Source organism: Chanos chanos, chromosome 16 (genome assembly GCF_902362185.1).
Source record: "Chanos chanos chromosome 16, fChaCha1.1, whole genome shotgun sequence".
NCBI classification, from domain to species: domain Eukaryota; kingdom Metazoa; phylum Chordata; class Actinopteri; order Gonorynchiformes; family Chanidae; genus Chanos; species Chanos chanos.
Window position 1 is genome coordinate 9,605,981 of NC_044510.1, and position 144,179 is coordinate 9,750,159.

The 144,179-nt window shown below is 40.5% G+C and overlaps 8 protein-coding genes across 8 annotated transcripts in view; 4 read left to right on the forward strand and 4 right to left on the reverse strand.

Moving 5' to 3' along the window:
* Positions 1-3,982, forward strand: part of ppp1r1b (protein phosphatase 1, regulatory (inhibitor) subunit 1B) — an 18,801-nt gene extending 14,819 nt beyond the window's left edge. Inside the window, exons 4-5 of the mRNA XM_030794019.1 lie at positions 1,025-1,144; positions 2,224-3,982. Of these exons, the coding sequence (XP_030649879.1) occupies positions 1,025-1,144; positions 2,224-2,351 (248 nt within the window). The 3' untranslated portion in view covers positions 2,352-3,982. The remainder of the gene's footprint in view (positions 1-1,024; positions 1,145-2,223) is intronic.
* Positions 3,983-4,711: 729 nt separating this feature from the next.
* Positions 4,712-13,045, forward strand: stard3 (StAR related lipid transfer domain containing 3). Its single transcript, XM_030793713.1, has 15 exons — positions 4,712-4,747; positions 6,051-6,311; positions 7,440-7,517; positions 8,099-8,176; positions 8,451-8,504; positions 9,304-9,421; positions 9,725-9,826; positions 10,100-10,155; positions 10,278-10,370; positions 10,532-10,594; positions 11,019-11,114; positions 11,227-11,306; positions 11,975-12,079; positions 12,188-12,281; positions 12,472-13,045. The coding sequence occupies exons 2-15, from the start codon at positions 6,090-6,092 to the stop codon at positions 12,577-12,579; spliced, it is 1,347 nt and encodes a 448-aa protein (XP_030649573.1). The 5' UTR covers positions 4,712-4,747; positions 6,051-6,089; the 3' UTR covers positions 12,580-13,045.
* Positions 13,046-17,814: 4,769 nt separating this feature from the next.
* On the forward strand, positions 17,815-20,634 carry LOC115829809 (melanoregulin). The gene is made up of 5 exons (XM_030793973.1): positions 17,815-17,906; positions 18,351-18,513; positions 18,838-18,928; positions 19,180-19,343; positions 20,434-20,634. Exons 1-5 carry the CDS (start codon positions 17,815-17,817, stop codon positions 20,632-20,634), a joined length of 711 nt encoding a protein of 236 aa, XP_030649833.1.
* Positions 20,635-25,390: 4,756 nt separating this feature from the next.
* On the reverse strand, positions 25,391-39,376 carry syngr1a (synaptogyrin 1a). Its single transcript, XM_030793690.1, has 4 exons — positions 39,281-39,376; positions 30,090-30,327; positions 27,883-28,028; positions 25,391-25,600 (listed from the first exon to the last, which is right to left on the reverse strand). Exons 1-4 carry the CDS (start codon positions 39,374-39,376, stop codon positions 25,391-25,393), a joined length of 690 nt encoding a protein of 229 aa, XP_030649550.1.
* A 4,093-nt stretch (positions 39,377-43,469) lies between these two features.
* fam171a2a (family with sequence similarity 171 member A2a) lies at positions 43,470-75,083 on the reverse strand. The gene is made up of 8 exons (XM_030793974.1): positions 74,984-75,083; positions 64,267-64,494; positions 59,818-59,910; positions 52,288-52,446; positions 50,747-50,926; positions 45,891-46,004; positions 45,239-45,365; positions 43,470-45,018 (listed from the first exon to the last, which is right to left on the reverse strand). The coding sequence occupies exons 1-8, from the start codon at positions 75,081-75,083 to the stop codon at positions 43,470-43,472; spliced, it is 2,550 nt and encodes an 849-aa protein (XP_030649834.1).
* A 2,614-nt stretch (positions 75,084-77,697) lies between these two features.
* itga2b (integrin, alpha 2b) lies at positions 77,698-93,312 on the reverse strand. Its single transcript, XM_030793975.1, has 30 exons — positions 93,149-93,312; positions 92,524-92,654; positions 92,046-92,143; positions 91,779-91,935; positions 91,347-91,396; positions 90,967-91,012; positions 90,500-90,622; positions 90,177-90,221; positions 90,034-90,077; positions 89,528-89,590; positions 89,195-89,247; positions 88,651-88,862; positions 87,356-87,541; positions 86,047-86,092; positions 85,553-85,660; positions 85,010-85,065; positions 84,334-84,485; positions 83,432-83,536; positions 82,742-82,809; positions 82,096-82,243; positions 81,506-81,598; positions 80,778-80,857; positions 80,503-80,583; positions 80,045-80,150; positions 79,797-79,949; positions 79,353-79,463; positions 78,816-78,932; positions 78,528-78,629; positions 78,141-78,263; positions 77,698-77,778 (listed from the first exon to the last, which is right to left on the reverse strand). The coding sequence occupies exons 1-30, from the start codon at positions 93,310-93,312 to the stop codon at positions 77,698-77,700; spliced, it is 3,102 nt and encodes a 1,033-aa protein (XP_030649835.1).
* A 1,955-nt stretch (positions 93,313-95,267) lies between these two features.
* Positions 95,268-97,074, reverse strand: LOC115829812 (aquaporin-1-like). The gene is made up of 4 exons (XM_030793976.1): positions 96,628-97,074; positions 96,148-96,309; positions 95,881-95,961; positions 95,268-95,435 (listed from the first exon to the last, which is right to left on the reverse strand). The coding sequence occupies exons 1-4, from the start codon at positions 97,072-97,074 to the stop codon at positions 95,268-95,270; spliced, it is 858 nt and encodes a 285-aa protein (XP_030649836.1).
* Positions 97,075-132,570: 35,496 nt separating this feature from the next.
* crhr1 (corticotropin releasing hormone receptor 1) overlaps positions 132,571-144,179 on the forward strand; it is a 166,011-nt gene continuing 154,402 nt past the window's right edge. The window contains exons 1-2 of the mRNA XM_030793977.1: positions 132,571-132,821; positions 133,230-133,393. Coding sequence (XP_030649837.1) covers positions 132,571-132,821; positions 133,230-133,393 — 415 coding nt within the window. The remainder of the gene's footprint in view (positions 132,822-133,229; positions 133,394-144,179) is intronic.

Sequence of the window (144,179 nt, forward strand, 5' to 3'; positions counted from 1 at the left end):
AAATATTTTCTCTCTGTAGCCTCTCGTCATTTAAGTGGAATGCTAAGATAGTCAAAACGCTAAGGACCGTCATGCCGCGGTTGACCTCAGTTAAACAGTCTTCTAAACGAGACAGTGAGAGTTACTCAAGCTATTTTAGAGTAGAGACCTGACTCTCATGAGATTGGCTCTGAGTGACAAATCTCATACACTCTGTATGATCTTTGCTAAGATAACCTTGCACACCCTCCTCTGCCTTTCTGTGTTACAGTGCGTAGGTGTAGGACTGAAAGGAAAACAGGCCAAGGTGACCTGAAATGAGAGAGAGAGAGAGAGAGAGAGAGAGAGAGAGAGAGAGAGAGAGAGAGAGGGAGAGAGCGAAAGAGAGGGAAAGAGGGTATGTGTGTGTGTGTGTGTGTGTGTGTGTGTGTGTGTAAGTTGGAGGGAGGTAGGGAAGTTATTTTGATTATAGTACTAGCTCTTCCTAATACCATAGGCTGTCAGCTGTCAAACAGCATTTGCGCGTGTGAGTACGTGTGTGCGTGTGTGTGTGTGTGTGTGTGTGTGTGTGTGTGTGTGTCTGTGTATCTGTGCGTGCGTGTCTGTGTTTGTAGCTAACCCGAAAGACACACATCTCATCCATCCATTTTTCATGTCTCTGACGACGCTGGCTTGTTTGTTTATGATATGTTTGTCTGTGCACAGTGGGTACGCTCGTCTCTCTGCTCACTTAAACTGTCTGTCTGCGTGTCTGTCTACCTGTCTGTCTCTCTCGTTGTTTGTCAGAATGTCAGCTTCTTGTCTATCTGCGTAGTAAGTCAGTTTAAAACAGTCAAAGTGCCGGGGGCCTTGTAAAACAGGTGAAAAAAGATCCACTCCTCTCTTTCCCTTTGACAACCCTGTGTGTTTCCTCTTACTAGTGAAACCCCATTGTGTTGTGTATCCCTGAACCCAAGTGTTTGTATATGTCTATCCCTCTGTGTGTGTGTGTGTGTGTGTGTGTGTGCGTGTGCGTGCGCGCGCGCGTGTGTGTGTGTGTGTGTAGCTGTGCAGCAGATGGCCGAGGCTCAGATGCAAAAGTTGGGTGTGTATCCTCACATGGAGGAGGAGAATGAAGATACCTTTCAGGGGGACGAGGAAGAAAATGCCCCAGTGTACACCGCTGGTAATCATTATCACACATTATACACACATTCACACACACGCGCACACACACACACACACAAACACATTCACACACACATTCACACACATGTGCACAAACACTCACACACACACACACACACACACACACACTCGCGCACACACACACACACACACACACAAACTCACACACACTCGCGCACACACACACACACATGCCTAGTAGGTACATATAACTTAGGCTCCACCCAGGTATAGACCTCACCTTGTTTCACTGGTGCGCGCACACACACACACACACACACACACACACACACACAGAAACAAACAAATCCATTACTCACATACCTTCTGCCCTCGCCAGCTGTGCCTTCAGCACTGAATGCTCTCAGTGTACCCTATGCTAACATGGCTACCCAGTAAACTCTTCACCCAAAATGACACACAGAGAATAAACAAATCCAGCTCTCTTAGAAATGGACAGTCTGCTGTCAACACACACACACAGAGACTCAAAATTTGTCTCATGTTTTCTGTTATTTAAACTCTTAGCTGACTCATGGTGAAAATTGTGGTTACTATGACGACGTGACCAGGAATGTCAGAGCTGTTTGACATTGAGTGAGTGGAAGAACCTAAAACCTTTTGTGTTGACCTTCAATCTCTCACCTTTTAAATCCCCAACCTCCTCCATGTGTTCAACTTCCCCGTATGTCCCTATATGAACAACCTTAGCCAAAGCGGCAGCTGTTTTTCTCCTCAGACGTTTGACTGACAGCTTAAACTCAACCACTGATTGGCTGCTCGAAGTTTATTTTTTGGCGTTTAAACCTTTCAGATTGTTGGAAGGAGTTAAAAACAGATGCCTCTTAATGGTGGTACAAGGAGCATAAATTGAAGGAGAGGATGTTGATATCCACAAAGAAGGCACAGAAAATAAAAAATGAAAAGACTGAGAAAAATCTTAACCTGTCTTCTCCTTCAGCTTTCTTGTGCTGTTAGATTGGTCCCATTTATGTAAACTGTAGACAAGTCTTTTTTTTTTTTGGCCTATGCAACTTGTTTTTAAACCAATTTTCATGACCTCATTTCACCTCCTAGATCAACAGGAAGAGATGGGCACAACCGACAGCCAATCAGAAACAAGCTTGGCAGGAGCCCTACCACAGGCTGAAAAAGAAGGGGAAAAGGAAAAGAAGACAGAGGAGGAGAGCAGGAATTCTGAGTGACAGATAGAAGGAGAGAGAGGAGAGAGAGTGTGTGTGTGAAAGAGAGAGAGAGAAAGAGAGGGGGATGATGTACCAGAAGTATATTTCTCTAATGAGTATCTCAGACTCAAATATAAAGAAAAAGATGGACGGTTTGGCATTGTGTTTGTTCAGACTGAGTATGTGTGTATGTGTGTGTTTCTACTGTGTGTATGGAGAGAGAGAGAGAGAGAGAGACAGGGGGCACACTAATAAGGATGTGATGAATGATCTTGACACAGAAACACAGACAAAATTATTACCCTTGTGTCACTATAATGATGATGAGATTAGAGAGGTCCTAGAGGTTAAAGGCCAAAGGTTAAACACTGAAATATTAGACCCATGGAAGCCTGAACAGGTAATGACACAAACACACGCACACACACACATACACACACACACACACACACACACGCACACACACACACACACTACGTTGAGGTCCAGAGGGTTGCAAAGCTTGAAAAGTGTGTCAGAGCTAATATCATGACATGTATTATGTTACATGCTGTCTCTCAGTGTGTGTCTATGTGTGTGCATTTGTGTGTGAACATGGCCTAGTTCAGACGAAGAGACATGTAGCAATCAACCAGAATGAATTAGTCTACACTGCCACCTAGTGTTCTAATCCAGAAAGTACAACTACATGCATACATTTACACAACACACACACACACACACACACACACGCACACACAAGTAAGCCTCACACATACAGACACACCACAACGCACACCACAACAAAATAATTGACAGATAGTTAGCGCTATCAGTAAGACTCTTAATTAAATAAACCTTTCATGAATCTTCATGAACTGTGTAAATATGAAATTAAAATTTTCTATGATGTGTCTTTACACATCAACACTTCTGGAATCAAACCTGTCTGTAAGACTTGTTCAGCTTCTTCTCCTCCCACAGAGAAAGGATCAAGAGAGAGGGAGAGGGTGGGGAGTTGGAGACACAGACTTAATTAATGTTATAAATTGCAGATCTCAAAGTCGTTGTTTTTTCAATAAAATGTCCCAGGCATTTCTCTAATCCTCCTTTTAACTTTTCATGAATGTTTCTGACTCTTCTTTAGATTTCACGAACATCTTTATCTTATCTCTATTGCTTCCCCCCCCCCCCCTCCATATTTGTTAATTTCAAATTATATAAAAGATCGCGGACAACATGATATGAACATTGTTTTCATGTACAACATATGCATACACAATATTAAAAAAAAATGTGGGCAAATCTATGGATTATTTGGTCAACAGATTATTTGATTAATTATTTTCATTCTTTGGCCTATCTAATGGGCATTTCTGTGTGGATGATGATGATATGATGATTATGATGGTGATGATGATGATGATGATGATATGGCATTATGTAAAGCCATGAAGGTTTCCACTCTCCTCTCCTGTGAGGGCATTCCTCTTTCCATCTCTCCACATCCATCTGTCCTCTGAGGTCAGCATGAAGACTAAAACTTCCATCTGCTTCTTCATTTCCACTTTTTAAATACATTTACTTTTATTATCTTTCTTTTTTTTTCTTGGAACTTGTAAAGATGTAGAAACTTCAAAGTGAGAGACTAAAATATTCTGTGGAATCAACCCAGCTGTCCTCATTGTCTGTGTCTTTTTTTTTTTTTTTTTTTACGTGCAATGCGTTGTTATGGGTACGCAAAACGCCTCTACTCTGTGGTTACTGAAAACTTGGTGTGAAAAGGCAAAGCCAAATACGTCACAGGTGATTGACAGCACATGCAATACGTGCAACACATGAAAGATGTTTTCCGAATACAGTCGATTGCCTTTAGTGATTTGTAAATAAGCACAATTAATCCCTAAAATGCAGTGGGACTGTGAGTGACCCATGTTTTATTCATATGGTCCTTCATGCAATGTCCGTGAGTCATCTTTGTCTAAAATGACAACACAGTGCAAGATAAACGCATTCAGCACGAACTACTTGTTCATGTTCTTGAGCACGTTTTCTATTCATGCTGCGGTGTGTGGCCACTGTAATTTTCGAGTGGTTAAACGTGTGTCTCAAGTTGCAAACCGGCTCAGTTTAGCAACTTCAGGTCACAGTCAAGTGGCACGTCACAAAATTACATTCGCTTACCAGAATGGACTTGTTGAAGAAAAAAAATGTTTCAAAATTAAGATAAAAAAAAAACACGCAGTCCTTTGAAAGATCTAACTGACCACTGAGACGTCCCTTTCTTAAGCGAAATTAAACGAATAATAAAAGCGATAGGGTAATTAGGTTTCCACGCCCACCTCGTGAGTGGGAGGTGACACAGTGACCCACATCCGGTTTTTGTAGCACTCAGGAAGAAACGAGACGAAAGCAAAAAGAGAGATGCGTTGATTAAGGTGAGTTTCAGCTTGTGATTTATAGGCGAAGCAATTCCTAAGATTGTATTTATTGACTGATTTTGATATCGTTTGTATTTTGGCACCACGGTCTCGGCATTAAAGATAAAAAGATCTTCTCTTGCATACTCTTGGGCCTTGATAATTACCAATTTAGCCGAGAGCTAAACGTTTGGTATGTGTTTTTAGCCTATGGCTAGCACAGTTAAAACAAACTATATACAGTTCAGACAAACTTCGAATTCAGAGCGACACATGTTTCGGCTATAAACACATCTTACACTGTTGACAGTTTCATTTGAAAAGCTGTCCACTTTCTGCCTTTATAAACGTTGGTTATCAGTGCACTGTTAACTGCATTGGTTTGGCTTTGCTTCACAAAAAGATTAGACAGCCAGCCGGTTCTTAAATATAACAAGTACGATAGTTATTGATGAACGAGATTAATACAGTATCATGCTGGTTAAGTCCACACTCCATGGCATGTTAGCTGACAGATGCTTTTAGTATGCGGTGTTTGTGTTAAGTTCACAGGTGATCGAAGAGAAATTGTAACCAATTCGGCACCGATAAGTTCGAAACTACAAAAAGAACCGAAATAAGAAAACGTGGTATGCTTGCACTGAAATGAATTTTATTTATATATCCTGTCTGTTGCCTTCATGTGTGATTTTTAACACATGGTTTAACGAGTTAGAAAAGATGTACAACTGGGCCACCCAGCTTTATAAAGACATATCAGTATTGAATTATTCAAAGCGTGTCAAGCGGGTCAAAGTCTTCCGCAGGACTTCCCTATGCTTCCCGGCAAACCTAATGTTAATTTTCGATTTTAAGCCGAGGGGGGAACTTTGTCGTTTACGGTTAGAAGTGGGCGTCAAGTTTACGTGCGCACTGTCAATGTACACGTTATTAATAGCAGTTTGTATGTGCTTTACCGATACCAAATTTTTTTTTCCACCAGTTGCAGAATGCCAGTTGCATTACACGTCAGACACGGTGATACCGCTCGTATTCATAACTATTTTGACGTCACCGACTCACTCCCTCCAACAAAATTTAGGCTGTGCTACGTTGACGCTATTCAAAACCCAGACACATGCGATGTTGTAAGGGTCAGTGTGATAAAAAAAAAAAAACCTGTTGTGCTGATTAAAAGTGAAACACATGTGTGTTTGTAAACTTACATTTCTAACTGATATGTGTAATACTCCATTCTACTGTATTGTATGGGTAACTGAATACTATTGGGAATGACCATCTTTCTTTTTTTGCCTCCTTATACCCTACCCTTCTACCCAAGCCATCTACTAGTTGGTGCATTCCATCTCCGTGTGTAGGTATGCCGGGTGGAACGGACTACAATGAGTTTGGGGGGAGTCTTCCCGCCATAGCCTCCTTAAATGCCTCATACTCTCAGGCGTCTCTGTCGCTGCCCTCGCCGTACTTCCTGCCCAGTCCACCCGAGAAGAGGAAGGCCATCTCGGACGTACGCAGGACTTTCTGCCTGTTTGTCACCTTTGACCTCCTCTTCATCTCCCTCCTATGGATCATTGAACTCAATGTAAGCATATCTGATGCTCTCTGTCCCACTCTCAACCAGTTATTTCATCCCATCAAAGACGTAACGGACATCAAAGCTCTTTTTTTTTTCTTTTTTACCTCTCTCTCTCTCTCTCTCTCTCTCTCTCTCTCTCTCGCTCTCTCGGTTTTTCCAACTTCCTCTCTATTTCCCACTCTTTCTCTTTCTCTTTCTCACGGACTGAGATTTCATTGGTCTAGTGCCATTGTGACTTTGACCACAAATAGTAATCAGCTGTCAGTGCATACAGAAGCTCTGAGTTGACACTTTGGGGTTAATGGCTAACCGCCGTGACTGTCTGATTACCGTTAGGCTAATTTAAGGTCTATATCGCGGTAATGGAGACCTGCTAGCCGAACTCATTTACGGGGGGCTTGTATGCAGTGGGCTTTGTCTGGGTTGATTAAAGGAGTTGATCAACTTAGTAGTCAAGTGACCTGTTTTTCAGAGGACTTGAACACAAGTGGCTGATGAAAAACAACAACAACATCAAAAAAACAAAACTACTGTGATGATTGATTGACACTCTGATTGACTGACTGTCACACTTCCACCATTGATTTACACCCCATTCCAAAGATAATCTGATGACTTTTTACAAATGTACAGAGTTCTCCGTGTGGAGAGAGGCCTGACCTGGCTCCTGCAGCGCCTTGTGTAGATCAACCAAAACTCGGCCCCTGGGGTTTTCAGGATAAACTGAATGTTACATTTTTGTTTGAATGTCATCCTATCCCATTATCTTCTTACTCCTTCCTCTTAATAGCTTTGTTGCCTTTAACCTACTTTTCTTTCTAACTCTTCTCTCTCACTTCTCTGTTTCTTTTTCTATCTATCTCACACACACACACACACACACACACACGCGCGCGCACACACAGAGTAAGACGCATGCATAGTGTTTATCTATGTTTAGCTCACATATTAAGTGTCAAGACTTTGCTATTTTCCTGATGGTAAATTGTTTTTTTTTTTTTTTTGGTTTTTTTTTTGCATTCGATTCTGTGGAGGATCTGCAAACGTCTGTCACTGGTTGTGACATCTTCTGTTACAACTGAAAAGTCAGAAACCCCCTTATCACCCTCCCCTCTCTCTCTTTCTCTCTTTTAGATCAATAAGAGTATCTGGCAGAGTTTAGAGAATGAAGTGATCCAGTACAACTTCAAAACGTCATTTTTTGACATCTTCGTGAGTAGAATGTCCTCGTTTTCACCTCAACACACCTAGATGACAACAGTGATATGTTTTTAAAAAAAAAAAAAAACCAAAAACTAAACGTGTAGTTCTCTTTTTAAAAATCTTATGACGGCCTAGTAATCATTTGTTATTATCAGTGTACTGTTTTTATGAGGTCAGGCAGTTGATCTGAGAGTGTTCATGTGACGAAACACCCCACAGTCTTCTTAATAAATGCGAGTGTGTGTGTGTGTGTGTGTGTATGTACAGAATGTGAACCAGGAGGCAGGACAGACCTAACTGGAAAACACACACCGACACAGAGATCTGTCACATGATTATTTATTTTTTATTATTGATGTGGTTTTTAGCTGAGGCCGTTGTGCAGTGCAGATAAAAAAATTTTAGTGCCTCACAGTCAACGTTCCAGACGCTATTTTATCAGCCACACAGCGGTGTATTCTGTTTTTTTTTTTTTTTTTTATCACTCTTATCAACTCACAGCTTTTTTTTTTTCTCTCTCTCTCTCTCTCTCTCTCTCTTACACCCTCACAAACATACACACACACTGTTTCTGATTCTGTCTTTCACAGCTCCTAGCTTTATTTAGGTTCCTGTGTTTGCAGATCGGTTATGCTGCAGCACGTCTAAGGCATTGGTGGGTTATCGCGGTAAGTCGGTTTCGCCCGCTAAAATTTCTGCCCCGCCCGACACCCCCTGTCCTTACCGTCGCTAACGTTCATTGAGACATCTGCCCCTCGTAAATCCGCTTACCAGAAAATAAACTTCCCGAAGGACCGCTCAGAAAGGGGAGGAACTACCGCCACTGGCCGTTCATTTATCAGATACCTTGCGTTGTCATTGTTGCTATTGTTTGTTTGTTTGTTGTTGATTGTGCATTGCTGTTTATTCTTAACCCATGTTCCGCTTTTTTTTTTTGTCCAGATCACCACTTTAGTGACCAGTGCCTTCCTCATTGCTAAAGTCATAATTTCAGAGGTGAGTGACTGTGGTGTGTGTGTTTGTCTGTGTGTGAGCGTGTGTTTGTCTGTGTGTGTGTGTTGTAATTTTGTGATTGGTGTCTTGTAGTTCCTCAAAGCCTGATGCTATGTTTACTCTAGATCAGTTTGGCTCTATAGGGAATACGTGAAAACTAACTGAACACACAAGCATACAAAACATAGAACAATTTGAAAGATACTAATACATTGTAAGAAGAAAAAAAATCACTTTATATCTAAGCAGAAAAAAAAAAATTCCAATCCAGTTTTTGTGTGTCATATTCAGCATCTTCTCAACAGCGAGAAGAAGACGACTGTCAGTGGTTGAATGTCGATGATTTAGAATTCAGCGCTGCCTGATTTTTAATCATCCCGACGTCTGGGGGGTTTTTCTTTGTCACCCTCTTTTTTTTTGGCAGTGTACCAGAGTCCGTTAACTGAGGGGAAGGAAATGTCGATGAAATATTTTTCTTCTGTCCTGTCCCCCCTAACGATTTATAACGTTGTTACTGCTTAAAGAAAAAAAAGTGTGTGTGGAAGGTGATTGTGGAAAGTGTTTTCTCCCATGTTCACGTTGACTCTTTGTACTTGTTAGACTTGTATTTTTTTTTCCCCCTTTAACCGGTTTGAAAGACTAACCTGTTTTTTGGTTGTTTGTATTGAAATCACCAGACCGAATGTACTTATCAAGAGGGTAAGAAATTTGAAAGTTAGAAAAATGCTGTCTAGCTCTAAGATAAACAAATGCTGTTATACAAATCTCTCTCCCTCCCCCCTCCCCCCTCTCTGTGTTGTAGTTGTTTAATAAGAATGCCTTTGGCTATGTCCTGCCTATTACCTCGTTTGTGGTGGCATGGCTGGAAACCTGGTTCCTGGACTTCAAAGTGCTTACTCAGGAGGCTGAAGATGAGCGGAGTAAGTGTGTGTGTGTGTGTGTGTGTGTGTGTCTGAGATGATACTGTGAAGCTGAACCGTGAGAGAGAGAGAGCTTGTTTAGTTATCCTTGACTCAGTACACTGTCCTATATTGTCTGGTAGACACTCAGGTCAATACAGTCTCATTGAGCTGACAGTGTACGAATGAAGGAATATTAATGTAGGCGTATGTAGCAGTTAGGGAGTGATTTGAAGGAAAGGATTATGGATGTGTAGTGCTCTAGTCTTATGTTCCTCTCTCTCTCTCTCTCTCTCTCTCTCTCTCTCTCCCTCTCTCTCTCAGTGTATCTTGCGGCAGTGAACGCAGCATGTGAGCGTGCTCCTATGATCTACCCCAGAGCCGTTTCTGACGGCCAGTTCTACTCCCCTCCCGAATCTCTCGCAGGTAATGCTCCCTCTCTTTCTTTTCTTTTCTTTTCTTTTCTTTTCTTTTCTTTTCTTTTCTTTTCTTTTCTTTTCTTTTCTTTTCTTTTCTCTCGTTGTTTCTCTCTTTCTCTCTCGCTCTTTCTTTCTTTCTTTATTTCTCTCTCTCTCTCTCTCTCTTTCTTCCTCTTTTATTCTGCTCTCTCTCCCTGTTACTTATCTTATCTATCCCTTTTTTCACCTGACTTTGTTTTTCTCTCTTTTTTTTTTCCCTGTGTGTGTGTGTGTGTTGCAGGTTCAGATGAGGAACCAGATGAAGAGGGGATGGGAAGGAAAGCAGTAACAGCACAGGTTTGTATCATTTCCCATCACTCTCATTTACATGTCAGGTTTACTTACGCTGATAAGAGTCAAAGCAGAATGAGATAAACTGTCTCTCTCTGTCTCTGTCTGTCTTTCTCTCTGTCTTTTAGGAGAAGGAGTATGTGAGACAGGGTCGGGAGGCCATGGCGGTAGTGGAACAGATACTTGCTCAAGAGGAGAACTGGAAGTTTGAGAAGAACAATGTGTGTGTTTGTATATGTCTGTGTATGTGATCTTTATGTAATGGTTCTGCTTTTGAATAGGGCTTTTCTCTTACATATGCGTCTATATGTAGCGCTGTGAGAAGACTGTGTGTGTGTGTGTGTGTGTACGTACTTTAATAATATTAAGCGTCTGTGTGTAGGATATTGGGGATTCTGTGTACACTCTGGAGATCCCGTTCCATGGGAAGACCTTCATCCTAAAGGTAAACAGACCTCTGCCTCTCTCAATTCTTCACACTGTCCTTTATGTGTCCATATGTGTGACTTGAGTTTCCTACATGTAAAAACACAAAAGAATAACAGCTAAGTTGTGTTCAAATGCTGTGTCCAGTTTCTCTTGATCTAATGTGTTTATGTAGCTTGTGAGAAAGACAGTGAAGTGTGTATAAAAAGGCGTGTGTGTGTGTGTGTGGGGGGGGGGGGGGGGGGGGGGGGGGGGGGGTTGTAGGCATATATAACATGTCTATGTTGTTGGTTGTATATTTGCATAATGTGTGTGTGTGTGTTGCAGGTGTGTATACTGTGTTGGTGCAGTTGATTTTTTGTGAGTGCAGTGTGTGTGTGTGTGTGTGTGTGTAGGTGGTTGTATGTGTATATAATGTGTTGGTGTGTGTGTTTGTTTTGTAGGCGTTCATGCAGTGTCCAGCTGAGCTGGTGTATCAGGAAGTCATTCTGCAGCCAGAGAAGATGGTGCAATGGAACAGAACTGTATCTGTGTGTCAGGTACACACACTCACACACAACACAATTCCCTGAACTGCTAAATGTAGACACACTCAAACTATTAAAAAAAAAAACCTACTGTGAATAATGTTTTTCCACTGTCTTTCTGTAGATTTTACAGAGAGTAGATGATAACACACTTGTGTCATATGATGTGTCTGCTGGTGCTGCAGGAGGTGTTGTGTCAGCCAGGTAAATAAACATACACACACACACACACAAACACACTTTCTCTTTGCAGCGGTTTATGGTTAATAACATTTCCATTTCCATTCATGACGAGCGCACATTATTTTAAGACTGATGTTAAAAAAGTTTAGTTTGAATATTTTGAGGATTAAGTCAAAATTATCCTCCGGAATTATGAAAGGAAATTATAAGCCCATGCTGTCCCAAAATGTCTGTGATGGAGGATAGAGTGAAGTTAAGGAAGAGTTTTGGTAATAATTGCACAACTGCACTTTCAGCGAATAGCGGCATTATGGTAGACTAAACGTCAAAGCTTTAAGGAGATTAGATCCAGCTCTGGGTTTTGTTCGGCAGAAAGAGCCAAATGCCCGCTTCATCCCATGAGAGGATGGGTTTTGACTTTTTTTTTCCCCCTCTTTTTTTTTTTTTTTTTTTTTTTTACATGTGGCTTCATTCTCAAAATAAATTTATTCTTGAAACGTTTGGATATTTTGCCTGGATATTCTCCAGACGTACAAGTGCAAAAATGGCTTTCGAATATGTTTACTTTCTGATTTATTCGGTTCTTTTTCCCCCCAGTATGGCACTGATCCTTATTTCATCTTGCTCGGTCACCTTTTACCTCTCTGTTAAATTTCTGGTTTCTCTCTCTTTTTTAAATTTTTTTTTAGGGACTTTGTGAACGTCCGTCGGGTAGAGAGGAAGCGAGACTGCTACATCTCCGCTGGCATGGCCACAAACCATGACTCCAAACCTCCCCACAGTCGCTACGTCAGGTCTGAACCCCGTCACCCCATTCAGACCCTACAGAACCACAGTACTACTTTGTTCATTTGATCATGCTGATACATCTCTCTCTCTCTCTCTCTCTCTCTCTCTCTCAGAGGAGAGAATGGTCCAGGTGGATTTATTGTTCTGAAGTCCAACAGTAATCCTTCTGTGTGTACCTTTATCTGGGTCCTTAACACAGACCTCAAGGTAAGAGTTTTAAATTTGTCTGGGTGTTGACATTGGTTTCATCTGTGTCCAGAATGGTTTCACTGTGTCCTTACATTCTGTACTACAGGGGGTCGTGGTGGTGTGTGAGTCCTACTGTGTTCAAAGATACCCATAATCCCGTCGCCATCGTAGCTGCCGTTGACACACCTTTCTCTCTCTTTTCTCTCAGGGTCGTCTTCCTCGTTACCTCATCCACCAGTCCTTGGCTGCCACCATGTTTGAGTTTATGACACACCTTCGGCAGCGTATAGCAGAGCTACGTGCCTCCTTCCGGTAAACTTCTCCCAGGCTGCCTTTGTCTGTCCGGTCATTTTCACCTCCTAATAGCCACACTGCGGAAAGTTACCGGAAAATTTCCCTCCGGACGGTTTTGCCCTTTGGTTGGCGATGGCGGGAAGTTGGGGGAAGGTACCGCGCTCTCACGGTTAGCATTAGCGGCTACGAGGAGGCAAAAGGCATATTTTTCGGCACGAATCAAAACGACTGCTCGGGAGGACGCGGGGTTTCGACTCTTTGTGTTACTTAGATAGAAGAGAACAAGACGAAGATTCGTTTTTTCACTAACACTGACCTGTTTAGAGTTAAACAAGAGATGGAGCCCGCGCCGGACAATGGGATTTAGATGCGTTTCAGCTCAAAACAACATTCTGAGTGAGTGAACCATGTCTGACATATTCACCACCTCGTTGGAAGCTGCTTACGTGGTTTCTCTCTCTTACTATTTCTCTGGACCGTCGGTCTGTCCTTCCATGGTTCGTGTCCTGTTTGTTTTTTTTTTTTGTTTTGTTTTTTTTCTTTTTTACTTCTTCTTTTCATCTTTTCATTACTCTAAGCTCTGGAGGAACTTTGGGCACTACCTGGAGAATCCAAAGCAGTCTGAACTGCAAAGAACTGGATTTAACTGGTCTGGGCTGGGTCACACTGAGCGGAACCTTTTTTTAAAACGAATTGGGCAGGTTCAGAACCGATGCCATCGTCTTGTGTCTCTTTTCAAGCCTTAATCAACCAGCCTGCCCATTTCGCGCTGGTCGCTGGTTCTTGTTGATTTTGTTTCATTTGTCTGCTGCTCAATATTTGTTCAGTATCCTTTTTTTAAAATTTTTTTTTTTTGCGATCTTTATTGTCAAAAAATTGGTGCTGATCTTGATGTCAGTTACTGGAATGCAAAATATCAGCGCACGCCCACCATTTTCTCCTTACATTATTCTCTGAAGAATTGCTTTGTACCAGTGTCTGTCATTTTCAGAAAGCTTGAGAAATCAAATGGTTCACAACTTTGATCATTTAGAAAAAAACCCCAGCTAATTACTTTGTTCTGGTGTGAATTATTCAACGCTAGAAAATCGAAGATTGATTCCAGTGGAATTTCCTCCTTGATACTGATTCCGGTTTGTCCAGTTTGTTAGTTTTGTTTTGGTTTTTTGTTTTTTTGGTGTTTTTTTTTATCAGTCCTTCCTCCTTAAAGACTACGAGGCAATAAAACCCTCCGTGTCATCCGAGAGGCGTAACATAAACTCATGAAACGTGTCAAACAGCCGCTGACATTAGGAATGTGTCCGGCTCTCTGATGAAGGATTCTTGCTTATTTTAGTTAATGAAGATCTTACAGTGGATTCTAGAACGTGCGTCTTGTTAGGAGTTCGGCATAGATCATCCCGGCATATTTAAGATAACCTATCATGTTAAAATCATATTTGTCACGGACCGGGCTTAAAAAAAAAAAAAAAAGCAGTGTAACGTTGTCAGAAATGTCATGTTGTCAGAGACCGTGTCCACTTTCGCAGAGACTAACGTGTGAAAAGAGCTACCTTCTGTTCGCTCCGTTTCAAGGAACGCTGCGGTCGAAATCCCGATTACGAAAATAAGTTTTAAGCGTTCATACGTACGAGGTGACGCAACTTGATTGAAACCTAACATTGTTGAGAGAAACGGAAACAAATGTGTGGTTTCACAGTTATATCTTTAGGTCGCTTAGGAGAGTGCGTTGAAGAAGTTTCACTTTGTTATTTATTTTTTTTTCCCTTCCCTTCGGTGACACAAACATGTTGTGCAAGGATCAGTGGTTTCTGATGAAAAATAAACGAGATCATATGATGACTTGGACCTTCTGACTTTGAGAAAAAAATCCTACAGCCTTAGAAATGCACGACTTTGCTTTGTGTGGAAGGAAGCCTTAGCTGGTTTTTGCAAACACATGCCAAATCGCCTAGGAGAATCAGCCGCTGTAAGAATATTGTGTCGGCTAATGAAAACGGTTCCAAGACTTCACGTACACACTTCCTCACAAATAGTCTTAATGAAGGAAAAACAAGAAGAGGTCCTCTGACTAAAAGCAGTTTCTTAAGTACGTTAAGGGTTTTTTTTTAGGGGGGACAGGGGAAAAATCGGCGATGGTCGCCAAACTAAAGCGTTCGTGCCTTTGGCCTTTGTTGCAATGCCTTCACTACAAATTCACTGGTTGAAAATCCTATAGCTCACTTTTGAGTTCAATTTCTGTTTTTTTGCCACCACTTTCTGACCTTGTCTTTGAAATGTTGTTTATTTTTTTTTGTTAAATGAAGTTTGAAAAGCTAGTTTAGGGTTTTTCTTTAATATATATACGTTTGTATTAGACACGCTGGTTATGTTGTATCATGATAATGTATCATGTTATGAATAACATTATAAACTGAGGAATAAGAATGAATGCAGGGTTGAAGATATTTATTTATCCGACTATACTAACCTATAATTTTTTTTTTAATGAATGCAGACGTATACGGCACCGAATCTCTAATAAAAATTAATCAATTGAACAGTTTGTTTGAAGTATTCTGTCTGGTCTCGCTGTTTTTTTTTGATTGGGTAAACATAGAGGGCAGTATTTGTACTGCTTGTAACTCCCATGTTGGCCCTCATTGTCTTTGCCCATAGGCTATACATACATGAAATTTCACAGTAAAGTTTCCAGAGCCCTGAGGCTCGCAGAGACGTGTATCTAGCACCCTGTGACGACGCACAGTATCTCACAGGAGAATCACTGTAGAAACACACACAGTATTTTTGGAAACGAGTTGCAAAATGTATGTCTTTTTACTTTATAAGGAGCTACTCCATGAGGCAAGGTTTCTTGGTTAACCAGATAAGGCTACAATCACAAACTGCTCCAGTAGGCAACCCCCCCCCCCACCCCCCCCCCCCCCCCCCCTCCCGTACTGGGAAATCCTGCAGAGGGCACGTTTTTCATGGCTGAATGAGGAACTGATGCGTTTTTCTCCACCCTTCAGAAGTATAAGTAATTTGATAGTCTGGTGGGGTGAAGCTATACCCCCTGCCTCCCACAACATTCATGAAACCACATTATGGATTTAATAGCACTATCAAACCAGCAATGTCTAACCCTAGTTAAAGCAAACACGGTATCTAGCGCTGTCGGAGAGGATAAGAGACCCTGGCCCATTCACTCATTTGAGGTAAGCATGAGCCGCTGGCTTCCACTGAGTTTCTAGGTATACTCAGCAAATGTTGAATCGTCACACTTTTGCATCAGTGCCTTGACTGCCAACTCCTACCATGGCTCTAGTTCGGTATATTTCATTGGTTTTTTTGCCCTAACCATTAAAAGGAGGACACATCCCTCAAAAGACAGAGGGGGGTGGGGGGGGGTGGGGGGGGGTTACTGGACTATGCCGAAATAAGCGTGGATATCCGCATATTCGCCTGTTTGACCTCTACAACAAAAACTGTTATCGTCCAACATATTCACTGAAATCTATGAAGTGCGAATATCAGGGGAAAGCAGATCTAATTTCATACGCCGGAAGGGCGACCATGCGTGAAAATGTGACGGTAAAGGTTTATTATTTTTGGCCCAAAACCACTTCCTGATACAGACGCTCATAAAGCCAACTTTAACATTCTTGGTTATGTTTTTTTTTTTTTATAATATGTAATTTATTCACCCATTTGTTTAAACAGGCTGTTTTTTTTTTTTAAATGGAGTGTTAATTGGGGGTAGACAGCCGTCCTCTTCCACGTGAGCAGACTGTAAGGGCATTTGCGTTAGTTCTAAAACAGTACTACTGATTCAGTCTCTCAGATGCCCAGAGTGCAGTACCTGAATCAGGTGTGCTTGATGCAGAAGATAACATTTAGTGTGGTTCTTCAAGCAGATGTCTACATGCCTCTTGCCTAAGCAAAGGGCTATTTTAAATTTACGATTGCCAGAGCTTCCCCCCCAAAAAAACCCTTCTCCATTAAAGAGTATCTTTTTTTCTTTCACAGTGATCCAGTCAGCTCAAGCTTCTTTTCTCAACCTCAGAGTTGCTCTGAAGTTTAATTTCCTCACCCAAAACACCAATGCTAGTTTAACTTATACGACAATAAGCCCAAATTCTCGTTTTATTCAAGGCTCCGGTCTGTTTTCCGACCCTTGTTCGTAACGATGACGTTGGTTTCATAAATGCAGCTGAAAGGCCGCAGGCATTGGAAACCAGACGTTGCAAGACTATTCTAGAATGGTGAATAGAGGACTCTTTATACTTCAAACTCTCCCAAACAGAACAGTTAATTACAGCTGTCCGCGTTCCGCCTTGTAGCTAGATATCCAAAAAAGTTTTACTTGGGTCACACACTTTGTGTGTGTCATAAGAGGTAGAGTCATGAGAGGTAAGAGGTAAGGCACAAACCTAGTAAATATGTGTGTGTGTGTGTGTGAGAGAGAGAGAGAGAGAGAGTAGAAGTGTTACTAAAATAGGGCTTGGTGATGCTTCAGGGGGTGTAGAGGATCAGTTCACATGATGATACTGTGAATGTCTCTGAGGGTGTGTGTGATAGAGAGCGTGACAAAGAGAGATCTTTTGTTCATCGTCTGTGTGTCCCAAAGGAGGGTGCTTCTCATGTGCCTATAGTATTAGAAGACAGAACTGATTCAAAGTGACATAGCTACCGACTTTAGAATCCTCCAGTATATCTGGTGTGGAGTTCTACACAAGGTTCTTTCCAAAACAGCACGAGGTTTTAAAAAAAACAAAACAAAAAAACGGCCATACAGAACCAACTGGAACAAACCAGAACTTCCTGAGGAACTGTACAGTCAATCTACAGAGGAAGCTTCTGGAGAACCGGTCCATTTTGAGGTTCCATCCTTTCTTGCTCTGTGTTTAAGCCTAAATATTTCAGAGAAATGTCCAACAGACATTGAGGTCTTCTTGCATCCAGCCTTGTTTGACTTTTCCAGACGAATATCTGATACGTCTGACCTTGGCAGCAACCATTGAGACACCACAGAGCAGTCAAAGTTCGGATTGCGACTTCTATCCCCTGATCGCTGGATCAGGAGTTGGGGGCTACATTGTGAGTCAGCGGAGGCGTAACAATTTGGACCGTATTTGGAGCAAGTGAAGTCCCTTTGGCTGGATATAGACATTTCTACCTCCCCTTACATCTGCTCCGGCTTTACATCTCTCTATTCATTTCCGCTTTTTGTAACTGTACTTTTTTTTTTTTTTTTTTTTTTTGACTGCTTTTGGAAATGGGGGCTGCCTTTAAGAAGTTTTGTGCCCAATTCTGCTGCTGCTGCTGCTGTGGGGATGATGATGAGGACGAGAAAAGACCTATACTCAGGTACCTATTGCACACACACACACACACTCATTCAAACCAATTGTGAAGATTGTCACTGCTATTTTCACAGTACATAATTTGACTTTTCAAAAGATTTAAAAGATTTTGATGTTGACAGCAAGCGTTGTGATTTTGTTTTTCTCAGGTAACAATATTATACGTACGTTTTTCTATCTCCTGATAAAGCTTTGTGGAGCCAAAAGATGCAGCGGCGGATGTTGCTCCTGATTTTGTCTGGTCGTCTTTCATTACGTCTTTAAATTCTTTACTCTTTTCCCCATTTTTACTCTCTTTCTTCTCCATTTTCAAAATGTCCTCCAGATTCCAGTTTTTCTTCCAGTTTTCATCTTACATAATGTGTGTGTGTGTGTGTGTGTGTGTGTGTGCGTGCGTGTATGTGCGTGCGTGCGTGTGTGTGTGTGCGTGCCTGTGTTTGTGACTCAGTGCCGATACACTGGAGTATTTTGATCGTGAGGCAAAAAAGAGGCGGGACCAAGAGACTAACCTGTGGAATGAACCTGGAGACCCTTCTCATTCTGAGAGAGATGATGATCGGGCACTTTATAACCTGCTGCAGACCAGAGCAAAAACACGCAGGGGGTCTCAGGTTAAAAAACACACACACACACACACACACACATGCACGCAGGTGCGCACACACACACACACACACACACACACAAATAGCACCAAGAAGAAACTCAACATCGTTGTACTTTGAATGGTGTTCTTGTCCATGGCCTTCAGTTAAGCAAGTCTAATGGTCATAGTTGATGATGAATAGTGTAGCTGTATATAGTACAACCTAACACTTGTGTTGTGTGATAAGACATGTGTTTGTGCAAGACATTTGTGTATATTTTCACAACATGCAGAACATTTACTTCAATTTGTTGATGAGTTTCCAGTGAATTTGTGATCTTCTGCACAGGGCTACAGGCGTCTGAGCGTAGACATCGAGGCCATGAGAGAAGTGCGGAGAGAGGTCAGGGATAAATGGAAGATGATCCTGGAGAACCTTGGTGAGAGATAGAGAACAAGCATTCCAATCTTTACCTTTCTGTGCTAGCGCTAATCCTCAGAAGTACAGTGTGAACTAAAGCAGGCCTTCTGAATTTCCGGACCTTTTTGTTGTACCTATCCAGTCCTTAAGAAAAAAAAAAATATCCTTTGGTGGAAGTCAGATAAAGAGAAGATTCTACTCCAGACAAATGAGCAGGGAACGCTGACATCAGAGTAACCCCGCCCCTGTCTCACTCTTGCGTCGGTCCAGGTTTCATGGCGGAGGCAGAGTCTCTGTTGACGGTGTCTGCAAGCGCGTCGTATGATCGCATGCGGAATGCCGCGGCCGCCCGTAAGCTCCTTCACACGCTTCATTCTGAGACGTCCATCTTCAACAGCAAAGATGCTCCACCTGAGAGATACCTCTTCATCCTGGTGAGTTTGTGCATAAGATAAAACGATTCACTTTTCAGACTGAACTTGCACCTCTAGTATGGCCTGTTTATTTGGCCAGTGCATTTGGTTACACCTGTGTAGTACCAGGTTGGATCTTTCTAGTTGCCTCCACAGTAGCCCGGATTTTTCAGTTATGCTGGTTGAGGCTGATGTGACAGTACCAAGCGATTCCTGCAGACTGGGTTGAACGTCATGGTGCAAGTAACTCCATCTCATCCCAAAGATGCTGGGTTGAAGTCGGGGAACCCCATAGGTCCCAGCAGGAGAATTGTGTAGCATTCAAAAAAATGGTACTCTTTGGGCAAGACAATATATTCCCACTCCTCTGTTGCCCATTGTTGGTGAATGTGTGTTAGCCGCAGTGGTTCATTCTTGTTTTTAGTTGACAGGAATGAAACCCAGTGTGTCATTTGGTGCTGTGGCCCAAAGGAACAAATGAGAGGCCATTCTGTAGACCACTGCGGTAGACCATTATTTGGCTGTTTGTGGTCTACTCGCAATCTTGCAAGATTCTCGCCTTTCTTCTTTGGTTTTTTACATCAACCAGCTGTTTTGTCCACGAGGCTGCCACAGACCGGATGTTTTTCGTTAGTTACACAATTCGTGCTAAAGAATTAGCTGTGGCACATGAAAAGCTAAGAGATACTGAAATTAACACACTTGGCACTGATGGTGATACAGTGCTCGGTCACTTAAGTCACTTGGTATCCCATGCTAATGTTCGGTTGAATAGTAATTGCATCCTTTGATGCCCGTCTACCTGCTTTATATAGCAAGTCACACTCATGTGACTTGATCGTGTGAACAATCAGTGTTTGTAAGAACAAAGGGTTTTTAACAACTGGTTTTAATGTACCTTGTAAGCTGGTTGCTCAATCTAGAACGCAAACTCCAAGTGGTGTCAGAGACGGCTCTGAAACAGAGACCACACAGGAAAACTACAAAGAGATCTCTCTCTCTCTCTCTCTCTCTCTCTCTCTCTCCCTCTCTCTCACTCTCTCTCTCCCTCTCTCTCTCTCTCTCTCTCTCTCTCCCTCTCTCTCCCTCTCTCTCTCTCTCTCTCTCTCAGGATCGGCTGCTATACCTAGACGCTGCAGAAGATTTTGTTGCCAAGGCTCGAAGGTTCTACCCACCTAAAGATGACGATGACGACGATGAAGACAATCCAGCGATCAACTTGCCTTTACTGCTCTCCCGCGTAAACCGCGACTTATCTGGAGCGGAGGAGGATGAGGATGAGGATGGAGAGACCAGCGGACGAGAGGAGTGATGATATCACAGAAGGAGAAATCATGATGATGGTATCGAGTGAATTGAAATGAGACAAAAAAAAAAAAAAAAGGTGATTGAAAGAAGTTGTCATGTATCAAACGAAAGGAAGAGAGAAAAGCATTAGTAATGTAAACAAAAATTAAATAAATAAGCTTTTGGAGTGGGGCTGTGTAATTGGTAGAGAGGAATGGAAGTTTATTGAACAATCCAACCAAAAGTTTCACGTGACAACTGGCTGTTTTCTAATTACTACTTCAGAGAGCCTACAGTCTACTCAGCTTACCACAGTTTTACCAAGGAAGCTACTCCTTCTAGTGAATAGAAGTGAACAAGTGACTTTGCTCCCAAAATGTCATTTCAAACTGGTAGACAGAAATATTTGCTGTTTTATCAGATTGTAATTTCATCGATAAAACTGTCCATTTTTCTGTCTTTATACTCAAACACCAGGTACTCTTAAGTATGCACTGGCTCACTTTACAACTGCTACACAAATATTTTCTTGGAAATACATTTGTTCTCTCCTTGTTAACTAACTTTATGTGTGACAAATATCGAGTGTTTATTTGGCTCATACACTAGGTTTAAACTTGAATTGATACAGATGTTACTACCTGTCTCATAAATGACTATATGTCTGACTCAGACAGACTTACTATATTTGATCAAACAAAACTGTTTACATTTACTTGACTTTGAATCTGAGCTGGAATTTAGGATCAGCAATGAAAGCTTGACCAACCTTGTACCAATAACTATGGGGCAAGTTTAAGTTTCAAGTTTCAAGTTTATTTAGAGCCCAATATCACTGTTTACAGTCTCAAAGAGCTTTACAGGTCAAAATCAAAACAGGACGGCACCCCCTGACTAAATCCTCATGGCGGGCAAGAAAAAACTCCCCAAAAACCCAAAAGGGAAACTTGAAACTTGAAACTATGGGGCAGAACATATTACTATCTGTACCCCAACACTCGCAATAAGAAAAGCTCTGTTTCTTATGATGACAACAGAATTTTTCACCCTTTAATTCATTCTCATATGGTATCTAAAAATATAATTTCAAATTTTGTGCATGTTTTATCATGACTGACCAAAGTTAAATGCAGAAATGAAAGCCTCATGTTAATATGACTCTGTTTGGTTGCCCCCCCATCCCCATTATTCTGGTGTTTGTTAAATCTCTTCAGGGTTGAGTTGTTCTCCTTCACAAGACACCAACAACTCTCCCAATCTCATGATCCTTACGCATCACTATTTACACCCTCCAGTTGTGCTGAAGAACTCCTTCTACACATCACAAGATGTGTGCCACCAAGGATTGGTCTTAAGAACTTTTCAAACAAAAGGATTCAGTTTTAGTTCTAGTGCAGTCTTTCTATTAGCTGGATGGCACAAAGTGTTTTGGAAGCTGAGCATAGTAAGATAGTTGGATACATTTTTACCTGGGATGGGCATAGGATACTAGGACTAAATTACACCCATCCATTGCAGATCAATGGAGCTCAGACATGGAGAGATGAAGTCATGTCCATTCAGAATGTGTTATTTTGGGAGAAAGACGCAAGTGTGTGTGTGTGTTTGAAGGATCAGATGATGTGTTGAAGTGTCAGTGGAAAATGAATCACTACGAGATGGTATGACGAAGAAAAATGTGAGATGAAATAAACATATTCTGTTTAAAAATATTTTATCTATCTATCTATCTACACACACACACACACACACTCAGTATAGTACAAGATAAAGTCAATTGTGTTCTCTCTCTCTCTGTATATATATATATATATATATAGAGAGAGAGAGAGAGAGAGAGAGTGTGTGCACATAGAACAGAGAACATAATTTACTGTATTTTACTTCCAATTATCATTTAGCTAATAACTTGATTTAACAACAGAATTTCACTGGGTTACTGAATTTTAAAGCCAGGTCCAGGTGATATTAGCCACTAAACAGTGCCACTACAAAATAGGCAGAGCAAAATAGTACTAGATTACAAGCTAGCAAGAAGAGATGAAAAGGCTAAAAAAGATGAAGGTCCTCATTAGACATATTCTGTTCCAGTTTTAAGACAGGACCTATGAGCTGTGGAGGGGGTTGTGTTTTTACAGTGAAAGGCTAATTAGCACCTCCAAATGACTGAAAAAAAAACAACATATCCGTCCCTCACCACAAGCACACTCTCCCGCACTTTCTTTTTCTCTCTGCTGTGAGATATTTGCTTTACTATGCTGTAACCTGTTACATTATAAGTACTTTAAAGACAATAATGTTTGGATATTATGTTTATAATATCAGTAATATGTTCAGACAGCAACGGCAGCTGTATTCAGACTGTTCTTTGAAATGGTAAAGACAAGCAAAATTCTGCAGACTTGGCTACGAGTTCTTGTTTTTTTTTTTTTTTTTTTTTAAATAAGCCCTGGCCACAAAATATCTCACTCGCAGTTTGCTGTTTCAACTCTCGTTGATATGAACTCTCCTTGATATTCCTTTGTTACTTCGACTCTCATGCATAAGGCTTTTTGCCATGAAACTCACAATTCAAATATAATATAAGTCCGTATGGTATTTCAGTGGTGTGTGTTTGTGTTTTGAAAAAAAAAAAAAATGACTGTAAATTTTGAAAGGAAGAAATGGATATGTGTCACATTTTTTTTTTTATTGTCATCTCCCAACACAGTTAAACAAATCTACATTTGATCTTTTACAAACAAATGACAGAGAGGACATGGTTTATTTACCCTTAATGAATTAACTGATTAATTTAATCAACAATCATCACACCAAAAGCATTACCACTATGTTTTGTACCAGCTCCATAGTTGAACACATATTTATAACACGTCTGACAGACTGTCTATATAATTTGACAATTTTATCTTTTTTTGAAGTTTTTTTTTTTAAAAGAGGTATTCTTCAAAAACAAGATATTCAACAGTAAATCGGGAAATTGTTTCTTGATTCAGAAATCACATCATACATAGAGTGAGGGGGAATACTTTCTCTTACGACACCATAACACAGTATAACACACAGACATACACTATCTCAACAACAAGAACAAATTTATGTGTTATTTTATTACATCTCATAAATATGACTGGGCTTTTGTTTATTCATTTAAAACCATTCTTCATATATCATTTTTCAGTTTTCATTAAAAAAATTATGCTGGTTTCTCAGAATATTAACATATACAGACTATATTTTGAAAATTTTAACAAAAATATCGAATGCATGTATTATTAAAGTATATTTCAATATAACTGGTTTTTGTATCATTACATACACCGGAAAATGAAATTCAAGGAATGTTCTTTTTTTTCATGAAATACTGGTAAGAGGAGAAAGACATAAATATTAAATATTTTGTTGGATCAATTTACCTACTGATAGCTATGAGATAAAGGAAGGCTTTTGGTAGTTTTGGTATATATATATATATATATATATATATATATATATATGGATATTTTTGAAGGCAAGCCAGTTCAGACCGGTACTGGCTGCTGATAGTGATGTCTGAACCTTAGTGCATATGACCAGTGTTGAGCGGTGTTGAGGTTGGCGGCAGATTTTTTTTTTAGGTATAAAATATTGAAATGAGTTTTCGTCATTAGGGCAAATACATTTCTGTAATTGAAAGTGGATGTTAGCAGTACTCTGTCTTTTGCATGAATATTTAGGTAAACTGCTGGAGAAAATGAATATTTTGCAAACCGTAGGAGGAAAGGGTATATTAGACAATACCGTAGCACTGGTTACGGTTATTTTGCACCACGTTGTGTTTGTAATTTGGGTACCATAAAAACACCAGATTTGATCCCGACGAGATGAAAAAAGAAGAGATGATGACTTAAGATGAGCAGTTTGACTGGAATTGACAAGCATCTGGTGTCACTCAACGGTTAAGAGAGGACATGAAATAGCTTTGCCGGCAGTAATCAGTACAAACTGTAAACGGGTACTGAGCAAATACAGATCACAAGAGTTCAAGATTTAAGAGTCTCAAGACATGATGGATGTCAAATAGTGCACCTCAGTACTTAAGGAAAGTCTTTCCCTCTGAATAAGCGTGGACATAATCCCTACACATAGATGATTCATTTACCACATTCTTCAGTTTTAGGTATTTGTGACTAGTGCATATGTACAGAAAGCTGCTACGAAGAATCCGTGTTTCCTTACTGGTCTAGTCTGATCGTACGGGTCGCCCTACAGGAAGTGACCACGCCAAAATGAACACACAACCTTGTTATAACCTTTGCCCACCACCGTTAGCTGAAGGCAAATTGGTACAGACACACAAATGGTTTTGGAAAGTTCCTGTGCTGAAAAGAAAAAAAAGATTCCAATATCCTCCAAGCTTTACAGACTTGTAGAACCATTATTATCACTAAAGTGTCTCCAAGAGTAATCCTAAACTAAATAAGCCCCCATCCTCCACCTTGACAGGTTTCACACCTACGAAGACATCCCTTACTGCGGTTAGCAATATTAGCATACCTTCAGCCATTTGACAACACATTTAAGCTTTCGTCAAGTCTTGTCAGAGGTCATTCAAGGTCTCTCAAAAAGCTCCCACATGTGTGAAAGCCCTCTGTCCCCCATTAGCCAAGCCAAGTCCTCATTAGTCACCCCAAAATCCCCATAAAATCACTGATTTCTACAAGATACAATAAGTTCCAATCTGCCACCCATAGGCCCAGGGAGGTGGTTTTGGGATTCCTGGGCTATCCCCTTGACCCGGCTCAGTAATTTTGGCTCTGGTAGCCCGCGGAACCGTCGTACGTGGCCTCGCTATTAGCCGGCGCTTCCATGTCGGCCGTGTAGCCTGTGTACTCTGTGCCGGCAGGAGCGGCAGCTGCAGGATCCTGGCTGGGATCAACGTAGTCCGGGGAAAAGAGGGCGGAGCTAGCTCCCAGCTTGAACCTCTGGAAACCCAAGAACGCTTGACCCGCCTTCAGAGCAGAGAAGAGCGCAGCAGGCCCACAAGGAAAAGGGGTCGATGAGCAGAGGAGCGTGTGGGAGGAGGGCAGATTTGAGGTATGTCATTATTGAAGTGAGGATGAAAGGGGGTTGAGTCAGTATTGATTTGAGGTTGCGAGGTTGTTCAGTCAAAGTTTTGGGTGATGGCAGTAAAAACCAGAATGGTGGAACGTAGACGCAATTAGGAACAAACGGTAAGGGTTAGGAGGGAGGGAGGGAGGAAAAAACATAGAGAGAAATACATTCGTTTGATTAGTGCAGCAGATTAAGTTGGTTAGTCAGCTTTAAGTCAGAGGTGTCAGAATTGATTAACAAAGTGCTTCAGAATTGACAAACTCCTCACCTGATCTCTCTTGTTCACACATACACGCGCACACGCACATGCACACACACACAACTAAACATAAACTCAAAAACATACAACTCAAATTACTCTCAAAAACATTTAACTCAAAAAAACTAAAAACTAACATTACTCTCTTTCATTTACTCCTACATAAAGACAATAAGCGGTTCATTCATATTAAGAACTAGCATGAAATATCATGGCATACAAAACATGAATTAAAATCAATTTCAGGTAACCACCTCATAATTTGAGGAATTTAGTGAAAACGTTTAGATACTAAAGAGTTATACTAAGATGTAAACACCGAGTTTCTAATGATGAGTTTTCAAACAGGTCATTTCCAGTCATTCAAATGTCCACAGTTTCAGGATTTATTAAGACATACTGTATGTAAGAACATTAGTTTGTGCCGTTCATTCATCAAATGCTAATTTTCAAGACATAACCCAAAGTATGAGTATCCAGCATTATCCAGTAATATTTCATTATTCCTTCATACAGTTCTTAAGTTTTTAGACACAGTGTTACAATAATTCCCATGACTGACTGCTTCACTTGTTTGACACATTACTTTACGACAGAAATTGGTGCACTGTACAGAAAAAAACGTGACCTTTTCAGCCTGTCAAAATTCAAAGAATTTATGATGTAACATTGTAATTTGGCAAAAAGCCAGGTAAGTGGTGAAAGGTAAGGTAAGATTTGTCCTGAAGAAAAGAACTTGCCTTTACATTCACCGTGTTCTCAGTGAGATCTCAAAGTCTACTATCGAGGTGGAAGAAACTAGAGAAAAAAAGTAGTATAGGCACATTGTGTTGTCACTAAACATACCTCCTCTCTCACTGTTTCATTTTTGCCATAATTCAAAGTTAACTCGCTCTGCATTTAAAGAGCAACTGAACCGCAGTGCACTTTTAAATTTGAGACAACAACGAACTTTAATACGGTCTGACATTTTAGAGAGGATATGAAGCAGTAAAGAGTTCATTTTATATGCGGTTGTGTACCCATAGTTGAAGGCACTAAAGGCAAACATTGGATCCTTCCTTTTATGCTAGCGCTAACGCTCCACTACTCTGTCTACTACTCTATGTTCAATATCATTTCATAAAACAGCATGTTATAGTGGTGACATTGCAAAATTGTTTGCACTGTGGCATAGCGTATACTGCAAACACACTTCATCTTTTCAAAGAAATAACTCTCAGTGTTATAGTGTTTCACCAGTGCACTCAGAACAGGGACCATATAAAACGTCCAGTATGTTTACACGTGTATGTTTGGATGTATGTTGTTTGTTAGACGAGAGGGGGAGTGGTGTGAGGGGTAAAAAGTTTGTTGTACTCTTCTTCGAAGGAAACCCTCTTTAGTTTCTCCAGGGCAAGCAGAGTCAGACCCCCCTGAGGCGAGAGAGATCGGTGAGGTCAGCAGTGAGTCAAACCTTCTGTAAGGTATCAGTTACACTCAATTCACGTCCATGCAACAAAATCCACAAAATCCTTCCGTTTAGCAAAGAGAGTCAGTTAGGGAGAGGTTAACTGGGGAAAAAACAGAGAGATAAAAATAGGAGAAGTGTAAGAGAATTCTAATATCGAAGGGTTAACCTAGGTCAATGGAAAAAACGTGAACGCGGGCCGAATGTGACGACGCCCTAAAATGGAGGTTAGAAACACCAAGCAAAACACAAACAAGGTCAAATATAGCCCTCTACAGACGTGAAGACTCAAACTGGACCATCAGACAAGCTGGGAGTAAAGAAAAGTGAGAAGTCAAATAGCGTTAACAGACAAGCATAACAAGAAGGGTTAAAACAGACGCGGGCGCTTCAGATGGGAGGCACAGAAACGCTCGGGAGGATAGAAACTTTGACTTTTTTTTTTTAGAGGAGTTTGAAATAATACTGACCCAGGTAAAGATGGAGAAAAAAGAGAAAGTGATGGCTGCCCTCGCTGCGTCTCCACCCTCTTTTAAAGGGTTATCTTCGGGCTTGGCCACCTGCCACTGATTGGCTAGAAAACAGAAGCCCACAAACCACACAAAGGACCAAAAAGCTAGGAGAGAGAGAGAGAGAGAGAGAAAGAAAGAGAAAAAAATAACATCCCTATTACTGCTGTATTTGCAATGTAAATGAAAGATAATAACACAAAGTAGATCATACGTTCACATACTGTCATGGGCTTCTACCCCTTTTTCTTTTAAATGTTCTTTCGCCTCTGTCTTACAGTGATGTCACCACTGTGATGTCACCACTGTGAATCTACCTGTGATAACGGTGGGCGGCACCTGAGGTATTCCAGGACACCCACTGACACGGCTCTCCTTAACATCTGTGTGTTTCCCTTTTTTTTTTGTTTTGTTTTGTTTTGTAGCGATTAGTTTGTTAACTGCTGTTCCCCAAAAACCCGCTGTAACTTTTCACTTATTTCCTTTCGGTTAGCTTCCCGTGGCAGGACGGTGAGTTTTTTTTTTTTTTTTTTTGGCTTCCTGGTTTTTGTTTGATGCAGATTAGTCGGGACGTTTTTTTGGAGTCGTTTGTGGAGGGTCCTGGTGCATGCGTTTATCTTCTGCACTGGAGTCACATTAGTTTAATTTATTCTGCAGACGAGGTTGGAGTTTTGCCTGTTTTCTCCCTACCCTGTGGTTTCACATCCTTCCAATTGCTTACCGTGGGAAGCCCGTTTTTCTTTTTCTCTGCCACGCTTTTAGTTTTGGCATGTTGTTTGACTTTCTTAATTGTAAATAATTATTCTCTGGTTTTTGCGTCATACGTGTGACTTTGCTGGTTTCTGGTGGCATTTCCTTGGTTATAGGTTCGAATATGTGGTGCCCTTTGAGCTGTACTTTAGTCGGGCCGTGACAAAATAAACCAATGATACAGTCATGACATTTGCGATTTCTATCTGATTAACCGTAACTGTAAAGTGGCCAGTGTGTGTACTCAAATAAAATTTCTTACGTGTTGTTGTCATGGTTATTCGTATCACTGTTTCTTAGTTTATGAGAGCTCTTGTGATGAAGTATGCTAATACACTTGTGGCACACAGCAACTTGAATTCGACTTGAACATCTATAATCGTCACGTAAATATAACTGATGGAAAACGACGAGCGTATCAAAATAGTACAGTAATTACAGCATTCAGTACAAACGGGGTGTTCTGTAGATATGAGTGCACTTCACACATTCAGTTACATGTCCTGACATACAGAGGGCACAAGAGTAACACTTGTCCGAATAGGTAAATTGATTTACAGTTCCAGTTGCTACCAGAAGAGGGCACGTGTTAGATCTGAATCTCAGTAGAGGTAATGGAAGAAATTGCATTTGTATTTTCAGTGAATGTTTTAATAGAACGTTAATCGAACACCATTGCTTTCAGTCTGATGCTTTTCCACTCTGTCTCCAGATCAAGTGCGTGTGTGTGTGTGTGTGTGAGTGTATCCGTGTGTGGGTGAAAGGCCAAATGTGTTAATCAGGTTCTTGCCACTTTTAACAAGCAAGATTACTGACTCTCACTTCAGAGATTACATCATGCGGTTAAATATAGCGACGCGAAGATCAAACCTATCGGCTAAACTCCCGCGTCTCTGTGAAATGCCAACCTGGCACCTAGATCTGAATCACTCCAAGTGTGGAGACAGCTGATCCAAATGGTGCTTTATTTTACTCAGGGATTGTGGAAGAGATAAACTATTAAGATTGGTTGACGAAAGGTCTTAAACGAATCTGACTGCAATCTCATTAAGTGGAACATGAATTAAAAAGACAAGGTGTGTTTTGGAGGCATTATAGTTTTTAGTTTTAGTACTTCTATTGTGAATATTCAAAATTATTTCATCAAATAATTATTATTATAAAACATATACTACTTATTACATGTCCTTACTAATATTAATGTTAAATTATGCACAAGAAAAAAACAAAGATGTGATCCAGATATCTTAAGGTTCCCTATCTTCCAAAACTTCTTAAGGAAACACACACACACACACACACACACACACACACACATACACACACACGCACGCACGCATGCAAACATGCACACACACGCACACACGCACACACAGACAAACACACATACACACGCACATGCACGCACACGCACTTACCAGACACACCGATGTCCGCGAGCACGGCCTTCTTGCGGTCTTTGACGCTGCTGATCTGGGGGAAGTAGACGTCTAGAGCGAGGAACGCTACACAGCTCAGGAAGGCCAGGGAACCCATGCCAACTCCGTAGTTACAGGCGTTCTGGTTACGGTTAAAGATGCAAAACTCCTCGATCTCATCCGGACGGTTGACGTAACCCTCGTTGGCGATGCAGCCAAAGATGACTATGGAGAAGAGCTGAAAAAGGACGGTACAGAGACGGAGAGGAAAAGTGACATTTAAAGCGAAGGAAGAGAGAGAGAGAGAGAGAAGGTGACCACAAGGACAAGAGAAAAATAAAAGATGAGTGAGGAACACGTGGGAGTTAGAGAGAAAAGGAGACGAGATTTGAGAAAGCGGATGAATTTTAAGGCGAGTGACAGACAGAGAATGTAAAAGGAGACATTTCAGAGAATGATAAGAGAGAAATGAATGAATGATGGGAGGAGGTGGAGGAAGAGAAGAGATGGAGGGAAAGAAAAAAAAAAGGTCAATCTTTTTTTTTTTTTTTTTGCCCTGTTTTCACCCACGTACCAAATTTCCACAGTGCAATCAACACTTGGGTTGATGGACACTTGGATTTTTGGCCCCCCCCCCCCCAAAAAAAATATACTAAAGCGCCTTGTTATATTAGTTGCCATATCTGAAAAGGTCTACTGCTGCGGTTTGTCTATAATCCTCGGGTTATGCCAGGGTGACAGGGATGTTCTGGAGCTCTGAGAATGCCCCTAAAGCTGTAATATCTTTCCAAAAGGCAGAGAGTAATTGTGTCCCCGAGTTGAGCTACAGTTTAATCCAGGTCTATGGATGGTATTTGTTTCTCACAGTTGAGTTGGATTATACCTCCTGCTGTACTTATACTGTGTGCGTGCGTGTGTGTGTTTATGTGTGTGTGTGTGTGTGTGTTTATGTTTCAGTGTGCCACTAGGGGCATCTACAGCTATTGCTAAAGATATCAGGGGCTATGTATATACCTTGCCAAAGCCCTCTGTACAAACATCTGGGCTGTGCATCTGCTGCTACTCCTGCTGTGTGTGTGTAGGTGTGTGTGTGTGTGTGTGTGTGTGTGTGGGTGTGTGTGTGGGTGGAGGGGGGGTAAAGGGTGGCAGAGTGAAAGGTACAGTGAGAGAGAGAGAGAGAGAGAGAGAGAGAGAGAGAGAGAGAGATAGAACTTGCATAGAATAAAAAATATGGGCTCTCGACATCAATATACCTCTTAAGCTTCATTCTGAAACCTTTGGTGGGGATTTGGCTCTGAATTACTCTATAATTTCCTCTTTCCATCACCCCATGATTTCACTTAGACTTTAAAGGACTAACTCAGAGCTAGACGGAACAGAAAGCTTTAACTTTATCAGTGTAAAGAACAAAAAGGCTATTTACCCCCCCCCCCCCACATAACAACACAAATAACAACAAAAAATATAAGGAATACAGATTTAGGATGTCATGAGCATATACAATGGCTACGCTTGCACTAATGCATATCGTAAATGTAGTAGTTTGAACGCTCTTGTTTGCAATGTCAGTGCCGGCAAACAGATCAGCTGTGTATTTTAAGAGATTTTCATCATGAAATTAAATATCCATTTATTAACTGTAAACACTGTTTATAAACAAACTAAGTAGTCACCACAGCTTTCACATTAAAGCTGAAACTTTTGAATGAATTATTTTATTTACGACCAGAAATTTAGTGTGTGTGTGTGACCAGTAAAGTTCTTCTTCTTCTTCTTTATACTGAAGGTTGTTTCTTTACATTACAAATATGGTTTTACTTGCACCATCACTGTCTTGATAGTTGGTTGAATTTTTTTCTCTTTTTTTTTTCTTGGCAGAAATATAATCTCATCTTCAAAGTTTCTTTTCATCTCTCTGCATCTGCCCATATGCACAGCTGTGATTCATTTCTTGATTTATCATTAGAATTATGATTAAGACACCCTACAGTATCTAAATGTGTCACACAATCAGAGAGAGTGCTCTAACAAAAAAAACCAAAAACAACAAAAAACAAATCTCTAAAGTTATTACAGTTATTATAGCCCCAGTCATTAAAGTAGACATGCTGTTCTGGTATACGGCCAGAATTAGTGCACAATAATTATAATACTCAGACATTAGACATTTTCATGATGAACCTAGCATTAAAAAGAAGATTCTAAAAATAGATGTGTGTGTGTGTGTGAGAGAGAGAGAAAGAGAGAGAGAGAGAGAGAGAGAGAGAGAGAGAGAGAGAACAGACAGTGTTTTTAAAAAATTCTGTTTCTAAAAATTCTGTCATGCCTCACTGTTTTTCTTTTTTTTTTTTAACTGTCACACTATTCTCTCTTTTTATTCATCACGATGTCCAGAGGTGAAGCTATGGAGCCTTTTTTTTGGGTCTTTTTTCTTTTTTTTTGTGGCGCCCCTAATTTTAAACTCGTGTCATATGATTCAGGGTAACGACAAGTGCAGTTAGTTAGTTATTTGCCGAGGAACCCCAAGTCAATGTGGTTACAGAATGAAAAAGTGCCATGCTAATGCTAACACTGCAGGTTTATTCATTTTGCTTGCCCTTAATTACCTATTGAAATCACATGATCCTAAGATCTCATGAGAAGATGAAAGCAGGCTTTGTAACGGCCATCACGTGGGGTCCTAACCTTGTGACGTTCAGCCGGAGGGCTTGTCATGGCATGCTCTGTGCTTAAGTCTTGTGGAGCTGTCTGGTGATGTGTGTGTGTGTGTGTGTGTGTGTGCGCATCTAAAAGTGAAATGATGTTCTTTAATCATTAAAAAGTCTGAATCGTACAATGGAAATGAGGACTAGAAAACAGCACTTTGAACGATCTTTGCAAGATACTTTCGTGGAAAAGCCGATGTAAAATGTGACATATAAATACAGCTAGCACTGTACATTTTCATATGGACTGTGTGTGTAAATAAATATTTTAAACATTTTAATCTGTCACTCACAGGGATTTCTGGCACTCACAACTTTTTGAGTAAGGTGAGAAGAAGGTGGCTAAATTTATTTGTATGAACAATGCAGTTCACATCCAAGCCAATATTAATATATATTTGTTTGAATATATATATGTATCTTAGCCAGGAATGCAAAGGTAATTAAGAAATAAAGAAAGCAAGAGAGATTATTGATCTCTCTAAATAGCGCTTAGTGCTGACATCAAGGCTTGAACTACCCCCAAGTAGCAAACGAGTCTTGAAGCAAGAGACTCAAATCTCACGCTCTGTTAGTGCCCTGCTTAACCACTGTGCTTGTTACTGGTGCTTCAGAAGACAGGAACATACTAATACATTTTTTTTTTCAGATATACAATAATATTGTGTACTAGTCTTGGGACCTATAATTTGTTTGAATTCATGTTAGAAGTAGGATAAGACTATAAGATTATTGTATTATTTTGACTATTTTTATCATTCACCATGTGAAATGAGCTATGAAGGGATTTTTTTTGGACGGACAAAACATGACTGGGAAAAAAAAGCAAAAAAAAAAAAAAAAAACAACTTTAGAACAGTACGAGGTTGTGTTTATTGGAAGTCTTGCGTCGTTGCCTTGGATTTATGTAATACGGGTAAAAAAAAAAGCCCAAAACAAACAAACAAACAAAAGAAAAAAACAATTCTTTCAGGGAAATGAAGAAAATTCATTGAGTGGAACTCTATGTCTACAGTGTGCTACAGCTCTGTCAAATAGGTAAATCGTTGCTGGACTATACATCTACCTTCAGGAGATCCAATAACGCTGTCTCCTTAGTCAATAAATCAACCGGGTTTCAAATTAGGTTGAAAAACAAGCCCGTGGAGCGATACGGCTGACAGACACTCAACGGTCCTGAAACTAATTTTCGTCTCCCTGTCTCTCTAACGGAGTTTTATTCCACCGAGGTGGGCCCGCTTCATCGTAGATGCCTGACTGGGTGGGGGGGGGGATGTTCGACATCAAGTCTCCTTGACATGGAGTCACACTAGCGCGTTCTCTCAGTCGTACCGTCTGCTCTCTGCCTGCCTGAACGTAACGAATCAGCGCGGCCCATCCCCCCACCCACGCTAGCCTCCCGTTTTAATCTCCATGACCTTGTGTTCACTCACTGAGAGGGGGGGGAGAGACAGAGAGAGAGAGAGAGAGAGAGAGGGGAAAAAGAGAGCGAGAGAGAGAGAGAGAGGAAAGACAGAATGCGAGAGAGGAAAAAAAAAATAAAGAGCGAAAAGGAAATGGAGAGAAAAACGAGAATCTCTGAGTCACAAGACTCAGGGGGCAAAGACCCCCCCTCCCCCCTCCCCCTCCTCCTTTCTCTTTTTACCAGTCCCACACACACTCACAGTAATGCTTTCATGTGACAGGAAGATGCTGTCGAGATCTAGCACGTAGCCTGAGCACCGTTTGTACAGGAGACAGGGGGGCAAAAAAAAACCTAGTGTTAATCTCACTGGTGTACCTGCGAGCGTCCTAGGAAAGACTTAAGGGTTAACCTGCCGCGAACGAGTGAAAATCACGACAACCCTTAAACACACCTGAGCACAAAGCCATTCGTAAACTGAGCAATGGTACTGGCGGGCTATTTGCTTAAAAGCCAACACATCGGACGATATCTCAACTCCAGCACTAACATTCTCTCAAGCTGTTACTAAATTTAACATGCAGCTTTACAAAAGGTATCTGGGCATAATCTGTGTACCTGCTCCACTGAACTATTAACACGCAGAAGAATGTCAAATGATAGGTGAGTGACAGTTAAAATATCACAGCGAAGACAAGATATAGGACTTACATTTTGAAAATACTAAATGTGGTTTGTGTCAAAGCCCTCTAAAATATTTAGTTGTGGGATTCAAGAGTATTTGAAACTTCTGTTATCTAAAGTCAAAAATTATACAGGATGCTCTTGGTACTCCAATACTCTGGCTTCCAAGGCGTCCTTAATATGCAATAGTTTTTTCTACAGAACCACAATCAAAATCTCCAGTCATCACACAGGGTCAAGACGTTTAGCGATGTTAAAAATACTGTTATGGTACCAGTTCAGTACTGTTTCTACTATACGTGTTTGTCAAAGGCAGAGCACACATCTGCCTTCAAAAGACAATGCTACAACGAGAGTGCTACAAAATAAAGCAATGAGCTTTTCAGTTTTCTGCATTTTTGATCTGACAGTTCAACCTTTAAAACCAAGCAGACTCTTCAACCCTTCTGCCTTGTGCTATTATGAATGTGTGTCCTGTGTGAGACGGTCTAACAAATAAACTAGGCCTTTTCACCTTCAAATCAAAGTAAAGATTTAAATAAAACATTTTTAAACCAATGAAGAGCCGGAAATAAGATCGCAGTTCAAGGTCAGCGATGAGACTCAGGCTGGTCTCTTGAACACAACATTAAACTGTAAAGCTTGAGGGGGGGGGGGGGGGGGGGGGGACCTCCATCTTTGTGCAGAGGGGATTGGAGTTAGATACATGCATCATAAGCTATGTCACATATTCAAATTGAAAAGGGGATCAAAGCTATTGTCATCTGCAAGTTCTCTTGATAGGGTTATCGTTTTGTGCATCTGTGTTTGCTTTACATCGCGGTATACGTATAAGCGCGAGAGATTTTTGTCATCCACTTAATGGACGATAGTAAAATCAATCATCATCTCTGTTAATCCATTGGACAAGATCTCAGATATGTAACAGTGAATTGATGGGCACCACCCTCGTAGAGCTGAGGTGATCTGCACGCGTGCTGGGCTACAGCTGTAGACCAAACCGTCTGACGCCTAGAATGTCTGAAATGCCTTTTTCGGAAATATTTTGGAGACTGCGTGGGCTCTTGCTAAAAATTTACTTCATTTTGAAAGTTTTGCTTCGGTCCGTTTTTAATGATGGAAACGATGCCACAGAAAGTTCACGCCCAGCTCAGCTGAGAACAGATGGTCAGTGCCTCAGCAAATGCCAATTGTGCGATAATGCAAACATGTACAAAGGCAAGATTACACTTCAATAGATCTTTTATCTACTATTTGATAAGGCCAACATTTTAGGGGTGCCAAATCTTCTAAGTGTACGGATGACCAAACATTATTCAAAGAAAGAGACCTGTACAATATTAGAACAATATCAAAACATAATAATCATAATTTTCACAAAAAAAAATTACAGCCATTGCATATATGTCATTCTTCTCAGATATGTGACAATTTTTTTTATTTTGTCTTAGAATGAGACAATCACAAGATCTATCCTCTTCTTCCACTGGTTAAAAGTTGCACGTGGAATTTCAGACCAACCTTTTAACATTCCAGAGGCATGGTTTCACTGTCCTCTAAATGTATGCATAAGCAAATGACTTCTGATCTTGCCAATTTATTTTTTGTCAGCTTAAACTTGTCGACTACAAATGACCAACTGGCCGGAAGGTGCTGAAAGTGTGAATCTAATTCATTGTACACTAATGTCATTTCTAATGTTAGTCACTGGTTCTTTCTCAGGCTTTTAGCATGAAATTATTCAACCAATCGACTGCTGGAAAAAAAAAAACCACGTTACACAATGACCAGCCACAAAATGGACCCTCTTGAGAAGTTAAACACACACACACACACACAGAGAGAGGTTTCTCTTAATTCCGTTACATCACAACATTGGACAAAATACAAAAAAAAAAAGTCTGCAGATTATATGACTGTCAATCATAAGAGACATGTAGGCTTTCTCCATGCATGTCCACTCATTCATTTCCACCTTCTCCAGAATCTCAGAAACAAGAGACACTGATTTAACAGCGAGTGCTATCCCCTATATGGACTGCAGCCATGAATCACAGAAGCACAAAAATCACTTGATGTAAGTCTGATTGACGTCAATTCAAAGACCGGAGTTATAAAACGTATTTCTGAGAAGCTGCAGACGGCATACGGTAGGAAATCACAGAGACCTCCTTTGGCGTAAGCCAGAACCTTTTTTAGAAAAATCCCGGCGTGACCAAACGACCACATGATCGCGCTCACAGATGGTACATTTGGACAGTAATTATATGAAAATGAGGAGTGGAGAAAGCACATACTGTCACATGGTAACAGAAACGGTCGATGTTACATTTCTGAGATTCGCAATTCGAATTGATGTCACTAGACTCGCTGCTCGTCACTTTAATTGAATAGCCGAAGTCTTTCTCATAATACGCGTTACATTTTCTCGATGATCTCGGACGGTTGTCATGCCAACGCAGCAACCCTTGATAAACCAGTCAGACTGCTGATCAGAACAGCGTACTGTTTTCATCAGAGGCAATTTGTTGTCCAGCATATTACTAGGATCAGCACAATCACATCAGTGAAGCAGAAGTTTCAAAAATGAGCAGTTGCGGTTGAGCGAGATGACATAAGGTCTGTCTGCTCAGCTGATCTCAGAACAGCTTTTCTTAATAAGGCTGAGATGATTTCAGCATCATACCATCTCTGGGTTTAGTGTTCACTGCAAAGTCTGCAATGTTTTCACTTCTTCTGTTCATGAGACTATAAGAAAAGATGGGGCCAATACATCTCTTACAGACAGAAGCTGATCAAGTCTACTTTGACACCTGCAGAATTTCCCAATTCCTAGTTTGGTTAATTTTAAAGTTTGATTGGCCTGAAGTGTGCTTCAAACATGAAACACACCATCTTATTTCCATTTCATACAAACTGCCAAAGATGTACTGCACTAGTCCTACTGAAAAGAATGTTTAGAACATGACAATACAATGCCTTACCTGGTCTAGGGTTGCTTTTTTTTCTATAAAGTAATACTGTGTAGAATTAAATACATCTGCCAACTGTACAATGTCCTAATATGGCCATGTAGCAGGTGGAGATGGAGTAACCCCTTACAGTACGTACAGTAACAGCTGACTAATCTGGACCAGTGTGTCTGGTTTGAGTTTGCCCCATTCATTGAAACTCATTGATAAGCACTCTCTTGGATGATACCCTGGAGCATATGTTCCTTGACTGGTAACCCTAAGCCTGGACCTAAGCCTTATCCAACACCCCATACTTGTCCATGTTAACCCCCTCGCCATTAATCCCTGGGTGTACAACATGTGCTCCAAAACCAGACCTCTTGGACATGGAGACAAAAAACACAAATCCATGCACATACCATGAGCTAAAACACAGACGTGGACACACACACACACACACACACACACACACACACACACACACACACACACACACACACACACACTTTCAAAACCATTTTTGTTCCACTCAAAAGTGTGGGACAGTCTAACATTTTTAGTTTTGCCCTTAAAAGGAATTTACGTGTGTCACACATATTTGGTAAACATTTCAGTGTGTAGTTTGTCAATTAGTGTGAAATTTTCAGGCCTAATTTAATATTTAAAGAATGAAGCAGGTTTGAAATTACGATACTAAAAGCTTTGCTTTTCTTTGTCAAACAATTTGAATTTAAAGTCATTGGCTATATACCAACTGAGCCAGACTGATACTGTAGCAACAGGATGCTTGGAATGCAGCGACGTTATCCCGTACTGCTGGATTTGGGATTCGATTACCGGAAATCGAATGCCCCAGCGACCGGTCATATTCACAGGCAACGGTTGAAGGCACGCTCTACACTCCCTCTGGCAGGTGTTCCAAAATTAGCTCATTTGATTTCCTGAAGATAGATTGATTTACTTCCATATATTCTTGGGGAGATTCAAACATAATCGCAGTGGTCACACGGCAGGACATAACGGTCGTAGCGATAACTTATCAAACGCCTCACTTATGCCTACTTTGTGGTGATAAAACGGTTTCAGGTATCGGAGCGTGGGGCCGAATCACTGTTTAAATAGCTCCTAACTGTTCTACTGGTGTCACTGAACCGGTTTGACAATTAAAAGACCCCAAACCAATATGAGAATGACTGTCAAATTTGCGCGTTATCAGAGTTAAAATATTCTCAGTGTGCCCCATGGTACTGTCGGTACATAGTGCATCCTGCAGCTCTGACAAATTAAGGGTGTAGCACTGAAAACTTGATAAAACACAGTGTGATCATACAAATTTCGGAGTGACTACTGTGCGCTAATACACATCTTGTGAATATTTAGCGCGTCATCCCGTGACGCTAGTCCTTGCTTCTAAATTATGTAATTAGCAGAATCAGAGTAACTCACCCAAGATACTATTCGGAGAATAGTTTGTGGTTGTTGGAAGAACGTTATAGGATCGAATGCTCCTCCTGCCTTGCCCGCACCGTAAGCCTGCTCCATCCTCGGTGACTTGTGGCCTCTCCGTTTCTGAGTTTATTATGAGGAGCAATGTATCAGACCTGTGCTGGAAAATTGACCTTGGTCAGTTCAACTTTGCCTCTCCCTGCCGACACTAAACAGAGGTTCGACTCCCCGATTTTCACACTATCCTCCTTTCCGATGACAACCAAACCTTGCCGCCCAAGGCCGTTCTTTGAGCTTTAGAGGATGTCTCCGGTCCTCTTCTTCCCTATTTCCCGTACTCTCTTCTCATTTCAAGGGTGGAGAGGAAAGTAAACACGTATCTAGCTGAAGTCGAGTGCGCGCATTATGCTGTTAGGGTTTGACGCGCACTCCCGAGCATACTTACGCGCGCCTCCGACCATGTGAGCTGGCTACGTTATTGGTTGCCCCTTAGGATTCTGCCAAATATCTTGAGACATCCCTCTACCCTTTTCCCTGGTGATCCCGAGGAAGGCTATCATTAACACAACTCTCAGAAGACAGTAGACACGACAGATTTCTTTGCGACACCGAAATAAAAAGGGAAGAAAACGTTTATCCCGACATCATTAATGACTGCTTACGGCATATTTAGCACTCAAAATGTTCTAATTTTGACAATGACACATTTACGCAAAATATCTAGTGTCACTACTGGGCACCACATATTTCTGTTTTCTTGCTGTTCTTTAGTGAGACCACATGGACAGGATTATACTTAACTAACAGACTGCCTTCATGACGGCACAACTTCGTTGCGCCATCTAGTGTAGACGTCATGAAAGAGTGGCCTACACCTGCTGAAGGAGGAGGATATACCCCTGGTAATCTCATAATCATTCTTGTATAGCAATGTACTGTCCGAGGTTTAGGGATCAAAATCTCTGTTAACCTTTGTGAATCGTCTGACCCATATGTGGTGACTGTAGTTTTGCACTTAGAATGAACTTTCATTTAAAGACCCTGAATTTGACCAGGGCAGTGAATGATCTAAGGAGTCTGTTAAAACAAACAAACAAATAAACAAACAGCAAGAACAACAACAACAACAAAACTACAGAATCACTGTGCAATCGCTTGTTAAATGCTTTAATTGTAATGATATAACAATATTAAAGACAAGCATCAAAGTTTGCAAAGATTGCAAAACACAGATCTGACGAGAAAAACAAAACAAAACAAAACAAAAAAAAACAGTGGGATTTATTCTAACATACAAAATATCACTCAATGCGTTGCCATTACTCAACTGTTTCTCTTCAAAACTTCATTTTGATTTTTCACACATTCATTTTACAAGATTAAAGTATGAATCACTTTCTCTGTTTTTTGGCTCAGCTGAGACACCAAATGGTGTGAAAAATCATTCATATGAAGTCATGACACACACACACAAGATAGTATCGAAGTCAGTCTTCTTTGTCTCCTTTTACTCAACACACCTCTCACGCTTTTGCGGGATGGCTCATGTGGTCTCAAATACCACCATATTGCATATTATTGGGGTATACCAACCGATGTGGGGTTGACTGCAGGCAAAACAGAAAAACCCTCCATGAAATTGATTCTGAACAGCCACATGATCTACTAAGTGCTTGCATAGAAAACACATGAGACGCGGTGCACATGAAATGAAAAATTAAAAAAATCAAATTTAGGTAATAAGTCATGTCTTTTCTTTTTTTTTGCATAAGGAAGCAGTTTTATGTAACAAATCTTTAATTTTGTTTTTAATGTGCAGATTGTCTGTTTCACTCCGAAAATTGGCAGAATTTGATCAAGTTTTCATGCTCTAAAAACACAGGGGTGATCACTTCAGAAAACTGAAGTCAGTTAAGGGTGAGTTCCACTTTGCAGCTGATAAACTGATCGACTGAGTAATTGACCCTCAGCAGTATGAGCTGTTGCTTGGTCAACAGATTTCTGTTGTAGATTACAGGTGTCCAAAAAAAACGGCAAAATGTTTAATCCTGGTGCGACAGTACATAGTAAGAATACACAGAAACAGGATTTTTGGCACACAGACATTTTAGGAGTCTCGTTTTTAAAACGATGAATTAAGCTGAAATTTTGTTAAGTGAACTTTTATCTGATGATTCGCTGATACAAATGCTCACTTTAATATAAAAAATTCTCAAGACTTCCAGATAAACTTCCAAGGAGTGCAACCAAATAAATCGAGTGTTGCAGTGGGGTCCCCTAGTTCTGAATTTGGGCACACAACTGACATTGTTTTAATAAATGATCATTCTTGTGTATTGTGTGGTTTAGCATACGTCAGAATGGAGTGTCAGCTATGTCATGTGCTTTCTGCGCCGCACCAAAACACACACAAATTATATTACTTAGGACCTAAAACTTTGACTGTATGGGAACAAGTACAATGTACTTGAATCCTCATTTTAAATCTGTACCTGTTATGTTACCCATATGCTTGTTCCAGTTCGTATATGTGGCAATTTTCAGTGATGCACTAATTAAATAATGGTAACATAAGCAAATTTGTCATTGTGTGCTATGAGGCCTTAAAAAGTTTTTGCTGATATATCATTAATGAGGAAGGCACTTCATAAAAGAGAGAAGAAAAGAAGGAGAGAGAGAGAGAGAGAGAGAGAGAGACGGACAGACAGAGAGAGAGACAGAGAGAGAGAGAGGAGAATACTGACAAGCTCTCAGTAGATCAATAAATATTGTGGGGAAAACCAGCTTTGGCATGCTAGGTGATTCATCAGTTGGATAAACTAACTTTTGTAACGTTCCAAAATAGAACATTCACAGTATTGACAGAGTAATCAACCTGATGACATGTTTGTTTTGAGGGAGAGCTTCAAAGACATTTGAAATGGCCACTGAACAAAGTAAGGTTCTGCCTAGACATCAACAGGCACAGACAAAATAAATACGTAAGGGCAATCAGAATCTGTGTACATTTACTAAGGTGTTATTTACAAATAATATGATTCACAGGAATGCCTCTTTCAAAAAAAAAAAAAAAAAAAAGGCTCGTTCTTAAACAATTCTCATCACTCTGCGCATAAGTTTAAGAAGAAATCTGAGTTTGGAAGAGAACTGAGGACTGAGAACCAGAGCACTGAAGACTGTGTGCTGAAACGTTTCTTACGGTGTTAGTGGAGCTAATTAAATTATCCACAGGTTAGAAAACCAAGGCAAGGACTTCATTTCCACAGTAAAGTCAGCCAAAAAAGCATAATTCCCTTTGCAGAGTTGATCAAGCACTATTATCATAAAAGTAGCTTTCATCCATCCTCCGCGAGGATAGATTCTGAGTACAAAAATACAGTGCACGTAATGCTGCGTCGACCGCCGAGTTAACACACGTTAACCCCCGGCAATCGCTTCGCTTCCATTTGTGAAACGCACGATCCATTTCCGCATCAGCATGCCTCGATCACTTAGTTTGGATTAACCCTACAAAAAAAAACAAAAAAGAAGAAGAAAGAAACACAAGGAAAAAGGTAAAACAAGACAAACTAATCTTTCCAACATCAGAACCAGTCTCTGATTTGTCCATAAGTATTTCCCAGAGCAATTCTTCTTTCTGTTGGAAGAAATAGCATAAGGCAAGAGAGTTTCTTTACCCTCTGGATTAAAATGGCTCACAGGCGTTTCTTCAAATAGAGTGGGATCTCTTTCAGAGAGAAGTCTTGGGAAGTGATGAATGAGGTTTGTTGGGGTACCACAGCAAAAAAAAAAAAAAAAAAAAAAACTATAAGGAGACTATGGCATACATGGCTTGTTACAGACCAGACCTCTGGGCTGATGTTTCTGCTCCATCAGGTCATGCCCCCAATTCAGAGAGAAAGCTCTCCTCCGAAAGACACGTTAGTGGGTGTGAGAATCTACTAGGTTGAAGCTTGGTGGCGGCTTTTGGGACCAAGGAATCCCAGGTCGTCTGTCTCGGGTGAGCAACAGTGTCTGACGAAAAGTGGGCAATCAGATACCATGCTTATATTTGTGCTTCAGTCTACCTTCTTTTGTCTTTCATTTCCCATTCTTAGTCACTCTCAATTTTTGATTCAATAAGAAACCAGGGAGCAAGCAAGAAGCCATAAGCCCAAAATCCTGACTGAGATAAGGTTCCCTGAGGGCCTTACTTGACATTGAACACCATGAGGGGTCTCTCCTCACGTTTCTGCCAAGGGCTCTTTTTGTTCTCGCCCTCTTCGTCCTTATCGTCTGGGCCGTTCTCATCATCCGGACTGGTCAGCGAGTCCCTGTGAGGTTCACTTGTGCTGCTGCGAGCGCTGTTGTCCCGACTGCGACCTCGGCGTGGGAACGTTCCCCCTTTGGATTGAGGGACCTCATCCAGTAACGGTGCAAGCGAATTATCCTCAGGTGAATACATGGTTGCATGACTCTCACTGCTGCTGCTGGGTTCAGTTGTATCAATGACTGGAAGCTTGGAGTAAACCTTCCCATGTGTCTTTCTCTCGCTGCCTTCTTTCCCCTTATGCTCCTCCTTTCCTTTCTGTTGGGTGGACCTAGGCTCATGCAAGTCTGTTCGAAGGTCGTGGCTGAAACCGCTTGTCCCAACAGGGGCTCGCAATGCTTCGTTTCCCAGCTCGATGTACGAATGCCTGACAAGGGAGTTGGAGCGACCGTCCAAAGATACAAACCAAGCGCGAGGATGTGGCTTCACCCCAAGCTCCAACAGTTTCTTCTCTGTCAAGGCCTGCAACTCCCCATTCATCTGAGGCATGGTCGTGTCGTTGAACAGGACTGGGATGCGGACCGGGCCAGAAGAAGGGTCAGAGGTCCAACTGTGCTCCTCAGAACTGTCTCCTTGCTGACTTGTCTCCTCCTCTTCTGCTTGCTGCTTGGCCTGTTGCTGCTGCTGTTGTTGCTGCTTGTGTTGCTGGTGTCCTTGCTGACGTGGAAGGGTCAGACTCACCTGAATGCCCTCCATGTCGTGCTGCAACTGCTGTTGCCTCTCGATAGCTTGCTCCATGGCTGACAGGTCTGATGAGAGGCGCATGTAATGGGCTGGGATGACCAGTGTGGGTACCACACTGTGGTACATGCTCTCTTTCATCTGTTCCATTGAGTGACAAAAGATAAGCTGGCCAGGCTGTGCATTCAGGGTGCTGGACTGGCTCAGATGGTCGCCGGGTTGGGATGCTGTGTATTCTGGAGGTTTTCCGTCTCGTCTGTGGTCCTGGTAGTGACCAGCAAACGGTGGCAGCAGAGCTGGTGGCGAAGGGGGGTCAGAGGAGTAACCCTGGTTGTCCTTGGCGTGTCGGTGCTGGTGTCGACGATCCTCAGAGTCTTCTGCAGAACTGTAGCCCCGAGCATAATCGTCCTGCAGCAGTGGGTCCAGGTTCGTGTTGGTGGATCGTGCTACCTTCATGGGAAAGCTTTCGCCATATCTCATGTTTGCGTCTGCATTCATCTTGGAACTGCGCAGCCTCTGAGCTGATGCGGGCCTGAAGAATTCCTCTCGAGAACTATGGAGGTCCCTTGTGGAAGAAATGTCAGATCTGATGCCATCAGCATCGCCGGTCGAAGAGGCCCTTTCCATGTGACCCCCGCTGATGAGATTGAGCTGTGAGGTCGAGGTACCCTGGTCTCTCTTGGAGCTGTCCAACGTTGTAGCTAAATGCAGTTTGCGATGTTGTTGTCGGGGTTTCAGACATCTCCTCCTTGTGCAAAAGTAAAGAATAAAGGATTTCACACAAACATGTCTTTTGAGAAAAATTAGACATCAATTAATGCTAATAAAATGGCCACTGACAAACTTGAAGCCATGTCTTGACAGGACATGTCTAAAATATACGATGTACTCACTGGCTTTTCATGTTTTTCTGTGTGCAAGAATTCCAGAGTTGACATAACACAATTTTAGCAGAGTGTAGGAGTTACCTGCAGTAGTACAGCAATAGACAGAGCAGAATGAGCACCAGCAAGGCCATTGATCCCAGGATGGTCAGAAGGAAAATGGTGTGATAGGTGGTGATGTCCCTCAGGCCAGAGGGGTTAAGGACTGTACCTGGAATACAAGAGTACCGATATTTTTTTTCCTCTCTCACACTTTTTAGGTGAACCAATTCAACCAATTATGGCTTAGAATTTACATATATCGATCAATAAAGTGTTTCGCTTTATTTAATTTAAAGGTAAAATAACAGTGGCTTGAACATTCACCAGATTAATTAAACAAAGCTAACAAAGCAGCGGACCCGGGATCATATGTAATAATATCAGCTGTCTACAAAATGTGTTGTAAATCATTAACGTTGCAAGCAAATCGACTCTTGATAGAGTCTGTTTGCCTGCCATTTTGTTCAAATCAAAGCATCTTTTCCGGTGGAAAGCAGACCTCCCTCCTGTCCTTCTAGGATTTTCATGCCATGTGTGAACATGCCTTTCCAGGCAATGTTCCAGGAATGGTGTGCGAGTGTGAAAGGGGGTGTCCACAAGCATTGCTAGAAAAATGTATCCGCCAGTGTTCCGGGTTTTGTGTGTTAAAGTGGCTGCATAGCTAGTTAATGTTTGCGGCTTTAAGCGAATTTACCTGAAGTCGATGGAAATGCTGCAAGCCAGTACCCTAAATGTGGGGCTACAAAACTCCAGGTCATCTGTGTTCCTTCTTTTCTTATGTAGCCAGCTCCACTCTTGACCCATAGACCTGCAGCGATGCAAGACATCATGCGAAATGACATATTCGGATAAACAATATGAGATCTTGCTACAATTCTAACTGAAAGCTAAAAGTAAATGTTAAATGTCAAACAAAATAGCATTGAGTTCATGAGAGTTATACACATTGTGTTATTGGGAATGTACCTGTTATCTTGAACTGACCTCAAGAGAAGCTAAGGTCAATAAAAAAAATATGGTATTACAAAAGCACCCCAGAGGACAAGTCCGAGACTTGTGTTGCTGGGTGCATTCAGGCACGGTGAACATTTATATAACTTTCTCTAAAAACAAGATTACTGCTGTAATGTTGCATCTGTGATTTCATGACAAACTGACTTCAGTATTACAGTTGGGGAAAAAAAGGGAAAGTAAAAACAATTCTGAGCACAAAAAAAATCAGGATGCAGCAAGGAATATATATTTGAATGTGAATACATAAAAATCATGATCTCATACTGTACAATTCTAAATAAACTGACCTCAGTTACAAATACCCTGTAATTTAGAGTGATGAATGTGATGAATCATATGCAATTCCCATATTTAGACATTTATGCTGTTTGAAAAAAGGGATAAATCTTAGTCTTATTCCCCCTTACTGCCTCTTGTGAATGAAGCAGCAGTAAAACTAAAGGCCTTGGGTAACCAATTAGTTATGATCGACAAGTTTACTCTCCCATTGGGTTGGAGAGCTATTTACAGCCAATGTTAGAATCCAGCCTCGGCCCTTTCAGCTATCTGTTGTGCTTTGATTTATAGAAACTGACACTGCTTTGTGGTATGTTAGACACTAGGGGGCGCTGAATGCTCAGCTTAGCAGGACTTTGAATCAGGAGCTCCTCTTATCCCGTCACCCTCTTGAGTATTAGCTTTGGCGCTGCGTGTGGAGCCCCCTGTTGTCTGTGATTGGTCGCCAAAACAAACAGGCTTGACTGTTTTCTCTTTAGAAAAACAAAGGGTGTTTTGATATACTATTCGCAGTTACATGTGTCGTGCGTTGCTCATTCTGCATATGAATTTTTATGTGAGATTTGCAGTGACGAAAAATTTCACTCTGTTTTTTAATGAATTTCATGAACCTAAAGTTGACCACCAGACCAAAGCAATGTCATTTTAATCCACAAACAATATAACTGTGCTGAGAAAGTGTTTGAATTGGAGTCAGGGAGAGAGAGAGAGAGAGAGAGAGAGAGAGAAGAAAATGACCTCAAATTATTAAGAGTTAGTTTGTTTGTTTTCAACCCTTCAAGTGGAGCTTTCAAGTTTGATTTTAATGGGCCACAGGCTGGATAAAAATAAACCATTCAAAACTGGAAATGAAGTGAAAACCCTTAACCTGATTAATTACTGGAATCAGTAAGGACACACAACATCAGTACCATGGTATGAAATTAACAGAAATCTTTCAAATTAGCCAGCAAACAACTGTTAATAATATCAAATTGTTTATTGTTTAAGAGACAAAGGTGAGCAGACCCTTTGCAACTTAGCTGCGCATGCAGTTACCTTGTGCTAATACAAAAGAACAATTCTGTTATACGGGATTGTTTCCTGTACCTCAGCTTACTCTGCCCTTTCATTTACAATGAATATTATTCTTTAGTTACCTGAATTTCCTTTCTGACTATTAGCGGCCAGCTGGATCATAAAATGGTACTAAGTGCTCCCTTAACTGAACTGTCAAGTTTCAAATCATCACAGGCACCGTGTATTGGAACCAAACCATCCCTGGCGAGGTGTAGAAGAAATTCCAATCCTCCTTCTGCTCCTCCTCCGCCTCCTTCTCCTCCTCCAAGTCTAACAAAACCCACAGCAGATCTACAGCTGGACTATGTCTGGAGCATACAACCTGGCACATGGAAGCGGTCCCTCCTGCTGCTGTTTAATTCAGACGCGGCTAGGAGACCAGAGGTTGTAAATTAGACCCGACTGTAGCTCTAACTCCTACAGGCAGCCTGTGCTGCACCTTATTACTTGATATTGATGCTTACACTTCTTTGGAATTTACTGCTTTGTGCAGGTTTTTTTTTTTTTTTTAATTCTGAAAAAGGCTGCACTCTTACACTAAACAGCTAACAGACAAATAAACGGTTCCAGGGGTTTTTGTGTGTGTCTGTGTGTGTGTGTGTGTGTGTCAGTAATGCATTCATGAAGGGGATTAATCACAGAATATTTTTTACATGAGGTGAGGAAAGTTGCGTATCCAAAAGCCGTCCGGTCCAAAAATTTTGTTGGATTGAAAAAGGCTAGTCCTGTTTTACTGATAATGAAATGATTGTTTTTAGAGAGATTTCTGTTGGTCTGTAACAAATCCATTACATCGCAACTATGCAGTGATTCTTTCAAATCCAGCATTTGAATCAGACAGACTGCCAATCAACCTGTAGGTGGCATTGCACTGTTTCTGACAAATTCACCAAGGCAGAAGTAAACATTCACCGAGAAAACATTTTTAAAGAGGCAACACTGAATTGCCTTGCAGAATTTCTGAATCAGAGTTTTACTGATGGCTAAAGTAAGGTCAACTGTATCAGTATTTGATGAGTTCAAAGTCTGGCAATTTAAATATAAGTGACTGCTAGTTTTGAAGCACTAGTGTAAAGTATTCATCAGTAATCTTCTAATCAGACATTATTTGAAGATATCTTACATCATATTCTAAATTTTATTATTACTGGTTTATTATTTTTTTTAATGCTCATCGGGGATATTCCCATTACAGCAATATCTACAAATGCAAGAAATATAGCCCTTAAAACAAACAAGAATAACCTTGCTTCGTTCCAAAAACAAAAAGAAATAAAAAGATCTGTGTGTGAGACCGTTTTCTCCAGTATCCTTGACCTCTTGAAAACCTTCTACACAACACCATTTTGCATTGCATCACCAAGGGGGTTGCCATAGCAGCCGATGCTAAACTGAGGAAGCCTAAGTTTCCTTCCCTGGCTGAGGATTCCGTCATTTGCATAAGAAAGCTCACTGAATTAAGAATTCTGTTGCCTCAGACTTAAACTATTTGTTTTAAAATGGTAAGGCCGGTTTAGATTTATGTCCCTTTTTCTTCTGAATCGTTCCAAAAATAGCTTGCAGTTCCTTACTATGCGACCATCAGCAAAGCATCCTGGGAATGAAAAACCCAGAGAAGTGCTTAATCATAGCTTCCGTGGGGGCGATGCAGTGACAGGGGCAATGTGATGATGATTATTTCTGTTTTAGGACTTGACTTTTTTTTCTTTTCTTTTTTTCTTTCTATCTGGTCCACAGTGAAGCTCCAGCACTTTCAGTGAGAGCAATGAAGTGTACGACAGCGTGAAAAACCAGGACTCTCTCGTTTGGTAATGTGTTTCTTCAGTGAGGGTATGCAAAGCATTGGAATGAGATGTGAAAGCCCTGCTTTCCTACAGAGGAACAATGGCAGCAGAGAGGAGTGGGGGGGGGGGATTCAGATCTCCATTTAAACTCAGTGAAAGACATCCTTCCTGTCACTTAGCCAACAGCCACTGCCTTCAAAAGCTGTGTGTGTATGTGTGTGTGTGTGTGTGTGTGTGTGTGTGCATGTGTCTGTGGTAGAGCTGCAAAGGTGAACAGCTAGCATATACACTTTCCTCTCTCTCCCTCCCTCCCTCTCTCTCTCCCTCCCTCTCTCTCTCTCTCTTTCTCTCCCTCTCTCTCTGGCAGCATGCGCATAGTTGCATAACAGTCCCCTCAGTCGAATGAACTGACATCAGGACGTGGGAAGTTTAACCCTTATAAGTCTGGACCAACTGAAAAAAACAAAACAAAAACAAAAACAGACAAACAAAAAAACGGAAAAAAGGAGGACGCAGATGGAGCCACTGGTTTTTAAACACTATTTCCCCAATGATTAGAAGGGGATTGGGGGTGTGTGGGGGGGTGGGGGTATGTCTAGGGATTAACCGTTTACAGCCCTATTCATTAAATCAGCTTTCATCCAGTCAGATAAGGCAGGACAGCAGCTTATCTGTAATTATATGCACAACACAGAGACTTTGAGAGGCACGATGATCAAGCACGATATTAACTCACATCCGTGTTCATCTTCCTTCGTTCATACGTAACAACCAAATATATGTGACAAATCAGAAACTGGTTAGTTACAGATTTTTTTTTTTTCCATTCTCTTTGCCCTGGGCAAAACAATAGCTCTTGCTCACTACTCGAACACTCACTTCATTTTAGCCTCTGGCTCTCCAAGCCTAGCAATAGAGCGGGGTTAAGGTTGATTTTTCAAGGGTAAATGTAGAAATCCTTCCAAATGTAACTGAATGTTGATAGCTGAGGGCAAAGAGTGGCTGGTGTGAAGCTAATGATTACAAAGCCCTGGGGTTCAGATTAAGGAAGAGTTGTAGGTTTCCGGATAACGCTAGGCTACTAGATTCTATTGTGAAAAACCTTGAAAAATAACTGATTACAATGGATCGCAGTACAAATGTCTGAGGTTATCCCGTGGCTAACTTGACAGTCGCGTGGACCGGGACATGGCACTATCTGAACTAACTGAAAGTGATCCAGCATCAGCACCAAACTGCTGGATCATGTTTCTCTCTCCTCCGGCCATTTTCGACAAGTTAAAAGAACGGTCGCACGGTTCACCAATGAGTGACTGAATGAAATTATATTAAAGATGAACGGGTCGGGATAAACTCTTCGCACCGCAGAAATGATCCAGAAATATAATTTTTTTTTTTCCTGCCTATCACGCCGTACCTGCCCTGTCCTCAAACCTCCACACAGGGACGCTGGTGGCTGTCTTCAGGGGGGAGTCGGAGGGCAGGGGGACAGAAATGTGTATGGGATCCGACACCTGGACTTCGGTTCCATGTTGGCCCGAGAGCAGCGCGCACACCGCCGCCACTGCTGTGAGCTCCACCCAAGTGCTGTTGGATCCTGAGTGAAGACAGGGAAGAACAGTTACTTCAAATCATTTAGTTCTTCCATTTTCCAACTGATAGCAGAACCAAGGGTCTAAGTACTGTCCAAAGTGAGTTATCCACACGTCAGTATACTCGTGTTTGGACACCAGGTGGGAACATCAACAAAAATATAAATATAAATGGAGTGGGAACATTCAATCAAACTGATGTTTGTGGAAAAATTATATGACTTGCTAGATGCTTCATACATTAGTTTACTAAACCATATGAGGTAACTATATATTTTAGTCACATAAACCTGAAAAAAAAAAAAAAAATTCTCTGTTCACAAACCAATGAAATCTTAGAAGTCAAAATGGAACTCTGTTTTCTCAGAGCCAAGCTTATGGCAGGCATAGACCTGGAACTGACTGCTGGAAAAAAAAACTAGAACAACTGATCACTGTAGGTGTCGGTTTATCATCTGAAGCGCTTTTATCAACTGTTAAGAGTATCACAACAAAAGAAATCTGTTCCTTAAAAAAAAAAAAAAAAAAAAAAAAGACCATTACAGCACACCACAGAACTCCCAGCGCGTTCACAGAAGCAATGAAACGAAAGAGTTGAAAAATGAGTGAGAAGTGCTCCCATTTGATTTTAACTCCATGACCTAACACAATTTTCTGTCAAGATTTCGATGCTGCAGGCGGAAACGGTGTGCATCTGTTCTACCGGGGGATTCCAGAATTCTATAAGTGACTTCACACGAGCACGGAGTTCTGATTTTCACACGGGTGGGAGAGTGGGGTAGTGTGGGGAAAGGAGGGTGGGGTGCATGTGTGTGTGTGTGTGGTAATAATAATGAGTGAAACACTCCATCAGAGAGGGTAGAGACATTTGCAATTTGGACCCTGGTGGTTTGCAGTTTTTGTTTTTTTTTAAATATTTGTTTTTACTCAGAGCAAAACTTTCCACTATTTTAATTAGACTTCATACACACGCCGACATGAACGGATGTCATCCGTGAGTGGATTCTGTTTTTCCCTTGCTGATGTTACTCTGGTGATGATGTTCAATGACTCTTTTGTCTCTGCACTCAGACAAAAAAAAAAAAATACACTGGAGCCTAACAGGAAGGCTGTAATCAACCAGATGTATCTATCATTCCATTCTCTTTTTACAACTTCCCTTCCTTCCCTGTCTCATCTCCCTCGTTTCCACAATATTCCTCTTCTTCCCTCACTCATTCACTGACTCACTCTTTACCACTCCTTCACTTTACACCCCCCTCCCCCCCGACACCCCACACCAACTCACTCATCTACCACCGCTCTCTCACTTACTCCATCAGTTCATCACCCCATCTGTCCCTTCTTTTCCCCCTCCCTCACTCACCCGTGGAGTTGTTCTCCAGGCCCAGGGGATAGGGGAAGCCTCCGATCTCATACTGGCTCCTGGCAGGGGTCAGCAGGGCAGACAGGGAGATGTGGGAGGCATTCAGTGCGGGCTGGATGGCCTTCCTCTGGATCTGGACCCACGGCTGACTTCTGGCACCTGGGACAAAACTCTCAACATTAGATGGCATTTTTGTTGTATGAGCTACTGTATTTTCTGTATGCCTATACAACAACAACAACAACAACGACAACGACAACGACAACAACAATAGTGGCAGCAGCAGCACCAACAACGACGAAAATATTTTAACTAAGGAAGTAACGGGTAAATAGTCTCTAAAGGACATACTCCAGATTAGATGGTATATATTTGTATGGGCTGTTGTATTTTCTGCGTACCTAAATAACAACAACAACAACAACAAATATATTACTAAAGAAGTAACAAGGTAAGAAGACTCAAGCTGACCTTCCATTGAGCTGAATCAAATTTAATGAAAGAAAGTGACTGTTGCAAAATGACTTAACAGATATGAACGAGACAGTATTTGTGGATGGCTGGTTGCAGGAAAAGTAATAACATGTTAATTTGTTGTGCACAGGATGTAAAAAGGTTTCCAGGAGCTGGCAGGGATTTTCTCTGACACATCTGGTCTGGTGAATCAAGGCCCTGTGAAGCCAATGAACATCACACTCAGGTGTCAGAGAAAGACTTGATCACGGTTCTACAGAAGTAAAGCTCACTGGATGGAAGATCGCAAACCATCCTCTTAAACCTCTCTTATATCTAAAACCTCTGATTTAATAATATTCATATTGTGCATACCACAAAGGTTAATAACTAAAGCATCATTTTTAACACTCGGTTCTTTGAAACTAATGGCTCAGGATGTTTATAATAAATCAGGTCAACTACAGGTCCAATCGTAATCTATCATCATCTAAATTTGAAGATTACCATTGATTTGCGGAAAATCAGGCTTTGCGGGGAACTTTGGCCCAGACCAGGAATGCCTGGTTAAGTGTTGTGTGGCCTGATGAGCAGAGCAGTTGTCTTTAAAGCGTGTCCCCTGGCTTGCTCGCTTGACTGTCAGCCCTCTAATCCTGTTCCTCTCTGCTAGGCTTGGCCTGCTTAAGGAGGTAGGCCTAAAAATACAACCGTCTCCCTCCCACTACAGTACTGTCTGCTCCGATTAGCGATCAGCTAGCTAGCTAGTTGATAAGCTCAGACAGCTTGGCTACCATGCAGAAGCTGAGTGCCCCAGCGCAGGCAAAAATGTGTTGTTCCTCTCTGTCTTTTCTCCCTCTGTGTATGTGTTTGTACATAAGAGCAGGCACAGGGATGCTACCGCCGCTAGGCTTTGCTCGCTTCTTTCTCTCTCACACACGGGCAAATCGCTCGTTCGTGGACGAGCGTCTGTAGAGAGTGCGAGCTCACTTTTTGTTTCTCGTCGCTTGCCAATTCCTAAATCTCTCGCAGTCTCCCCGTTTGGACGTCACACAACTTGTCCAAAATGCGCGTGTACAGGAGGGAGCTTGTTTTCGCCCGCTTAAACACTCTTCATTCCTCTAAAATTTGACAGGGTTGCAGGCTGACGTTCTCTGTACTTTTTGTGTTATTTGAAACTACGGGGTCTTGCCATCTTCCCCTTTGGTTAAGTAATCAAATAAAATTCTTCTCTTTATGGTCATCATAACAGTCAAACACTATTGAATATCAAACCCATAATACTAGTATAGCAAAATGAATAAACTCTTGCTAAACTGTATTGATGGATTTTGATCATGTCAATTAAATCAAAGCAGATAAAGAGATAATTGTACTCAAACATTATTTCATACCACTCTGTAAATAAGCAGTAACTCAAATCCTTGCCGTGAAAGCAACATTGAATAACAGGTACGACAGCCAATTCAGACAAGTGGAAAAAGGAATCAAGTGTCAAGTGGGCAATAAAAAAAAAAAACAAGCCCCTGAAGCCAGACCTGACAGGATGAGGGTTTTTTGGTCTTTTAGTCTTGGCCTAATTACCTCTCCTGTCACTGGAACTTGAGAAAAGTAGGTTCAGAGGGAGTACTGGAGGACTGAGACATAAAAAAAAACATGCCAAAATCCCTTGGATTTGGAGAATCTGGGTTGCATCTGGGTTTATCCTGGTAAACCTGACACTGAAAACTGTGATTCTGTGGTGAAAAAGAACAAGATGCTGTTTGGGGTCTGGTACGCAGCCAACTTGGCAACTATTCTGGTAAAAGCTTGGTCATTGTAAATACAGTCAGATATGTGACGAAATTGTAAAGAGAAACAAGAAAGCCTCTAGGCTTCCGGGGGTGTTAAAGAAAGACCGGAATGAAAGGACAATGCACAGCTTCTAACATGTTAACTATTCCTTTCAGTTTGTGGAAATTTTAGGATACTAATGCAAAATGATATCAGTTTCAAACACTCCTGTTTTTTTTTTTTTGGCACCAAATTCCTAATGTTCATCATAACATATCGATCTTAAACCTAACTTCTATCAGGATAATAATGCAGTTCACAAAATAATACTCAAAAGAGCATGTGAGAGTGCACAGTAATTTTGATTATGCTAATTTGCAGTAAACTACTGTTTGTTTGTTGGTAAGGGGTTCAGGGTCTCACTTTGCCACCATTACCCTCTATGTTGTTCCACCCTCTCCTGCTCCCTGTTTTCTGCTATGTGCTCTACATAGCAAGCTGAGTGGTCAACGCTGGCGTTAGCCCAGGGGAGAGATGTGATTGGTGTCAGCCATGCGGTAAACAGGAAGTCCACAGGGGCCAGTGGATGTTCCTCAGGGTCCTATTCTCGGCCCTCTTCCCTTGGGTGCCACCAAACAGTGGCCATCTGTCAGAGGCCTTGGGCTTAATGCCAATGCAGAGGCCCTGGCATCAAATATTCAGACCAGTGAACACCAAAAAGCCAGAATTGAATGGCTTCTCAATGGCTACTTTTAATCGAAATTCACTGCTTTAGACTAAATATACATTCAATGTCCTTAACGCACACTTCTATTAATTACACCATTTATATTTGGACTAAATCTGAAGCAACGAGAACTAGTTTCCTACCCCTCAGATGTAAAATAGCTAGTTCCGCATAGGGAGCAAAACCAATCGTTGTTCCCTCGGGGGTGGGGTGGGGGGAGACATAGGTTTTTGGGAGATGTTATTTGACCCTGTTGCCACTTCCATCTCCCAAATGTTCTCCACTGAAAGCTGGTGTAAGGGGATTACGAACCCCTGAGGGATTGGGCATATCACAGATGAGTGACACTGCTCTATGCATTCATTACCAAAGTGCACTTCTCTCAAACAAACTAGGCAATTAATCATCATTTCCATGACAAAGGAGGAGACGTTATTAGCATTGCTAAGCCCTTTGTGTTTAAAAGTGTTTCATTCCTGTCCATCGCAAAATAGCGTATTGTAGGTAACGAAAGGGCCATTGAACTTGAAACCGAGCTGTCTGGGGAGACAAATGAGGAGTTATGTCCTGCGTTGCTGTGGGTTTAACTACTGATGCAGCTGATCCTCTGCAACACGGGATGTGACCTGATTCAGGTCAAGGACCGAAAAGGAGCGTGCCATCTGTCAACAAAGACCACAACAACACGAACGTGTGTTTTATCCTGTGATATTAACCCAAATGTGGAGTTCATACATTCAGCATAGTAAAATGCAGTCAGCTTGATCAGCCAATCTAATCGGTGAATGCAATCATGGCAGTGCACAACATTATATAACTTGTGTGCTATCGATGCTCCTGCCATGATGAAACTCAAAGTTATCGGTTGCGTCACTTCAAATAAGGGAGAGATCCTTTGAGGTGGTGTGTGTCAGCAACTATTCTGCATGGAACACCAGAGAATGATGCTAAACACAGCACTGCATCCATGTTAAATGTGCACCTCAGTGGGCCCAGTCTCTAGCCCAAGGCAGTTGCTGCAACTCTCTTGTGTTTTAGTTTGCTTGACTCATAGCCTCCCTTCTCCTAAGTCTCTATCAACAGAGTCTTAACTGGACAAACCTCAAATCTGCCTCAAAATCTTCCTCCCTATTCCTGTCTTGGGTTTCATCCCTTATGTTTCCTGCATCCCACACAGTCTTGTTTTTTTTTTTACTCTCTTTTCCACTGCAGATGGTGTTCTGTTAGGACACTGAGTAATGCATGATACACTGATCCTAATCACAAAATATGGTGGTGCGGTTTGGCCTCACGGGGCTTGCCCGATGTTCTGTTAAATCTCATTTCTATTATCACAAACATAAAAGTCAAAAGCACTTCACTTGTAAAGTTCGCTTTGGTTTCTCACTAAATGTGAATGCAGTAATGGTTCACATGGTGTGAAAGCATGCAGACTCGTTCCGCGGGTACGACTTTAGCTGCATAAATTGACCGTAAACATCTTTTGTTTCATGAAACACAAACGTTCCTTAAAGTGACAATGTTTTACATACGCCAACGTTTCTAAATGATAGTGTGAGATAGTATTTCAGCCACCTGAAAAGGCTTAGCAATCACAATAACATTTAACATGTAATATGGTAGTGTAGGTTTTCAAGGCCAAAAACGGACTATTATGGCTCTTGGTGAATTGGAAAAGAAAGCATTACTAGGTTAGTTTGGACCGACCACCAGTAAAAATAGAGCCCGAGGATCAGATTTCTGTAGCTCAGATGCAGATCAATAAATTTTATTCAGTTGGAACAACACATTTCAAGGGCCCCAAGCCTCCATCAGCTGAAAGTTGTTTCTCAGGTTGGCACATTGCCGACTCAATAACGAAAAAATAACCACCCACACGGTGGCCCTGAACTCAGAGGCTGTTACCTTTTATCCCTACCCTTGTGTATTTGGCATCAGAACAAATAAGATTTGTATTTGTTTTTATGCGCGAGAGTTGTATGTTCATGTTTCTAACAAGTATTAGCTCAGTCAAAAATCAAGCTCAACCGCATACCGTAATGGGATCGTGGGTAAAACGTGCATGATTCCTACAAAGCCAATTCCCTACAAAGCCATTCTCAAAATATTAGATCAGAAATCTAACAACACAAACAACAAACATCCACCCACATACAACGGGCTATGAATCAGCCCCCCCACCCCACGCACACACACACACACACACACACACACACACACACACACACACGCATATACCAGCCATCACCACCACCCATCCCATGTGTCCCTACATATCACACCAAGTGCTGTGCCGCCAAAGTTGCTATGGCGATGAGTTGCCACGCTTTTACTTTGCTCTTGCGGATTGCATGACTGTCCATACGCCACCTTCTCCCTAACATCAGAGTCTCTCGAAAAAAACAAAAACCAAAAAAAAAAACCCCCCAAAAAACCCTCACACACAGCACAGTTCTCTTAACAGCCACTCCACACAGACTGATTTCAATGTACTGTGCATAATGTAACAGGGTGGACTTAATGCCTCTTCATTTTCATAAGCTGAGGGACGGGGCTGGGGAGAAGCTTATTGTTCTTACAGTCACAGCTAGAGATACAGGGACAGGCTTAAAGTCCACAAGGTCCTTACCGAACTGTGAAGAAAAAACAGTCTGAACTACTTCAAAGAAACCGTCTAAAGTCCTTAGATGGGAATATTTAATAGTAAAGTGAACAAACATTACAATTCGACTTCTTAAAACCCAAGGAATGTATGCACATAACAATGTTGATAACTCACATGGAGAAAATCTTACATCTGTATACAGTACAATATATACAATATATCTCTATTGTTAGAGTGCGTAATCTGTTGTGTATGTTGTACTGTGAATTAACCTAGAAATACATACAGACAACTGGCGTCTTGCACTTGCTGTTCAAAAAGATATTAAACAGGCTGTTAGCTGGTTTATAATTAGTCAATGCAAGTTAGTACATCCACTCTTTTTGAAGCCAAATTCAAATCAAATGGGAGAAGCCTCTCCCTGTCATTAAGATTGGTGGATAATATGGTGGCAATTATTGAATGAAAGCCCCTCTTCACAGAGTAGAGAGTGCAGAGAAAGAAAGAGAGAAAGATGTAGGGATGCCAAGAGGGAATAATGAGAGAGGACACTGCTCCCTTTATATGGGCCCTGACCAAAATCAATGAGCCGCAGTTACTGCAAATGAGCAGAGAGGGGACAAGACTGCTTGCCTGTGTACAGCCCTGAGTGTATGATCATTAAGAAGATAAGGATAAGGCAGAGAGAATGCTGTGTCAGGGTCTTCAGGCATTAACAGAGAAACAGAGAGAGAGAGAGAGAGAGAGAGAGAGAGAGAGGGAGAGAGAGAGAAAGATAAAGAGGGGGAGAGAGAGAGAGAGAGAGAGAGGGAGAGAGAGAGAGAGAGAGAGTTGTAGTACATTATTTCATCCCTGCGTGCTCATTGAGCTGGACAGGTGAGGCAACATAGAAACCATCACGTGTTTGATTCACTTGGCTGAGAAACCAGGATGACATATTTGGCTGCAGAGGCGAAAAAAACAGCCAGACAAAAAGAGAAAAACAAAGAGAGATAGAGAGAGAAGGATGGGGAGCAAGAGGGCAGCTCACAGCTCAAAGAAGCATTTATCACTGGCTAAACAATATTTTCTACCAACATTAACCTATTTAAGATTATATCCTCCGAGCAAAGAACTGTACAAAAAGACATATTGTTCAATACTTCACAAATACGCTATGGTGTAAAAACATCCTATGATTTATTTAACAATATTTCACTAAAAATTCAAGTAAAATTGAAGCACCATTCAGATAGAGCAAAAAGAGTTTCATTGTTTTTTTATTCATGTCATAAGATCTGATACGTCTGAGTCCAACTGTCTGTGGGGTGTTATCGTAGCTCTTCATTAAAACATAGACCATTCAGCACCTAAAAACAATCCCACAGCTATAATATAACTCATAGCATCACTCATTCAATGCCTTAAGGCCTCTAAGCAATATCGCTAAAGCCATCTAGTGAATGCATAACACAGGCAGTGGTGCCCATTTATCCTCTTAATTTCTGACAGGAGAAAAGTGAGCCTGGTGGAAACACGCGTGCAACTTGATAAGATGTGTAAATTTCAAAGGACGTTTATTGCGCGTTAGCGTTTGACTTAGCGGCGGAAAAAAAAGAAAAACCAACCCTACGGCGCTTTATCCTGTACAGATCGATTTAATTACACGTTTTCATTTGGGTGAATGTTGGGGGTTATCAACACTTTCCACAAGGAGAATGACCACAGGCCTATTCCTTTAATCTTCTCATTACGCTCAAGTCTTGAATTAGCAAATCATGACCGTTAGACATGGAAACTCCTCAGGGAAGCTTCTGATTGGCTGATAGAATGAAAAAAAACCTTTTCTTCTCACCAGAGGGTGATGTCAAGTGTTAGGAACAGAGATAATGGGGAGAGTACGTCATTGCTGAAGAGAACGACCGATAGGTCATGTGATGAGGGAATGAGAGGAAATTAGCATGCTGTGTGATGACAAGATGACTCATCGACTTACCGGGAGATCCCAGGAGCAACTGTACTACATCATTGTATAGAATGAGAGTTGCTGGTCTCTGAGGCAGCAGGTAGAGACTCACCGACGCATACACTGAGAGAGAGAGAGAGAGAAAGAGAGAGAGAGAGAGAGAGAGAGAGAGTGAGAGTATTAGCTTAACAGCTAATGTTCTTTTGCATTTTGATTAGTTCAATTACCTCTCAAGATTAATGAAAATGACAGACAAATGCCCCCAGCAGGATATCTGAGATCAGAGATGACATCATTGTTGATAATGGGAAATGTTAGAAAAGTGAATAAGAAAGCTGACCCTTTACACTGCTATCGGGGCCAGAGAGTAACTGAACCTGGTAAGCATGACACAGCGCCTTAAATCCTCCAGATGCAAGGGAGAGTTGAACAAAAGCAAACACGCTCTGGGGTAACCCGAGATTCCCCTTCAAAAGGCGTTTCTGACAAAGTTCAGAGAGCCATGTGAAGGACCGCCTCAGGCAACTTTGAAGCATTTTTGTCCAGCGTCTCTCTAATCCCTCCAGTTTGCGTCAACGGCCGTTTCAGTGCCAACAGGAGGAAAGCTTTTTCCGGGGAAAGGTGTTCAGCATCTCTGTGCAAACAAACTTCTCAGCAGAATTCTACTCTGAATTTGAGAAGTATACTTTGTCCCATGCCAAGAATTGCGTAGAACAACAACAAAGATAATGTTAGCATATTTATGATACTTAACTTCATATAGTATATCTCCTCTTTCCTAAATTTTAGTTGTCTAAAGTCACGTTATTGCTGTACCCATGGACTCAAGTTTTGATTGACAGTGACTGAACGGATGCGGTGATTTCACAAATCCATTCTCTTCATTTGTCCAATGAGGATCTATGTTTTTACTCCAGTTTGAAATCAAAGTGCCTGTGTAGTAACAATGTTAATCTTCTTGTGATGATATTGAGTTCAGTAGATTTTGGAGAAATCCTTTACACCCTGGGTGGTCACTGCTGGCAGCGCTTGAGGGACAATGGCATGCTGGGTGTAATAAACCTCGACACCAAACTCCCATCTGCTGTGTTTCATCTAAGTGCCAACGGCATTTCTAGAGACTCGGCATGTCCAACCTCGACTCACACGTTACCGTCGTCTGTTGCAATTTCTGAATATCTTCCCAGTTTCAGTCAATTGTAGGGGGAAAAAAATATTACGATTGATACACGTTACAACACTTAAGCAAAAAGTGAGGTCTGGCACTCAAAACGGGTATGATAAATTATACAAAACAGTACAGTCAAGCTTCACTTAAATTATTTGAGATAAAATACTTTACCATGAAATGAAATGATATTCTACTATGAAACGTATATATCAAACAATGCCTCAAATATATGGCTTAAATACGTACAGGTGATGATTCTACAATGCTTTCGTTGTGTTCTATGTAACATTATGCCTTTTGTTTGTCAGAGGTATCTCAGGATATAGGACCCCAGTTACATATAAATGTTGCAGATGCCCTGAACACAGGGAGTTTACAGTCTTCAATATTCCTCTCTGTGGGGATGTGGAAGATAGTTGTAGTGACATGGATAACGGCTGTTCCGCCTAAGGCAAGACCCTGAGAGATTATGGACGATGAGAGAATAAAGTAGAAGCACAGTGAAAATGACATGGAGCCCAGAGACCTAGAAGTTGGGTTGGACAAAGTGACAGAGAAGCTTTGTCACTTTTGAAGAGGTGGGGGGGCGGGGGGGGGGGGGGGGGGGGGGTTGATTGACAAGACATGACTTGAGGGGAAAAGAGTAGTGAAATAATGTTGAAGGAGGAAAAGAGAGGATAGGAGGAAACCGAAAAAAAACAACACAGGAGCAGTGGATGAATGATTTACTACAAGAAGCTGAAGGAGAAGTAGAAATAAGGTGGAGAACACAAAGAACGAGGGGGCGGAGGAGGCGAGCTTGACGGAAAAAGGGAGCGACGCTTATGCCTCCTATCCTAACATCAGCCTCTGCAGGCTTCGTCCTATTCCCTTTATTTGAGACGAGTTTATCGGAGTCCTGTTCAGGAGGAATGACTCATCTGTGAGAGCTCGCGTGACTCGCCCAGATTATCAGAGCGCTAGGAGGACAGTTGTGGCTCCAGGTTGTTGAAGCTCTTTTTAGCACTGCTTCCTTCCAGCGCGTATGTAAGACGACGTTTGGGTGGGGGGGGGACTGGGGGGGGGGAGAAACCAGGGAGGTGGGGGGGGGGGGGGGGCTGGATAGCTGTCGTAAGCACTTCAACATCCAGAAAGTGACACTCAGCAAGGACAAAGCCTCGAAATTACAGCTGCAGAAAACGCTGACTCACCTCTGCATTTCTTTATGTCGCCATCCGGGCACAAAACAAAAGCATTCATTCATTAATCTCGACAATCAGACAACCCTTCTTTGTCATGTCATGTGAATTATATTTTGGATTTTTCTTTTAGAAAAAAAAAGACAAGAAAAGAATGAATGGTTTTACATTCTTAAAAAAAACCTCTTCAAATTAAACCTATCAGGAATCCTGTCACTTTTTCATTTCTATGTAATATGATGTAACCCATACATGTGAATCACTGGTAACACCAAAATGACCAAAGGCATTTGTCTCCTAAGAAAATGCCATAGCCTGTTGATTTACCAGACATACATGTTACTGTATTGTAGGAAGCTCTACAGTGTGATCGTATCTGGAGCTCGTTCATGGACACTGCTTGGTCTAATGATACATTCATATATGTTAAACAGACAGCTATTTTTGTTAACGTCTACTAGAACAACAAACATCACAGACTGTTGGTAGGATCACTGCTGGTGGCATGGACTGAAGCATGCTGGAGACCTAATCAAAGTTAACTTGGATGAAGTTGAGGGAGAGCAAGACACTGGATCTCCAGCAGCTTGCCACAAATCAATAAATATGAAAAACCCAAAAAACCAAACAGTCATTCATGACTTCAGAGGATTCCTGGGACAGATTTGACTACTGAATCAACACACTGCTTTTAACTTGACAGCGAATCCTCTCTGGACTCTGTAAGCATAATTGGAATGTTATTGCTGGGGTGGGCTGTGGGGTCTTTAGGCCAATCAGTCAGTCAGAAATTTCAGTCAGTCAGTGAAAATATTTGGTCTGAGATCTGGGATTAGGGAGAAATTAGTGATTCCAAATGCTCAACCAATCAGAGAATAACACGTAATGCACGTGGAGGTCGCGTCCAAAGCGTTCCTGTGTCCAGGTCTCAGGAAAGTGTCCAAAAGTCCTAATTTGGTGTGGCTGGAGAGCAGCTTAGCTCCTGGGATGTTCGGAATCCATGTGATGCCTCGTTCCCCAAGTGCTGGAGATGCCACGTGGGAGATACCATCACACACACACACACATACACACACACACACACACAGGCTTGGCTGGGGTGGGGTGGGCCTAACGTGGTACAGTTGCTCCTGGGATGGGTTTGTCTTGGGTAACTGCTGCCCCTACACAACTAAGTGGCTTCCAGCTGCTAGTGCTGACAGCTCTTTCCCTTACAGCTGAATTAGCAGCTCACTGGCAAAGATTAAAAATACAGCAATGTGAGTCCTAGGATGGACAAATGAGTGGGTGGTATAGCTTCAAAGATAGGAAAGAGAATTGGCACATTTAAAAAAAAAAGAGTGTCCATGGAGATCATAAAAACACTGTATTTTAAGAATCTGTTGAGGTTAGTTTGTTAAAGTAAAATCTTTTTAAATAAAATGTTTTTTTTTAAATCAGCTGGAACGCATGGAAAACACACTAACAGCCTAAAAACTCTAGCTGTTTATTTAACCATCAATATCGAATACTATTGTAGAACCAGCTGTAAATTCTTGATGTTTACGATCAAATTGCCACAGTTAATTTCAGTTTCTTCAAAATGATAGGAGTCTTACGGACTGCGTTCCAGATAAACGGAGAGGCAAGAAACATTGGACGAGAGACACCCGAGAGGTGGCGACAGACCAGGGGAGCCAGACGAGGTCTTGGGAACTTTAAGGGTTAAACCCACAGCAGCTGTTGGTGGGCTCACAGAGTTAGACCCAGACGCTCCACACCCCTAATGAATGTTACTTAACATTCCTCTGTATTTCTGTGTAAAGATCCCATTTCACAAACACATTTTGTAGATGCTATTAGATAACCAAACTAACATCGAAACGATAAGAATTCACTCACTATACACAAACCGATTTATCAGTGTGAGACTCACTGTATGACCGATGGCCTAATTTATTAGTTATGTGAAGCAAAAAATATCCGACAATGTCTTATACAGAGAGAGAACTGTACAGCGGCTAGCAGTGTGCATAATCGTGACAATGCTAGGATAACTGTAGCGGAAAGTGGTTTTAAAAGAAACTGTTAGTTCAAGAGAATGAGTTCGCAGTTTTTTTGTGCATTCTGCATTCTTAAGGTACTACTCACAGGGAATGCGACTGGCATGCCATGGGGCGGAGTTGGTGACGAAGGCCCGCTTCGATGCAGCCACGATGACCCAGGTCCCCGGTCGGTACTGGAACGTGACCGTAACGACTCCGTCCTCGCCGGTCTTCCCAACAGCCAATGAGGTTTGATTCCCATAAACCTGCACGGAAGCCTCCTTCAAAGGTGAGAGGTCGCTGTTGTCAAAGACTTGGACTTTTATCAGCACCTCTGTGGACAGGGAAAAAAAAAAGATTTTCAAATGGCATAAAATCCACGCCACTGACGAGTCTTTGCCATTTGCTAATTTGGTGTGGCTGGAGAGCAGATGTATATGTCACAGAGGTATATCTTTCTCTCTCTTCCTGAATGAGTCCACAACCTTATGCATTCATTTTGTGCAAAAATCTAACACAGAATCTTCTATTTTCAAAGGTCTTCTCAGGACCTTAACCAGCTCACTAAAGCCTTCTGGCTACTGATAACAGCAAATATGGAAATACAGCAATCAATCCAGCATCAATACAGCGCTACAAAACAAAAAGCAAACATATGAACAGAATTAAAAAAATCTTTCTGCAGCATGCTTGCGTGGTCTTATCCACAAATCAGTTTACTGAGTGAACAGAGATTCAGGCTGTGCATATTTATGGCAAAAGAGAGCTAGAGAGAGAAAGTGGGTGCTTAAAAAAAGTGTCATAGTCGCTTTAGTTTTGGGCCGACATAACCGGCTTTTGAATTGTAAGTGTCGAGAATGAGTTTAAACATGCAACAACAGTCACAGCTCGTCGAGGGAAGAGAGAGAGAGAGAGAGAGAGAAAAAAGAGAAAAGCAATCCTTTTGTTTTGAATGTCCCAGTTGTCCCAGCTCTGACAAGTCCAGACTTATTTGTGAGTTGTTTACAGTGAGCTCACAAAGCGTTCAGTGCCACGTAACCTGTCCCTAACCCGTAATGACAGACTGGGACTTTTGCCACCAGATTCGATTTGATGCTCTGCAGGCCCAGTCAAAACGTCTGGGCAAAAGAAAAAAAAAACATCTGATTTGTCTGTCCTCAAGTCTACAAGGTGATTCAGTGGGATGAGATAATGAAAACAAACCAGGACAATTGGAGACAATCCCAGAGTCAATTGCATTAAGTCTCTGTAAAGACTCTGTAAAGACTCTGCAAGTCTCTGTAAAGACTCCTCGCCTAGAACTACTTTTCTCTTTCAGACAAGAAAAAAGCACATAGTCAAACACAAACTGTCTTTTTTTTTTAAATCACTCCTAGCTTTGACAGACCTAAGAAAAAATCTTACAGATTTAGGGGCTGTTAAACTAGTCTCTAATAGAGCGCTAACAGCTCCATTCACGCGATGATCGATTTGCTCCATTCATGCTGGCATTCTGTGTCGTCCTTCGGTACCTCTCGTTCTTTTGATTCTAAATGGGTCAATTGACGTACGTTGCCATGGATACGAGGAGGTGTCACCGGGCAAACTGAGGGAAAAAAAAAAAAAAAATCTCCAACATACTGGCTGAAGGGGGACATCAGATCGGCTTAGAAATCTAACATAACATGCCCCCGTAATTTAATCACAGAGTGTGGCGCATGCCACAAATCTGATGTCATCTAATATATTCAAAAAATACCGAACCCACATCTCCGCAAGGATGGAACCAACCTACATAACAACAGCGAACGGTGAGGGCGAAATCGACCTCCAGAAAAGTCACCTGCATAATCGTTTTTAATCTTCAAAAAGAGAAAAGAAAGAGATGACACTTAGACAAGAAAAAAAAGGGTTGTTTTTGCACAGATATGGCGCAAATCACAAATAAGCCTATTACTGAGATCAAAAGAGGTCTGTGAACGAGCCAAAGGCGCTATTTTCCGGGGCGGATATGCAGGCTAAGTTGCCTTTATAACTTTAGGTTCAGGGCACAGTGACATCGATTAAAAAGTGATGGCTCAGAGTTGCAGGGACAGAACTACAAGCCATCTTATAAATCAACCCCGGAGTGCGATGACCCAATAAGAAAAAACGTTAGAGTGATAAATCTATCGTGTAACCTACGAAAGTGGCCCTGGAAAAAAAAGCCTTTAAACAGCTTTGAGGCTTTTTTAAAAGGAGGAGTTCAAAGTTTTTTTTTCTTGAAAGATCTTTTGGTCTTTGTCCCTCTTCCTCTCTCTCTCTGGCACACGCTTAGGTAGTAAAAAGACCGCTGGCAGGGTGGCCTTGAATGGGACCATATTCAGGGATCTCTGACAATGCCCACTTCCATACTGCTTAGAGTCAGGGTTTCCTGTATATACAGACATTTCCATCCCATTGTTCAGAGACCCGGCTCAGCCAGCTTCAACCTAGTCAATACCAGAACTGAAACCGTCTTCACTGCTGTACACTTTGGTTGGTAATCCCATCCACACCTATGGCCACCTAGAGCCTTGTTTCATCTGCACCGAAAAAGAAAATGAAACAAAAACCTAAAGAATTATACTTGGGTTGAAGCAGAACATGTTTTTTTCCAACACACAGCTTTGAAATTGCGATTCACTGGGTCACTGAAAATCAGTGGATTTGTATTGGGCATTGGGCCTAAAATCCCACCCAGTGTAATAACGGTGTGAACATGCTGACTTTCAAACAGGTGTTAACGGTGCCGGTAACTTGGCCGGCGTCTGCTGTGAGAGACACGCCGACACCTTCTCGTTTGTTCAGTCGGCTGAGGTATGTGGGTCCGGTCGGAGAGAAATTTCAGTCCATCTCGCACAACAACTGATCCAAAGGAAGGATCGCATTAAGACTCCGGAAAGAAGGTCACGTAAAGACTCGATGGTTTTTTACTAAAACCAGAGCACACAGAAGGTAGACTATTCTTACTCACCATGGCAACAACAAAGAGTGACTCGACTCTTCATTGATGACATCCTTTAGATGTGTGAAACATGCCTGCGACTTGCTTCTCTGTTCTTTTCTTGTCTTTACTGTAGCTAACACTGTGTGTGGAAAGTTCCCCTCCTCCCTCTCAGCAGTGGAAGGTAAAGGAGTGCCCTCAACCCAAGAGAGGAGTAGAGAGACAGCGAGGAGATAAATCAACCCAAATCACCCACACCCTTTTCCCCTGCACCAGCTGGAAGCCATCGTCAGGATATCCCCAGTCTACCGAAATTCACTAACCTGCTTTCCACTTAGAACGGCAGAAAAAAAAAAAGAAAAAAGAATGAGCTGTTTAAGGAAAGCACAACTCAGACCTCTGGCACTCCAAATCGAACATAAAATCTGTATTGACAAGCTCAGCTTTAAAACATAATTTGCTCGATTCCCAGAGGATGACTTAAATTTTTATGAAATTCATCTCGTCAGCCCCCCGAATCGCTCTTTACAGGACCACCCTAAATTTGAGTCCTGAACATGCCTTTCTCAAGTGATCAGTCACAGCTGCAGTGCTTAGATTAAAACCCTGTTTTTCCCCAAATCTCTTTTCCATTTGGCTAAGGAACCAGATAGTCATTTTTCAAAGAACATCTTTTTTTTTTTTTTGCCTGTGGGTTGGATTGCAGTAAGTCAAGAATCAGGCCCTACAGCAAATACCAGTTTTACTGTATGTTCTACTCCATAGGAATAACTGACTGTATTACAGTAACGATAACCAAAAAAAAAAAAAATCCAACTCCGTGAGGGACGTGGCATTTCAAAATTCTTTTTTGAGACTTTGGCTTCTGCTCCGCACTAAAACCTTTGCTATGTCCTTACCAAGACAAAAACGAGTATGAACTTGACATATGTTACAGAGACTCCTCAAAAAGGTCATTTGAGGAGCACAATTTGGACGCTGGTCAGAGATGTTTCTTCCAACAGTCATAAAAGCGTGCACAAATCCCCCGAGAGGAAAGACGGCCCACCGATGGGCTGAGTCAGCTCTGACAAACTTATTGTTCCACCGAGAGTCCCAACACATACGAGTAATCCCAAAAAAACAGGAAGACAAAATCCTAGGCCAACATCCACAACAGATCTCCCCTCTAATGATTAATAGGGACTGTTTTTAATGAATTTAGCTGACAAAGGGAAAGGGAGTTCATATTAAAATTCATGAGAGGATGAAACAAAACTGATATACAACGCTAAACAGAAACAGAAGGAGAGAGAGATACTTATTGAAATGGATTAGAACAGACATCTAAAAGGAAAATAAAACACAGGGAAGTATTAGCCTCGGTTTTACTCGTACTTTTGCAGAGTGGTGACGTTTAAGAGCGGTCGCGCCTCGTTCTATTTCAAAAGCCCTTCGTTAGTTATGGAAATGGGGTAAAGATGCGGAATATCTGGACAACCATGAAACGAAACCTGATCATGCAGCAAGCTGGTAACCTGACAACCACTGAGAGAAAGTTTGTGGATACAAATTGTCCGTTTTCATAACCAGACTTCCACCACATGACGACAAACAGTGTATTTGTCTTTGGGCTGTGTATTTGTCTTGTCATTGTCCTTATCTGTGTGGTGGAAATAAGCCCATAAAAGCCAGCAGCTTTAACACAATCTTCTGAGTGATACATGAATTAAACACAGGTTAAATTACTACTTAGCAAACTGTACTACAACAGATGGGTCCGCGCCTCAGACGTTAGTTATGATGCTCACGTATAAATGTGTGCGCATGCACACACTCAGACATAAACACACACACACATAAACAGACACACCGACACACTGACACACACTCACAAAGGTTATAGACCTGTGAAGGAAAAATTCCCATTGACCAGTGCCAGTCTCAGCCACTGTAAACTTAACTTGCTAAAACCTATAGCCTGCCGGTCTGAACGCAGCTGATTACGGCTACAGGCAGATGCTGGGGCTGACCCCTGACCCCTGGAATACTGAACTCTGAACTTCAGAGCAGATTACGACATGAAGAAGAGCATGTGATATCCTATAATATGAATTATGTCCTTATTATCGCCCAGTGAGTCGTTGGATTACATACAGACTCTTAACAGCTTCCAAATGAATCCAACAGAAGGCCTTCAGGGTTTGCTGACAGAGCCCTGGTTCATATGAGTGTCTTCTGATGGATGGTGGATTCCTCTATAAACCTTTTACCGTGCTTTTATTGTATCTTAGTGATGTAACGGAGCTGAAGCTCATGCAAGAAACGTTCTGTCTTCTAATGAAATGTAAAATCGCATAATTTCCAACCATTTCATCTGTCATTCGTGTCACTATTTATTTAAAATATATGAATACTGAGAAATACTGTTGAATAATTCTTACCTTTAAAATGTAACTACAGCACCCTGCTGCTTTCAAATGAGCCAGACATTTTTTGCTTGGTTTTTTTTTTTTTTTTTTGGGAAAAATCCTTACACATAAGGATGTATGACCAAAAGGATTACAACCAAATGAAGAAGCCTTTTCAAAACATAATCCATATTACACATGGCACACATCATGCATGCTTTAGTTATAACAGATATGTATCCATGACTTAAATTTCAATGATTTGCTTCAAACACAGACATACAGTCTGACACGAATCTAATTGACCTTACACGCAATGAACAAGATAAAAAAATAGCGATTGAGAATGTATTTTTTTCTGCTTTTTGCTGAAATTACAAAGCTAAATGACAAACCGAATGCATAATCAGAGAAATGATGGAATAAAGGCCCACAATAATTTAATCTGAATATGTATTTGACTCCATCTACACCCTGTGAGGCCATTACTATGGCAACATATGCTAATTTCTTTCAGTCGCACGAATATAAAATCAGATTGCGAGGTTTAATTTCTCTTCCGAGAAAGCGAACTTTCCTCGCTTAAAAATGGTTTTAAGCAGCCATTTGGTGGAAGCGTCGACGCTGGCCCGAGCTGGTCTGCGGCGGTGAATTTTTGTCATCCCACATGAATTTTAAATGAAATGAATTCACCAAAGACTTCGCCACAGACAGAGCTGACTGATCATAATTAGGAAAGACTATAAAGTTTAGTGCCTCATCTTTTTTTCACCAACAATTTTTTAACATGTCAAAGTTTTCGTCAAACTGCACCGCTGCCTAATGCACATTGTGCTAGATGTTAAAAGGTTGGGGTGTTAGTCCGCACAGCAAACCACTAGAGCCACTCTTCACAGTCTGTTTATGGCACACTTCCCAGCTCCCATTTCCCCCAAAACACAGTTCCCTATTTTTATGGATACTTATGTAATAATTCTGGAAATTAACAACAACAACATAAAAAAAATAACTGTGTCATGTTTCCAGAGTTCACTTTAAGTTCACGTGCTGTTTGCAAGACAGGATGTATCGAATGCTGCTTCCAGAATTTTCTTCTGAATAAGGAGGTATTTAATAGGGGTGATGCCAGTGGGGAAAGTCCCTCCTCTTACACAGATGTCGGGGGGGGGGGGGGGGGGGGGGGGGGGGCTCGTGTCTCAGCTGAAGACCAGACTCACACTTAAGGCTCCAGCACAGCCTCTAAAACCTTCAGTCCTTTTAAAATCACGTCACTCAAGTGCCTGGCTTCAGTGACCAAGACTTCTCGCACACACACACACACACACACAAACATACACAAACACCTTTGTCCTCACACACAGCGAGAATGGTTCAACTCAGAGGACCACAAAATATACTCACGCACATACGTCGTAGCCTAATTAACGAGATTTGATTAAGTTTCTCATTTATCACTGACCTGTACTTGACACTGCTGGAAAATTCCGTGATTTAATTTTCGGCAGGAAAATCCACTCAAAAAAGAAAGAAAAAAAAAAAACCCAAAACAAAAAAAAAAACCCAACTTTGCGAAGCTTTTTTAGGTTGGAAATGGAAACGACAAGGCGTTCAATTAGAAGCACTGGCTTTATAATAGGGCCGTTGTCCTTAGTAAAAAGCGTGTGTGGGGGTGGGGGTTGAGGGGGGGGGGGGTATGGGTTGGGGAGACACCACAGGCAGAGCTGCAGAAAACACTGCCATGGCAACCCCTTGTTTGTTTGAGCTGTGGATGATGCCCCCCCCCCCCCCCCCCCCCCGCCCCCCCAAACATCTAAAAATGTGTCAGAAGCTTAGAGAGTTGTGAGTCACAAGGTGTTGACAGACCTCTTCCTCTGTCCCTTTGCCTCTCTCTCCCTCTCTCTCTCTCTCTCTTTGACTTCACGATACAGCAGAGACAAACGATAAAGAAAGCTCTTGATGATAAAAAAAACAAACAAAAAAAAACCCTCTATAGATTTCTGGGACCCCATACAAATGGGACATTGAGGTTCACCTGCCCAGAGGCCTTGATGGCTGATGGCTGGCCTACGGACAAAGCAGTCAGTTCCTATTAAAGCCTTTCCTGGTCACTCCCATGGCAAGCTTTTGTCCGAACGCAAGAGAGGACGGCACAGGGTGTCAGCTTGATTAGGTCTCTCGTGTGCACGTCATGCAGAAACAAAACCGAAGAATCACAAAATTTCATGCCTTGCTTGACGCTTTAGGCGGCGTCAGCTGAAAACATCTGATGCCACTGCACCACTGACTGTATTCAATGCTGTGTCTCAGTGACATCTCAAAGTAAACAGCTAGTCAGTATTCAGTCTATAGAAATACCTAAGCAATATCTATAATACAGGACAAGCTTCACGTCACATGTTATAACACAAAATCCAGGATGTGTAGGGTTAAAAATATGAAATAAATTCATGTGTTGCGGCCAATTTAAAGTGGCTGGACCGCTGTTTTATGTTGTTTGTTTAAGAAACGGAAAGTAACACTTGGACTCCTACAAAAAAAAACTTATGATCTTATTAACTTGGATTTACAAACCGGCATAACGCAGGAGTAAACTTCAGATGAGTCCGCAAACCATTTTGAGTAAACAGACTTAGAAACTGGAGACAGGTTGACACAACAATACAATACAAAGTTACAAGAATTATTCAGAGGTGGAAAACGTGGGGAGTTGTTCAGGTGTCAACTGTAGCAAAAATGTGAGTGGAAAGGAAGAGAGAGAGAGAGAGAGAGAGAGAGAGAGAGAGCATCTCAAATCATCTACAGTCCTAAGGTTGTGTGACATTTGAATGAGGAGTTCTCGATCAAGACAATTTACTTATTACCGAGGTGAAAGATTCCGAGAGAGTACCCTTTCCTCAGTAAGATACATAACCTGCACAACATATTACTCTGAGACGAAGATTCTGCATTTAGGACATGACAGAAAATCAATTTGCTAAAGAATGAAGATAAAAGTATTCTCTGGATTAGCTGGAAAAGGCTGCCATGGGATGCTACTGAAAAAACCCCCCAAATATTTGCCTCACAAAAGGCCCAAAGGAGCATGTTTTGCCCAAATATAACCACGCCAGAACAACAGGTACGGCTTGAGTAAACTTCACAGTAAATCCATCTCACCCTGTGTATCGTGGAAAAAGGCCAGTGGTTGTTTTTTAGGGGCTTTTACAACTTGCATGCACAAAAATGACACATTAGTTCATCTAATCTCTCTCTCTCTTTTTGATTCACTATATTAAAAGATAAGGTATTAACAGCTTAGTTAACTTCTCGTTTAAAAAAAAAAAAAAATTCCACTCAATTGCTTTGTTACCACAGAGTAGTTTGTAAGGTTGAACAGAAAGAAAATCAGCCTTTTAGGTTGTTTTCATACATCATGTTCAACATTTACTCATTACATTCGTCATTAGCAGACTGAGCTAGAGCTAGTCTTTTGAAATTCAATTTCAAAGAGGATTTCGGAAAACTAATTAGCCACGCAACTGAATAATAACGTTACTCGGTGAGTAAGGAGCAGCCACACGGCTGCAAAAATGAATTTCTACGGAGAATCATTAATATGCATTGTTTGATTTCTAATGGAGGGTAGGTAGGCTGTATACCTGTAACTTAATACTCACCAGTTTAGTCTCTTGGGAGCTGACAAGAGTGGGCCAATAACCATCAACCCCCTTACTGATAAACTCATAACATTTCCTCTCTCTCTCTCTCTCTCTGCCTCTCTCTCTCTCTTTCATTACACAATTAATTAGTTACAGGGAGAGTGTTTATGGATTTCGCATTAGTGTCTCTTCCTTTGGGTTGTGTCAAGTCACCAGACTAGGGACTAACACCCCATTTACTGCCCTCCTTTCCGCTTAGGATTTAGATAATGGAAGTGGTCAGAACTTGTCTGGGCTTTATTCGATAGCCTGTCCCACTGCGGCCTTCACATCAAAGGCGTCTCTATGCTGCCGTGGAAGTCAGACTGGAAGTATGATATTGTACTGTTTCGCAGTAAAGCATATTTGTAACTTGTAGCAAACTTATAATTGATTAAAGGGGTTAAAAGAGGCAATGTTTAGTAACATAAAAGGACCACGTTGTTCTCATGAACTCAAGGAACAGTTTGATCTAAAATTTAAAGAATAACTACAGAGAAATACGGCAAATACAGCAGACACTTATAAGTTTGCCTCCAGACGTTTTGCTTTTAAGATGCTTTGCTGGTGGAAAGCGATCTACTTTGTGGTGAACTGAACCCTCATATGAATGAGTCTAAAGGAACATTCCAGACTCTGAACACAAGGGACTTGAAACAAGAGAGAGAGACTCTAAGCTCATATGATAATTCTCCTAATTCTGCTTAAGAAAACGTTAGAAGAGTTTGCACAATGAACTCTCTCAACTCCTCTCTCAGTGGGAGCCCCTTACGCATTCCAAGTGGTAAGCACTATCTCTTTCTGGACAGATTACAACGGAATGAAGAGTTTAAAAAAATACAGATTTTTGGGACTACGCAAACGTGTTTTGGTTAATCGAAGAGTCACGCCTCTACCCAGATGGGCATCTCGGAATAAGAACAGTTTAACCCATGAAGAAGTCTTTCATAACTATCAAAGAGAGCGACCAATCGAGTGATACGATTCATCTCGAAGCTTAAACGACTGAAATTATACCTGTGGAGGTCAAGGGTCCTGACAATATCCCACACTGGCGAATTACGTTATAAATAAATTCCGTGTGAACATAAAGCGTATTGTTTACAATGCTTTGCGGAGGCCATGTGCAGTCCATCAAGAGCCAATGATTACTCACTTGTTCACTTCCAACGAAGTGTTTTTCGAACGAGCAACACAAAACATTTATTTAAAGCTAGCTAGGGATATAATGCTAAAAATAAAATTAAATCAGTGCACCTCGTAAGGTAAAAAGGTGATGGCCCCGTTCAGCTCTGTTGCTCACAGTGAGGCGAAATACTGACTGTGAGCTTTTAGGGTTAGCTTGAGGCGTAACAGCCAGTTCATAATCTGTAGCTAATAAAGGCTGTCAGAACTGACATCAACTTCAACGCGGCCGTCGATAAAACTGCATCACAACCAGCTGCGTTCAGTTTGACATATATTGATTTTTTTTGAAGGAGGCAAACTTCTGTCAATCTTACGTTGGTAACTTAATAAGAAACATCTCGTATGATTGGCCGGTCTCCTGCGAGGCCATACGGTTTGAAATCCTTTGTTACAGAACTAAAACCTACTCTGATATGTATCGAATTGGAGGGACCACACGAGACTAAGAGCATTCGTGCGTATTAAATTGTGTCCAGAATAACTGCAGAGGTTACATAATGAGCCCATGAACCCGTGTTTACAGAACGCATAAACGATGACAGTTTTTCAGCTGAAAGAAACGTTAATAAATTACGGTGCGAAAGCGTCAATCTCATCATGAAGACACCCAAAAGCAACACTTACCAACTGTTCCTTGGTCCGGTATAGATTTTGTTAGCGCCCTACAAACATTGCAGAGGAAAAGAAGGAGGAAAAAGAAACGGGACATACGCAGCGCTAACATTCTTACAGCAACATCACCAAATTCCCTTAGATGACAATTCATCCATGTTTCTTGTTATAAATTATGGAACTGACTGCCCTTAAGACTCGTAGCTTCAACTGCCCACTCCCTACAGTGATACTCCGCTACTCTGAGTTCCATTGTCCTGCGTGGGAGGGGACGCGCGTCCCTGGTGCTACGCTCACGATCGCCCCCTGCTGTTACAAGAGCAAGTCATATCAATGAGGAAAACTTCACTTGACAAATTTATAAATCATTTGAGACGTAGCCTGAGATGTAGCCGACATTGGACAGGCATTTTTTTTAATAAATAAAAGATATTCGTCCGCAAACATTTGTACATTGTACTTAGAGAGCCTAGTCTCAAAGACGTTTAGTGAAAAATATTTGAAATATTCAGTGACCTAAATACTTTGTTATTACTTGAGTAGAGAGTGTTAAAATATTGTTATAACTCATTGTTCCTCTGTTACAAAATCTTTATAAACATTGCCTCTGCCATGTTCCCAGTTTAAACGGTGTATCGTTTAGATTAGAGAAGAATTTGTATAATACGTGTATAATACACAATATAAAGTATTATATACAATTACTTAAACTATAATTACAGATAGAAAGAACTAAATGTTCTTAAAGTTTTTGTATACATTTTAGATAATGAATTACTGTCTTAATTTAATCTCAACATTCGTATTTCCTGATTTCTTCTTGGGTTATTTAATGTAAATATTTATTACAAACAACAGCAATTATTCATATGAGCCAGTTACAGCATAATGCTATTTTTGAAGTTGCATCCAGAAATAAAATACAGGCAAGAACATCAATCTTGTAAGGACAAAGTTACAGGAATCTGACAGCGTCAGCCATGTGGGGTGTCCTAAACAACAGCACCACATTCTTTATGACTGGTATGGAATCAAATGAACACAAACCCCCTGTGCTACCAACCAACATGTAACCACATGTCTCCCATCACTTCTCTAAAACCTCGGTTAAATAAGACCGATGTTTCTCTGTAGGTTACGGTTGGCCGTAGGCTCTTTCAAAATTATTCTAAATTTTACTAACTAGCAGTAAGTACTGAAACTTCTGTCTTGAAGAGAATCTTAAAAGACCCACCACCTTTGACAGAGACGGTGGCTAAGTTTAGGCCACAGACACAACAGAGAGAAAAAAACAAAAAACAAAAGGTGAAAGCATTTTCATAGAGGTGCGTAAAGCTTCTTTATGGGTATAAAATTGCTGTGCTAGGGTTTGATATTTTGAACAAAAGACTATTGTAAGACTAATTACAAGAGTCTAAATCACAAAATATACGCATGAACTCAGTACTTAAAAGGTAACTTATGGTGTTGAATTTTGTGTACCAGTAATGAGGTTGTATCAATAACGTTTTTTTTTTTTTTACAGTCTTAGGACACTACTTTTCTCGATTCACAGATGACCCAAAAGAACAGTAAATGGTTACCAGCACTAATCTGTGTTGATGAAATATGCAAACTGCAAGCTAAATTAGGTAATTTGTTTTGGCCCTTTGGTGCTTCAAATCTGCAACCACTATTGCTTTTGAAGACAGCTCTTGGCAAGCCCTGAATGGTCATATAGTGGTTGCTATCGCCATTGTTCTTGACAACATAATTCTTTAAGAGCAACAATTTTTAAAATTACTCTGGTGTTCATCCTGCTGTTCGATTTTGCATCATCTCGAGTGTCCCTTAATCTGACCAGAAAAAAGCGAAATAAAATACTTATGAAATGTCCACCTCTTATAGACTGCTGTCTTATTCAATTTACATGAATATATCAGAAAACATCTCTAAGGGCACTCTTCTGCTGAGACACTAAGTCTAAAGGGGATGAGTTCAACAGAACTTTACATTTGCATGTTAAAATGCGATTACCCTGTGTGTGTGTGTGTGTGTGTGTGTGTCTTGTGTGTCCATATCACACGTCAGTCATCTTTGTGATCATTAGCACATGAGTGCGCACTCTCTTCAGAGAATAGCTGTTTTATATAACTGAATCAAACAACAAACTTGTATATACCCAAACACAAGGAGACCACTTTAGGGCAATGAGCAGTCGTTGCCAAAAGAAAGGCATTGGAACAACACAGCGGATGTTGGTTTTCATACCACACGCTAACCAAGGAATTTTTTGTGTCGTACGATAAATGCTTAGTTTGTAGTCTGCCTGTCTTGGGAGTCACTTTGTATAAAAGCCTCTTCTAAATGAGTAAAGGTGGTGTAAATATAAATGTTATATAAACGTTTCTGGGTAGCTGAGCTGAATTCAATATTTGCTGATGAAATATTTGTAATGTTTGAAGTTTCATACAGGTGTCATGAGGGACAAATAGAAAAATTTGCGGGTTAAAAAAAAAAAGGTGAAAGGCGTCAAAAGCAGAGGACACAAATGGCTTTAGCTGCTCCTCGTTGGATTAAAAGAAAGTCTGGAGGTTGTAGGAGCTGTAAGGAGTCTTGGTGTGGGCTATCAGAGGAGAAATGCTTAAAAAAACGTGTCGTGTCGATGAAGGACTGGCTCAAGGTCAAATTTAGTCGAACGTCCTTTTCGGCCTCAGTCAAGTCTTTGGGTAAGACGACATTTTGGCCTACCCATCCTCTCCGCTCAGGCCCTGGTTCTCATCTTCGTCCCCACTGGACGGTGGCCGGGAACGCTTGAAAAATCCCATCTGAGAAGGAAACATTCTTGAGTTTTACCGAGCACAACATACAATTCTGAATTTGCATACATACACTGACAGTGAAAGTGTTTCCAAACATACAGTCTGGATTTGAATAACTAGACATTGTTGATAAAGCTCGAGACTAAACATCTAATATAACTATCCAAGGGTTTGTTTATGTGTTTGTCAGTTTGATCAGAAATGTTGTTTACTTAGCTAGAGGTGAAAAGTGCAATAAACCCCCGTCTTGAACATATGAACTGTATGCTAATGGAGGCAGCCCATGTCATATGTGTTTTCAGATATGGAAAGTCTTTAGGTATTGACAGCGAAGATAGTGCCACCTGCTGTTCAAATTGTGGAAATACCTTCAAGAAGATGTAACTCAGCAGTGCCAGGAGAATGAGGCCAGTAATAATGGAAACGACAAACCACCAAAAAGGAACTTCCCTTTCTCCATCTGCCAGTCTCCACACTACACTGGTCTCTGTCTACAAAACAGCATGTACCGAGACTGTATTTATATCTACAGTTATAACAAAGACTACAGCTGGAACTGTACAGCTGGGTTTTGAGATATCAGTCTAAACATGCTGGGTAATCGCAAATGAACACCGGGGGTGTTATATCAACAGTAAGAGAGTATATGTGGGTCTAATACGTTCGTGCCGAGTGTTAATTTAACACTAGTGAATTTGCTGTGCGATGAGGCGACGAGCAATGTGTAACGAGGAAGCACCCAGTGTTGATCTCACCTGTGCGTATCCGCTAGGGAGGATCGCTGGTTGTACCTTTGAGTGCATGCTCACAACCTCATAACGAGCTGTGGACTGGAGGACATAATTTTCATAAGGTCTCTGGAGAGGGAAAGGGGGAGAGAGAGAGAGGAGAGGAGAGGAGGAGAAATTGTTTTAGAGCCCTAGTTAACACGCTTCACCTAAAATTAAACAAACAAACAGACAGAAAGCTCCACGATACTTTGTTTAAAAATTGTTCTTCTAACCAGGCAGTGGATTTTAAAACGAGAAGATTCTTTTATTCACCTCCAGGAAGGTTTGTACCCAGAGTCTGGCCATTAGTCTCACGACTGCTCTCCCCTCTCTCTGTAAACCAGTGGCAACGCACGAAAACAGAAGACACGGTTCCCCACCGGAGCAGTTCTGGAAAAGAACGGACAATCTCGAAATACTGAATATTTCGGCTACACGTGCACCACCAGGAAGCGTTCTTAAAAGTCTCCTCACAAGCCAACATCTGCCGACTGGGGAGAGACCAAAGTGCATCGTGTGCACTTTTACAATGGATGTGTACATGCTTTTGCTTTTGCTATATATGTAAGTGTATATATATATATATATATATATATATATATATATATATATATATTTTTTTTTTTTTTTAACGTTTATGTTTACAGCGAACACAAAAGGCAGTGCAGTAAAGCAAGATTTCAAAATGTGTGGCTGTATCATTCCCTTGTGGTAAATTTGAGGTATTAAATGTTATAGTTAGATTTTTGTTGTTGTTGTTGTTTTGTTTTTGGTCATTGCCAAAAATGACAACAGGTGAAAAATACTTACCACATGGACAGTCTCTCTCCGGCGGTAAACTGGTTGCTCAAGATGTCCTGTGTCGCGCTTATTAAAGTGGTGAACATCCCTGGTTATGTTCATGGTGTCTTGTTTCATTAACTAAACCCAGAGCGATAAGAAATTAATAAGAGTTTAAGTTTGCACCTGCTACATAGGGGCATAGGACTAATCCTACACCTAATTAGCACTTGCTTTTATTTTCATTTTAAACTCTACCTAACTACCAAACTCAAATACTCCATCACTAGTGAATGGACCTTATTGAACAGGTATTATGCAAATGCGAAATTGTACCCAAAAAGCTCTTCAAAATCATCCAAGGTAGTTTTATAGCAATAATTTATAAAACAATGGGGGATAAGCCCCCAAACTTTTGAAATTTCAAACGCTGCGATGTAATTTCTAGTTTTCACCAGGAGATGGCTCCCTCACCCCATATTTGTCAATGTCTGAGGCTGTCGTTTCACAAGTGAGGAACTCTTCTGATGCGTTGGCGAACACGTAGAGTAGATTGGATCCATTATGTTGCGTTGGGAGCTCGACTTCCACCCGAACGTCAACTGTACTTGGGCCCAAATTCCTCAGCTGTCATTGCAAACAAGTCTATAACGTGCACTGTTGAAGGTAGACAACTGCTTCAGAAAAATAATACATGTGATAGTCTTTGCGCGGTATTTTACCTCATAAACATGTTCCACGAGTGGACCCACTTCATCCAAAGTCTTTGGGTGTAGCTTAGGTTCCCATTTCGCAATAGGAAGGACACATTCAGGTGGGGAAGAGCCACTGCAGACATATTTCAGATAATCTGTCACAATAAACAGCACTAACCTCTGATTACGACATAACGCCATTGCTAAATTGTGGCGACTTTACACAAAGAAACGGCGTCTTAGCAAAACCACATCCCTTCCGACTGTTAATTATTTTATTTTATTTTTTTCTGATTTGTATGTTTCTAAATGCAACTGACCCACACTAATAGGGGTCGTTCTCAATGCGAGACTCTGAAGTCCCAGTACGTTCACAGTGCTTCAACAGCGCTGTTATCTCCCCTGTCTCGGATGTGGTGTGTTCGCGGTGATAAAGACATGGTTTCAAAAAAAACAAACAAACAAAAAAAAACTTTCTTTCTCACCCCCGCATCTCCAGCGTAGCCTCGGCACTGACATTAATCCTCAAATGGACCACGTCGCTGTCTGGTCTCTGGCTATTCTTACTGCACATAGCACAAGGAGTATCAAGCCAAAACGCAAAATGTGCTTTCTTACATGACGGAAAAAAAAAATTCTACTGCACGTGTGAGAGTGATCGAACATTCTGTGTAAGTCTTAACAAAAAAAAAAAAAAATGGAATGGTTTTGAAAGGTGATTGGAAACAAAGTGAAGAAAAAAAAAGAATGTGTTTCTTGCCTTTTCATTTGCAAATAGAAAGATACATGGCTCTCCACCTCTTCCAAGCTTCCCACACTGAACAGGAGACCCGCTTTGAGCTACATGGAGAGAGAAAAGTGGAAAGATTTAAAATTCACTGTCTGCACAAGTACATTTTGTTCAAGAACATCTTATTCTCAGATGAAGACTGAACACACGTATTTCGGAAAAGAGAAAAGAAGACATGTCATATCTGAAGTTGTGGACTGAACTGGATGAAAAATTACTCTACCAGAGTCAAGAGACTATCCACAATAAATCTAATTATGAAAAAATGATGAGGGTGTTGAAATGGAGCATAGGTATATAAATTCTGTATGGACTTTCTGCGCTATATGAATTTGAACAAGGACTGTTAATACTGACATTGAAAGAAATTTGCTTCGGCAATCAATTTTTTATAGCGCAGAGCACTGTAACTTCAGATAGTCTTTGCAAATGAATAGAGGCTATCACTAATGACTTGAGACTTGCAGACATGTCTTGAAAGTAATGTGTTTAAATGCGTAAAAGAAAAGCAATCATAGAACATTCTAGAAGCCAGGTATTCCTCTGCTTTTAATATGAAACTGTCTGCCCATTGCCTCTCTAAATGGAATCTGTTGATCATCACTAAACTTCAAACAACATCACTAAACTTCAACAACAAAGATCAAGGGGATGGATTTGTTTCGAAAGCTTAGTTCAAATGAAATATCTTTTGTTACCTTCTGGCCTGTTTTCATGGGATTTCCCAAGTCACAAACCACAACTATGGTCCCGTTGTCTTTCCTCTGCGCACAGACCAAACGAGTGAAACCCTGAAACACACCCCACAAGCCGTGAATATCCCCTTGGATCCTACGACGCGGCTTTCCAACTGGCCCCACAACTCTGGGTCCAGCCAGAACAAAGCACTTCCATACCTTGTAAACATGACAATATGCCATCCAATTTCAGCGTAATACTAGATACCCTCAAATGTATTAAACTTTACCACAAGTTAACTATGTATCCTGCAACATACTTAATATAAACATCAGATTACATTACATTCACATTACATTTATCTTCATTCAGCAGAGGCTTTTATCCAAAGCGACTTACAAGACAGGAAGAATGCAAACCAAACCAAGACAAAGATTAGTTCACTGCCTAACTGTTTAATGTGGAGTTCTCAGAGTAAGATGTATTTGGTAAGTTAATTGAAAAGTATCATTTTTTTTAGAAATCAGAATATCACATATAACTGTAAGACGTATCCCTGTCACCTCTAAAAGGAAACAGCAAGTGGAGAAATAAGAAGTGGGTTTTTCACCTCTCTGTCACTCAGCACTCCCTGATAATGTGTGTTGGCGGGGGGCCAGATCTGTAACTCGGTCTCATACGCTCCCTCTCCCCTGTTCTCCGCCTGCACAATCAACAGCGCCGGGCTCTCGTCTCCCACCAGGAGAACTTTCGTTTCCCTGCGGCGGAAGACGATTCAGAGCAGTCGCATTAGTAGTAAAATGCGCTATTAGAAGACCTCCGCTTCTGTTAGGTTACGTTTTACTGAATGCAGGACAGGTAAGCGTGGGTTTGAATCCTCTGTATGATTCAATTGGCAAAACCTTGGTTTTACTATCAGGCTCGCCACGGAAAAGGGTGTACGTGGGTTGGTAGCTACCACAATGAGAACGAATGAACTTTTTGAAAGACCACTGAAACTGGAATTTGGAAAAGAATGAAAAAGAAAAAAAAACCTTGTTAATTACATATTTGCTGACCTGAGGCAGAAGATTTTCACAATATATTGCAAATTCAGATAATGTTACAGTACATGATGTTTGTGGCAAATCTTTTTTTGTCCCCACACATTTTTCTCTGTTATTATGCAGTTATTGACAGATTTAAAGAGACATATTTCCGGTAATGAATGAAATGACACAAAAGACTGCAAATGTGGGCGTGGCGAAAACACTTACGAAACTGCAGATAGCACCAAGTCAGGGATACAGATATTATCTTCACCACAGTCCAGAATAATTCGTGTCTAAAGTACACACACACACACACACACGCAAACAGTAGAGTACAGGAGATGGTAACGGATATGAACACACGTTATGTCTATAAACTGAAACACATAAAAATGCACGCTAACACCACGCTGATTCCCATGTCATAGCTGCCAATCATAATCAGAAAACCGTTATGCGATGGTGAGTGTTTCCCTCCAGATGAAGCTCTTATGATTTAATCAATTCAAACATTAGAAACACATGAATAAATTCAGTCATCAAAACCATCAGCGTGTATCATTTGCATTCATTTACTTTACAAGCAAATGACTGACGTGCATTACTCACACGTTACACGTTACGTCCTGTTTTGTTTGTTGTGGGCATGTAAAACCCTTTGAGACTTTAAATAGTGATATCGACCTCTAAATAAACTTGAAACTTTAACTCAAAACTTACACACGTATGCAAACTTTTCAATCATCTTATGGCGTACTGGCTGTCAAACCTCAGTCTGTATGATGGAATACGTCATTTTAAGGAACAAAATACGTCATTTTAATGAACATGTTTAACCATATTTTGCGGTTCATTACGGGAAGAAACGTCTTGAAAGCGGTGAAGCCGCTGTGAGAACTTTCTCATGACGCTCACCTGTGCAACAGCAGTAGTCTGGTCTTGTAACACAGCGGCTTGGGACTTGCTCAGTTTGTAGCTAACAGAGATGAAAATTGGGCTGAGTTTGTCTTTGAAATCTGTCTCTGGCTGAAACGGAAGAAATACGCGCGCTGAGTTTTACGGATGACCATCGACATCTTTTGTGTTAGAGGACAGACTTTATTTGTGGAAGATTTTGCAAACGAGCAATGCAGTGCAAAAGGAGTCTCTCAAGTTTCATAGATTAGAGAAAAACAAAAACAAAAAAACAAAAACAAACCCTTAATACATAAATGATGACACAAAAAAGTGGTGTCACAACTTTCCAAAATCTTTTACGCCGCTTCAAAAAAAAGGTCACTGAATTTGCTCTGATAAAGCAAGCAAGCAAACAAACAAACAAACAAACAAACAAACAAACGAAAAAAACCCCAAACCGGCCCTAAACAGGGCAACCTTTGATTGTCAACCAGTTAATATGCAAATACAACACGCATCACGCAAAGACCTACAGCAGAAAAAAGTCAGGATTGTGTTACACAGAGCAACTCAAAACTCCCATTCAGTGCAGAACTGACGCGCAAGGTAAAGAGAAGTGTGTGGACCGGGATCGGTGGAGTGGCAAAGCACCGACCGCATGTTCTTCTGGCCTCAGTCACACTGATGCCTGCATTTGTGGAAGTGATAAGAGCATGGAGTGACTAGGGAACAGCGTTGCTTAGTGTGTGTGTGTGTGTGTGTGTGTGTTTTATTTCCTGATCCCAAAGGGGCTTCTGAGTGAGTCATCACTTGCTCTCTGAGCTATTTTTATTTATTTTTACTTCAAGCTGTGTTATTGAGAACGGGGTCAAAAGTAGAAAAGTCTCGGTTGAAGCAGAGGGGACGTTTTAACGTCTTACCAGCAGATAGGCGGTCATGGTTTTGCATGTTTTTCCAGTGTCTGCGGTAACGTTGAGTTGGAATTGTTCTTTCGGTTGACTGGTCTGTAACAGCAAAGTTCTCCTGGCCATAATTTGCTTCATCGTGTCCAGTTGGAGTTCCGTATCCAGCACTGGAGGAGAAGTTTTTTCAGGGAACATTAAAAAAAAATAATAATAATAAGACCACAGAGATAATGTGACAATCGGAGAGAATATTTCATAGCTCCTAAAATATTTCGATATTTCACGACAAACTCTGAAACTCACTCTCTCTCTGTGCTTTGTCTGTTAAATCTACTTGGTGCTTGAGTTTTTCTGACTCTCTCTTTCTTTAGAACTTTACCAGGCAAGAAACATTTCAATGCGGGCCCCGCAACTGTTTCTGTAATTGAGCAATATTTGGATAGCTTGTTTTTTTTTTTTTTTTTTGGACGGTTAAGGCACAGTCATTGTGAGTTTCCTCTATTAAAGATTCAAAAGCTTTGCATTAGAGACCACAACTATTTTTATTCCCTCATTCATAAAGAGAGTGGCCGCTTAGAACAAGGAAGGCATTGTGTTTAAAACCGACTCTAAAACTAACTGTAAAAACGGACTAATTCTAACAAATACAAATCGACTCTAAATGACAAAGAACAATATCAAGGTTTCCTACCAATTTTCTCTGGGATTCTGTACCCAGACACACTGATGCACATCATAATAGTGAAACTAAGAGGGAAGAAACAAAAAAGAGAAAAATGGTTAGATGGGAAAACCTGTGCTTCTAATGATCGGAGATGGGTTCGTCTTGCAATTGTGTGCGTGCGTGTGTGTTTGTGTGTGTGTGTGTGTGTGTGTGTGTGTGCATGTGTGTGTGAGTGTGTGTGTGTGTGTGTGTGTGTGTGAGTGTGTGTGTGTGTGTGTGTGTCTGTGTTAAATTAATGAGTAACAGACATGTATCATTGTCTTTTGTATTACAGTCTTTTGTATTACAGTCTACAAATGTGCAGTCTGAAGCATTTCTTTGACATTAAGTGCATTTTGGGCTTCTATGTTAAGACTGACATCTCACCACACCAAATCTGTGATGGTTTATTGAATTGTCTAACTATTCAGTCTTGTACTTTCCTCAGCATAGTGCGCAGGCTGCCATAGAAGTGAAATGAATCGATGTCCTGGAAGCAATAAAGTGCTTGTCCGGAGACTTGAGTCTTACCAGGAGACATGTGTGCTGGTTTGGGGAAGAGCACACTGTTTGACATCAGGGTTAAGGAAATCTGGTTGGATGGAAAGCTGAGCTTTCGCCTTCACCACTGCCTGTGCTCTGATGAAACACACACACACACACACACACACACACACACACACACACACACACACACACACACACACACACACACACACACACACTCATTTTACTGTTCTATTTTGATCCAGATTCAACATCTTAGGACCGATTCAAATTCACTGGCTTTCACAAAGGTCTCAAGATACTCATATCTCACTCGTGCATGTACACATGCATCTATAATGCACACACATCCATAACACACACACACACACACACACACACACACACACACACACACACACGCACACACACAAACACACACACACACACACACACGCACGCACACACACGCACACACACACAGAGCTGCAGATCACACACTCATGGGCGATGATGCCACCTCGTCCATTTTGCTATACCTGTACACAGCCACTTTGCTCACACCCCACGCTCCAACAGCAAGATCTACAAATCAAAGAGCAAACGCAAGACACAATGGGTAAAACTGGACAGCGAAATGACCAGACATGACACCTCTAAGAAAACAAAAAAAACCCCCCAAAAAAACCCAAATTCATTGACTGCCAGTTATAGCCATTGAAAAGATTACAAATACAAGCACTGTGCCTCTCAGACGTAACTGTGAACCTAAATAAATGCTGGTCCAATTACTCAAACAGAGAGAAAAGGAGGACAAAAAAAGGGACCGCTTTGTCTGGAGGAGGTGTCTTGAGGAGTAACTTTCTGCCAAAAGGGAGAATGAGACAAAGAGAGCCAAGGGCTTCTTTTTTTTTTTTTTTTTTTTCAGGAGCCAGAGGCATTGTCTGTCAAAAAGCATCGCCGTGTAAGATTGGGCCCCCGGGGTCCGCTGGTCCGAACCTGCATCCATTTGTTCAGTCTCACGAGGTTCACGGTGCTTAATAAAACTGCCCTTGGATGACACCGAAGTTTCTCTTAGGTTAACTAAACGCTTTCTGTCTGTCAGTACGGAAAACTAACAGCAAAAAAACAAAAGAAAGTTTTACTTGGCTGCAACGTGAACTAGGAGGAGAGACCTTCCTTAAAGTCTCAAACGATTTTAGTATTTCTGTCATCTGTGTAACTGTTTGGATTACAACCTAAGGCACAATAATCATGTTGTTATTGTTTTTTTTTTTTTTTTTGTTTTTTTTTTAAATCTTGCGGTGTCGAGATATAATTACGGTATTTCTCTTCTACCTGTAACTTAACACAATGTTCAGTAAGAGCTTGTAAGAACGTAATCTGAAATTACAACACTTATCGCATGGTAATTTTAAACATTGCACTATAACATAACTATAATTTTTCTCTTTTGTCCACACAAGGCCTGTAATGAAATTGCAATTAGATGGAAAACACAATGTTGTGAATATTCCATCTGTGCTTTATTAACATAGAATGTCTTGCATTCAATGCTTAGAATGGTCCAACAGGAACAGGCCTCCAAGAACACACTGGATACATTAGACAGTTTTTTTTTTAATGCATTATACATTAGACAGTTTAATGCCACACGTAATGGGGTAATAACTGACCCATTCTGATGGAGATAAGGGCACTGAAAGGGAATTAATTTTTTTTAATGCAATGTATTAGTTCTGTTCTGTCCTTTTGGAAGGCTTTGTGTCACAGGGGGCTACGCTAACTATAGCTTCAGTCAGCGTTTTACTCTACGCGGCGTATATAGATCCTGCCTCAAACACCGACCTGGGTAGCCGTTGTCATCAATGTCGACGCCCCCTCTCAAGGTAAAACCGAACCCGGCTAATTTTCCAGGAGCACGGAAGGGGCTTTCCAAGACTTGGGCGTACTGCAGTGTCAAGCCGGCACTCTCGCCCATGAAAATAAAAACTCGACCATCTCCGACGGAGCTTGGCGAGCCAACAGCCACATCTGACCACAAAAAGAGGAGAGGAACAGTCATTAAGCAACCTCAGTGCACCTATAAAAAGTGTCTCCCCAGCCCACTTCTGGAGACATGCAGACGCTATGCATAACTGGGTAATTCTTGCCCAAGTATCCCAGTCTAAGTTATTCAAACAGTCAGATTGGTTTGGTATAGATATGCTACTAAGTCAGCATGTTCCTCATACAGGTACAGTGGGTATGAGTGTGAGGAGGAGATTTGGAAAGATGTTTGGCAGTAAATTAAGATAGCATGTGAAGCTAAACCCAAATTGGAGTCAATGACCACTATATACATGCTGAGGACTGCGGTCCTCTCAAGAGAGACTGAGAACCTTGAAGAAAGCGCCAGGAAAGTCTATGCCTCCAGAGCCAATTGGCTCAGAGACCCGTTATTTTCTTCAAATTAATTCCACATCAGAATCGATAGTTTCTGGAAAGTGTGGTGATCCACAGATCTTCTAATGCCTTTACAACAAATTGCCTAGCGGAGATTAATGTCTCTGTTTAAAAGAACTGAATTTGTGCCAATTTACCAGCATGTTTAAGTGCCTAATCTTTTATTAAGCTTCATTTTGAAGTAGAGCTCCTGAAGTGAAAAGCAGTTGATGACTATTTTAATGAAACCCAGCTGATGACTCACAGAGTCTTTTTTTTTTTCTTTGAAATATAAATCTTTTAACTTTGTGCTCGGCACAAAGTGATTTTGCGATGCTTTATTTATTTATCTATTTTTTTTTCCTGTAACTTATGTGGGTAGTGGTGATAATAAATTGAAATGCACACATTTAGGTACAAGAGTCTCCTTGAATTAATTCAAAAAAATTGGAGTGCCTCTGCTGGATTTAAGAGAATGGTAAAAGAGGGAGAAGACATGCTGCTCTTGTTTATAGTGACATTGATGAAACTCAGCATTCTTCTAACTCAGCAGTAATGTTCCGGACATTCCTCTATGACATCATCCTCCTTCCTTGCATTTAGATCTCTCTTAAAACCCTCCCTGTCTGCTTTTGGCAGGCTTCCTTGACGCTCTTTTAACCTTGCCATGTCCGTGGAACATGGTAAAACAAAAAAAAAAGAAAGAAAGATGACCTCACCGTTAAAGCCGTCTTGGTTGAGGTCTCCAAGCGGAGCCAGGGCCATGCCAAAGCGACCGTAAGCGGTGGTGCCCGTCAGTTTCTGGTTGGGCGCGGCGTCGAAGGTGGAGCCGTCCCTCTGCAGGTACACGTGTACCTGGCCGACCTCGCGCAAATGCTGACTGGACAACTGCTCCATGAAAAGGGGAGCTCCGACGAGAATGTCATCTCTCCTGCATGGACATGGAGGAGTTGTGAGGCTCCAAGGCAGGTTTTTCTTAATGTATCTTCTTTTTGCACTTTATCATTTTAAGAGTGCCTTAAACCGGTTTGAGTGGTGAAAGCACTTACTTGCAAAATGCCTGAGACTCTACTTTTTGCCTTTCAGCTTTTTAAAAAGTCTGAAACCATTTTTTTTAAAACTTTTTTTTCTTTTGGGGGAGGGGGGATGGGTAACTGTGTTTTTTGTTTTTTTTTCCTATGGGGCATTGCAGCATTCTGAACACTTTTACTGTGTATCCTTAGGCTGAAGCAGACTGCTGTGTTGATCTGGAACGATACCTACCCATCATTGTTGACGTCAGTGACAGCAACAGAGTGACCAAAATAAGAAGCCACCTGTGGAATATATATCATTCTTATTGTACTTATGATGTTACTTCACACAGAAAGACTTTGAATCTCCATTAATGTCTCATCACATGAGTGTATGGCACGGACAGAGTACACCATGTTCATTTACTGTGCACTCGCTCCCCAGACTAAACACATAACTACTAACACCCCATACTTAAAGGACCACGTCAAGTAAAGGGCTTGTAAGATTTCCCCATACAGAGCAGGTCCAAAGAAACAAAATGCATATTGTAAACTGCACAAAAAAAAAAAAAACACTCACCTGGGTGCCATACAGCGACTTAGTGATGCGTAGCGAAGGGCTGGATCCATCTAAAATTTTAACCTTGAAGAAGGACAAAAGATTTTTCGTTCTTTCGAATTTAGCGTTTGAGTTTCTTTTCCTGCTGTCGTTCATTCTGTTTCATTATTACGCTCTCACTCAAAGGAGGGTATTTTCTATTCTTAAGCGAAACACGAAGATCCGACGAACCATCCTCTCAAACGCATGCGCCATTTCATTCAGTTGGAAGGTTGAATTGAAAGTCTCATTTGCTGAAACTGATTGGATAGGTCCTTGATAACTCTTCTGAGCCAGGGACTCTGTCAGAATTAAACGGGCCATTGTATCGTGGCACATTAAAAGTCAGAAAACTTAATTAATTTACAATCCCTTTCCTAGGGCTAGAAATACAACATTTCTTAATAGAAAAGTGCTTAACACAGGGTTGATATAAAACGCAGGTATGGAGCTTTAATTGTTGCAAAAAATGAAGTTAGAGTCCTTACTGAGCCAGCAGTGAATCGATCATTTGGAACACCAACCACGTAGTCTGGGATACAGAGAAAAATTATTTTGTGTTGTTTGAAAGAAATATAAGTCTCAAAGAGTTAACAATACTTTTTCAAATAGGTCTTAAGTTTGTTTTAACCTGTTGTGTTGTCTTTTGTCAACTGTCCGGTAGCCACCGAGTACCCTTAAGAAATAAAAAAAAGACAAAAAATGCCTGAAAGGTTGAACATATTTAGCCACAACCCAAATAACGTCACACACATCAGTCAAGAGTTGTTTGCTTGGACCCCATTGTAAGCTGTGGTTCTTTTTCTGAAGAAAAGCTTTGGAATACAACTGTTCATCTCTCGAGAGGAGCAAAATCTCCTAAGCGTTTTCTTTCAACTTTTTAGCACGACTCTGGCATAAGAGATTTAAGCTAATCTTTTGAGCTAAAAAGAGCTCTTTGCCCTGAAATCTTACCAAGATAAAGGTCATAAAAGTCGTATCTCTCATTTGACTTCATCTCTCCTCTAAGAGGGCGGACCTCGGAGAAAGGCTGCTTGCTGGCAATGATATTTTCAATGGGTGCTGTGATGATCTGACCTAAGAACATAAAGTACAGGATCAGATTCCGCGCTATCGTTATTTGACGACGTTTGATGACAGCACTATTGTCACCGATGACAGTTGTTTACCATTGTCAATTGTAAGCGATTTAAAAGCATGAAATATCACTTTTATCCACTTTTCTGTTTTAGGTCACTTCAAAACCAGCTGACAGAAAATGCTTTGACAGAGAGAAACTCCCTCCACGGTCTGATAAATAACATGACAGGGGTAAAAGAAAACACAGAGGTAAAAGAAAACAAACAGATCCAAGAAAACAAATAAATCATTCAGCTTCCAGAGGAAGAATCTCATGGCCCCCCCCCCCCCCCAAATTTCACCTTGAAAGAAAAATCCGCCTGGGGCACCAAGAACCACTCTCCCATCCTGCCGCAAGAAAATGAAGAGTTACTGGCTAAATTTACATGGGAGACTTCTCAAGTATTACGTCTATAATTATTTTACTATTGTAAAATATCTTAATAATCATCCATATTCTCAAAACCATTAAGTTTGGATTACATATCTATAAATCTTTAATCGACGATTTATCTCTAATGTAACATGAATCAGTAGATATGGTTCGTAAGATTAGTTGTCGTTGACGTTTTAAATGTTACCACGGTGTAAAGCACATATGACTGAGACTTGAATATTTATTTGTTAAGGATAATTTAACATGATAGTGTGTGATAGAGATGAACAAAAGAGAGAGCAGCACCTTGGTTATATCAGAGCTAAATCCTGCTTCGCAGTATCGTCTATCAGCATCTGAAAATTGAGTTCAGAGCTTGTGTTAGCTTATCTTCTACTTCATATAAAAAGTTAATACATGCAGGAGAAGTTATTAGATACAAAATGCTTTTATATATAGAACCATTTAAATAGGCCTATCCTAAAAGTTAAGAAGCTTAAGGCTAAGATATCTTTAGCTTTAGATAGTGTAAGTGGGTCAAGGTTATTCATTAGGGAAATTTACCTCTTCATGCTAATGCAGAAACTGCTTGAAAACTATATGCTTACATTTGGTTACTGGACAGGTTAGGATATAAACTTCAAGGTAAGTTTAATCACTTATTCCAAAATCATAGCCTACTCTGTCCTGCAAACATCACATCTTGGTGAGAAGAACAAAAAAAGAACAAACTCGTACAGTATTTGTAATCCTTCTCTACTTGGAGAGCTCTGCAGGGGGCGTAGTTGGCTACCTCTCCAGAAAGTATGTTCAGGACTTGGCAATTTCCCACAGGGGTATTCATCGCTTCATCTCCATCCCTGTACACATTCCAGTGAAAGAGCGGCGCACAAGCCTACCCCGAGGTGCCGAGAGATGGTACGGACCCAGACCAAAAGGGAGAACATTGTTATGGTGACATCATAACCAAATCGTGGTAAAACCTTAAGACGGTTCTAATCTTACCAATATGTAGTGATCCTTGACTCGCACCGAAGACCCAAACCACTGCTTGGACTTGTGGGCCTTCAGAACGAAGTTCGCAAACGTGAAATTCTCATCGCCTTTACTCATTTGATGGGAAAAAAAACCCAAACAAACAAAATAAGCGCATAGGATAGAGATTTCAGGAATGAAGTTGTTAACGAGATAAAATACTTTTGAGTGCCATAAGTAAGAGTTGTGTGCAAAGAATTCACACAAAACATTCTGACAACCCTCACTGTAAACCTTTTTTTTTTTTTTTTTTTTTGTTTTTCACTGTACGGGTCTCACCACTATGTCACATTGTCTGATCTCACATTATTATTTTCATGTTCTGCTAAACAGCAACAACAAAACATTTACAACAATGTAGCCTATGTATATTATTACTGTGTGACATATCAAATCATGAATGCATGCTTTAAGGTGACTGCTTTCTTCAGAATAGCATTTTGCTAACCTCTCTGGTCAAAGCCCAAGCTCTGGCAGGTTTCTCCAGATGAAGACCAAGGACAGAGGAACACAGAACCCCCTGCTGTAACACCAGGCTGGGGGGTGTTGGCTCTGGGTGCGCCTACAACAATACTCACACTTTGGATACAAAACGTCCTTCATTTTAGGATGGCTTCTGAGATAGCAATCACGCTAAAATCATGTTGCAACTACTGTGAGCAGATAGTTACAGATACTTAGACTTATTCATTTTCGCCTGTAATTACCAGTTTTTTGTATATACTTTGAGGGGATATTTCAAGAAATAAGTATTATATTCTAAGATGAGGCTTTAAGAATATGTTCTTACCTTTTGGAAACAAATACATAGAAAACAGACACATTGCATTCTAAGGCACAACTCCATCACTATTTATGAGTAAATCAGAGGTCATGCAGTATTTATATTTGAAACATAGAAATGATCTGACAGAGGCAATGCAAGTGATGTCATTATTTAAACTAAGATCCCTTTTAAGTCTATGTCCACTCACCAATAAAAAGATCTACAATACATTATCAAACATACAGTTGGATGACTCATGTCAGATCTGCTGTACTACGTGCATTTCAGGCCTACATGCAGTACTCACGTTTTGTCTCTCTGCTCGATGAAATCCACCGAGAATCCAAAGTAGCTGTCCTCAGGACCCCAAAGCTCAGTGTAGTTGGTCAGATCGAGGTTTATGGAGTAGACGGGAAACAGGAGACTTGTAAGCGTTAAAAACAGAGTGGAAAATGATGCATGACCCTTCATCTTCTTCAGCAGCTGTCACATATGCGTTCCCATAGAAAACTGACAAAAGCCTTGGTCTTCCTTATTGTGTTAATTTTAATGCTTACGTGTGTTTGACAGCTGCAGTTATCTCGAGCTGTGCATAAAACATCGGGTTTGTGGCATTTTCTACCATATCTGTTTTCTGTGGTTGTTCTGGGTGAGTGTTGTGCTGATAAAGACCAGAGAAGCTTCCTTCAGCAGAGTGTGGGAAGCCATTTTTTTTTTCTTTTCCTATTGACACTACATACAAACTTGAGACTTTGTTTTGTTTCCTCTTGATATTCACTAGCTGACAGTGCATATTACCACACTTCTGGGGCGTGCTCCATGAGGCAATATGTTTTTTTTTTTTATTGTGTTGTAAAGAAGCATTTGAACTTGTCACCTTGCGATGATGAAATCAATGCGCAAATGCACTGCTATTATACCCGAAACAGCAGTTTCCTCTCTTAAAGGAAAATGAAGTATTTTAATAAAACACGTCTATGGGCTTCAAGATGTTCAGCGAAAAAGCATTAAGTGTAACCAAAAAGAAAAAAAAGATAAAGTTTATCAGAGTGCGCAGAATAGAGAATGTGAGGTTATTTCCCAACAATGTTACAACACGTTATACCACTTGAAAAAGCCATTCAGAGAGCTGAAATGTACTGCATTCAAAACATTGCCGCCAGCCCTCTCCCTGTTCTGGCGGCTCTGGGTGGCTGTCATTCTCCACTCTGGACTTTCGAGTGAATATTCTTTTTATGTCAAGTTTTGCTATCTTAATACGTTTACATTTGTTGAGTTGAGAGGCAATTGTTCTTAGCTTCATTGCTTATTGCTTAAAGTTATTATTTCAAATGAAGCTTACATGAATAAAATGAAATGAATAACTCTTCAAGGAAGAGAAATTGTAAGAAAAAGATGAAGGCTTTTGAGGGCAAGTCCTGACATAGGGAGATTACATAGAAAATGATCGCTCCATAACTTCCTTGGGGGAAGCCAAAACAGAGGCGGTACTTCTGTTTGGGCATTCTCGTATTTCCAAACAATTTGTAACAGATGACATGCAAGGCACTCTTTTTAGTAAGATTTTATTTCCATCTTTCCAGTGAAAATTTCATTTTAAGAAGAAAAAAACAAAACAATTACCAACAGAAAGAAATGACACTGACAATTAAATGATAATGACTATTCACAAATTTATTGGTCTGCAATATGGAAATGAGTAGGGACCAGAGAAAAAAGGATTGGCTGGTGTAGTAAATACTGTGAAATTTAAATTGATGCTCATTAATATTTAAAGGAAATAGTATTAATTAGTATATTGTGGCAATAACTACATCAAGAGTGTAACCACTTAAGCCCTTTTTATATGTACTGATATTTCTGAACAAGTCTTTGTCAACAATTATCCACGACACACTTACAAAAACTTATAACATCTGAATATTCCTATAAACCAGACTTAACATATAATGTTACCATTTTGTCATGCACAATAAGCGTTTTGATTTCACAATATATCGAATATCAAAACCTGCTCTGAGGAAATATTTGTGTATAAACAAACTAAAAATGTGAGATGCAATGCACATAAAAGCACGTTATATAGAATGTTTCATTTAAACACACAAACACCTGCCTTACACCTTACACCTTTTAGGTGTAATTACAAAGGAAAAAAAAAAAACCCTGATGATTAATTATGTGAACTCTACCCGTTCTCTCAATGACCTGAGTCATGGCAGAGTTGACTTAGGTCAATATAGTGTTTTTCAAAGCACCTCAAAAAAAAAAAAAAAAATCACTCCATCAAAATCTCAAAATCCTATTGAGGAAATATTCTTAAGTAATCGGTTAGCTACTAAATCCTTGGCTATAAAATGGTTAATAAACATAGAGATTGAAAAATTTTACACAGACTGCATCGAGCTCTGCTCTGTCAGATTTGATCACTCCCCTGAATCTTCAGCACTTCTGGATTGTTTGGAAGAGTCTTTGAGAAAGAATGCCTTAAATTCAGTCAGCCAGTCGGCCGGGCAGCTCCATCGAGGCAGGAGAACCAGGTCGTGTAACAGCCAGGCCAGTACTGCACCTGCACATGGCCCCGCCCAGAAAACCTGTATTGGAGACAGTGTAGAATAATGTCCAGTCATCAAACACACACAAACACACACACGCACACGCACACACATGCACATGTGCACACACGTGCACACACGTACACACTCGTGCACACACATACACAAACACACACACACACACACACACACACACACACACACACACACACACACACACACGCACGCATGCACCACAATCTGTGGACTGTTCTCAGCACATTTCCAGAATGAATAACTAATCCAGCTATTATTGTGTATCTGACACAATATTAAAATTTGAAGGTTTTAACTGAGGACTGAACAACTCACAACTTTCAAAGTGTGAGAATTATTTTGCCAGTCAGTATGATTCCAAATCATTTTTCTCAGTTGGGAAGTGAACAGAAAGGGTGAAACGAAAGACCCCCCCTCATAAAAAATAGAATAAAATCTGGCCACTCACCCAGTGGTTCTGGAAGTTTACAGTCAACACAGCTGGTCCAAATGATCTCGCAGGGTTCATCCCGCACCCTGTGAACCCAATCTGAACAATGGAGAAAAAGAATTAAAAAAATAAACGGACTAACTGATGAGAGAGACGGAGGAATGCAAAAGATACACTATGACCTTCATCAGTGATGATTACAACGTGTTTTGTTTTTCCTCTCTGATCTGAATTATTCATGTCAATGAATACTGTCATTGTCAATGTTGAAATACTGATCCTTACCGCCACAAGATGCCCTAGTGTGACTGAAAGACCAGCCAGGGCAGGAGAAAAAGAAGAAACCGCAGATTTGGGATGAGAAACAGTGAGAATACAAAGCACCAGTTGAAATGTCACCAGCAGCTCCACTGTGAAGGCCTGGTAAGGAAACACTCCAGAGGTAATCTGTAAGAAGACAGAAGACGAATGTCAAGTCGAGTGACATCTTCTAATTCATCAAACAACTCATCCTTTCTCTCTTCCTCTATTCCTCCAGCAGTTTGTCACAGCTTCGATAAAACACACCCGATACTGTTCTTAAGGACCATCGATTACCGAGGTATTTCAAGACATTTGAAATTAATAACCCTGAAACACTGAACAAGTAACTACTTAGCCATTTGCCTAAAAAAAAAAAAAAAAAAGCCAAACAACATTTGTCACATAATCCTTACTGCCAGCTGAAGGTTACTACGGATCAAAGAACCAATTAGGAGCTCTTACCTCATTACGGCCTAGATTCTCTCTCTGCGGGCTGACTGACATGAGCAATGCACACGCACACATGGCCCCAAGAAGCTGTGACCCAACGTGAAGGACCGCACGCCAAGGGCTGACCCTTAAACCTGCTATCATCGCCATGGTAACAGCTGGATTCAAATGCAGCGGACCTAGGCAGACGAGAGTCAAGGTCAACGAGGTTCCAAAAGCCAGCGACACGCGTATGGCATCTGAACGACACTCGTGCGAAAGCTGGAGAGTCTCAGATCTCGACGACGGGGCGGGACCCATGCTATCCGACAAGGGTGACAGCCGGGGCCACAAAACGATGGAGGACAGGCTGGTGAATAGGAAAAGGGTAGTGCCTAAAAACTCGAGCAAGACCTCCCGAAAAAAAGCAAGAGTCCACATATCTCTGAGAGCTAGCGTAACCATCGATAAAAGCTTCATGATTATTTTTTTTTTCACGCCTTTTCTTTCTTATATTTCTAATAACTATGAACTCCAGCAGCCAAACGGACAGTCCTTTTTTTATGTTATGTTCAAAACTACAACGTTTTATCTTTTTTTTTTTTTTGCAACTATTGTTTGAGAACTTTAAGTAGAACCTGTGCTGTGAGTAAAGTTCTCCAAACTTCTAAAAATCAGCTCACTTATTTATAGGGACGTCTTAGCTTGTAACGTGTACACTGAGAACGTGATCTTTCATCCTATGCTTTCTGTTTTTTTTTTTCCCGACATGAATTCACACAGATTGCCTTTGTACAGGTGTAACTGAGAGGATGTGCCGTAAAGGTAAGTAGGTTGTTAGAAGGAGGGTCAGTAAACGGTATTAGCCAAAATCACGTTTTGACCCCTTCGTCCAAAACGCTCTCATGACTAGATTGTATGTGTGGTAAATATCAAGGGTGGTCTCCTCTTTCCCTGTTGCTTGAGATCATCCCTCTTATTCTGGGTTTTCCCTCATTTGCTTGGGAGTCTGCATTTGATCCTCAGTAATTCTCTCTCTTTCTCTCTCTCTTTTCTCTCTCTCTTCGTCTGTCTGTCTCTCTCTCTCTCTCTCTCTCTCTCTCTCTCTCTCTCGCTCTTTTTCCCAAATAACCTAGATAGGAAAGGATTTGGAACATGGAAGGTGTCTAATATTAGACTGAGTGACTGGGTGCTGTTGTATTGAGAATGCCTGGATTCACAGGGGCTGTTAAAACAGTGAGTGGCACTGTAAATCTAAGCTAATAAAAGCTTATGTTCCACACGCCAGAACAGAGAAGAATGAGTACAGAGGTACCGAGGTGAAGGTGACCTCAGAAATCCGAAACTCAGTAAGACAAAATCAATGGGAGAGGACCTAATGCAGCGCTCACGTTCTAAAACAAAGTCTTGACTCAAGGCCCATCAGCAAAATCATGTATAACATGTAAATGACATATTTCATGCTATGAGATGGACCTTAAACAAAGCGCTGAATGGAAATCAAGGTAGCAGAAAGGGTAAAAATCTAAATTAAAAAAAAAAAAAACTTCACAAAATCACTTCAGATTGCCATCACATGTTTGATTCAGCTACTTCAGCAAGGATAGAAGAGTATTCAAGTGAAAGAATTTATGGGTCACTTTCGTATGTGTGTATGTGTATATGTGTATATGTTTATGTATGTGTAGGCCTATATGTATATGTATATGTATATGTATATCTATATCAGATTTTATATGTATATGTATGTGTATATGTACATACACATGTATTCATAATCTGCATTTTGATTGGTTTTGTAGTAAGAGCTTTCATTCGCTTTCATCTGTAGCCTTGTCGCCTTATCAATTTATTTTTTCGTAACACTTTATTATACTGTGATAGATCAGCATTACAGCCAAGACAAATTCATAAGGATGAAGTATTTAAATAGGACACACATACATACAGTCCGTTTCGACGTCCGGCAAGCGACTGAGCAACTGCCAAAGAGTGTGTGTGGAACTCTATACGATAAAGATAACACAGTTGACAGCAGTATGACCTAGGAACCATTCAGTGATACTGGAGCAGTGATTTCAACAAAAAGGTCACTGTATCAATGTGGGATAAAGTATGATTAGAGATGATTAAGTTACCGCATCCAGAGGTTAAACTGATAATAAACAAAAGAGTATGTGACAACGGCCTGTCTGGAGAAATGAATGTATGGAAAAGTTATTCCTTATGTAACTCGTATGCTGTTATGTGGATGAAGATATCATGGCCCAATCAGAGGTTGCTGAAATATGCAAGAGTGCTTTGGAAAATGTGGTACTGAATGAAATGACGTAGGTAGGTTTAGTGAATCCATGGTTGTGAGATTTTCTGGCTTTGTGTCTATGAGCAAATCACTTGGAAAAGATACAGTGCCTCACTGATTCGCTATGGACTAAATGTCATTAGGCAATGACTGGCAGATGTTAAATATTCTTTAAAGCCTATATATTAAAGATTCTTTGAAGCCTGTACTATATTATCTAAGCCTCTATAAGTCTATATATATAGATGATATAGTTAGCAAGCTGATGGTAATTTAAAACTAATATGCTCCTCATCTGTTATAGTTGATACTGATGAAATTTGATTTGTAAACCTGAAAATGTATGCTTATAATTAAACATTCATGCCTTAAGCTGCGTAAACTATTCTCAGAAAGAGGTAAAAAAAAAAAAAACCCATAGAACTTGAGTATACTTTGTGATTGCTCTAGCGCTGGAACATTTCCTAGTTATTTTGAACGAAAGGGCAGGATCACTGACAAAAACACTCAGTCTTTCACAGAATCCAACAATGACCCATTTCTCAGAAAGCTCTAGAAACGTGAGGCTTTGCTAATGGCGAGTAAGCCACGCTGTGGTCTCAGTAAAACACTTGATCGTCTTGCCAAAAACATCTCTTGCTGTGACATTCACTCGAAAATGTAAGCTGTGATAGCACTTTAAGATGTCTTGGCTTGAAAAGTATTAGCCTTGATGTCTTTTCAATGTATAACACTTACCTGGCAGATGATGAAGGCTACACCATTTGTAACAGTACCACTAGTGAAAAAAAGCCACGATTTTTTTTTTCTCTTCCGCAGACCTGTAGCCCAGATATATTCATAAATTATAGTGTATTGATCAAAATACATAATTAGTTTTAATTAATGTTGCTTTTTGATTTCACTATGTAAGTAGACAGGTGTAGAGAACAAATATCAGTGAACATTTTTGGTATGAAATCTATCGCAGCATATTCCATTTGATAAAACATGATAAAAATCAGCTTAAAGTTTTTTTTTTGTTCTTATATATAGTTTCTCATCACATCCATTTCAGCTTCATTCACATTTCATTAATTAACGACAACAACAACAACAACAACAACAACTACAACAATAACAACAACAAAACAACAACAACAACAAAACAACAACAATAATAACAATAATAATAAAAATCTTTTCAGGATAATGTGAAAGGCTTTTAAAATAGTTTCTCGAACTGGAGACCACTCACTCTGACCCACTTATAGCGCATGTCAGGTGTCTTTTCATATTAGCTTCCTTCTAAAACTGGGTCACTGAGTTTGAGAGGTTGAATTTGATAGAGCCCTAGCCACACTTCCACTCTTTGTAAATTCAAACGACCAAATTCACTCATAAAAAATGTAGTTCAGGATATTTCATTCAATCCTTTTTTTTAAAAATTTTACTTTCAACAACACAATATTTTTATATGTAAGAGGCTTGCTTTGCCGTCTTATCTACCTAAAGCCTTGATCATCTAAACCATGTTTAGAGGCTATTCACCCTGGCTAGTCTCCTGCATTAGAACCTGGAGTATGAATGATGATTTTGTGTGGGGACACACCCATACACTTGCTGGTATACTTTCTCTCTCTCTCTCTCTCCTTCCAAATCTCCAAAGCAGACCACTTTGTTGCCCAAAACACTCTTTTTACCTTGTCTGTATGTCACATAACGTAGGTTACAGGGGGGTAAAAATCAAGTGCGGGTCACTGTGAGACTCTTGATAATGGAAAACAACACTACGTCCACTTTTTGCACCGTGTCTTGTGTTTCACCTCTCAGCAACAGAGGAGAAACCATGAGTCACCGTGAAACAGCCGATAAGTTGTGGTTTGTTGACTGTTACATGACCTTGAGTCATATTTGCACGCTGCCAAAAGACATTCACAGACTCAATAGGATCTAGGACAAGAGCCGCTTTAGAAAATAGATGAAAACTTCATGCGAATGCTTTTGGGGAAAGCATTAAAGTGTGCTAATTTAATGAAGCTTGACTGAAAATGCTCACGCTCTTCTTTTGTGACGCTGGTAAAGCAACCAATGGGAATGTATGATGAAGTGACATGCAAGAAAATGAAAGTTGCATATTTCTGAATAGCGTTTTTTTTTCCCCCTCAGCATCTCTAGGAAATGAGATTATAATGGCTATTGTCTTTTTCTTCTTCTTCTTTTTTATAATGTTTGCTTCCAATCATGCCTCTATGTCCTTTAAGGACACAGGCGTGTGGCGTGGCCGGTTGCTGTTTCGCAATCATCCAGAAGATGGCAAACTTGACAACGAGAAGCTCCTGACAAATCAGCAGATGAAGGCATTAAACCAATCCCATCCTCAACCACCCCCCCCCACCAAAAAAAAACAAAACAAAAAGGAAAAAAAAACAAACAAAAACAAAACACCCCCTCTCTTCGAGGAATTAAACGGATGAAACGCGTTCTTGAGAAGCCGTTGTTGACCTTTCCGAGACGAAGAATCTTTTAAGTAGATAAATAAAACGCTTTCAAAAGTAGAGAGATCATGGAAACACTACAGGCAGTCCAGACGCTCCAGACCTGTCTGTTTAGCGATCCCGAGACTTAAGGAGTGTGCCTTTCCTCGGTTCAGGTCGGCTTTGTGGTGGGTGATTTGCGCTCAAAAAGACAATTAAACAACTCCTCTACCTTAACGTCCTTAAAGACTACTCCCCGATCCCAAACCACTGATAACTGACATCGCCTTGGAGACATCCACAGACATCAGCAGTTAAACAGTTTCAATCGCACTGAGCTATATTCACAGGGAAAGGAAATGATTTAGTCAATAAAACTTAGAGCCAATAAGAGTTTACCTTATAAGGAGAGACAGGAAGGAATGTTCAGGCCTAACTGCTCCCGCACTGAGTGGGAAGAGAAACATTATTTGTTCATTGTCTGTTTGATATAGAGTTTAGAAGACTTCATTCGTAAGTTGACTATCTCCACGAGAATGAATAGACACACACACAAAAAAATGACATGTCTCCCTTTCTGCTGTGAACATTGGCTAATCTTGCTGTGAGATAAACGGGCCACATCTCAGCAAGAGGAAGAAAAGAAAAAAAAAAAGTTAGAGAAAAAACCCCCCCAAAAAACAGTCTCCATTTGGCTTGTGGCGCCCCCTGTTGTTTAGGACTAGATTAATGCCAAGACAATGCCTTCTTAGCGTAGGAAACAAAAGCCTGGGGTCATTCAAAATGCATGGCTATGAACAAATTAAAAATACTCCGATTTAAAAATGCCAGACCAATCTTTGAAACTTCTTCTGTACAGAGGTTTGTGGGCAGACTAGACCACCACAGAACTCTGGAAGTGCACAACCAACCACTGTTTGGTTCTTAACTGGTCTTCAGAGAATATTGCCAAACAAAGTCAGTATTAGAATATAATTCTCTTAAACATAGCAAGAAAGCGAGGCTGTCATTGTACAACATGTGCGTTTGACATGTTGACTTGTTTTTTTTTTTTTTCTTTTTTTTTTCATCAATTGAGTGACTGGTTCATCCAATCCACCCTACGAACAATATAAACAGAGACAAAATCTTATATGATGGGAAAAGTTGTGCCAACACATAACATCCTTATATCAGTGATGTTCATAACAGTGGTCAGGATTTTGATTGGTGGTTGCTAAGGGACAGAGCCTCAAAATGAGCCCATAAGCTGATGGTGATTATAACCAGCCAGACGTTGCTCAGGGGGTGGCTAACTCTGAGCCAGACGACTAAAGCGACCTCTCTCTCTTCCTTTCACAGCCAAAAGAGAAACAAAAACAAAAATCAAAGCTTTAACGCAGTTTCAAGTTGACGTGGGTCAAGGCTTCAGAAAACCTCTGGGTCTTTCCTTTCCGTCTCCCTCAAAGGATTTTGTTATCGCGATAAACAACAGGGAATTTTGGCGTTCTGCTTGTTCCGCTGTCAGTGGCCGAATAAATAAAAGCGTCTGCAGCATCTGCTGTTTCAACATGACAGTGGTGGAATTTGGCTTGTGGCTCAAGTCAATGCACTGTGACACATTCGCTTATAAAGTCAGAGAAAAAAAGGCGATAAAAGGACAGTTCTCTCTTTGAGTCTGGCATCTTCTTCTTCGCAGTCGCTAACCCGAAGTGTGGGGAATCAGAATGAGTTTTAAGTTCAGAAAATTTGAATGGTCATTCACAGAGAGCGAGTCAGATTTGCTATTGCCTGACCGGAAGGACGATCTGAGTTCGTCTGACTGATGTGATTGATGATTTGTATTGATGAATGTCGTATCTGTAAAACAATTTGGACAAACATATCATAAGGTAACTCCTCCAGTAGTAACTCAGAATTTAATAACAATTGATCCTCACAGTGACGGTATCAAATTTTCAGTGGGGTTGTGGTATGGGCAAAGCTTATGTTTAATTAGGTCACAGTATATAAATATATATAAAAAATAATATTAAAAAAATTGTATATAAAAAAAAAAATATATATATATATATATATATATATATATATATATATATATATATATATATATATAAAAACCTAGTACAATTACACTTTAATGTGACACGTTGCCCATGTACCAGACCCAAATTGAAGAAAGCACGTTTTTCAAACAGGCTGACAATTGTTCAGCACAGCTGTGTGCACCTTGTAACAGTTTGGTTCCGTGTCTCTTGGTTGAGTTAGCTTGAAGAAGACGACAGTTAAAAAACTCACAGCCACGCTGGTACTTGGACTTCCACAATGTTCGTCAATGTTTATTATTCACATAAATGACTCAGCCTTACCAAACCCGGCTGTACGGCTACGCAGCATGCGTGCTGGCCAACCAATTTAAGAGAAACAAGGCGCTGTCTTATGACGCTGCCTCTCTCTCACTCCTAGGTGCACAGCATGTCTTAAAGGTGCATTTCATAACGTCAACCGTTACAACCTGGATCGTGATCTCCATAGAGGATTAAAACTAGCAGGATAAATAACAGTAACAACAGAAGATCATTCAAAACTACAATGGATTTGAATTTCTGAGAATATCTCATTTAGCTGTCGTGCCTTGAACCCTAGACAAAGGTGTATCTTTGGGCTTTTCAGATAAAATATCAAAATTCACCTTGAATTTACAATCTAAGAAACAGTGCTTGTGCTGAGGGTGCATGAATTTCATCGTTACACACCAACATTTACAGTTCGGACACTTTGATTGGGTGTTTTGGAACGCAACCTTTCCAGAACTTTGCGGATGATAAGGTGCTTGAGATGATGCACAGAAACACACAACAGTTAATGGGTTTTTTTGCTTTTAAGCTGGTTATCTGAGGTCACGGTGAGAGGTTCTGTTTTAGACACGTCGGGCCCTGCTAATAAATGAGTGAAATCGGCATCAGCATTTGATTTGTCTGATCTGAGAAGAGCTGTAAATTTGGACCATCCTCACAACACTGTCTGCAGGCGAAATGCTGGTATGCTAAAATCGGTCGTAATGCTAACTGCTAATTTATGTGTATTTGTGTTTCAGGATCACAGATTATCCACGGTCAGTGAGAGAGAGAGAGAGAGAGAGAGAGAAAAGGCAAGAGAGAGAGAGAGAAAAAGAGAGAGAGAAAAAGAGAGAGAGAGAGAGAGAGAGAGAAATGGAGAGAGGGAGAAAGAGAAAGAGAGAGAAACTCCGCTGGAACTATAATCCTCAGAAAGACAGACAATTGTTTACACTGGACAGGGACTGAATCTCTCACAAGCTCTTTGGGTCCAGCGGGGTTTATCTTGGAGCCTCCAACACAGGCAATCCTCCAACTATTCAACAATGTCACACTCCAAGCCCATTAGTTTTATTCATGCAGTTTTATTCACTCAGTGCCACTGCTCCACCCATGGCTAGTCTGACGGATGCCTGGATTAGAAATGAAAAACCGAAGAATGACTGCTGTGTCTGAAATGGACACACTATGTTTCCGGATGCCCCACACACACACACACACACACACACATACATACATACATACATACACACATATATATATAGGTACATATATATACATATATATACCACAATAGTACATTAATATCTACATAACTGGTTTTTGTAATTATTAAGTGAAATTACTTTTTTTTAATTTTGGTCAGATAGAAACTAAGATTTCTCAGATCTGGGTCTACCTCCCTGGAAATGTACTGCGCTTTTTTTTTTTTGAAAGCTTCATTGTGAAGATAATCACATGCTCCCATATGAGCGAAGCAGAGATCTCTTTTATACTGGGAATTCAATAACCTCCATGACAGTGAATGCTGCTCCTACCTTCAAAGGAGGAAAAAAAAATTACAATTGGTTATTGAAGGCCTATAGCACCTACTTCAAAACCCTCTGTGGTGATTCAATTCTGTGGATGGCTTTTTTATATCCATCAGATCAGTTGTTGTGGTGAGCACTTTTTGTCACTTAGTTGTTCTCTTTTGGAGTGAGGATCATTGTCTGTGTCTATGTCACAATGACTAATATAACGCGTCGTTCTGAAATTTAAAGGTCATGTTATAACTGTTTTGTTGCACAGTAGAAAACATGGATAAGCACTGATGTAAAAGACAATTGTAAAAATGGACAGAGGCTGGGACATTGTATCACTCTCTCCTTCATCTTTCATTTGATGTCACACACCATTTGAAACTTATGTGATAACAGAATTATGTTTTCTTTTAATGGAATGAATTTTTTGTTTTTCTTTCTTTCTTTCTTTCGTTTTTTGTTTTACAAGATACGGTTTGAGATGAGGCGCTGAGGTGGTGAGGTGCTAAAACTTGACAGAGCGTGGTGTAGAACATTCTGGAATACAGTCACAGTCAAGACGGAGACCAAGAACTTCCCAATTACCTCAGAGTGACTCACATGGTCACACTCCCACAGAGCGGCATCACTTGCAGTGAAACAGAGACGTTTCACACAGAAACAGAAAGGCACGCAACACAGATGCATCAAGTACAGACACACTGTGCTCAGAGAAAACCTGAGAAAACGTTTATTGTTAAAATCTGTGTGGAGAGAATCTATAACTAAGTCATTCACGCCCGTAGCTGTAGAACTCTCACTTCTGTGAGAGAGAATATTTCACCCCAAAGCTCTTTGTAAGTCACATTGTTTATAATGATTTGGGGAAAAAAAACATGATGAGTATCCGAACTTATCCGAATTTATCCCTTATCCGAAATGCCTGGGACCAGCAGTTTTTCGGATTTTGGATTTTTTTTTTTTTTTTTAGATTTGGGAAAAATATTTGAATATACATAATGAGATATCTTGGTGCCAACAGAGCGTCAGAGTCCCCCTCCCACCCCACACGGGCAAGTGTGCGGTCAGGTGCAGAATTTTCCACTTGTGACGTCACGTCGGCGCTCAAAACGTTTCCGATTTTGGAACGTTTCAGATCTCGGATTAGGGACGCTCGACCTGTATCAGTATTTGAGACGTTTGTTATGATCTGTTTGCACATGGTTGAATGAAATGTCACTGAAAGGTTCGCGTAAAGTTAAAAATATTACGATCCCTGGCACCAACCCAAACTCTACCCTTCATCGGCAGTAACGTTTTTTTTTTCCCGCTCATGATCTTGTTTTGCAGCATTTTTGAGTGAAAAGACAGATGCAGAGAGAATTTGCAATGACTGAATTCGAGGGTATGCAGGATTGGCCTCGTTCGCTAGACTATTTCTCAAAATAGTTTTATCCAACATTTGTCTAAGTATGTTTTAATGAATTCAGCCAGCTTGTGGTGTAGCAAGGGATACTTGACACAGACTGGACTTGAAAATGTAGCTTTTTCTTAAAACATTACCTTTTTGTAGCATACTTTCTTTCCTTAACCAGTTCAACTCTGTTATACATTTCTGGAACATTCCTTAAAAAAAAAAATCATAATAGTCCCCTGAAACAATAACTTGTGCTTCTACTTTAAATTATACAGCGTACAAGAGAAATGTGAATTCATTCTGTGATCGGCCATTGATGTTGTCTTATATTGTCTGGTGATGTTAATTACTCAAAAAAAAAAAAAAAAAATCGAACAAAACACGACTGTCTTCCAACCTATAGGAAGTGAACGAGGTCGTCTGTTGGGAAGCCATTAGGAAAACTCTTCAAAAGGTTAGTAAAATTGAAGAAAAAAAGTCTTTTTTTTTAATCTCACCTCAGCTGGCTGTAACAGCACATTTTAGTCTTCAGTGAGATATTAAAACCCCCCCCAGATTATTCAAACACACGTCAGAGATGTTCAGGATTTAAAAAAAAAAAAAAAAAAAAAAATCATCTACACAAATATCCTTCAAGGAGTCAAACACATGCACTGGAGAAAAAAAAATGTATTGGGATTCTCATTAAAAATGATCCTTGTGAGTTTCATCGGTATGTGTGAAGCAGAATCGACACCGCCGGCATAGGCAACCAGAGTAACCCTGTCAGTCTCTATGAATTTCACTTTCATAATAACGTTCATCAACTTAAAACAACCGCAATCAGTAAAGCAATCATAACACTAATCTTCGCTAACGACTCATTAAAAATACATGTCAGTGACTCATTACAGAAAACTAATCCAAGGATAAATTATTTTATATTGAATCTGTCTAGTTACAGCCACTAATGGAATATGTGAGAAAAGGCAGTCAAAGAATCGAGCAAGCTTAAAGGACTTGTTCGGGATAATTATGGTGAATACATAAGTACCAGACAGCATCTAGGTCATAAACTGATAAAAATTTTGCAGATCTAGCTGATATTAATATTAACATTTTCTTACGTAAATAGGATTTGACCAACTAATGATTGCCCCCCCCCCCCTCCTCCCATTAAGATTCGCTCGCATTTTAATACCCGTAAGGAGCTGAGGAATCCACTAAGGTGATCCAAAGGTGATGGCTGGTATTTTTTCTCTGATCATGAGAATGAATAATGTTATAGATGTAGGTGTTTTTGAGGGAATAGCCATAAATAAGTAAATGACTGTAAATAAGGGGTTTGTTGTTATTAAGGCAGATTGGTTTGCTTGTCTAGTTATCACCATAACTAAGGATGAGGGTCATTCCCTGGGTGAAGAAAACAAAACAAAACAAAAAAATCGGTGCACTTCTAAGAATATATTACAGTAATTGTAGAGCATGATTGCGAGTTGACAGAGAGAGGAGAGAGAGAGAGAGTCAGTGAGAGAGAGAGGAGAGAGAGAGAGAGAGAGAGAGAGAAAGTCAGTGTGTGAGAGAGAGAGGAGAGAGAGAGAGAGAGAGAGAGAGAGTTCACCACCCCTGCTTTGCCTTTTTCTGAAATGCCTGAGGCATGATTGTCGTAACCTGAGGCAAAATACGGTCTTTAAATACACACTTTTATCATAATTGTTTTTTTTTAAAAGAGGTTTTTAGTGGGTGTTAACAGTCGTTGAACAACACCCAGCAGATAATCTGCTATTCAGAAATGACTTGGCCTAGCATTTTATCTTTGTCTGTAACCAAGTCCATGAGCTTTTATTCCTCTCCATAGTGCATTTGGCGCTTTGTAGACACAGTTGGTAAATGCAACATCATAATGATCTGATGCATTCATAAGAGTACTTTACAAATTACTGACTCAGGATATTGAGTAAGTAAAATGGAGCATTTAAACTTAAAAGAAATAATTTACAGAATTTACAGAACCATGTGCCTTAGATTATGTACTCAATGTGAAGGCGGCCGTGGTATTATGGTCACACACCTATTTTGAGAATTAATGAATGAGTGAAGATATAATAAATAATTACGTATCCTGACCCTACCTACCCTCCTTGGGTATTTGAACCCATTCCCTCATCACACACACTTCTCTCTCTCTCTGTCTCGCTCTCTCTCTTTCTCTCTCACACACACACACACACACACAGACCCTTCACAGACCCATGCGGTTGGACCTCTCCTGTGTAACACGCGACCTTAGTTTCTATGAACCTAAAATGCTTCCCCCAGTGGGGCCGCCAAGTCAAACGCGTCACCACCAGTTACCTCCTGAAGCCCTGGGCATTTGCAGCAGTGTCTCTCCAAGGTTCTCTCTTTCCTTTTTTTCTTTTCTTTTTTTTTTTTTTTTTAAGCTCTGTCGTGCAATAGAATCGAGATGACAGTAAGTCATTTTGCAGTCTCCGGTGGCCAAAACGGGAACTTGCCTGCAAGCCTCAATATTCCGAAAACCGTTTTAACTACTGCTTATTCCGAAAAGGACAAAAAAAAAAAAATTCTCCGGAGGAATAAAAGTAATAAAAGGATAGGAAATACTGCCCTTAAGTAGGGCTAATAGGGTGTTTGTTCAGTAGGGGATTGACTGCATAGCTGGAAAAGGATCTTTTGAACAGGCTAAGCCTTGGTTCTGAAAAGAACTGATCAAAACACAACATGAACTACAAGACTTTTTTGACATTTCAATATGTATATGCATCTCTGTATCTGTGTGATCTCTTTGTGATTAATATAGGTAATTGTAATACTACGATGGTGTAATTATATGCATCTTCATTAGGCAAAATGTCTAACTTCTCTCAACTTTCACCATACTCCTAGACTGACAAAAACCATAAGATTCATAGCAGATTCACGGTTACTTCGATCTGGTGGCTTTTCATGTTGCTTTTATATGACTTTTCTTCACTAATTGATGCTCAGTGTGTTGGCAATATGGATCATCTATAATTTGCAAATCACTTCAAATACACACGAAGAATAAAGTCACAGACAGCCATCAACATGCTTTTTATGCCACTTACAATGTTTGGATGCAACTGCTGCTTTCTAAATCAATATGGAACATTGTGTTCTGCGTGCAGCTTAAAAGTCTGATTTTGCACGTACCGAATAATATTTTGTCTTTATTTCTAGTTTGACCTTAGCTGAAAATGTGATTTTGGCTTAAATAACATCATGAGCGTATATTCTCTGTTTTTCGGTCGCCATGTGCCCTGAAGCTCTCCCATTCATTTTCTTTGCAAACAGACTCATTTTTGCCCAGAATATCATCTTAAAATGAGATCAATAGTGCTCTGTCTGATGCAAAACGCAGCGATTTCAGAGGGAGGAACTGAATTACCAGTGCCGCGATGCTTTAAAAACCGTATTACTTTAAGAACGCACGAGAGTCCGGTCGGCCGAATCTGTATTTCTCATTAAAAACAAATAAATAACCAAACGGTGCGACGCGCCTCTGACCGTCGAGAAAAACGAACAAACAATCAAACAAACAAAACGCTAATTTCATACAAGCCGTAGAGAATACTTTTGAAATCTCGGGTCCGGTGAAACAAAACAATTTACAGGGGGAAATTAAGTCCTGTCAAAGAGGGATAGAGTAGATTATGACCCAAAGCCTGTGGTATGAATCACAGATGAAAAAAAAAAAAAAAAAAAGCTTTCCAGTTGAAACAACAATAATGTAAAACGCTTCAGTCACGGCCACCCAGATTACACAAACAGATGGAAGAACATACCATGACATTTTTAACGTGCTCGAAACTTCAATTGATTTATTTGCCCTTTTTTTTTCTACCGTAAAGCCAACCTCAGTATATCAACAGCATACATTTTAATGTGTGTTTGGGCCTTGAACTGATCCTGAGGTTCAGCAATATATCACGGAAGATAAACAACACTGTAAGAAAAGCAATTTTATTGGCCTGATGTAATGTTACCATATGATGTAATTCTGGCTGTGGGACTGGAAGATGAATTCAAGTGAGACCACATCGACATGCAAACCTTTCCAATGCTCATAAAAAAACACGTTCTACTCCATTCTCCCGGTTCCTTATTTCAATTTTTCATTTTTTTGAAAATTTCTCTTTAACCAACATTAGTCATATCACTGAAGAGAAAAATAAAAAACGCTCTAGTGTTTCAGATTAAATATCATTTCTAAACAATGATGACAACAACGTCATACAACAACATTCCTTACAGGTGTGTCAAGAAAAAAGTAAAATACACACACACACACACACACACACACACACACACACACACACACACACACACACACACATATTATTATATATATATTATTATATTATTAATATTATAATGAGACATTTTCATAGCGTGATGGTCCTAGCAGGGAGTCATTAGTAGGCTATAAACAATGACACAGACAGAAAATACAACTTGTTCTCCAGGTCACCTTGGCCTAGAATCCGGCACCATGACGAGAGTGCTTAATTCCGAATAAATGGGATGAAAAAAAAAAATTAATTGCATATTGAAAGTGCATACATATTTCGGCTTGAAAATTGTAAAATTGCAGCCTGTAAGGTTGAAATCAAACCGGGATGAAGAAAGTAGGTGACTGACTGATCATTGTGTGAATGATATTGGGGGAAAAAAAACCCTAAAGTGTGGTGTGCGTGTGTGTGTGTGTGTGTGTGTGTGAAGGCCAGCAGGAGTTAGTGAAATTATTCAGTCCTTTGTGAAAGACATTATGTCTGCTCTCGTTCGAGAAATGGCTCTTGCAGAAAGGAAGCAGGCAGATGTTTCTTTGCCATTGTCCATTTTTATTTTTCACGTTTGCCTCAGCCTTTTGGTTCTTCTTCTTTGTTAAACTCTTCAAAATGTCAAAATGCGACCCCAAATCTGACGAACAGATCACGAGAGTGCTGATTATTTCCCATACGTTATGGTGAAAGGACATGTTGGACGTATGTCACTCTATCTCCACTGCTCTCTCATTGTTCTAGTGTCAAATACTGACCAGTCCAGATCTGAGGCCAGGCGTTCTCCTAGACTTGAGGTAAGACCGCGTTCTCGCTAGGAAAATAAATTGGTTTCAACGTCTCTTTGGTTGTTCAGGAAACTGATAACCGATCAATACATTTCTTACACTTACAGCTCAAAATATGAATATGTGCGTTATGACAAACTTAATCTCGAGTCTACTGAAAAAAAAACTACCGACGCTGCCACGTGCACGTTTTTTTTTCCCCTCTTTTTTTCTCGATCATCGTAGTCTTTAAAGTGGCAGGATCGCTGAACACACCGCATCCCGAATTTTTGAAGGTTTCCTTACGTCGCAGGCGATTCTGTACTTAGCTCATGTATGTTTTCTATTGGTTGACATATGCAATAAAGCTTCAACAGCTTATGCGTAGCCCTACCATCTGGGCCAGAATAAAAAAAAAAAAAACCCCAAAAAACATACAGATGAAGCAATTTCAAATATAGTCAAGCGCTTATCACCTGTCACGTAGACGGATTTATCAACTCCGGCTAGGTTTGCCGTGTTAATCTCCATATCTCGTTTCAACACAAAGACAGATGTATGATGTAACTTGACATTTTTAATGGAACACAAATCCCTGATTTTCACTTAAGAGTAAGCAGCTGCAGTTCCTTCACAGGACTGAAACCCGGTGTCAAACTTGTAGACACGTTGAGCGTGGTGAAAAAAAAAAAAAAAAACCTCTTCAATTCAAATTTGATATGAATCAAATGTAAATTGCATATCCATGTTCGCAGCTTCTGAGGAAAATTGAACACCCACTTGTCATGATGGCAAGGACACATATTTAATTAACTCCGTTCAAGAGCTTTAAGTGGCATGTTTTTTCCCTCTGACAGGAATCAAATGAGCCACCGTGGCTTTAATGCCACACTAAGGCAAAGGACAGTAACTGGCTACGGAATGAACCTGGGAAAAATGACTTTAAAAGGTATTGGTTGTCCAGTCAAATCAATAGTAAGAATATCACGGGAAATGGTCTGGTTTTTTGGCTATTAGTGAGTTTTTTTTTTTTTCCCCCAACTCAAATGGACTAAGACCATTAGCCTGACCTTTGACCTTTGCCTTAGTGTTGTCCATTACCTACTGTTAAGCAGTAGAGAAGCATACAGCTCTATCTATCAAATTTATATGCTATACCGGTACAGCCTCTCTTTACATAATGAGGATTTACTCTGTCATAAATCAGCATTACGGCAATATGAGTAACAAAAGTGAAACCGTGTATTTTGTGTTTGTACTTTTAACCAAGACTTACGTACTTCTGTTACTGTGTTCTACATTCATTTACTTGCAATTAGAACCGAGGTTACTGTGTCCGGCCTGACGAGATCGACCCACATGCATGGTTAGAGTTCTCTCTTTGTGTTCTACATGACTAAAGCAATACTGTCGTGAACAGTCACTCACAAATACATGGAGTCTCCATTCACCAGCTCGCCAGATTCAAACACTTCTCAAAATTCAGCAAGTTAAGTGTTTATTAACTCAAGAAGTTACTGTACCCGAATAAGGTACAGTAACCCCTTAGCATGGTCTGCGTGTTGGCATTTTAGGGCAATTTCAACCATAGATTTTCATGAAAATATCCAGCCATGGAGGTCATAATTATCAGCTGAGAATGAGGCCTCTGGGCATTTATGATTGCCAATAATTGGCAGAGGCGTTTTCCTGTACAATGTTGCAATATGAGGGCAGGGCTTGTGCAGCTTAATAGGACACACTGTAGTTACTGATTTTCATTTAATTACGTAGCTATGTTTTCCAGTGAGTCCTTACAAGACCTCGTTTTCACCCTCCTCGCAAAAAAAAACAAAAAACAAAAACACAAATGCATAGAATTTACACAGTATTGCACGGAGGTTTCATGCAAATGAAGAATTGACTGTTTTGACCAGTAAACAATTATGTCAGTATGACACTGTACTATCCCGAACGTATGAACATGCATCACTACCAAAGGCCTTTTCCCATTTTCTGAAGTCTGGAAATAGCTGCCATGATGTGAGTCAAACGTTCATTAAATGTAAATGCTAAGAAATTGTTTTTGCTCCGGTGTGGTTCTTTCTGGCCGCCCACCCTCCCCCCCCATCGCGGCGTGATTGATGGGTTGACATTCTGTCAACGCTTCATGATGGATTTGCTTGACAGGTTGTGTTTCACATCCTCGACTGGCTGAAATGAAAATGGCCCTACACTCATGATCAGTTTCATATCTGACAAATACTTGGCTACACCTGCTTTCAGGAGACATTATATCCAAATTCAAAGCAATGCGACTGAAGAAACCAGATTCCTGCAATGTGGTATACATAGAAAATGACGTGTTAAACCCCCAGTGTCAGAACTATGAATCAGATAAGTGAAGGAGTCTTTGGGAGTTTACCATTTATTTTATTATATATTTGCTTTTGTCACTTCTCTTCGTGAACGTAATTATTTCACTGCTGGCTTCAAAGCAAAAGAAAAGGTTAAAAATTCCATACGTCTCGAACCATCTGGCGCGCTTTGATGGAATGCGGTCTCCATGGAAACAAGAAAGTCATCAAATGCTGTTATCCGCGAGGTGATTTTGAATTGTCACCGACATTAAAAAACAATAGTAACATTCACGTTGACATTTTAAAGGGGACACGAGTTCAAGGTTCAGGATGCTTTTCTTTATAGAAGAGATATGTATGAGTTCAGCTATAGGTAAGGATAGGTAAACAAAGCCAGTGGGTTTAACCTTTGCCTGCTCAGAAGGGCAAATTGCATTGCGACATTGTAATTTCATCAGCATGGATAAGTAATGCATTATGCTACACCATTTCACATCTCTGTGGCATTTTATAAGGGATTTTGAACAAACTTTTTGATCCTGGGCCTTCTAATCTCTTTAATCTGCATTAATCTAATCGTCGGCTGTTGAATGTGCTTTCCCGATGCCAGGACTTCAGAATAATGAGCTCTGTACAACTGAACAATGAAGAAATATAACAGCTACACTAAGTTCAATATTTCAGCCAAATACAACAGTAATAACAGGGATAGATAGGAAACTGACTGGATCTCCTCTGATATGGACAACATCCAGTACAACAGCAGGCCCAGAAAACCGCAGGCAAAAAACTGGGTAAGTGTGCGTTTGTGTGTGTGTGTGTGCGTGTGTGTGCGTATGTGTGTTTGTGAGCCAGGAGGGAGGGGGCAACTGATTGAGAGTCACAAAAGTTGGTGTGTGTGTGTGTTATGTTCATCTAGCTTATATTTAAAGCTGTTTTTAAGATTTTCATTCACTTGATTACTGTAAGGATGCTTTATACTTAAAATGAGAATGCAACAGAGTGAAAACAAACTGCACTTGTATTTTACTAGCGATCCAGAGATCTGCCAGTCAGTATGAAGAGGGAGGAGAGAAGATATAGGGGAAAAATTGACACAGATTTAGTCGGAACTTGGAAGAAAATGCTCATCAGTTAATTACTGATGTACTTCATTTAGTAGAAGTGCTCCATCTAAAAAACAGGACGAAATGTAAAATCCAGTCCAGTGTGTTTGTCACTCTTTCATAACAGCAGAACAATTTTCTCATGTTGTCTTTCAGCTGGGACATTATTACAATGAGCTATTACGGCTAATTTTTACACATTGACAGAACACATCCTGCAATAACCTGCCCAAAATATATTAACGCTGCCTGCCTCTGATGCACCATAGCAATGCTTGTATACAGGCCGAGAAATTAACATTAGTGTGAAATTTATACGTTCCCTTGATGTCGTTACACAGGCATAGTATTGATCGATTAATTATTAAGCCCTAATTATTTTGAATTCGGCTGGTTGCCTTAATGGTTTTACTTACAGAGGGTTACAACCAATTCGATTTGGTTAAGGTCAATTAACACATGAGGTGCATAGACCTGGAATGTCTGCTGTAATAGATGAATTGATTATTTCATAAACATCCTTGGTGTAACTTTCTAAATTTGATCTCATTCTTCTCTTTTACTATTCCTGAAGGAGGGTACTACTAAGTTGGCCTTCCTCTGATTGCTTCAGAATCAGCCATTGCAGAAGGGCCTAAGTTTAAAACAGAACAGGGAATCTGCCACCTGGAAAATGTTCTTTGTGCTTTTAGTTGTTGTTCAACTCAAGGTTACGTGGGTAAACAAGTGTGGGTGTCACTCAAAGATTCCACGTTAAAAGTTACTGATGGCCTAGATTGAGATGAGGTTTAATAGCTTTGTAATTATGCACAGAAGACTTTGACATTTATGTGATTATGAGATGACCGTGTCATGAGTCATATGCTGAATGCTGATGTTTGTTCACACATCAGAATCTGACGTTAATCGTATGACATGAATCTAGAGGCGCATTTTTAATCACACGTGACCCGTCCAATATCTTAAATTAGCAAAAGAAAGCGACTGTAGTAGGACAGCACAAAACTGAGTGAGAGAGAGAGATGGAAACTGGACCAGTACAAGGAAAAAAAAAAAAAAAATCAGGAATCCAGGAATTCCTTGAAATGGGGTCATCACACACGAAGACAATGGAAGTAACACAGCCTTGTTTTAGTCTAGCACTGAGATGCTGACATTTAATTAGGGGCTTCCTAAGGGACAGAAGCTTGAAATCCTACAAAGAAAGTGTGAGATTGAACTGACAGATGCATGACATACCAGCTGGAGGCTGATAAGGAAATGACATTCTTCTGTGCTTAGAGGAAGTGTTTTCCGCATCTGCTTTATGATAATTTAATTACTGCCTTTCAAAAAATTTCCCAAAATAGGCGTGTTTTCACGACTACTCACTAATATATACAGCAGGAGACCGGGTCTTCAAATGTTAACGAAACAACATCAATCAAAACATTTCAACATATTTTCGAAATAATTAAACAGATGAACTTGCCTTAGTTGTTCTTTTTTTTTGTACTGCTTGGGGTAAAGTTAACTCGATTTAAAAAAGACAGGCCGGAACAGACCGACTGCGCGCAGGGGTTTCCCAAAACCAGAGACAGATTTATTCATTTGGACAAGCAACACACGATGTCATTTTAAAACTCTGTTTATCTTATGCGACACAGGCGTGTAGAAATCCAGCACGCTGTTAGGGGAAAATTAACACGGGGTTTAAAACGTACACCTCCTAGCCGAGCGAACGCGTGGGGTTTGTGACACGTGTAATTAGTGCAGTCAATCCAGTAATCAGTCATTTATGAGCGTTATCCCTGATTAAGAATCCTCAGCTTACCGTAATACAGATCCCTAGCTCTGGCTCTCAAATTGGTTGAGGGAGCGACATACATCCGTTATTCAAATTGACCCGAAAACAGCCAATAGCATGTAGGGCTCGATATCTTGATGCAAATCACATGAATGTTGGTGGATCTCCCCACTGATTAAAAATCCAGATATTTTAACTTGACCTCCATTAAAAAAAAAATGACTAGTGAGTTTAATGACTCTGTCCCAAACAGAGGATTACTTTGCTACACTCTAAAACTGATATAGTGAAAAAAAAAACAAACGATTCTTTTAATGTTTAGAAATTAGTCTAGCGACGGCTACCTATCACTTTTTCACTGGAGGGCTTGAATATATTTGAGTACACTCAAAATACATTGCACCTAAAGTGCTTTTAGTATTCGGTGATGGCAAAACCAATATGATCAATTATTGTGATCGGTGACAAATGGCAGAAACGTGAATAAGTTTGCGGACAATACTGTGGTGGTGAGCCTGAGCACCACCACCAACAACGAGAAGGCCTACCCGGAGGAGGTGGAGGAGGACCTGACAAAACAGTGCCAGGTCTCAACTGCCTCTCCCTCAACGTCATCAGAACAAAGGAGCTGGTAGTTGACTTTTGAAAGACGCGACAGGGGAGCTGCACCCCAACTCTCCGTCAACGGTGCCCCAGTGGAGAGGGAGAGCAGCTTCCGATACCTCAGAGTGCTCATCACCGAGAACTGACATGGACCACTCGCACTACCGCCCTGGGGAAAAAAGGCGCGGTAGCGCCTCTCTCACCTCAGACTGTTAAAGAAATTCAGACTGCCAAAAACAGATCTTAAAAACCTTCTTCTCTGGTACCGTTGAGAGCATTCTGGCAGGGTGCATCGTATGCTGTCTGGTATGGGAACTGCTCTTCGCAGGACCGTAAGGCCCCCCTCCTCACCCAAACCAAGGACTCTTTCAGTGGCTGCGGTCAGGCAGACGCCTCCGCAACCTCAAGGCCAATACTGAGAGGCTCCGCAGGCCATCAGAACGCTAAATGCAGCCCATGCCGGAGTCTAACTTCAGCACTACTACTGCTCTCCCTTCACACACACACACATCTATCTATCCATCGATCTATAGATAGATACATAGATGGATGGATAGATAGCTAGACAGACATAGATAGATAGATAGATATCGATATACACTATGTATATCTACAATCATCACCCTGTATTCTCCTATCTGGCTTCTTTCTTCTCTTTATAGTATATCTTCTTTAGTTATAGTCTTTAAAATATTTTTTTTTTTCTATTGTGAGGTTTGCACAGTCTGCCCTGCTGTGGGCCATCATTTCTCTGCTTACTGCACGCTGTACCTTGGCATGTGGCAAATAAAACTTTGAACTTGAACTTGAGATATGTCAGTTATGATTATGAAAGGTCATTACGGCAATAAAATAAGAAAAGTACCTATTAACAGAATATCTCACTCATACAGTAATCCTTTACATATTAAAAAAAAAATTTTCATTGGTGTAGGTTTCTTAATTAAGCATTGATATTTCAGGCCATAAAACAGGGATTTCCTTGCGTTGGATTTTATTGTAACTGACATGAGAGTAATAACTCCATTTCCAAAGCAACTGCGACTGATAGGCTAAACGTATTATAACGGCAGACTGTCCTTTACCCAAGGAACTGTATCTGGGCACTCATGCCTAAAAGTACAGATTGTAAAAAACAGAGATTACATAAATGATGCCTTAATCATACTGTTTTCTGCTTATGTTCCCCCCAGACCTGAAGTATTGTGTAACCAAAGCTCCCAGCTGCAGTTTTTTAGGGTGATTTTGCTGAATCGTGGTCCAAAGGTCCTCCGCCGTCAGCATTTACGACCATGATTCATGGTCGAGTCTTGAATCAGCAGCTAAATCTGCTTTTTGGCACAACTGGTTGTACAACATTATGTTTTGACAACGATTTTGGAATGTAAACATTACTGAGTTTTACTTTGATGACTTCTTTTAATAACTGGTGCGCTGACATTTTAAAACATAAATAACTGTGATAATTACGGGGAAGCAGCTGGCCTTTAGTTGATTTAATACTGTATATCAATTTGTAAAGGAAAAAAAATATTCTGGCTGGATACTTCTACTGGCTTCACAAGCTTTTAAGCCCTAACAAATGTTTTCTGTAATATTAAGGAATTATGAGTTATATACCTTTTAGGTTGTCCCTCAGAGCAAAAAAAGTGATCATTTTATTCAAAGTACATTCAAGTGTAGATTCTAGGTTTTATTGAAGAGACAACATATGTATTCTTATGCCCAATTCCCTATGTTAATTCTGCTGACAAACTACTCTTTTTTTGTTCCATAGTGTGAGCCAAAATGGTTGAACTGTCTTAATGGTTAAATGATCTTATCTGTTTTGGCTAGTGCTATCTTTACACACACTTGAAAGGAGCTACTTCATCATGATGCTTGATACGTTTCATCCGTATGTTTACGGTTTAGACTAAAAAGCACTTTCCAAAACATTAGTATGCTAAAGACATTTTCTGCTTGTGTCATATTAACTGTGCCTGAAATACATTAATCAAGCTATCAGGGCGTATCAGTAAATTGTTGGTACCCATTCACTTGGCAACAGTCCTAACTAAAATGCTGTGGTACAAATGACATTGGTGCTACTATAATTTCATATGGTCTGGATTGTTGATTTATTTACTCTTACTCTGCTCCTGAAAATCATTCTGGGAGGAAAAGTGGCCAAATGGGAAAATTAGGCTTTCAATATTGAATACAGGCGAAAGGACTAATGGGGTGACGCATGATCAAATCATCTGTAAATTTGCTTCACATATTTTGAAATGGCATCGGATGCGACGTTACCAAGGCTGAAATGGGAACTGCAATGTCTGGTGGTACACGAAGATATTTTGCACAAAAAAAAAAAAGAAGAAAAAGAAGGAAAATTTTAAACATTGAGTTTAAGGAACACGCACCACAAAAAAAACATGTTTTTTTTTTATGTCTCTTACCTGTGTGATGATTGTAGTGGCCCACTTATGGTATTTGCAGTTTGTTCTGTCTGGTTTTAGTGGTTTCCTACTGTATGTTGGGTTATGTTTTTTTTTTTTTCTTTTTTTGGCGTTGGTTGTTTTCCTTTTGGGTTTGTTTTAACCTATCGCCTTTGTACTTTCACTTTCACTTTATTTTGTTGCTTTTTTGACTTCTGTGCCTTTGATGTTGGTAAAAGTAAGACTGATCGTTGATAACCGGGAAGGGCTAATTTGGACTCAGTTGAATAATATCACGTGCCACGCCCATGCTGGAAGAAAAACACACCTTTGAGGAACCTATCGGCAGTAACTCAGAGGAGATTTTCACAGTTAGCCTGCCCTAACTGTTGGGTTTTTTTAAGGAGCAGTTGTGTAGGCGAAGAGTGTGCATTTCTCTCTCTTTACTGGCCTCAGCTAGGTCCCAAAAGAGTCGTCTTGTTTCTTAGCCCTCCAGAGTCACTTTTCATGAAATCCGCAGTGGAGTCAACCTCCTTCCCACAGAAGTGATACCTCGCAAGCACTGGGAACCAGATAAGTCTATTCCCAGTGAGTCTTCGGGGTTCTATGAGTAATTTAGAGTGGGAATCCTGTGGAGAATAATTACAGAGAGAGCAAACTTAAGATATGGCATTGCCGTTTTTCAGGCTTTATGTGTGTGTGTGTGTGTGTGTGTGTGAGAGACGTATTCTGATGTGCTCTTAAACAAACTTGACAGGGCACTTATCATAGTGTTGAGATCCACACTTGCTAACACCAGATTGCGATATTAATCACTGCCAATGTTTTAGATTAATATCATCAGCTATATGTTTTGTATGTTGGTTATGTGTGCTAGATTCTGATAGATCTCTTGTGTGTGCGCGAGTGTGTGTGTGTGTGTGTGAGTGTGTGTGTGTGTGTGTGTGTGTGTGTGTGTGTGTGCATGTGTCCTCACTCCTCTGCTTTAGGTCAGTGCAATTCCCGCTGCTGTGATAGAAACGTCTGAGAGATGAAGACAACTGTAACTTATTTGTTTGATGGTTTTACCATGGGCCACTACTCTGGGACGGCGAACAATGTGTGCATGCTAATCACAGGCTGTGTTTTATAATGTGACTTCTTTCCTTTTTTTTCTGAGAACCTGTTTTGATATCTTTGTCTTTTAGTCTGTTGTCTGTTTTAATTAGTTTGTAATAAATCTTGTGAATGAGTGTCACAGCCTGCACCTCCGTTTTGGACTTTTGGTTTGACATGTCTTTGTGCTCCTGTTCTCTGTCTGTCTCCGCCCCTCACCTGTTCCCGTTTGTCTCATTATTACCTTGTTAATTTCACCCAATCCTGTTTTGCCCTGATTTAGTTCTCCTTCTATTTATGCCTTAGTGTTTGCCTTGTCTTTTGTCTATCGTTGTTTGTGTTTTGTGCACACTGTCATGCTGCACCTTTTTGTTATTGGCTTTTGCTATTAGTTTGCACATGTATTTTGATCTTCAGTTCAAGTAAAGTCCTCAGTTTTGTCACCTTCAACCATCGTGTCTTGCACTTGGGTCCTGCACCACACCACCAGCGTGACAATGAGATTTGGCATTTGCCTTGAATTTGGGTTGTACCAGTTCCACCATTTAAAGAACCTGCGTTTCCCTCTCGGGTTAGTCCAGCTCTTAAACTTGGTGGTGTAGATGAGGTACGTTGTTGACAGTGTACCTACTGTGGTCATATTTATACTCTAATTGCTTCAGATTAAATGTTTTTTATTAACTGACCAAATGTTTGGTTTAACCTGCCTGCATTTCAGTAAAAAAATTTTTTTTTCCGGTTTTCCCTGTATTTAGCAAACTGTCTTTGGTATCTTATGCCCCCACTTGACCCAGCAGATGCAGAGAGAAACATTATTCTTCCACCGCATATACTGTATCGGGGAATCCAGCAGACTAACTACACCAAACGAGGGGCAGTCCTATCATCCCTAATGTCACCATGGAGCCATTAATTATGGGAAATGACAACGTATCCGCAGGGGCTTAGCGTTAGCGGCTGTCAACACCTAGCACTGTTACCTACTGCACTGATAAATTGGGTTGCTGATAGAGCCTGGTTAATCATGTCTCACTCTGTGTTTGTGTGTGTGGGTTCTCCCCAGAGAACGAAATTTTCAGCTCTACCACCACTTTGTGCCCTTTCAACATGACATTAAATAGGGTCTTTTGTTTTCAAATTCCTCCTCTCCTTTGCTAGGCTTTGTGCTACGTGACTGTATGAGAGACTGAGACACTCTCGCGTAGCATGAAGCTATCTAAGCTCGCGTGAGGGGAAACCTGTCGAGAACTGACAGTTTCCGTGTAAGATGTGAATAAGCTACATGGCGAGATTCCATATGTACAACACGCACCCACATGCCTAAAGTTTTACACAAATTCATAACCACTCCCAAGTTCCCTCACCCACACTCTCCCCTGCCAGTGTTACCCGCTGTCATACGTCAGGGAGGAGCTGACTGAGGATAGTAGAGCTGAAAGGTTAGCTCTTGATTGCCATTTTGAATAATTACAATAATTATAGAGACTTTTGGCCTTTTCCATTTGGCCCAGAGGTCCTGTCTTTAAATAGCTTTCCAAAAAAAAAAAAAAAAACAAAAACAAAGGAAAAAAAAAAAACCAAAAACACCAACACAGACAGTGTGAACAAAATGCAGCAGGAGAACATGACCTAAGGCAAGCTCAGTTCTGGTGCTGATGACAGACTAGAGACACATTCATTTAAATACGCACTCCGACCAACGCACATGCAGCACGCAGAGGTGCACGCACATGCACGCACAGACACCCCAACCCCCCCCCCCCCCCCCCACACACACACACAAACACGCACGCATATGTGCATGCACATGCACACACACGTATTCGCGTGCACGCGCACGCACGCACACGCTCACACACACACACACAAACACACACGCACGCACACACACAGAGTATCATACCATGACTTTACATTCTGTTTTACACTTCATATTTCCTCTAACATGAGAACATTGCTCCAGCAGCTACCTGAGCTTCTCTGAGAGGAAGCAGACGTTAAAGACATTTTTTTCTTTTGCCTTCTGAACATCATTGGCATTGAGGCAGGTGAGAGAATGTGGCCTAGATCAATATCTGTCATTCAGCCTGGTCTCTGTATTCTATGACAGAGAAGCTTCATGGATATCTGCTCTGCCTTGACCTCATTGTTTGAGCTGTCAAGGATAAATCAATGTACATATATACTGTATATGTATAAATATCGATTGCTTTGTTTGGTTGGTTGTTTTTGGCCTGTTTCTTTCAATGGGAATAGACCAAACAAAGATCCTGCAGGTGTCTGTCAGCTTTTTTTCTAACCCGTGGTAGTGCTATCCATTTCAGTCACATGTCACATGTCTGAATTTAGATTTGAGTAAATGGCAAGGAAACTCTAGAGACCTGCAAAATGTCTAGCTTATGAATGAAAAATGTACAGAGGTTTGCTTTAATGGCCACGGTGTGGGTTCCAGAGAGCAGAACTGGAATAGTTTGAATCTGTTGTTCATCAGTACTGATTTAGGAGAGTACAAGAATGATGTAGTTCACAAGGGGAATTTCGGCTTCTTGAGTATACTTGCTAAAAGAGAAAAGAAAAAAAAATCAAAAAGACCAAACAATTACCCGTTCATAATTTTTATCTGTAAGTGTATCATAAATTGTGACATATTTGGATGTACACTAGTGTCTGATTCACCAGAGGAAATGTTAAAATGTGATTTTTACACTGCTATGATATAGTTGCTTTTAATGTTTGTTTAATATGACTAAAAAAAAAACCCTCTCTATACAGTTATTCAAGGGAATAACTGTATAGGATTCAGTATGGTCACACTTGCTTGTCATTATGGTATGCTTGAGTGTGTATGTAAGGTGCTTGTTATCCATTGCACTGGGGTCATGGGAGTATGTTCATATCTCAATCCAAAGACACTGTCTCCACTTAGCAACACGTCTGCACCCAGTAACGACTTGTGCAGCACACACACACACACACACACACACACACACACACACACACACACACAGAATGCCTCCTCCTCCTCTTTGTCTGTAACCACCATTAAGCTCCGATAAAAAAAGACCCTCAATCAATATTCATCTAAGCGTCTCTTTATTATTTTCGACGTATAACATCAAACGCCCGACGGGGGAGACAGAGCAATAAATCTGACTCCGGCTTCATTTTAAAATGAAAAAGGCATGGCTTTAACAGAGGGAAGACGCAGGTGCGTGAGGAAGAGGAGGAGGGGTCAAAGAGCGAGATGTGCAGGATCGCAAATAAAATTAGCAATTTACTTTGGGGTGTTGGTCATTTTGGGTTTCATTTTGCGTTCGATGCCACTGCGAGAGACCGACGCGTTTTGCGATCAGTAATGTGTGGGTGAAAATGAGGGGCTTGAAGACAATGTGAGAAAAACTGAACAGAACATTCTAGTCGATCATCTTCAATAACCTACTTTATCCAACATATTCCATACCAAAACATAACTAAATAAGATTTCATACATTACTTGTTCTCTGTAGTGGCATGTCAACATATGTGCATCATGGCAAGCTGGTTTATTTATGGATAAAAAAAAGGACTTATCCTGAAAATATTTCATTTTTGATTGAAAATCTCCTTGCAGAATACATTATTTTTCAGGACTAGACTCTCACGTTTGCTCAAAAACATGAGAGACATGAGACACGAGAGACATCGTACCCATCACATGACCTCATATTGAATATGAAAGTTACTAATATAGCAGAACATATGTCCCAATTCCATAATACATATCAATTAAACATGAGTATGGATATGCTGGTTTGGAGGATGATCAGAGTATAAGCTGTGTCATTATTAATCATGTTTGTTGAGCTCTTGTATGTTTAAAAGTAAAGCCACAGGATACTTTATAAATCTCTCAGAGCAAACTGTCGGTAAAAATCACATTCTAATCAATTCACATTTCAGGCCCCTCTGAACACATATGAAAAAATTCCACAGAATGTACATGAAAATGTGACTTAGGTCAAAATCGCTTTGATAATGAACTAAGATTAAAATTAAGGATTGGGGTGTGTGATTATCTGATTATTAGGTCAATTAAATCTGAATCTTAATTAGATCTCTGACACATAGAAGCATCTAATTTAAATGGTTTTCATTTAAACGAGTTAAACCATTGGGAGTGCGTGTGGGGGTTAGCTCTTGCTTCTATTCATACGTGAAAACACGCTGAGATTGCTGGACATGGCACATTTTCAGAGGATGAAGACGCAGGTGTGATTTGCCTTGAGGCAGCGCACATATTTCTGACATAAAGCAGCCAACTCCACACACCTGTGGATATTTGACAGATGTGTTAGCTCCTCTGCGCTCACATTCTCACATGTCACAAGTGTTTAGCATTGACGAGGCTAAAACAGCTGAACCTGCTTCAAGAAAGAGATCTCACACATTCACATTTCTGTCCAAAGGATTATTTCTTAGCCAAAGCTAAACAAAGACAAACCAACAACACACTAAGTAATATGACAAAAGGAGAAAAACAAGAGGAAGACATTACATGAAAATAAGCAAATAAATAGCTTAATAAAATCATTTCCCTAGTGGGTCAAGTAACCTGCACTCACCTATTTTTGAAGCAATATTACTTTGTCTAGCTCTTTTCTTAGACTGCTTGACTTTTCAGTCAAAAATTCAGTCGTTATTTTGACCGATACACAAGTTTTTAAAAGAACAGCAAATTCTTTTTTTTTTTTTAAATTAATTTGCTCAAAGCTGTTTGTGTAGATTGCTGTCAGTCTGACCAAGCGTATGAATGAACTTTTCCTCTCCTTTTGTCATATCACATTGTGACATCCACATACTCACAGAGAGACGAAGTAATTGCATTGTCCACAGAAAGCTATGGATAGTGTGACTGAATCATATTCAAGACTTAAGGAGAGAGTAAGAGAGATGGGTGGGGGTAGATGGAGCCCAGAGGGGGCTCCTATTAATAGGGAGCTGAAGTGCTTGAGTCAAAAATATTAGGTGGGTGTGAGCGTCTAGACAGGTTCTCAGAGGTGACCCTTACATTTCCACGGATAATAAGGTTCTTGTGTGTCTATTTGTGTGTGTTTCTGTGGGTGGAGTGGCTGTAGGGTGTGTGTGTGTGTGTGTGTGTGTGTGTGTGAAGGGGTGGGGGGGGTGCTGAAAATTTATGTTTAAGGGTTTGACGACAAGACTCCAACAACTAGAATAGTCCAAGAAATCTCTCTAATGCCAAGAGGACCTTCTGCATACATACAGGTTGAGCTGTTGTTTTTCTCCAATTGACCCATGGGTTAATTATGCAGATGACACAATGCAAAAGGGACTTGGCCTGCGCTTTGATACCAGCGCATCGAGGTCACGGTGTGGTCATCCCTCTGTGAGTCTTGTTAGTATTTCAACAAGGCTCCAACACTTGTCGTGTCTTAAGGGTTATAACGTTTGTTAGCATCTCAATTCAGTTTCCACTACAAGCATCTGTCCGTTTGAATTCCTGCTTCTCTCAAAAGTGTGAACCTGTGCAGGCCCTGTCCACTTAGTGTTTTAGCCAGCAAACCCATCAAAACATGAGCCTCAATGACAGCTTAAAATAAAAACAAACAAACAAATAATTTTTTTTTTTTCAGTTGAGAGTCCTCAAAACACAGTTTCATCCCTTTCAATCATTGCTCTAATTGTATCAGTTATAACTTGCTCTCTCTCAGCATAAATTGTGTAATAGGGGAACAAACAGCTTCAGTTATAGTGATGTGATCACAAAACTACAACAGTGTGTTCACCAGCTGCTTATCAGACATATTCACCTTACACTTCAAATGAACATGGCTTCTAGTAGGTTAGCAAAATGTTGCTACTGTACTCCCCCCCCCCCCCCCCTCCCCTCTCTCCGTCTGTTCCAGCTGATGCTAGTGATGCCAGCTTCTTTAGCAAAGCCCTCGTCACTGCAGCAGGAGTAAAGGGACCCCCCCCCCCCCACCCCCCTCCCAAAAAAAACCCAAACATGGCTACTGCTGCTCAGGTTCACCCAGGCAGTATGACTCCACCTCCTGACTCGAGGCCTGTTAAACTATTGGTCAGAAATGAAAGAGGATGCTGGGTCTCTTCTGGGTCTCCATCTGAAAATGACTACCATTCATATCACTACTGGCACAGGACTATCCTGAATACTCCGAAAAGAAAAGAACAATAGTACACCGGGAAAAAACAGTTACAGTCATCCAAGGCAAATGTAATTCATGTTCTCTTTTTCTATGAAAGAGTGGAGCATTTGTTTCTCTCCTCTCGTGCTCTGTGCCATTCCACAGTTATCAACTGTCCCTGTTGGCGCTATCTCCACTCATCATTCATTCTCTGTCAGAATCCTCTCTCCAGTGAGACTTGTTCTCCTCACTCACAGCTGATGTATGATTCACTGTCAAATCCAGGGCACTCGGCAACAGCGGCCGGCCACAGTTAGTCAACACAGGCAGACAGAATGTAGAGAGCAGGTCTCCTCTTTGTCTTATACCGCCTTGTTTGGAAGGAAAATCAGTATACTGTTTCCGTCCGAGTAAGTATGTACCAAAACAGTTTGTTTGACCTCAGATAGTCAGGTTTTCTAGAGTAAGATCTGTCGTCATGTTTTCTAGATTGGGATTCTACCTCCTAAAACTACCTCCTAATTCACCTCAGGCATCTTCATCATTTAACCGCATTGTATATGAAATTACAGCCTCTTACAAAACAAGGTACATATTTCTCCCAATTTCCATTGAGAGGATCTGAGTGCAGTAGTACATCACAGGGCAAAAACATGATAATATTCGCGATCATTTTATCACTGCAATCATTACAAAAGACTTTAGTCTGATGCTAAGGCCCTTAGTCATAATGATTTGCTGAATGTAGATTTCCCATTTAACACAACAACCCATAATGATCTATGAAAATATGAATGCTTGTCCGCATGAATCATACAATATGCAAATTATTTCTCAGCAAAAATTCTCCCTGGTTGTGCTTTTTATAAGTTTATAATGAGGTTTGCTTCTCATTGTTGTCAGCGTCTGTTTGGTTTGTGTGTGGATGTGTCTGTGCAAAAAGCCAGAGGGGGTATTCTTTCAAACAAAACCATTTAGCAAAAGTTATTACATTATTTGTATGGACAACAACATCATTTGCAGAGAGGAAGGGATAGAAACTGACAAAGAAGGAGGAAGTCCTATCTTGATCTGACATTGTCAAGACCTCATTGCGAAATGAAAGGGATTGTGTCGTATCCACATGTTCACTGAATGGTAGGTGAAATGAGTAAAAACACTGACATTAATTGAAATTTGCAATTATGTCTGTGATAACACATTGGCTATGGATATTCATTTTATGTGCTGTGCATGAATTTACTCTCAGATAATAGAGAGTTTCTTTTGGCTCCTGAAAATAAAGATAACACTTCAATTTCACATTTTGATTTCTACATCTTCAAATGTATAATTATAACATTAAGGGTGAATGTACCTGCTTTAATTTGACTGGGGAGGGGGGGGGGGGGGGGTTAACATGATTGTTGAGTTACTTGTATAAATGATTCATTAAATTAATTATTTGAAACTCTACTGATTATACATAAGTACAACCATTAGAAGGCTTACAATGCTTGCGGTTATTAAAATGCATATGTTATATGGATAACCTTGTGCTGCACTTCCAACTGTATTGAGGTTTAAGCCAGGGCTTGTAAAACAGCAATTACAATGTTCTAAAGCACATAATTATGAGTTATGACACATTACACTCAACACTCAACTTTTCATTTCAATATGATGCCTCCCATTCTTTTTTTTTCATTTTGCAGGAATATGAATATTTGAATATGAATGAACAGCAAATAAGAAACATTTAGTTTCACTGTTGAGGGAGTAATCTCCATGTCCTTACTGACCTTTTGGTGGGTTGCATCACGGTGTTCCTCTACAGCCAGGAGAATGTCCACGTTAATTATCGCTATCTACCTCACCAGTTGTATTCTCGCCTCTTGTTTACGTATGCTGTTGGGTGAATGAATCCTGACCTATAAAGGTCAATGTTGCCACTGGCTGAAGTAATTAGACAAAACAAATGTTTCCACGGTGGATGATACCAGTAAGCCCTGGTGAGAGTTGATTACACAGCTAAGAATTATGTTACCCTTCCAAGCAGCGCATTACTGACTTCACGTTGCCTTGAATAACAGGGATGTCTTTGGACCTTAGAATTTGAAAGGCTCCAGTTAATAACAGCTGTCTGGGAGGTAGTTCTTAACGGGAGAACAAATACCAAATATGAACTAGCACTTGATTCAGTTGTTTACATGGTCTAGTTCTTACTTTGGGTGAAAAGATGGCCCCAGCTGCTCCTGCTTCGACTGAAGTGATGTATAGATACATGATGAATGAGAAGTCTTTCGCAAAATGGCTATATGTGCCAACATAATGGGGAAAAACTACCCAGCATGAATTCACAAATCACTAACACTGAAGCTGAAGAGATTCTGTGCTCTGAATGAGAAAACAGCTCTCGTGAAAGGAGAAAAACTGCTAATAACTGAACGTGGCATCATTATATGCCTTTAAAAAACAAAAGTTTAAACAGAAATCATTGTAATGGGAACTGCTTTATACACAGATAAATACAAAATGGAGTTGTTGTGGAGGTGGAGGTGTGCCAATGACCAGTTTGCAATAAGCACTTTCTATTGGTCACTAAATGGAAATAACAAAGTTCTATATATGAAATATGAAATATCTTTAGATTTACCAGTTGAAGAAGCCTTTATTTCTGTAACACCTAAATCTAGTAGTAAATCTATCATTTAGAAAGAATGCCACCTTTAGCTCCAGAGAACCGAGTCTCTTAAGTAAATATGGGTATAGTTCCACAAGCATATACCTGGAAAATAACAGCAAATTTGCCTGAATGATTGACAGCTATAAATGCATGCAGGTGGGCTTTTCTTGGATCTTATTAAACAGGAAAGAGAATGCCAGAAAGAAAATCTCCTGGGAGGATTCTAAACATACAATTTAAAACCTGGTAGTTTAGGAAAAGGAATCTAGGTCATCCCAACAAAACAAGTAAATAAATAGCATTGTTATGACTCTCTTATGTATAGAGTAGTCCCTGTTGGCAAAAGGACCAGATGGTAAAATTTAGCCTGTTCTCACAATGCCGAAGGCTATGTCTAATAAATTTGTGGTGGCAAAATGAGAAAAAGAAAAGAAAAGAAAAAAAGACAAAAACTGACAAGATGAAAAAGTATGATATACACTCAAAAAACTCGACAAAGGCATGTGTTTTATTACCAAAACAGAACTATGTTTGTATAATATGAATGTATTGTGTTTATGTTTGTTACATGATTCGTTCTTGTTTGTGTAATGTCAAGCTACAACAATTCTGATGAGCGAGATCAACATATATTGATTCAAGGAGGATGAGTTACTTTGGATCAGTGAAACAAGTATTGCTAGCTACTGCACATGCTCCATACTCCCGGATCCAGGCAACTCAAAACTAACAGGAAAGAACGCGCTCGGCTGGTGTGCAGCACACACCCAGCCGCCTCAGTCGTCTCTGTCACACTTATATGCAGCAGATTATCTAGTGGTTAGCAACTTTGAGATTATGGGCAAGTAATAGACATACAAATATCTGTATGAACATATTTAGTTATTGGTGATTAGTAGAAATGAATTATTAGAGTTTTGAAATGTTTCTTAGATGTCCCTGCAGGATTGTATCCTTACAGTTCACTTAGCTAAGAAGCCAGCCCAACATGGTTAGCTAGCTAGCTAAACTTTATTTGCAATGTACTCGGGATACATTTGTAACCGGCTAGTGGTAGCACTTTCTGGACCGACGTGTCTCTTTTTGGTCACTGTAGTTCATCGCAAGCGCAATTTTCCCCTTCCCACAGCTGTCTCTGTTACCGCAATCAACGTCTCCCCACACTGCATGAGGTGAACTAAGCGTAATATTAACAAGCACCCTCACATTGTACTATGACTTGCTGTGTGTTTGTGTGTGTGTGTGTTTGTTTGTGATGTGGAATCCTAAATATTGGGACACTTGGAGTGAGTTTGATGAGCTGGCCTCCACCCCCCCAGGTAACTGCACTCATTGGCCCACACTTATATTCTGGCGCGTTGGCTTTGTTTCTTCTTTTTATTTGACAGCCAGTACCCCAGTCTTGCGGTTTCCATCCTTTGCTCTTTGCTCTGTCCCTGGCTAAAGTGTTTATGTTCATATTCTATTTTTTTATTGTAAAGGCATGTTACTAATGACGTATTCCTCCTTAGGATTCATGTTATTTATCTAATAAAATCGCCCAGTCAACTGGAATACACGTCTCTCGCATGACTTATTTTTATACCGCTTATCTGTGCTTCAGGGAGCCTCTCAGCTTGAGTTGATTGTTACAAATCTTAAGGTGCAAGTCCTTAGGTGGCGTAGTCTGATCTGGTCTCTTCTCATATATCACCAACGTTCGGCCACAAAAGTGGTGTAGTCAGTAGGATCTGTATTTTGTTAACGGAGACGAGTATTCCGGTCTTTGTGCCTCTCCTTGTATGGTGTTTTGTCAGTCGTCCAAACACAGTCATCTGCTGCAGGTGTCAGCAGCCAGGGCACTATGCATTGAAATGTGACAATGACCATGGCGAGCTGCCACGTCTTTGCCCGCCTGTTGCTCAGGTCAATACCACCTCTTAGCTGCTGGAAAACTAGGCCCCTCCAGTGTGCAGAGCTACCCGTTGGAAGGGGGCATTCTTGGCTCCAGTCTACCTAACCTGGTAAGCCAGCCCATTTCCTTCTTATGAGGCAAGTATCCCACAGTAGCTGTCAGAAGGGGGGGGGGGGGGGGGGGGGGGGGATGAGTTGTTTTTTACACACAGGGTCAGTGGTATCTACCATACTTGAAAGTTTCTTCCAACAGCATATGCAGGGCCAACTCTAAGATTGCCATTGGCTGAAACAGCGAAAGGCCTTGAAATAGGAAAAACGATCTCGAAAAGGGGTTGGTTAGTGGTTAGGGACCCCCCTGGGAGTTCTGGCTCCCTTAGCACACCAGGGGTACTGGGCATGAATGTGATAATCATTGTGGTTGTATCTGAGTCTGTATCTATATCTTTTCCTCTGATGCAGATGAGCTTCTGAGGCACCTGGAGATGGTGCTGGGCTGTTTGGAGAAGGAGGGGGTGAAGGCTAAATTGGAGATGTGTTGTTTCTTTCGAAAAGAGGCTCGTTACTTGAGCCACCTTATCTCCCGGAAGGGTGTTTCAGCAGACCCAGCAAAAAGTGTCTGCTGTAGATAATTGTAGCTATCGGCATTTTGTAGAGGGATTTGCAAAGCTGGCTGGCCCTCCACACTGCATTGTAGCTGAACGAGGAGGGACAAGGGGCCGTAAGGGACATGGGTCACCTCTTGAGACTATCTGATCTGCTCAATGCGAGCAAAGCCTCCAGGATTTGAATGTGTGACTTGTTCGTGCTCCGACCTTTGCCTTTGCTAACTTTTCCCTCCCTTTTATTTGAGGTAGATGCCAGTCACCATGGTCCATAGGGTTAGAGCGGTGCTTTCACAGGAGCAAGATGGCAAATTGTGTCCTGTTGCATACCCCAGCCAGAGTCTCAACCCTGCAGAGCGAAAGTACAGCTCCATGAAACTGGAGTTCTTGGGTTTGAAGTGGGCAACATCAGACAAATTTCATGAGTATTTGTGGGGCCAACAATGTGTGCTATGGACTGAGCATAACCGGTTAAGCCATGTGAACACTGCCAAACTAGGGGCCAATGCACAAAGGTGGGTCACTGAAATGGCAGCATCTAATTTTACTCTTTGTTATAGACCTTGACGTGCCAACAAGAACGCTGACCCCTTGTTCCGGCAACGCCTTGGGGTCCTCGCTGAAACTCCAACAGCTGCCCTTGCTGGATTCATGCTACCAGCTCCTTTGCAGGAAGCCATCGGGGGAAACCTGCAGCCTGCAACTCTGTCAGCCATAATGGTCCTTTCAGGCCATTCCTCTGCGCACTAGAAGATGCTCCAAGAGGCAGACCTGACGATCAGTGCTTTTTTCCCTTCTGGCGCAAGAAACATGTGCCCAGTTGGGCCAGAGAGGGAGAAGTTATCTTTCCCCAAGCAAAGTCTTTTGGGTGAGTGGGGCCACATACCACTTGTGGATAACCTCTTTTACCACAGGATTTTTAGATCTGACGGGGTGGAGGAGTTGTTACAACTCTTCCTTCCGGAGTGCCTGAAGCTTGAAGTGTTGCACCAACTTCATGATGAACAGAGGAATCAGGGAAGCGAGCTGTATGAGTGGTATAGGATTCAGAAGACCCGTACCACGCCATGCCACCCCCAAGAGAATGGTCAGTATGAGCGTTTTAACTGCACGATGCACAATCTGTTGTGCACTCTCTCAAATGAACACTGGCCTCAGTACCTCCCACAGTTGGTGTTTAGCTACAACACTACAGTCCACCAGATTACCAGTGAGTCCCCTCTTTTCCTTATGTTTGGCCAGGAACCTCAACTCCCAGTTGATTTCCCTTTAGGTAGAATCCCGGATCTTTCTAAATCTGGATCGGCAACTATTGTCATCCAAGGCACAGTTTGTCAAAAACAAGCTTCTTGGGTAAATGAACTTGAAAAAGATGAAGCCAAGCGATGCCCTAAAGTTTGAATTCATGCACTGCAGAATTTTTTTTTTTTTTTTTTTTGCATTAATCCGCTTTCAAAGTTTGAAATAGGAAGTTAATTTAGCTTGCTCAAAAGACAAAACACTAACATTGTTTTCACAGATTGTGACTGGATTAGTTGCACACACACTTGTTACAAATCATTTTTGTGACTGGAGCTGTCTTACTCAAGAATGCATGCACACACACAGGATTATTTTGCTTGAAATGTTGACTCCCTCCGTATCCAAAAACACTGCATTGGTGATACAGTGTTTTTGAGAATTGATACAGTATCACAAAACATGATATCATGATACTGAAGTGTATTGATATTTTCTTACACCCCTAGTTACAAACACAAATATAATGCACACGTAGGTTGACAAAAGAATGACGACTTCAAATCAGTTTGACTATTTAATGAACAGTAACAAGTAAGCAAAACAAATAGTAACTATTGAGCAAAACCTCAACATCAGCTAAAATGTAGGCTATTGTGAAACATCTGTAACCTGTAACATCTGTAGCCTGTTTAAAAAAAGGCTAGGCCTACATGGCATCAGATGCAGCCTGTAGGCTTCCAAGTGACATTTTATTTTCTCCTTTTTTCCATTGTGGCAAAGTCCTCTGTTGCCAATTTGAAATTAACCATGTCCAATATGTCTTTGCAGCTTGTAATGTGCATAAACCGTATAACTCTTTCGTCCTCCAGATGACTTGGCAGCGCCATTTTAATGCAATTCATTATAGCTACGTTTTGTATGAGCATTATTACCGGACATTTTGACCGGCAAGTTTTTAAATGCATTGTTTTGTTTTTTTCTTTTTATAAATTTTACCAGGCAAAAGTTCGTAATTACCGGCTAACGGAAACCCTGCATCCCCAGACGTGGTGGCTTTGACCAAGTTAACTTCAACTTGTAAGCTGTATTAGTTCTTGCACCTGTATTTTGAAATGAACCTTAATTTGCATTTTACATGTGCACTTACTCCTCAGCTGTATGTTAAAGCAAAATATGAAAACGTTAAATTGTTTGTGTTTTTGTACGTATTAAAACTGATTGACTTTTAGTAACTTATTGGTAATTTAATTAATACTTACTAGTGCTACGAACAGTGATAAATCTAATTGTAAGATTTACATCAGTAAAACTAATAAATGTTACAATAATTAATTCAACAAGACTGATACTGGTAAGCTAAACAAACAATGCACTAGTTCATTTGACTAGACTTACTAAAGACAAACTGGACTTAAATGAAATGATTACATTTCATCCACAGATGTGTGTGTGTGTGTGTGTGTGTGTATATGTGTATATATATATATATATATATATATATATATATATATATATATATATATATATGGAGATAATGTCTTGAAATAATTTGGTATTTTGAAGAATGTAGTTGCTGAGAAATGTATTACAGTTTATTGAAAACTTAAGATTATATTTTTTATTTATTTATTTATTTTAATCTTTGCACCTGTTAGACTAGAGCATTGCCTTTCCATTAGCATGCTACAAGATAAGCTCAGTGGCATTGTGGTATTGTCTCACACTGATATGTTCCCAGAGTCTGTCCCAGCAAGTATCCACACAGTTACAACAATGAATCAAACACTGATTCAATAAGCAAAATTGACAAGAAATGTTACAGTCCCCGGGTTATGGAGAGGAACTGAAACAGGAAAAAATAGAATGAACAGAACATTCAAAAGCTGTTTTCCTGACTTTTTGTTTAGTTAATGTAGTTTTCTGAATGGATATCTTAACAATTATCAACAATTATCTAGAGTAGTTGAAGCCTCTCAAAAATCTAAATAAGTTAAAAGTCAAAATTAACTATGCTAACTATATTACCTGCAAAAAACTATGTGAGATTTTATTTGTGTAATCTCAAATTTGATTTATTATGATGTCAAATGATCTCAATGCAATATAGAGTTTATTGGCAACATCCACAGGAGGTATATTACAAGGACATAATAGAGTGGACGCACCATATGAAGTTAAACAATATTTCTATTATGTATCAGGAATATGGAATATAAAGTATTAAATATGAAAGTTGTTTATGTCACACATTTCATATTATAACTAAATTATATATTGTTTAAACTTGCTATGTTAAAGGGTACAGTCAATTAAAACATTCAGTTTATTGGTGGACCTATTCTATTCTATTCTATTCTATTCTATTCATTAAAACCCGTTTTTCATTCTATACCTTGTGTTTGATGAAAGGAGTGTTGCCACAGGGTCATATTTTGACAGCGTTCCGGTTGGTTGTGAACTGGGATGACTAATGTACATGGGGGTCCTTTTATAGGTATCAATAAGTGGAGATGCTGTGAGACCGTGTCCTCATAGGATTGAGTTTGGGCTTTTTCCAAATACTGAGGCACAGTCGCAGGTTGGATGACTCATTCTTTTCAATTATATAGCCAAGGGTTTAGACTTTGATCGCAGGATTGCCTACAGCAGGAAATGAAGACAAAAAAAAAAGAGCAAATAAAATCAAAGACCTTATGACCTAATACGAAGGACAGGTGGTATTTCCTTGACATTTCCTCCCTAATGACTCAGTGGAATCTCCAATACCAGATGGTATTCTTAGAACTGTGGCAGCCTTAAAAAACAAAACAAAACAATACAATACAATTAAAACTGGCTGCCTTAGGTATTTAGTTTTGCCATCAACTCTCAAGACCTTGTGCTCCTGTGAAGACAGCACTGGCTTAGTGTATTATGTGTGTGCTCTAAGCAAGTTGACAGAGAAATTTCACACAGTAACTCGCGTCTGAGTAATGTTAATCTGATCATTAGAGCTCTTCGAACTATTCATGTCATTAGTAATATCATCACCAGTCATTTTTCCCTCTCTCTATTAGAGCCTTTGGCTTTGAAGAAAATAATGACAGATGAAGGTACAAGTATAAATGGGATAAACAGCTATTACTGGCAATGAGCTTTGATCTGACATCAACTTCTAACTCTAAATATGATCTTGTGTTTCACATGATATGCCCTTTTGATAAATCACCTGTGGATAATTTGAACATATTTTCTTGAGATCATTTATGAATGTGTTTCTGACTTTGAGTGTATTTGGTTTTGGTGAACGTGTTGAAATTTCACTCTGAGTTCTAGGATGTTTTCTTATATTCACAGAGAACGCAGGTCAAAAGACTGTTTAGTGGTTTCAGAACAACTGTGATGGACTGATATATTGAGCTGTGTTACAAAGCAAAAAGATTTCGACTACACTACAAACGAGATCACACCTTCTCTTTCTGACACCTTTCTCTTTTACCCTTTTTTCACACACAAAAACAAGTCCTTGGTGAAGGATGCATTTACACAAAATGATAGAGCAAGTCGGTCTGTTCTCTCACTGCTAGAAAAAAAAAATGCAGAACTCCTGAGCGTTTCACCAATATGCTTAGGTCCTTTTAGGCTAAAAACGGTAACCAGATAAGGCGAAATGACTCCATTGTAGTCACGATCTTGGATGACACATCGCATCGGTTCAAGTCTTGACTGAGCGATGATGTTCGCAAAGTCATAAAATCTCATTGTCTTCCCCTGTGCTGTGTTTAACATTTCAATGAATTGGGTATGATTAATCACACGTCCCTGCTGATGCTGGGAAACTGAAAGTTCAAGGATGTCGCTACAGTATTATAGGCCCATTCATCAGCGTTGTTACTACATTTTAAAGTAAAAAATAGCGAGCGACTATTGAAAGAGTGTCAGCGCCGCAAACCTTTTCCAGTGATGTAGAAATCAGTTAAGAAGATCTTGAGACTAGAAGAACTTGAGGTTAATGTATGAAATTCAGACAAGGTAGTGCTTTGATATAGGTTCTCTATGGATTTAACCCATATAGATCTGGATAGATCTGTTTCAAGCATGTGTATGTGCACTGTTATAGGAAGTTTCAACTACTGCTACGGGAAGTGTTTCAAAAACCTCAAAAACATTTGAATTGTGGAAAGGCTTGTTACTAGGAGTAACAACATTACTTATGTGTTGTGGCAGATTTTTTATATTGTCTAAAAGACATGCAGTGGTTCTAGTTGCATCCTTGAAATAACACATTCGGAGGCAGCTCATTCTTTTGGGCAGCATATTCATAAAGGCTTGATTCAACATAAACAAGATTTTTCTGGTGCATTTTTCTCTAATGGCATAAGAAAAAATAGAACAACAACAATAACAATAAAAAAAAAGCGCAGGCTAAAAACCAAAAACAGTCATTGCCCAATGGCCTTGTCACAGATGTGTGGCACTAACCTTTCATAAGCTTTCTGTTTTAGTATACGACAGTAACTACTGAAACATACTTAAGCAAAACCATGTAACAAGGCTCTTGGATGATCATACATATTTCCAAACATAACATTGTAATCAACCTGCCTCTTTCTGTGTTGATTAAATCAGCAATTTTTTAAAAATTGTTGACTCCATGGAATCACCTGAGGAGTGAGAGACCATATTGCTGTATTCCTGGGCCTTGTGTTGAGTCAGTGTCCTGTCAGGTTTATTAAATTAATTTCCTACCTGTGATTGATTAAGTAAGAAAACCTCATAAGCTTTAACTTATTTGCGGTCACGAGGGGTGCCAGAAATAACAATACTACAAGACTAGCTCCTCTTTACAGCCAATGTACAATGGATATGAATGTGGTGTGTGGTTTGAACATAACAGAGATGTCGCAGACAAAAAAAGAAGAAGAAGAAGAAGAAGAAGAAGAAGAAAAACCATGAGCAGCATTCAAAACAGGAAGCATCAATACGAACACTTACAATGATTATCAGAAGACATCTAGAATTGTCAAGGACTAAAAAAGTCTGTGTTTTAAACAGTCCACGTCCTGTGTCTGACACTCATTGCATCGCTTCTGAAAGAGGAGAGTATCCAATTAGCTGCCTGGTACAGGCCAACAGTCCCACACTGGTCGGTTCAGTTTCCTCTATCCACTGTCACATCCTTTGTCGTCTCTAGACAGGAACAGCTTGTCACATAAGGACCGTGTTCTCTGCACCAGTCAGAAAGACTGTATTACTTTACAGTTTGCACAATTCTAGCTTTGCTTCCCAAGCAAGGCTTGTTATGCTATCTGAATAAAAATGGTTAAAACCAAGTAGAATAATAAAAAAATGAAGTTGGTGCACTAAACCGACTTACACAAACCGACTGGTGAAACTCTGCCAGGATCTAACATCTAGCTATTCTGGTCTCCCACCCACACGTGCACCAAATGCAAAACAGCTACTCACACTTTACCTGGTGTGTGTGTGTGCGTGCGTGTGTGCGTGCATGCGTGCGCGTGCGTGCGTGTGTGTGTGTGTGTGTGTATGTGTGATCAGCTGGTGTATAATCATCGCTGCTTTGCACTGACATTTCTCTTTTGCTCTGTACCACTGAAATGCAAGGATCCAATATGAGTTCAGCAATCAGTGTTCCCTAAAAAAATCCCCAGATTGATCCGTCTTTTCTTTTGTGTCTGTCTCTGTATTTCTTTCCTGCTCTCACCTTTTTATCTGCGGAGCGGAACAAGGTCTTCCATTCTAGACACAGTTCCCAATCAGTAGGCAATTTGTGCCGGTTGCATGGATTCATAAGACTTGCCATTAGAAAATCAGCCAATCAATCCGTTTCCGAGGAAGACAATCCACTCCACCTGTGTCACAGGGATGAAAAAGAAACATTCTGTGTGAACCAGGAAGTGAACACACACGAGTGAAAACACAAACATGATTATAGGAGTGCATTAACAACCAGTGTACACAGAAAATAGATAAGAAAAGAATTTTTCAGATGCATTGGCAGATAAAAGGGTCGTAACATGACATGAGGTGACACACTAATGGCTGTATGCGCTACGTAAAATCACTAGTTTTATGAGGCCAACCTTTTCCAGACCAACCTCACCAGAGTGTAGCAGTAAATCAAATTGAGGTGGATGCTTGACCACATAAAACGTTTCACGAGAATCTTTCTTTGGGATTTATAATATTAATATAAAGATATTGCATACAAACATTGCATCAAAACAATTGTGACCCATTCCTCACTAACGTGGATTTTCACAGAATCTGTAGAGCCCCAATCAAGTTATTGTTTGGATACCTACTTGACTACAGGCTTTTATGAATGGTGCAAAAATGTTAAGACTTCAGTTTTGGGGTTTTAGAGATAACATTAACCTCTATGAGTTGGTGAGAACTTCATAAACATGGTATGGATGAGTCATATATGAGAATATACCACTGAATGGAAAGAGTAATGTGCTTCATTTCTGTGTGATCATCATAATCTAAACAAATATATGAGTTTGTGTAATAGTAGACCCTAATTTCGAGCTGCAATAAGCAGCTGGTCTTTTGTCATTTACAAGCCATGATGATATGAGATAGAAAATAAATGGGTACAATAAAACATATGGTATTTGTGCGTGCTGGATTCGGATTATCATTCATTGAACTGGTTCCTTCCAAAAGCTCCGTGGTGGGACTCCCTACTGTGCCTTCCCATAATCCTCTGCTGATTGATTGCCTCTATTTTGATATGGGCAGAGTTTAGGCAGCCACAGTTTAGGCACATCTGTATATCATGTTTCAGCCTGCCGCCAGTGTTACCTCGGAAACCTCGTAGGGATGGATCTTTACGCACCACCATGTGGCAGGATGATAACAACAGGAAGAGAACCACCCAGAGCTCTCTGACTGCATTGCTTATGCGAATGTTCCTGAACCTGCCTTTGAGACAAAGATTTACATTCAGGAGGATGATATGCACGTAATCTTTATTGCCTCACAGGGAGATTGTTGCAAGGAGGGGGTGCCATATGCATCTCTTTCACTTTATCGGTAGAATAGAGAGTAGAGCACCGACCAGTAAGAGCAGTTTAACTAACCGGTGTATCAAAGTAGACTTTATTTTCACTGGCAAAAGGTGATAGTATGCTTGAATATGTGAACTGACCAGTTGCGTGTGTTAGACCTTTATAGATGTGTACATAACCCCAAACAGATATCGGAGTGTAAAGTTTAGAGATATTTATTGATTAATACTGATTACTAATTTAATCTGGATTGATTTGCTGCCGACATGTCCCAAAGTTAAACTTCAACACTCATTCATCTATTAAACGCAGTAAAATGTTAATCAAGAAATAAGAATATTATGTAAGATGTCAGATCAGAAGGGATTATTAAATGTTAATGCTATTACTTTGATACTTCAGAGAAGAGACTCAACTCATGCAACCTGGTGCAACACTTGCTGTACAAAATGTTCCGAGAAATCTGTAAAGCTTCGAACCACTTGTGAAGTCTCAACTAACAATTAGTCATACGTTACTCAGAATGAGTGTGATGTAATTACGCCCATGAAGAATAGCTCAATTACAACTTTGTTTTGCCGTGAAACATTTGGTACATTTGGCACAGGAGCTTAGAATGTATTTGAGATTAGATCAGTTGAAGTGATTGGATCAGAGGAGAATGAATTTTTTATCTGAATTTTATGCCCATTCAAATGCAATTTAATCCGTGAGTCCTTGTCTCCGAAATGCATCTATCACATGACACCTCGACTGTGATATTCACGAATTTTAATGCAGACTATTCTGTAGAGGCTCTCAATTCAGACGTGTCCTACGCCGAAGTCCACAAAATTCCTCAAAAGTTGTCTATTTCAGCTTCTGCACATGTACGAAATCTTATAATACACAAGAAAAGACTTTTTAAATGCAAATGATGGCAGTATAGCTTTAGTATGTCATGTCATCTAGACGTGCTAAGTGGTTGAGTCATACAAGCTGTGAAGTAGAGGATATTCAGTGTACGTTAGATTCGAAATAAGCGGAAGTTGTAAAACCAAATTGTGAAAACTAAAAAAAGGTTAGCGCAGGAGATTCATGAGATAAGCACAGTTTCAGAAGATTTACAGAGATTTTTATTGCAATTTCACAGCAGTAATCTGCAGGCAATGTAACTATCTCAGCCTCTGCAGTTGATGGCATTGCTTGCATCTGTTGGCTTCATTTCCAAGAACCAATCCCTGCCATCATGGAGCAAAACGTCACTTTTTATTACCTGGTTTCATGAAGCAGATGTCAAATGGTAATTCAAGGACAACCATAAAGATCAATTTTTTTATTTTATGGGAAAATGTCAATCTTTGACATGACTGCAGTTTTGTATCCTGTCCATTGGATGTTGCTATTTCTCCTGTCTCATTTCTCATTTTCATTTTTTAACATAAACTCACAATTATCTTTTTAATGATTTTTTCCCCCTATTACTGTGTGCGTTTTTATGAACAAGGGTTTATACTGCCTGCGGAACTATAAGAGTGTTTTTATTACAGTGGATGATGATACATGCTAATGAAAATTTGCCTGCAGGAGGTGGGGGAAATGTATAGTTGGCTGGTAGGTTGCAGCACCTGCAAATGACTCTTGTAGAACTTGTTACGAAAATTAATTTACAAAGTCCTGGGAGGTAACCAGAGCCACCACAGAAGAATTCAATACAAACCAACTTACCAAGGCTAACGTTTGACTCCGTATAGTAAACCCATTTAGGATATCGTAACGGTCACAACAATTTATCCCTTTCAAAGCATCAAGCTGGTTATAAATCAAGCTAATTCAGGCATGCATTCCCTTTTCACAAACACAGCTTGACGGAATACTCAAAAGACTTTACGATATGCCTCAGTATCTAAAAAGGGATGTTTCCCCCCCCCCCCCTCTGAAAATAAATTCAGAGCTGTGACTGATTCAAATATTAGATGGCTTTTACCCTCGATGTGCAATCAGAAGAAAAGCATGATGTGCTGAAGACCCTTAAACTGCACCAGCCTCCATGGCATCTCACGCGTCACTATGAAACCAAATGATAGAACGGCAAGGCTTAATAACGGTAGAATTATTACAGAACTGCTGTGGCGACGTCTCTCCCACAGAAACCCTCAAGTGGCTTTTATGAGTCAACCTTTAAGGGAGAGGATAAACAGTACATCTCAGGCACTTAATGTAGATAGCGTAGTCAGTTGCATTGTGTGTCGTTCTTCACACTCTCAGCACTCTATTACTGTCTGTGAACTGGCATTTAATCAAAATCAGTGAGTCAGTCCATGTGAATGTCACTCAGGGCCAGGGGTCATGGAAATAACATGTCTTAATGTCAGGAAATAAACTGCAGTACACAGCACATCAAATCCCTGTTATGCGTCATTTCTTTTCACTGGTGCAATATGTATATCTGTAATAGAATTTTTTTTTTTGCAGGACAAGTGGTTTAATTTATATTAAGTATGTACATGCTAAACAATATCATTCATTGTAGATTGGTGTAAAAAAATGTTTTATGGTCATTATTTTCTGAAATATCTAATCGTATAACATTCCATTACATAATATACACTCAACAGCCACTTTATTAGAAATGTGTAGCTGCAGTTAGAGACTCTGGCCCGTCTGTTGCCATGCACAGTTTTTGTGTTGGCCATCCTCTAGCCTTTCATCAGTTGTCTGTTTCTGACCACAGGACCATTGCTGGCTGGATATTTCTGATTGGTTGACTGCTTTCAACCCAGCAGTGACACTGAAGTTGCTAAAAACCAAAGGAGTAATGATTCACTGATCTGAAGTCCTGCACTGGGCTTAATGTTTAGGAACTGGATGCAACGATTCAAACAGTGTGTATCAGGACAAAGTTTGGGAGTTGCAACTTAATTGGTACAAGCGTTATTATTATTATTATTATTATTATTATTATTATTATTATTATTATTGTTGTTGCTGTTGCTGTTGTTGTTGTTGTTGTTGTTGTTGGGAAATGTCATAAAATTCCCTCTCTCTCTCTCTCTCTCTCTCTCTCTCTCTTGCTGTCAGTGCCTCTCTCTGATTGTCAGTCACTGTGAGGGAGCTGTGTCTTTCCACTCCCATTGCTGAGCCTGTTGAACCGAGAAAGTCTCATCAAATGCCAAGTGAGAGAGAACAAGTTTACGATGCACCAACAAAAGTCCATAAACATTGCAGCAACTCACTAATAAAACTGGATTTTTGAAAGTATTATTTTAAGTTGGCTGATTTTTACTACTGCTAAGGAACATATTTAATAACAAATGAGGTTCCAAATGGGATGTTATCTTGGTCGTCAAAATATGAAGGCTACTTCTCTCTCTCTCTCTCTCTCTCTCTCTCTCTCCCTCTCTTTTTTTCCTGCAACCATTCTCAACAATACAGTAGAATTAAAATTGAACTGTTTGGACTATATTGAATCACATCATATAGTATCGTGCCGCATTGTATTGCATCAAAACAAGGATAAAACGCATCAAATGGCTTGTTGAATTGTTATCTGTTATACATCAGATTGTTGATCAGGTATCAAGATGCACATCAGTTTTGTCTCTGAAGGAGAGATACACACACCTTGTAAAAAAA

Bases quoted from the DNA above. Each gene is read 5' to 3' on its own strand.
- LOC115829809 (XM_030793973.1), top strand. From the start codon at position 17,815: ATGGGGGCTGCCTTTAAGAAGTTTTGTGCCCAATTCTGCTGCTGCTGC. The intron at 17,907-18,350 runs GTACCTATTGCA...TTTGTGACTCAG, and splicing joins GAGAAAAGACCTATACTCAG to TGCCGATACACTGGAGTATT. The intron at 18,514-18,837 runs GTTAAAAAACAC...TCTTCTGCACAG, and splicing joins AAACACGCAGGGGGTCTCAG to GGCTACAGGCGTCTGAGCGT.
- stard3 (XM_030793713.1), top strand. From the start codon at position 6,090: ATGCCGGGTGGAACGGACTACAATGAGTTTGGGGGGAGTCTTCCCGCC. The intron at 9,422-9,724 runs GTAAGTGTGTGT...TCTCTCTCTCAG, and splicing joins GGAGGCTGAAGATGAGCGGA to TGTATCTTGCGGCAGTGAAC. The intron at 12,080-12,187 runs GTCTGAACCCCG...TCTCTCTCTCAG, and splicing joins CCCCACAGTCGCTACGTCAG to AGGAGAGAATGGTCCAGGTG.
- fam171a2a (XM_030793974.1), bottom strand. From the start codon at position 75,083: ATGTTAGCGCTGCGTATGTCCCGTTTCTTTTTCCTCCTTCTTTTCCTC. The intron at 59,911-64,266 runs GTGAGTAGTACC...TCTCTCTCTCAG, and splicing joins GCATGCCAGTCGCATTCCCT to TGTATGCGTCGGTGAGTCTC. The intron at 50,927-52,287 runs GTGAGTGAGGGA...GTCTTCACTCAG, and splicing joins CCTGGAGAACAACTCCACGG to GATCCAACAGCACTTGGGTG.
- LOC115829812 (XM_030793976.1), bottom strand. From the start codon at position 97,074: ATGAAGCTTTTATCGATGGTTACGCTAGCTCTCAGAGATATGTGGACT. The intron at 95,962-96,147 runs GTAAGGATCAGT...TCCATTGTTCAG, and splicing joins CACTAGGGCATCTTGTGGCG to ATTGGGTTCACAGGGTGCGG. The intron at 95,436-95,880 runs GTGAGTGGCCAG...TCTCCAATACAG, and splicing joins TAAACTTCCAGAACCACTGG to GTTTTCTGGGCGGGGCCATG.
- itga2b (XM_030793975.1), bottom strand. From the start codon at position 93,312: ATGAAGGGTCATGCATCATTTTCCACTCTGTTTTTAACGCTTACAAGT. The intron at 84,486-85,009 runs GTAGGAAACCTT...CTTCTCCTCCAG, and splicing joins CAGAATCCCAGAGAAAATTG to TGCTGGATACGGAACTCCAA. The intron at 80,151-80,502 runs GTGAGAAAGAAA...ATATGTCTGCAG, and splicing joins GCTACGCTGGAGATGCGGGG to TGGCTCTTCCCCACCTGAAT.
- syngr1a (XM_030793690.1), bottom strand. From the start codon at position 39,376: ATGGAGCAGGCTTACGGTGCGGGCAAGGCAGGAGGAGCATTCGATCCT. The intron at 28,029-30,089 runs GTAAGTGCGTGT...TCTCTCTCCTAG, and splicing joins CGCGGACATCGGTGTGTCTG to CTTTTTGGTCCTTTGTGTGG. The intron at 25,601-27,882 runs GTCAGTATTATT...TCTGCTCTGAAG, and splicing joins TTTTCTCCATCTTTACCTGG to GCGGGTCAAGCGTTCTTGGG.